This window comes from Diadema setosum, chromosome 15 (assembly GCF_964275005.1).
Source record: "Diadema setosum chromosome 15, eeDiaSeto1, whole genome shotgun sequence".
Classification (NCBI taxonomy): Eukaryota; Metazoa; Echinodermata; class Echinoidea; order Diadematoida; family Diadematidae; genus Diadema; species Diadema setosum.
This window is the reverse complement of record NC_092699.1, coordinates 18424632-18568810: the sequence shown is the minus strand read 5'-3', so window position 1 is coordinate 18568810 and position 144179 is coordinate 18424632. Positions and strand designations below refer to the sequence as shown.

Sequence of the window (144179 nt, the reverse complement as noted above, 5' to 3'; positions counted from 1 at the left end):
TAGTGTCGGTCTCGTGGGCTTTGTTTGCTTACTGTCGGTCTCATGAGCCTTTTGTGCGTAGTGTCGGTCTCGTGAGCCGTATAACTCCTGGGCTTATTTTACTTGATGTCGAACTCGTGGGCTTTATTTACTCAGTGTCGAACTCGTGGGCTGTATAACTGGTGGGCTGTATGACTTGTGAGCTGTATGACTCGTGGGCTGTATGACTTGTGAGCTGTATAACTTGTGGGCTGTATGACTCGTGGGTGTCGGTCTCGTGACGTGCACCCGACCAGACGCCGTGCGAAAATGACGACTACTGTATAGGGACAGGGCTGTGCAGTGTGCAGACTATAAATTTACCAATATGTATGGCAGTCACCATATTTGTGTAAAATGAATACAGAACAAATTTGTTCTGTATAAACATGTAACATTCCTCCGTTACTTTGTTCTTGTAGTATTTAACGCAGATCTAAAATGCGAGGATACCGAGATTGGATTTCATTAAGATGAAAGGCATTTGGTCTAACGGTGTTAATGGTAATGATAATCGTAATTAGGATGATGTAGGCCTACAATCATGTTTGATGTGTGGGCATGGTGTTTATATGGTAGTGTGAAAAATACGAATGAGTGGAAAAGTAAGATCTGGACACAATTCAAAGAAAAGAAAGAGACCACAGGGTGCTAGAATCATTACTGTCATAATGGTAATTTATGAAATAAGTTAATAAAATGTGATACCAGTAGAAAATGGAAGAAGAACGTATGACCGTAAAGATATTAGAGAGTACCAACTCGTAAAGTGGCAGAAGGATGCATGTGAGTAAATTCCCTGAGGAATTTAATGGATATTAATTATGAACATAATATTACATAATACACTTGTAACTTATATACAGTATATGGTGCTCCAAGAAATCAATTAAGGTGATAAACGGAATGACAAAGTCAGATGTGTAATATGAGTCAATATGAAAAAAAAAATATGTAAAAAAAAGGAGAAAACATTGAATGCGTTGAAATAACGATTTTCAAATAAATGTATTATTCCAAATTCATTGTTCAAATACCTCAAGGTCGTCTGTGTTCTCTTATTATGCCCCATGCACGTATTGCTTGTAATCCTGTTCCCTGTATGTTGACTGCATTCGCGTGTCGTCTTTAGCATCTATAGTAGCAATTGTAGGAAGGTCACTTCAAAAATAGTCTGTCTCTCGGAGGTTCATTTCTTTTTAAATTAAATCATTATAAACATATTTTTTAAACCCAAGGAAACTTGAAGGTGCCATAGAGAATTAAAAAGAAGAGTTATCTATTTCTTGCATACCCATCTTCTGCATAATTGTAATTCAATCTGAGATTTGAAATAGTGAGATTCTGGTATATCAGGAACAAAATTAGAATTAAGGAATAATTGTAATGCATAATCTGTAACAAAAATTGTGTATTTAGAAAACACACGGATGAAAAATCGCAGTCCCATTTGGTGAAACAACATTAATTTACTCCTGCGAAAATTGCTCCGGATTAGAGTTAAGGTTATGTTTGTGGGTAGGTTTCATGTTTGGCTTAGTGTCCAGATATTTCGTGGGACCAAATTCAATTCAATTCAATTCAATTCAATTCAATTCATTTATTTTCATTCTTCTTCTTTTTTCTTTTTCAACAAAAACATAACACAAGATAAATCAGGTTTTACATCATAAACAAAGAACATTTGTCTTAATTAATAAATGGTATCAATAAACATAGGAGCGCATACTGGCAAAAAAAATAAATAATACAAAGTCATGCTTCAGTTGAAAAAAAAAAGGAAGAAAGAATAGAGAGATCCACTAAAAAGCAAAGCTTGTAGATTGTGAACCACTCATAAAACCTATAAATTACTTATTTACAAACACTTGTGACGAATATGATATACGACAGGACGGGACAAAACAGAAGAAACGCAACAACATGACACAACTTGCCAGAATAGATGAAAAGTATGGAAGGAAAGAAAGAAGAAAAGAGAGAATGAGAGAATACCTACACGCTGAATAAGGGAAATGGAACAGAGGATGGTAGAGAATGTGCTTCATAGAGTTGGTGCTGCATGCAGCTGAGCAAAGGATTGTAATGGCTACTTCTTTACGTAATAATAAATTCAGTGTTTGAATGATTGGTGGGTGGATGATGAACTCTGAGGTTCACAAAAACTATAGCTGTTAATGGAAAAAAAAAAACATGTCAGGGAGGATTTAATAAAAAAAGTTTCAACTTGCGCTTAAAAGAATACAAAGATGGGGAATTTTTTATTTCACAGCTCAGTGAGTTCCAAAATCTAGGACCAGTGTATATAAATGTATTCTGAGCCAATAAAGTTCTCAGGAGGGGTAAATGAAACTCATTAGATTGTCTAGTGGGATAATCATGGAACCGAATCATCTATCTATATCTAACGTATTGCTTGTCCTCACAAGTTTCTTGAAACGATATTCAAACATCGCTCAGCTATTCCCAGACAAACAGTTATAACCAAGGAGGAATACTGTACAATCCTGTAGCTAGTACATGTACCTCATTCCAGGAGTAACAACATCCAGCACTATAGAGACAGTGGTGGTACAATTTCGTTTAATGTCGGTTTATGTATATATATATATATATATATATATATATATATATATATATATATATATATATATATGTGTGTGTGTGTGTGTGTGTATATATATATATATATATATATATATATATATATATATATACTTACAACCCATCAAAACTCTTTAGACGATGTAAGTGTTTCAAGCTCAGAGTTATAGTTAAACCGCGGTCGATCAGCGGAGACTGAAACGTGAAATCGAAACGGTACATGGCAAAGTATGCGTAATCTTTACTGCTTCACCATGAATCATTTAATGATAATGCTGTTGATATGATATTTCACTGCTGTACCCAATACTCTCCCTGAAAATTGTGATTTCTCTGCCCCCCCCCCCCCCCATTATGCACTTCATAGGTACACTGTATGCCTATTTTCATTATGGGACATCCTTGTATTTAAAGACGACTGGAGTAAAAACAAAAGCACGAGCTGTGGTCTTTCGGCGTATATTTTGAGACGAAATTATCTATTTTTCTTCCATAATTGGCTTTGGAATTTCATGAAACTGTCAGGTATGGTCCATCGTAACATTTCTGACAGTAACAAGAATGCTAATGATAAATGACGTTAAAGAATTGTAGATCAAGGCTTTTAAACATGGAAACCATGTAGATTTGTATACTATTTGCACATCATTCACACTGATCAAGGAGGTTTAAGAGAATGGAGTCACAATTTACTGTCGTATTTCCTTTGAAAGTCACGTTCGATGCCGCCACTCGAAAGTTTTGAAGCATGTGGCAAACTGGATCTGCCGCGCAGATAGGAAGACAATTGACTCATGTCTCATTGCATAATCATCAGCCACTTTCTAACGAAAATATGTCTTTGTGATGGTACTTACTTTTCGCCATCCCTACTTATAAAAGATAGGTGGTATATAGTGGTAAAGACACGGGAATGCGCGAATAGAAATTGCGCCAAAAAAAAAAAAAAAATGATGAAATGAAAATGAAAATTACTCGACTGGCCGTGCCCGATCACTAATCTGATATATCTATTAATATAGAATTATACTCGAAGATTATTCCATATCAGTTTTATTTGGAGGAATTAGTGGAAAAGTGATCAAACCGGCTTTCCAGGAGGATACAGTTTTTAACACTTTCACATGATACAGCTCTGATTTACACTTTTGCACATATTTCTTGAAGAATTTGACCTATGTTTAGTGAGCTTTATCATTAAGTGAGATTTCGTTTCTTTTAATAGATAAACAAGCAAGATATAGTCAACATTAAGTTAACATTCAAAATGAATCTTCAGATTGCTCAGCAAGATGGCGGCATCAAACCCCGCCACCAAAGGCACAGATGCACCTGTGGAATTCTTTTGTACATCAATAGAAAAGTGACAACTGTTTGAATAATTACAGCCAGTTGGAACTCCTTGCACTGATTTACCAAACTCTAGCTCTGCACATGTATTCCAAACAGGCGAGCTGTTTGTTTTCGCTCTAGGTATACCGTAAGGCTGCTTTCACATAGAAGTATACTATCCGGGTATTCGGGCTCGTTTTTCGAGGGCACGCGAATAGCTTGAATCGAACGATAGGATTTCCTCACACCGGTTCACATAAGAGGGCACTATTCGAAAGTACCGAATACCTGCGAAAAGTATAGCAAAGTGGGAATCGAGCTTGTTCGATTTTCTTGCAGCGTATACCGTCTCTCGTTTATGAAATAATGACACTTTTGGTCTGGATTTGCCCGTTAGCAAATATAAGCATGTAGACCGACATTCTGATGCAGTTTAGAAATTGATTATAAGATTTGCTGCGATGTAGGAGGAAGAAATCCTCACTACATGGGATGGTGAGTTGACGGTGCGGGTGATGGTGTATTCGGTGCTCGAATAGCGAATAGCGAATAGCGAATAGCGAATACCGAATACCGAATACTTCTATGTGAAAGCAGCCTCAGCGACGTCTACCCGATCATGAGAAAACATTTCCTAATTCTGCATAACAAGAAAGACGTTATCCAGCGGGACGTAATAACTGCATTGCAAATCGTTCAGCTTCAAGTTATGAAATTCTGGCGGCAAAGAAGTCAGAGGGAGATACATCAAAGTTATATGCATAAGGTTCTAGACAAAGTCTACATTTTGACTGATATCCATGTTTCTTGTTGTTACTCATGAAATCTCAACTCTTACATTTTCATACCTCTATGCACGCCATTTTACCTCTGACATTAATTAGCTCAAATATATTGCGTCGTGACCGTCTGTTTTCGGTCGGTTATGGCATTTGAAATAAGATAACTACATGGCATATCATTGATCTGGTCCGCAGTTATAAACATTCATCACGGCAAAAATCATCAGTAGAGGATACCTGTATGAGCTTTATATTTCGCTTAGATTACCTAGAAGTTACACATTGTTACACTTTTGAAAACGACGGTAATATTGTGAAATCAATATCGCACACATTTGTAGAAAAGCTCCAATATTCTTGCCTCCACCGTAATTGATATAGGCCTAACATGATTAATGTTACCATTCATAATCCTGGACACTGTATTACGTCAAGCTCTGTTATTCTCTTTTCAGCAAAGAGGGCGCTGTAAAGCTGATGCCGTGATTTCAGACGTCCTTTACGTAAATTCATCCCTTTTAATGATTTGTAAAGGTTTGCAGGCTGATAAGGTTGAATACTAGAAGAATTTCATTTGATTACTATTTTACATATACCGCATTGTGATATATTTTCAATATAACACAATGTGAAGACTGAATATAATGTCTTTCAGTAATTATATATAATACCAGTCAGTGTGAAAATTATTGATAGTTATAAGCTCCGAATTTTAAGCTGAAGCTTGTTTGTTTCAATGTTTCTGAATATTCTGATAACATCTCCTTTTTGTAACTTCTTACAACTCTCTCTATCTCTCTTCTCTCTCCCTCTCACTCACTAACCCACTCACTTTCTTTCTCTCTCTCTCTCTATTCTCCAGTTACACATTATGTTCTACAACCTACACGGGCATAACGTGCATTATAATAAAATGAGCAAAATGACATATTAATTCGATTTCATGTGATTTGAAGAGTTTTTTTTTTTGTGTGTAAGTCTCTGATAGAATCATTATAAAGCATTGTCATAATCACAATCAGCAATGCAATCATTCCTCCACATGTATTATGTTTTGATCAAAGTATGTCGTTATATTGGGGCGGTAGGACCTCGTATCTGCAATGTCAAAATGTTCGGGAGAGCAAAGGGGACATGGCGGCCGGGGCACCCACATCCAGTGGGATGGCCTTTCCTTTGGAATGCCGTGGTGGCCTTATGTTTTTGGGGTGGAGCAGCTGAAACTTGAACGGGACGTCGCTTGACTAATATATTGTCTGACCAATAGTCATTTTCACCAAAATTTGAGATTCAAGGTTTTGTCGCCCAGCGACCATATGGCATTGTGATGTATTCTTAATATAACATAATATGCATTATAAATGCGCGATGGATGTTTATTCTTCAGTAATCACAATCTGTTGATATATTTTTATATATACTTTATGATAAATGGTTGTATATATATTCATATATTTATATATTCATATCATTGTAATTTGAATTATAATTTAAATGAATTAATGTTCTCTTGTATAGTATTATTCCCGGTGTAATAATTATTGACACGTATATAGTTCTGAATCTCATTCGTAAGTTTGATACAGGTTTCAATTTAGTTTTGAAAGCGTTGTGAAACGTCTTCCTCTCTCCCTCCCTCCCTCTCTTTCTCCCCCCTCTCTCTCTCTATTTTCTCCAACTTCACAGTCCCTGCAGCTTTCATGGGCATTACGTGCATTATATGCAATGAGCAAAATGTGTTGTGCCTCTGATTTCAGTAATGGGATTAGTATGATTTGATTTGTTTGTTCTTTGTATGTTTTTTTAATAATAATAATAAAAATAATAACAAAAATGATAATAATAATAATAATAATAATAATAATAATAATAATAATAATAATAATAATGTCTTATTTACCAGGGTAGCCTCTTCAGTGTTGCCACTGCTCTACCAGAGAGCCCTGCTATTATCATTACCCTAGCATTGTCAGGTACCCATTCATACACCTGGGTCGAGAGGGTTATAGTGGGTGAAAACATCTTGTCCAAGGACGTAAGCACTGGACGGGATTCGAACTCGGGTCTTTCGATCGGGAGTCGCGAGTCTTATCCACTATGCCACAGCGCCCCAAAAGCAAGTAATTGTAATCAAGTATTGTAAGATGTATTTTGGCATAGATACACATGTGGAGGTATATGTCATGGTCATTTTTTATGAAGTTCAATTTCATTGTGCAATATTTACCCAAAATATTTTTTTTCTAAGAATCTTTTATTTTTTTTTCACATATTTCAATGTTCTCACATTTACTCATGTAAAATGTCTGTAATTCAGCCTACGGGCTGCTATAGATGTTACTCAATAAAAAATACCTTTTCACTCATTAATTCATTCTCCATTCATACAACGATGTATTTGGTACATGTACCTATATCCTATCATTTTTTTTTTCTCTTAAATTCTTAAACATGTACATATTTCCCCGGTGCATCGATTCTTAACGTAATGTGATTGCTAATGAATGTCATCTCAAATTATCGATAACCATACAGAATTCGCCGAGACATAATATCAATTCCATGCAAGATGTCCAGCTAGTCTTGACCAAAGGGATGAGCAAGCTCGTTGTCAGTCATTCACGTTTGATAGTCTAAAGCAGATTTTGGATTCCTATACACAGGAACGGGTGATATCTTCTGTGGGAGATTGGGATTGTGTTTGCCCTATGATAAAGGCTCATGTTGTGTCTGATGTCGTCATGCAACATCAATTACATGATAGGAACTGCTCCTATTTTATGGCCTGCACTGACTACAAAACCTGAAGAATTTCGTGAGGAACGTTAGACACACATGACGAAGACGCCCTTCACTAGGTAAACAGCTAACATACCATGAGGTTGTCTATTGATCTTTAAACACTTTTAAATTCTTCAACGTTGTTTTTTGTTACATAAAAATTTTCATCAGTTGCTCTTGTACATTGTGTTCACGAAGTACCTGCCTTGTCTTGTGCGTTAGTCTCTTTGCACGATATCCTAACACGAGCAAAACTGGCCACATGCCTTCTTTACTTCAGTGTAGTTGAAATGGTTGGTGTTATCTATAGTAACAAACTATAAGTTAATAGTGTTTATCAAGAGGTTTATGAACGCTATACGCACCGACAAAGACTTGCATGGCGCCCATGTCCAGCGGCTTTAACAAGTTCCTCAAGATCACAAGACTAGAAATCCGCTCAGTAGATAAAAACCTAATTTTTCTATCCTTTTTCTCTCCTTTTCCTCATCGTTCGATCAACGACTTCGGTGATGATGAGGTTGATGAGCGCTGTGATTTGAGCCACTCCCAATGACACAAAGACGGTAGCGTAAGACTGGGTAACGTCGAAGATATGACCTGTCATTAAAAAAGAAAAAGAAAAAGCAGAGCCACAAAGAATCAGATAATCATTTTATTTGTTGATTCATACAACATATTCATGAACAAATCATTCAAGATATGATTGAACTTTTTGACATCATAATGGTAACATAGGCTTATCAAAATCAATAAGCAATGTAAATTGCATTATTCTCTTGAGGAATGTTTGATGGGATTGCAGGGCTTGACACAAAAGACAAAGCTTCAAAGCGTAGCAGCCCTGAAAGAAATCCATAATCTGCTTTTAATACTTGCTTTACAGGAGTTGCAGGTATGTGTACATGAGGGATGCTAGCACCTCCACCCCCCCCCCCCATCAAGAAAAGTGTGAATTCTAGGCCTACTTTCAAAAATTGTTTACGTTCGTACTCAGTGGCGTACCGTGGGTCAAGACATTGGGGGGGGGCACCTCATGGCAGCAACATCAGAATTGCATAACGTAACAATTAAATGCGAGCGAGCGGAGCGAGCGAGCTTGAAAATTTTGACATTTTACAGTCCCCAAACTGCCGTTTGTAGCTATATATAATAATATATGTATGTATATATATATATATATATATATATATATATATATATATTTGCTTTGGAAATTAAGGGGGTTGCACCGGGCGCAACTGCTGGCAGTAACATCACGAGAATGGCATAACGATTAAATGCGAGCGAGCTTGAAAATTTTGACATTTTACAGTCCCCAAACTGCCGTTTGTAGCTATATTTTTTCGCTTTGGAAATTCAGGGGGGGGGGGGGCGCACCGGGTGCAACTGCTGGCAATTACTGGCAGTAATATCAGGAGAATGGCATATAACGGTTAAATGCGAGCGAGCGAAGCGAGCGAGCTTGAAAATTTTGACATTTTATAGTCCCAAAACTGCCGTTTTTAGGTATATTTTTTCGCTTTGGAAATTGAGGGGAGGGGGCGCATCGGGCGCAACTGCTGCCAATTACTGACAGCAGCATCAGGAGAATTGCATAGCGATTAAATGCGAGCGAGCGAAGCGAACGAGCTTGAAAATTTTGACAATTTACAGTCCCAAAACTGCCGTTTGTAGCTATATTTTTTCGATTTGGAAATTAAGGAGAGGGGGCGCACCGGGCGCAACTGCTGGCAATTACTGACAGCAACATCAGGAGAATTGCATAACGATTAAATGCGAGCGAGCTTGAAAATTTTGACATTTTATAGTCCCAAAACTGCCGTTTTTAGCTATATTTTTTCGCTTTGGAAATTAAGGGGAGGGGGCGCACCGGGCGCAACTGCTGGCAGTTACTGACAGCAACATCAGGAGAATTGCATAGCGATTAAATGCGAGCGAGCGAAACGAGCGAGATTGAAAATTTTGACATTTTACAGTCCCAAAACTGCCGTTTTCAGCTATATTTTTTTCGCTTTGGAAATTAAGGGGAGGGCCTGGGCGCACCGGGCACAACTGCTGGCAATTACTGACAGCAACATCAGGAGAATTGCATAACGATTAAATGCGTGCGAGCGAAGCGAGCGAGCTTGAAAATTTTGACATTTTACAGTCCCCAAACTGCCGTTTGTAGCTATATTTTTTTTTTCGCTTTGGAAACTAAGGGGAGGGGGCGCACCGGGCGCAACTGCTGGCAATTACTTACAGCAACATCAGGAGAATTGCATAACGATTAAATGCGAGCGAGCGAAGCAAGCGAGCTTGAAAATTTTGCTATTTTACAGTCCAAAAACTGTCGTTTGTAGCTACATACATTTTTTCGCTTTGGAGGGAGGGGGCGCCCGGTGCGCCCCCTGGATCCGCCACTGGTAGTTAAGGGTGTCGGTTTATGTTTATGATTGGGGGAGGTATGACCAGCGAGGGGGCGTCGAAGTGACCAAGCGGGAGAAGGATGTCCAAAATCTGCACTTTATATAGAGCATCCCCTAATTTGTTTGTGTTTGTGAGTGTGTGTGTTTCAAATAGATGGAAAAGTTAGGAAATAGCCAAGGTCAAGTCTTATTATTGGCAATGCAAGGCATTTTAATGCAGACTAGTATGTAAAGCAACACTGCAAAATCAATGATCAAGCTTTGATAGCAAATGTGTACAACCTATCAAACATCACATTGCGCAACATTGCAGCGACTCTTTTTGCCATTCCGATGTTCTGAATACACTGCGCACATCCTGCTTGTATTCAAAATGCCAACCAGGAATCATACTGAATCACAATCTTTTGTCGTCTCCGGGCTTTTTATACAATGTTTCACTATAATACCTCTTTAATTATGTGGTTAAAAGAAATCTTCGAAAAATATCTTTTTTCTTGATCATCCTTTCATGTCGATTTCAAAAGCAGTTTACTAACCCTTGAATTACCATTTTGGTTTTTTTTTTTTTTTTTTTTTTTTTTACCAGCGGATGGGGGGGGGGGGGCACGTGCCCCCCCCCCATGCCCCCCCCCCGTAGTTACGCCACTGTTCGTACTGTGGCAAATCTCTATAAAGATAAATAAGTGACAGCTTACATGACAGGCTTCATATTTGAGACAATATCATGCCCAGCAATAATTTACCTTGATTACCAAAATGGAAGAAAGAATAATTTTGCCTACAACTTTTACATCAGATTTGGTATGCATTTGTGAGTATTGCTTCACATTTAACAGCAAGATTCTTTCACTCATAAGCACGACAGCCACTATCTACCAAGCGGTAGTTGGTTGATTTGTCAAAAAAAAATCTTATTAGACTTAGATAACTTAGACTTAGTTTAACTTTTCCGAAAAATCTGATTACGTAAAAATATGACGGTAGATATTTGCATGAGAAATAAGCCACATACATACATATTCACACAAACACTTTTCTGGAGAGATTCAAGTCAAATTTACGGAATGGTAGTGGCTTCGAACGATTGCAGCAGGTAGCTGTCACTTTCTCCAAAGTGGAACCAAATTCCCTATCGTTATCAATTCGAGCTTAAATTTTATTTGTTTATTTTTGTAACCTTCGCTCATTTTCGTTTAGTATCGTTTTATTTTTATTTTATTTCGTTTCATTTCTTTCTTCCTTTTTTTTTTTTTTTTTGCTGTTGTAATTGTATGTTTTAACTGGGCATTTTTTTTTTTGTGCCAAAGTTATCGGCAAAATTGGACCTTGAAACCATGAAACTGCGATTCTCGAACTCCGGGCAGACTCGTACCTGACAGCATGTCACCGCAGATAGCACCGGTACCACACATCATCGAGTTACACGCCAAGGCCACAGACACATTCTCCTCGTGGCGGACAGTCTTCTTCAGCAAGGCGTGAGGGGTAGAGTCAAGAATGAACATGACGAATCCTTGAACACAAGAGTTGATGGCTTGGTAGACAAAAGCCGTACCCAGGTGTAGGATGAAAAACGAAACGGCGCAAATTAAACAGCAACAGGCGAAGATGAGGTTTGGGTTCCAGTCCACGCGTATAAGGACGAGGAAGAGGATTCTTCCAAAGACACCACTAACACCAGCTATGCTGGAGAGGAACACAGCACGAGAACGCTCAATGTCAACCCATTCTGCTTGAGGCACAAGAAATAACATCCATGCGTAAAGAACGTAATTGGTCAAGAATATTGCCGGTGTAGCGAGCGTGTACATCGGCTCAGAAACGTAGACGAACGATTTCAGTCGAACTAGGAGTGACCTTCCACATCCCGAGGATGTTTCCGTTTCTTGGTTCAATGTCTCTGATCCTTCGACCACCAGGGGTTCTTCCTGATCCATCTTAGAAGCTGAAGCCTGTCTCAACTCGTGGCGGTCCCTCGGAGGTCGGACCACGGCTCCGCACGCCACAGCATTGAGGCATATCCCGCCAAGGATAAGGAAAGCCCCGCTCTGTCCGTAGGCTTCTAACGATCTCTCAACGATGACCGGTAGGCAAAAGGCACCGAATGTTGAACCGAAGAGGGTTATTGTGTTGTAGAAAATGAACGAGGTGGGATAGTAGTCGTTTATTGCGACGAAGAGAGGAAAGACAGATATGGACATCCCGAAACCTAATGAGAGATGTGAAGGAAGAAGTAAAATTACATGGATTGTTCAAATACGAAGCGATCATGTGATTATGGACTATTTGTAATTTCCTCCACAAGAAAATATTTAGATTTCAAAGATAACAAATTATGCCAAACGACAGAACAATGATGTACAGTATGTATATCACAATCACTAAAGAATGAAACCTCTTTCCAGTCTTCATGGTGGCTTTTACCTCAATAAGAGAACATTCTCTACAGTCTAGAAGGAATGCTCAAGTATGTACTTTCCTTTCTGTTACTAATGGTATGACGGAGTGGGAATAATCATGGCGCACATTATACTGATATCAGTATGTCGCTTCTAAATGAAAAGTTTGTAAAGTTTCGGTGCCTCCATCGCAGGATTGGAAGGTTACTACCGTTTGTGATGTCACTGTAAGAGAACCATATAAAGAAAATATAAAAAGAATTCCACCAAACTTTTCTTTTTAAAAATGAAAGTACACATCCCCGAGAGTTGTGACTGACATAGTTATATTAAAAGTAATATTTTCAACTGCTTTCTGAAAGAGGTAAGTCAACGAAGTGCGCTTCTGTTAAGTGAAAATACGTGGAATCTCCTCAATATCTTTTGCAACATCATTGTTCCTGCGTAAAGTCACCAAATATTGGGGTGTTTTCACCCAGCGCGTACGTTGTCTGCTTCGAAACCTTCAAAAAATTAAACATTTTTATTGCCCTGTTTTCATTCAATTTCGCTGACGTGTTCTGCTACATTCCCTCAATCCTCATATTGAGTTTTCATTCTCCTACAAAGGTTATAAGACCAGCTAAATAACAGTTTGCTCTCCAACCAAACGAGTTAGCCTGTGAAAATTCCTTGCCACACGTGTTTATTTGCTAAGGACTTCAATGCCTAGCGCCTAGTAGTGTGTTTTGCCATGCGACATTCTTGAAAAATGACTTCGTATTTCGGAGAATGAAGCATAAGTATCAGTGTCAAGAACATTTCAACTCTTAATTTAGGTTAGTTTACCTATTGTCGATGTCAGCAAAGCCAGTGGAATGACTGATTCGATGAATGGGAAGCACATGAGGGGCACTGCAGAGAGGAATCCTCCGATGACTGCTAGGACCCTGGCATTCACCACCTTCAGTAACAGGTGCGCAAGGGGAGCTGTTCAGTGGGAGAGATGAAAATTGGAATGATTATACTCCGGGGATTATGGTATATAGCTCTTTGTTGGATCCTGATCTAGCCCATGACATTCAGGTTTCCGAACGTGTTCTAAACTCTACTTTGATTAGTACTCGATACCCCATGCAGGATAGTTCGTCGTTGCTCACATAGTCCCTAGATATAATTTTTATGACACTTTTTCCCCTCAAACCAATAGGAGAGATGTGAGATGATGGCGTCATTCTTCAAATTAATTAATATCACCATTCAGTAAATAGGCTTACATCGGCCTTACAATGGAACTTTAAGCTTCCGTAACATGTAATGCCATGTTATGCCCGATTTTGCTGGAACGTTCACCGTTTTGCTCACAGTGTGTCATTTTACTCAATTTATCAAAGTCAACTTGAGCATAATGACATTGCTCAGAGTTGCACTTTAATTGTAAGCCATTTGGCCACGTTTACGACCCAATGTATTGCTGTTTGGATACGTGTCGTGAGTGCATAAATCGCATCCAGTGGTGCTGATGCATTTTTTTTAATCTTATTTTATATTGTTATTCATCTAACTTCGGTCATGATTGGACAAACAGATAGAATGTCAGTGGAAGAATTAAACGTGTCTGTCGGTTTAAATCACAGAACAACTTCAAAGCGTATTTGGTTTGAAGATTATTTGCATCGCAGACCCCGCTCTTTGATCTCTCTTGGAAATGAGTTTATCACAGTACAATCGCTGTTGCGAATCGTGGAATGACAACACCCCAAATAAATTTCCTGTATAGCATTTGTTTTACGATATTTTATAAATGGCAGATCAGAGTAATAATTATTAGGCACATTATTGTCGTCGTGATCTCTCTTTACAATTGCTGTTGCGAATATTGGAATCGGAACACACTAAATGAATTCCCTTGTATAGCAGTAAGTGTAGCATTTGTTTTACATTTCTTTTTCTTTTTTACAAATGGCATATAGCGTAATTGTGAAGCACATTATTGCCATCCGAAAAATATTTCATTTTACTATGGTTTAACCGTTCTGTTTGTTTTTATTTGGTTTTATTTTTTTTTATTTTGGTTTTATTCTAGTCCTGAAAATCCAATCGAAGACAAAACGTGGCACTACTATTACATTATCTCCAATCAATCAACAGGAAGAGAATTGAGTTTTGATGAGACTCCAACACTGTTTTGTTGGGGTTTTAGATTTTTATATAACTGGTATGGAATGGCATTTTAAGTACAGAAAAGGTAGGCAACACCAATTCGGCAAGAAGGAAAAGAGAGAGCTGTTTTAGATTCCGTAAAATGTTTCAGGAAACTTTAACCTGCCCACATTATTTGTAAATAGAAAAGGGAAACTACAAAAGCTCTTCTCTCTAGTCACTTTAGATACAATGTCAAGGGAAACTAATTGCCGACAAGATAGGAATAGGTATGAAGCCCTCGCAATGCGTAGATGGGAAAATTCACCAACCACAACACCGGTGTTTTCAGCCTATTCAGGGCGTCTTCTACTCATACATGCAGGGAACTAAGGAATCAATTCATCTATTTATCTAGTAAAGTGCACTTCACCAGATAAATTGATTCCTTAGTTCCCTTCATGTATGGGTTGAAGACGTCCTGAATAGGCTTAAAATACTGGTGTTGTGGTTGGCGAATTTTGCCATCTACGAATTGCGATGGTCAGCAACGATTGCCTGTATTGTGGCATCGTGTGTGTGTGTGCATGAGCGAGCTACTTTGTGTGTGGATCATGTGAGAGCAAGGAGGTTTTATACCTGGAGTTCCAACTGTAATTATTCAAACAGTTGTCAGATTTCTATTGATGTACAAAAGAATTCCACAGGTGCACTTGTGCCTTTGATGATCGATGTTCGACGCCGCCGTCTTGCTGAGCAAACTGGAGATTCACTTTGAACGTTATCATAATGTTGGCCATATTTTGCTTATCTATTTATTAAATGAAATGAAATTTCACTTAATGATAAAGCATGTGAACAAAAAGTCAATCCCGTCCAGAAATTTGTGCAAAAGTGTAGATCAGAGCTATATCATGTGAAAATATATATATATATATTTTTAAGTATCATCCTGGAAAGCTGGTTTTATCACTTTTCCGCTTAATTTCCACAAATGAAACTAATATGGAATAATCTCCAAGTATAATTCTTCAGTGATATATATGTATATATATATATATATATATATATATATATATATATATATATAATACCAGATTAGAGCCCGGGTATGCCCAGTCAAATAATTTTCATCTTTATTTCAACATTTTTTGCTCAATATCTATTCGCGCATCCTGTCTGTACCATCTATACCTTCCATAAGAAAGGATAGCGAAAATGTGAGTCCTGGACATTAACAGCCGACCTGCAGAGGAGGATCCAAGCAGTGGAGATGAGATATTACAGAAGAATTCTTGGCATCTCTTACAAAGATCATGTCACAAATGAGTCAGTGCTGAAAACCATCAGGCAAATCACTGACCACTACGAAGACGTCCTCACGATCGTCAAGAAGAAGAAACTAAAGTGGTATCAGATGGCCACGTCACACGATTGGACGGCCTCTCAAAGATCATACTGCAGGGCACAGTCCAGGGAGGAAGAAGAAGAGGCAGACAGAAGAAGAAATGGGCTGACAACATCGCAGAGTGGACGGGAAAACCTTTTGCCGAGACCCAGGCACTGGCCCATGATAGACAAAGATGGAACAAACTGGTGTCCACGTCATTGCAGCGCCCCCACGACCACACCCGGTCAAGGGACCGGTAAGCGGTAAGCGGTAATAGCGAAAAGTAATTACCAATACAAAGACATATCTTCCTTGGAAAGTGGCTGGTGATTATGTAAGGAGACACGAGTCTGTCTTTCTATCTGCGCGGCAGATCCTGTTTGGCACATGTTTGAGCGGCGGCTTCGAACATCTAGCAAAGGAAATAAGACGCTTTGACTCCATTCTCTTGTACCTCCTTGGTGAGAGGGAGTAGAGGAAAAGATCTTACCAATACTTATGCAGCAACACTGAAAGTGTATTAACGGACCCGGTGTGGTAGGCGATAATGTCCGTCCGGAGCCGGTAACGCACTACCAGCAAGTAATAAATTAATATTAGGTACTCTTTATATGAAATTGCTGGTAAAATGATATTGTTCACGCTATGACGGATACAGAGGTACTTCATAACATTTTGCACTTTCGTTGTCATGTGTGCACTTTTTTTTTTCAGTGTATACATTACAAAGTACCATATACCCACTGCAATTGAGAGGCGATGCATTGCATATATGGATAATAATTGTACCCATTGGATATTTTTAAAGCATTGCACTGCAACAAAGCTCTTCATATTTGCCGCTCTCTTACTCTTTATAAAAGGTAATTTGAAAATGGTGTTGAGTAGCACTTTGATTTTTTTTTTCGCCCGCTCTGTTTCGAGGAAAACAATGACTTTGGGGGATGAGATGGTTGGTAAACATGCATTTCCTTTATCTGGTGTATAGGACCACAACAATTAACAAAACCGAAAAATCTCATCGAAGATGCATTGCTGTATATTCTAAAGGTAATGAAAAAAACTCATTTTGTTAGCAACAAAATGTTCATGTATATCCATTTGTATGTATGGTACCATTAATGTATATGATATATGTTTATGTATCTGCATGAGCAATGATATAATGCAGGAACCAATAAAATCAAATCAAAAATCAAAAAAAAAAATAATTACAAGTAAATCAGAGACTATTATGTAATTGATATGATTAGCCTATCTGTAAAAATGTAAACACCTGGTTCATGAGAGTGGTGATGACATCATAAAGTCACTCAGAGGCAGTCTCTACACTGGTACTACAATCCTTAAAATCAAACACACAATAATCTATTCAAGAACACAATTGACGACAGCTATCATAAGAGAGCATTATGGTATACAGGGACTCTCTTTTCATGGTAGAAAAATGGGGATCACCGTTAAAATGACAAACTCTAAAATACTACAAGGAATAGTGAGAATAGTGAAAATCAAGATCGTTTTCGCGAAACATGGGGATGGTGTAATTGCTATAGAACTTTCGTGCAATAGCTGTACAATACACAACGTCCTATTATATCTATGTTCACATGTTTACATTGCATGAGATATTGATACATAACAAAAGACACAATCGTATGAATGAATACAAAATAGGTACTAGAAAATAGCATGAATAGCTAATTAAGTCCGATACCTGTCTGAGACAAAAGTTCTAAAAAGGTAGTAAATACAGTACATTATTGACAGCTATACAAATTGTAGTTTGAAAATATATGAAACATTTACGACTATTTACATCATAAAACATTTATGATGAAAACATGAAATGATACTGTACATCTCCCATTATTAGTGTGTAGACAGATATGTGGGTCTAACGTCTTTTTACGTTACCCAGTTGTAATAAGCCAGTTCGGAGATAGCTAATGTGCACATGGGTACAAATGACCTTTCATTTTTCTCAATTGGTTAGGCACTTCACTCAATTCAAAGCGACATAATGCAGCAGCTTGCCCAACATGGCAATTTATGGAACTCGTATTCTAACAAAGAATGAACCTGTGTAGATGAAGTGACCAGAATGGTTCGTCAATCAACACATTTGGGTGTTGGGAAGCATCCATTTCATTGTGCTGTTTTGAATACATTAACAAACTTTTTCTGTTAACATTGCCAAATACCAGGCTTGCTGTCAGGTGGATGTACTGGCAGCTATCATTTATAAGGATCCATGAATAATCATAGCATTACAGATGCTTATCTCAGCGAAATTAAAAACCATCCTGTCTCTCGGTACAAATGACCTTTTTCTGCTGATGCTCAAACTGGAACCCCGAACTGGCTTATTCCCCTGTTTGTGGTGTTTATTTACGGAAGTCTCACGGAAGCATCAGTGTAAGCAAACTGGCAGAAAAGCCATATGAAGCTAGATCAACATCGTCTTATGCAATCTATAACATCGAACAACATCCAATTTTTTTTTTTTTTTTAGAGTGACCAATATTCTTCTCTCTTTTTTTTAGAGTGACCAATATTCTTCTCTAAAGAATGTGCGAACTTTGACATTCTTACGGTGTTTTCAATAAGCCAGTTCGTACTTCCACTTTGCGCGTGAGCAGAAAAAGTCATTTGTACCGACAGATAAGCATCTGCCATATAATGATTATTCATACAATCCTTGCACATGGTGCTTGTCAGTACATCCAGCGAGCCTTGAATTTGACAATATGAATAAAAAAACAGTGTTTAATGCATTCAATGCTTCCCCGACGGTTGATTGACGGACCATTCTGGTCACCTACAATGGTCTAGGCAAGTTCATTCTTTGTTTGAATACGAATTCCATAAATTGGTACGTCGGGCAAGCTTGATACAGATGCGCATTATGTCGCTTTCAAAACGAGTGAAGTGCCTAACAGATTGAGAATAAAGAAAGGTCATTTGTACCAACGTACACGTGAGCTAATTACGAACTGACTTATTTCTAGTATGATTTTTAGAGTATAGAACAGTGTAGTTTCTGTACTATATACTTTCTTGATGAAAGCATGGAGTAGCTCCATGGTTGAAGTCAAATGGATCATGAAGGTTTAGTAGGATTTTGTGTCTCCTATGGTCCTTTGGGAAGAGTACATGTAAATGTCAGAATACAACTATGTGACCAAAGTTTGACGTGAATGGCTGAATTGAAAGGAGCAGATTAGGGCGGTTCTATCTACGACCATAGACCCTATGGTAGGGTCCATGCTATAGACTAGGTAAGGAACTGTATATCGCATTCAATTACGCAATCACAATAGGGTGTTGTTCGCTGTTTCACACACAGTGTGTCTGGTCAGTATTTATTTTGTGTCAACAATCGCGTCAACTTATCCAGGGTTTGTGCTGGAATGATTCACAACCTGAGGTTTCTCTCGATCCATTCGGAAACTGACTGTAAAGCCAGTCCTGATTTCTTCAATGTACACATTATTGACGTATCTAAGAAGAGAAACCACTGACAACTCATTGTCCTCGGTTTCATTTAGGAATTCACTTTAAAGGTATTGTTTACCATTGGCAGCGGTGATTTAACCCTTTGTGTGACAGCTGTGTTTTGTGTCATCTGCAAATGGTAAAAATGCCACAAGAGTTACACTTGATGGTTTGCGGTTGGTGGTAGAAAGAAAAAATGTACTGATGGCAAGGAAAAGGTGCAATGAAATACACAGAAGGTCTCTACTTTTCCCTTTACTTATCTATTTCATCTCATCTTGCTGTCATGATGTGGTCAATTCAGACGAACGAAGAGGCAGCGCGTTGATATATTCAAGCAAAATACTCGCTTAAGAGGCACTCCGAAGTAGGTCCAAAGGCCAGCTGTGTGTAGTGGCAATATTTCAATAGTTATCTTTTGTATACCCACATAAAATGAATACCGTCCTACGGGCACACAGGGCGTCTCGCGATTACGGCATCCCCCCTGCATCGATGCGGTAACTATACGCTCCAACCTATATCGCTTACTTTGAATAACAATGACAAACGTGTGTCGAACTCTTTACGGGGAGCTCTTTAGGACGCTGCCAGGGAATAATAATTATGCGTTCCCCTCCAGCATGTACACCTTTCCTCAAGAAATCAATTATATGAATCTTTCCATCTAGGCGCTCTCATCCCATCTGTACAGTACGTAAAAAAAAAAGAAAAAAAAATCAGATTTTTGCTTCCAACACGATTAAACTGTCTGAATGCTACATCAGGTTCTTAAAATATAACATCTTAGCTACATTTTTTCAGGGAGGTGTTGTCTCACCTCCCTGATTTTTTCAGAAAACCCCATTCAATATGATTTAATGATCACAGAGAAATGTGGATCATTGTAAAGCATGTCATGGGTCTGATTCTTCCAAGTTTAGCACTTGGATATGCTCTTGGAACTGCATAATGTGTGAATACAATGGACAGAACTTGAGGAAATGGAATTCTGACATGCTCTACAAAACTCCTCATTTCTCTTTGATCACTGAGGCAAATCGGATGGGGTTTTCTGTAAGATACGTGTAATAGTTACAGTTTCATACGATGAAATTGGATATATTTGGATTGATTCATTGTTTTACAGTTAATCATCATTGCGGAGGGTCCCGTTATTTATATGTATATATATATATATTTTTTTTTTTTGGGGGGGGGGTACATACGGTATCTTTTTTGTTTCGTCAACAACATGTCGAATCCTGAAACATCACACTAAAGTAGGGCTGTGTGGAGAGGGACATTGTTATTTTTCTTAATCAAGCTTTATAATTTCCTTTTCGAATAAGTTCAAAAATAGAGAGTTCATTTTATCTGCCGGTAATTCATTTAAGTCCACCACAAGTGGCGAAGTACCTTAGAAAGATTTATTTTAGACGTTTAAACGTGATTCGCCTCTTTTCAACCATATTGTTACTTTTACTTACCCAGATAACACAGTAACGTGTTAATTATATATACGATATATACAGTACATAATGGTCCTCCCCACAGCTCAATCAATATGAATCGAACCGAACCGTAGATCTACGACGTCGATTCGTGGTCGAATTCCACTGGCCAGATAAGCCAGTTTGTAGAACACACTACTACTACTTCTACTATACTACTACTACTATAGTACTCTACTACAACCTACTATTGATACTATACTTCCGGTACTACTGCTACAGGCCTACTACAACCGCCATCATTATCATTACTTCTATATTTCTAAAACAACATCAACAACAACAACTAATACTACTATACTTCTACTATTAATGGTAATAGTACTGATACTAATAGGAAAAGTGATAATAACAATGATGGTAATAATGATAATAATAATAATAATAATAATAATAATAATAATGATAATAATAATAACAATAATAATAATAATACGCATGTTACCTACCAGAAAAGTACATCAGAGTTGCCGGCATACTGCAAATCATCGCCATGGTCTTATAGTCAGTTTTGTAGCGAGCGACCATCTCTGGGAGCAGAACGCCGAATGATTTAGCCAGTCCCGCGTCTAGAAACATGAGTGCAAATTTGGCGAGAACGATGACATATCTCCAAGGGTCCGTTGAATCTCTTGTTGCCAATCCCCGTCTTGCCACAGCTTGTTGTTTCGCCATGTTTGGCCGGTCGACCTTACTGAACAAAAATTCCCAAGCATCAGTATCGATGTACTTTATTTCTCAAAGTGCCAACTGACCGATGACATGAGGAATGGCTATCGTAAGCCTACTTTACGCCAGCCACTTACCGAGTACTATCGCTTGCATGTACACCCATCTAATGAGATGGTCTGTTTGCGTGACCCGCAACAAATTCTACCGTATCCGTCCGGAGAACGCACCAGTCCTTTGTCTGTCCATGGAGCTACTAGTTTAGTAGCTTCATGGTCTGTCCAGCATCAGACATGTCAGAGAGCAAGACGCGCACTGTGCACACCCAACCCCCTTGTGAAGATTGTGATCCTTTAATTTTCTTTTTATCAGTTTTATGTGTGTTTGAGAGTACGAGGTCATCCTTTTTGAGAAACGGTTCTGTTGATTTTGTGTTCAGCAAGTCATTCGTGCTGGTTGTAATTTTATATAATACATGTACGGGTGTGTGTGTGGGGGTGGATCTGTGTAGGGAAGGGTTTGTTAATATTGAGTGCGTTGACTTTGACGATCATAAAAAGCCACGTACAAAACATTAATTCCTTGATATCACGAAGAGATTGAACATGAAATGAGTATCGGCAAATCAACGTCGTTACGGGCAACCCCAAATCTATTGTGTCATCAGAGACCCCATGATAGATTTAATCAACGCCAGTGACATTCCTCGATCTTTTGGCCAGTGACATTCCTCGATCTTTTGCAGAGATTCCATTATTTCGGTGCGGTCATTTCTGCTCTGTGTGCAAATTGACGAAATATCTTCTATATCTACTGAATAGCAAAGTGTCTTGCAGAATTTCTTTAAAAAATAACTTAAGTGAATCATCACTGACAAAGTTGGCAAATAAATGACCTGGTCAGATCGCTCTTAGAATAGTGTCAATGTGTATGGAATGGATTTACACGAGTGAATGAATGAATCGGTTCAGAGGAGAGCGACCAAATTAGTAGGCCTATCTGTCGAGGTAATGACCCAGTCACATAGACATCCCGGATTAGATCATTGCCATGAGCTACTCAAGTCTTTTGGAATCCATCCCTCGGGTAGAGACGAGAACGTGTAGACATGATTCAAGTCTTTAAGAAATTGCATGAAATCGAAGATTTTGATCCAGCTGCTGCCTATGTCTTGATGATCAAATTACACGCATTCATAAGTGTTGAGAGTGTATAAGGGAAGATGTCGTGCTAACGACGTTATACTCTGTCAACCAGAAATCGGGGAATTCCTGGAACAGTCTTTCTGCTGATGCTGTCGAGGCATCTAATGTCAATGACCTCTGGAAACAGAAGTATGAAAAATTCAACCCAGACTGAATAAGCTGACCACCCCGTGGATACATCACATGGAACTTAATCCATTAGGATGACAGGCTCAGCATTAGGTCTGTTGAATAGCCATCTACAAGTATTTGACTTATACTTGATGTCATCACAGCTAGGTAATTCAGGTAATAATGCCGAACGACATTTGCAAATCACTCGAGCAATTTTTATACTTTTCCTGTCTGAGGCAGTTTTACGATGTCTTACAGGAATTCCGCTTATGACCATTTTGCTTTCTTTTCTCTCGGTGTAGTTCCGAGTGCAATCGATAAATTTTAACAATTGGGCCACTAAGGATTAATTAGGAAGCCCTGAACCACATCTTCCATACCTTCCGCTATCGGATCCCTATTGTTCTGGCAGCGGCTGTTATTATAGATGCATGGTGCTGTTGAAAAGACAACGAGAATAACCAAAGAGCTACGAAGTTGGAATAACCAAACACCCTTTCCCCTAAGATTTTTTTTTTCATGTAATCAGACACGTCATCGACGATGTCAAGACATGCCACTGATGCTTTTTGGCAACATTATTCCTGAAAGGACCACAATCGCTGGTAATAGAAATGTTTTGTTTACTCATGGAAAAAAGTGTTATAGTAATTTGAACCCCACTTTCGAATTTCTTCTCTGATTAACCATGTTTTCAGGACATAATATCATTGTATTGTCTCTTCACAAAAGGTATAGTAGCGGCTTTGAAATGCTGCCAGAATAAGAAAGTGGACGAGGTCTCTTTGCGTTTTCTATATAGGCAGTGTCACACCTTTCCGGGCAAGCTACGCGGACTTGTTGTGAGTAGGGATTTTCCAGCACGCAGGAGAATTTTCTGCGGGCGGACAAGAATGTTTGCGAGTTTCGCACTTGTGTCTTACCTGCTAGACGGTATTACTTACCTTCTACTTGTGTGTATTCCGTTTGACCTGCGTGAGAGCTTTGAAACCGACCCGTTTTCTGTTACTAGCGACTTACGGGTACTGCGAAGTACTTGCATTGGAGTTGCCTGCGAGATGCTGCCGGTAAGGGTCTCCTTCTGGTGTTCTGCGCGTACCTCTGCGGGCAAACCCCCGCGACTCACTCGGAACAAGTTTTGAGAATGCTCAGTGCATTGTCATACCGTATCTGGGGAATTTTTGCGGGTAGACTTTGGGGGGAAACAAATTTGCTATCCGGAGCTCTCCGCAGTTGTCCGCACCTGACAGTACCTAGCGCGTATCTCGCCCGTAGTTGCCTGGAGGTGCGCAGGCAAGTCTGATGGTTGCGCGGGTAAAAGGATTTGCGTGCACACCTCCGGGCGACTAGGGGTGAGATACGTGCTAGGTACTGTCATGTGCGGGTCATCTGCGGGGACCTCCGGGTAGTAACTATTGTTCTTCGCCAGTCGTACGCAATGCTTGCCCGGAAAGGTGTGACACGGCCTTTATCTTTGATTGGCTGAAGTGAGTATCTACAAGTGACATAAGGCGTATCAAACATAAAGTATAATGATTATGCTGTGATAGAGCAGTATAGGAACTTAAATAGGATGGCAGTATTAGCTCTTTAACAGCATTTTCCCATATAGAGAGGATTTTTTTATCTTGTGTTTGCTATTGCACCTAACGTGCATTTTCGCGAGGTTGTTACAGCGGTCAATTTGATTGAAGAAGGGGAAAGGGAAAGATGAGAATGCATGGAAGCCGAGTCGACAAAGTTAGATGCTGGTCTGTCACTTGAGTCTACTTAGGGGAAGAATAGAAATCAGTGCTGCTAGTCGAGAAACGCATGTGACAGTTACTTTGCTCTCGTCCATCTATTCAAAGCTTTTGAAGCGATGACTATGACCCCGTTTACAGTGCGAGGCTCGGCCGCGGCCGAGCCCGCCTTCATTTCAGTGTAAACGCGCAAAAGGCCAAATGCGAGGCCAAAATTGGCCGCGCATTTGGCCACGTTCTGGAGGAGGTCTCGGCCGCGGCCGAGCCGCGGCCGAGCCCGGCCTTTTTTCAGTGTAAACGCAAAGTGGACTAAATGCGCGGCCAATTTTAGTCTGGCTCCCAAACCTTCTGCCAGTACTATTTCGCTCTTCAGGATATTAACCCCCTCAACGTCGAAAATTAGTATAGTTTAAGGTGGTTTTGTCCTGCAAAGGATTTTTCCTTCGGCAAAGGCCTTTGCTCGAACGGCGACTTCGTCGCCACGGAATCCAATTGGCAAAGGGTCTGAAAACCAGACTATATACCAAATTGCGTTTGTTTACAAGCAGAGCGCCACTACAACAAAATATTGAAAAGTTTGAATTAAAAGCGCGGCCGAGCCCGGCACTGTAAACGGACCAAATTGCGGGGCTCGGCCGCAGCTTGGCTCTGCCGCAGCTCGGCCGCGGCTCGGCCCAGCCCCGCACTGTAAACGGGGTCCAAATTAGAACAATCGCAGGAGGGGGCAGAATCAATCATTGTAGCAAGGTTTCGTATCGAAAGCGCTAGTGGCATTTTAAAAGTGGACATTCAAAGAACTCTCCGTATGGAACAAAGAACTAGATCGGAAAGACCTTTTGCGAGTTTCCTTCAAATTAGGCTGAAAGATATGGAAAATCAGTACAATGTACATGCATAATAACTAGCATGTAGGAGCAACGTATATACCCTGTTTTGCGATGACTCCGGACCTTCTATAAAGAAGACCTCTAAACATCAGCTTAAGCAGTATTAATCAAATACTTCAGTTCAGTTCAGGTTTTTTTTCCACCCAGCAAGGAGTGAAACAAAGTATGATTTATTATAAAGCATTCGTAAAACAATTACATACTAGTAGCTTGATTAATTTCAATCAAGGAAAAAAAGAAGTACAAAACGAAACGTGAATCGCATAATATAGTATATAATAAGATATGATATAAGTAGTATAGTATTTAAGTAGAAATACATGACGAAAGTGAATCGCATAGTATAATAACATATGATATGAATAGTATAACTAAGAACATCTAGGCATACTTTAAAGGATAACAAAAAAGTAGGTATGGAAAAGGAGTGGTCCGCTAAAAAGCTAGGCTTGTAATACGTGGGTCTCTGAAAACATGATGAATAAGTATACGTCATCGTTATTCAAGCCGTAATCATTTTAAAGTACAGAAAATACAATTTTAGGCGCAAATCTAATAATCTTCAAGCTGCAGTGCACTATTCGATGTGCCGTGTGCACCCAATAAAAGAATGGTGAAAAACGTATAGCGAAACGAACCAAAACAAAAGAAACACAAGCGCGTGCATTGCCCACACGTAAAAAAAAAAGGGGGGGGGAGAACAAAAAAGCAGATGCATTGACAAAGGATGCGACATCACAAGAAAGACAACATAGTAACACATATACAAAACAACAAAGAAGGCATTAGAAAGGAAAAGGAACACAGAAGAATATTTAGAACAGTCTGCATATTTTAGAACATGCCACTCTATCGCAGCGGCAGGCGAAAGCACGAATACAGCTGTATTATTACATAAATTATTATGTTGAAAGCAAATATTTTCTTGATTCATATTAAAACGTAGTAAGTTTACACGATTATTATTATACTGTTATCAAGGCTGTTCCAAAGTTTTGGTCCAGTATACGAATGTGTTTTGGGTAAGATTTAAAAGGAGATTAATTTTTTTTTTATTGCAATTTTATGTTCCCACAGAATTTAATCAGCCTGTTGGCTAATTTTAATTTCTTTTCGAAGAATTTCAATTATAAATAATATACTGTCACGTATTTTCTCGTCCCTGTTGTCCTGAGACACTTACAGAGTAGATTCGATTTTATTTGTATTACTTCTGCATCTATTTCTCTCTATTTTTCTATATTTCCGTATCCTTTTCACGCATCCCATTATTTTTTTCGATATAATTCTGTCGAGGATCGCTGGATCTGTTTTGCCTTTCTGTCCTTTGTATTGTCTTCCTGTTATGTTAGTCTTGTCTCGTTCTGTCTTGTCTTCTAGACTTCCTTAATAAGTTTCGTCGTCCCAGTCTCGTTTAATGTTTATTTGCCTGTGTATGTGTGTCTGTCTGTTACTCTGTCTTCTTAGTGGGCTTCCAGACTTTTTTCCTGACTTTATTCCCAACCTTTTTCCCTCTTTTTGCATCAGTTCATTTTCTATTGACATTCTGTACAAGCATTGTCTTTTTAGTGGGTCCCTCCATTTTTCGATATTTTGTGTAATGTTATATCGTCTATATCACTTCAGTCAATCAATTTTCATTATAACATATTTGTTACCCCAAGGTTCCACAATTATGTTTTCTCAATTTACTTTGTTTTGATTATGCATTTATGAAATAAAGTTTGAACTGAAAAAAAAAAAATGTTCTGATTAAGCTAGGGAAGGTGGAATTCATTCGATTGTCGCATGGGGTATATGGATACGACTACTTCTATCAAATGAATCTTGAAATATTTTCGAAAGATGATTACTGTTATAGATAAACATGAACTGACCAAGCTGAAATAAATACAAATCTTTTATTTTCAACATTTTGTGATCAGAAAACAAACCAGCAGTGCGCATTTGTGGGTGAAGGTTCAAAACAATTCTGACGGTCTTCTTTTGCAATAAGTAAAGTTTACCTAATAATGTCTGATAAGTACTACCCCGAGCTAAAATTCCGTAAATCAGATACGGTAATATCAAACTTGAATATAACATCATTAATGCAAATGTGGGAACCCAATATCTATAACCTAACGAGGGCTGCATGCAAATCAAGCAATGCTTAAGCTGTAGCCCTTCTGTGTTATTCATTGCATCGCTGATATGTTTTGTTGTACATTGTAAAGGCAATGAAGAAACTTACTTTATTAACAATTAATGTTTATGTATATATATATATATATTGTATATGTATGGCACCAACAATGTATATAATATATGTGTGTGTATCTGCATGAGCAATGATATAATGCAGGAACCAATAAAATCAATCAATCAAAAAAGTCTTAGAGATCGAAGTTAACAAGGATATACGTCTGTAATTGTTAACATCTTTATCCCCTTTCTTGTGTATTGGGATAACTTTTTGCGATCTTCATTAGTATTATTAGATTGGTACAAGACCAGTTGTGAGAGAGACGTTTATAATACAGTATGCATCAAAGGATCCACTACACAAGGAATACTAACTTTTTAACAAATAATTATCAATTCCGTCGTGACTTGGGCTCTTCCCTTCTTTCAGATTAGCAACAATCGTAATAATTTCTTCCTTATCATTATATGGGGTCTCAAAATTGTTTTGGGGTTAGGTGTACCTAAATATTCACCTGTAGATAAAGGTATGCTTTGGAAAAGATTCTTCCCAACTGAAGAGAAAAACACATTAAAAATATCAACTATGCTATATATAGCATTAGTATTACTGAAGGCGATGTCCCATCGTATTTCAGACATGTCAGAAACACTGTTTGGGGAATTCAAAACATTTCTAATTGTTTTCCAATTATTCTTATATAATTTTCATATTACTTATCTGATTTATACATTTTTTATGCGCAGTTATTCTGTAAGCATATTTCATAACACATATACTTTTGTCTTGATTTTTCAGTGGGGTTGCATCTATAATTATAAAACGAATTACTCTTCCTTGTGATTGATCCAGGGATTGGGTTATGCACGGACGTTTGCGAATTCGTTTATATCTATCTTTTATGTTACGCAAAGGAATACAACCATCTAGATATCTTAGAAGTAATGATTCATACAAAATAATCATAACACAGACATTACTAGTGTTGTATGCAAAAAAAAAAAAACAAATAATTAATTTCCTTTGGTTAACTTCTCTGTCGTTATCTTACGTCGTTTTAAAATTTTGCTTAATCAGTGGTTTTGTTGGGATGTGTGCAAATATTGGATAATGGTTAGAGAGGTCTGAAAGAACAATACCAGACTGAGGAAGTGGAAGAGTATTTCAGAAAATATCATCTATAAGAATAGCTGATTGATCAGCGACACGAGTGTGCTTTGACCGTGTTTGAGATAAACAATTGTGTTTCTACAAATTCTTGTGAGGTATTTTGGGAGTTGCATTTCATGAGATCGATATCAAAATCGCCCAACAAAAATGCATCTTTACTTGTAACGATTACGTTTTGTACTAAGTTTTGTTGATATATATATATATATATATATATATATATATATACAACCCCACCACCCACTCTGTTACATGTTTCTGTATACTACGTCGAAACTAGGTAAAATAAATAAATGACCAATACTGGGGTTTAGCCCTGTTTATGACAGCCATATGATAGAGCAGGATATTTGATCAAAGTTTTCTAACAAAAAAAAATGCAACTTATCAAAATTTCTATTGATACTGCGTATATCAAAATGGGCCAATAAAAAACGATTCATCGCCTATATTCATTATCTGATTTTATATTGGTTTTCAGTCAAATAAACGCAAGACGGACTCTGCGCAGGATCATTTAAATCAAAATTGTAATCAAACTCTTTTGCCAAAATGTTGTAGCTATTTGATATATAATCTTCATAAGGACTTAAAGTGTTGTTGACCTGATCAGACGCCGAGGTATGTCTTACACAGTATCATAAAGATCGCTCGGTGTAAAGAACTAAAAGCAAAATGTGACGTGTTAGCCATGAGTTTGGAAGGAGAAACTCAGGAGCAAACGGGCTCTCCACCTAAACCCGGAGACAGAAGTTGAGTGGAAATAAATATGCAGACCTGGAAGAAAGAGAGAAACGGGAAAGGATACACAAATACATGAAACTAGGGAGGTGAGAAGCACCTCCCTGATGAAAGTTAAACGTACAAACATGTAACATGTAACACACAGAGAAGGAGGAAGACAACGTGGGCACTGATAAAACACAATCCATGTCGCTATACGGTGGTTGCACACTGCCATGACCAGTGACTGTACAGAGAAAAAAAAAACAATTGGCAATGAGATCAGAAGAAGCTCCCTAAGTTTTGTCTGCTCTGAAAGTGTATAAGGAAATATAAGATCATCAAGAATAACGGAAGTGAACAATGAAAATAAAACAACACTCAAAAAGAGCAACTTAAAGAATTTGCTGGCATCAATCAAACAGCAACCAGTGGAAAGTGTATTATTGGTCATACATTTTTTTTTAGGGGAATCACCATGATATGGATGAAATATGCACTGTCACATTATATTAGAATTATGAAGAGGGATGCTGCATTATACTTTTAGAAACTAACAAAATTTGATGCAATATTCAAAGAGAAATCTTATACAAAACAATGATTGCAATTTTTTTATAGCAAAATTGAGTGTGTCAAACCTTCGCATGAATTTATCTATTAAGAACGGCTAATTCAGATCATGGAAATCAGGGTAAGACATTATTCAGTAAGCAAAATATTTAATTTCGAGTGTCAATAGTTCTCATAAAATGTATGAATGAATGATTCTGCAATTATGATGACGTGGGAATTGATACAAAGTAAAAACCAGGGTGACGTTAAGTGACGTACACCATGCAGACTTCGTATATGCGTTTTAGAGTGGAAAAATGCAGTCGAGTTTAGATGACGTTTGGAATGCGGTCAACAATTCACATTCTTATGAAAGTCATGACCAGGGCCCCATTTCATAAAAAGTTGATATAATAACAACTCTTGCTGGAATGGCAATTGCCATGGTAACGACAAGAATGCAGCTTCCAGATTGGCTGTTGCTATGGGAAGTTGTCATTCCAGCAAGAGTTGACATCCTAACATCTTTTATGAAACGGGGCCCAGGAGAACAATTAAATGGTATGCTAATCCCACAATTGTATTGAACAGAAATCTTCTTACGTAATGCATTCAGGTAAGTGGGGTTGATACCCGGAGCAAAGCATGTATAAAAATGAAAAAGGGGAAAAAACACGAATATGGTTCCAGCACAGAGCCAAAGCTATTTCCATGTTGGGAGTATACATACATCATTTAATACGGTGATGAATAATATAATGTGGAAATAAGTATGAGAGAAAATACAACTTTCTCTTGGTCTTTGTTCCTTCTAGCAACAATATTTGGTTGATGTACATAAATGTACATCATATCACAGTGAATGGAAACTCATGTACAAAATTTATCTCTTCCTCGTTTTCGCGAGAAAAAAAATAGTTGTGCACTTTCGTAAAAGTACACGAAACGGAAAGATTATCGTAGTCCCTGTATTGCCTGTCCAGAAAGAAATCCGGAAAAGTGATGGCCAGATAGCCAAGGTCGGACTGTAATCATTAAACCAGATATCCCGAGGCTCTGATGTCCAAGCTTGTTTTCCGGTGAAATATGAAATCATATTATTAAACCATGCAGCAAAATTGTGTTGTTTTTTTTTTTTTACTTTCACTCAGTGACCTCACAAATAATGTTATTGGGATATTTTGAGCCTCATGTAGTTCCTGTAATTGCTGTTACTTTTCCACTGATAGGAAATATTGCAACACGAATTCACAACATGTCTCGTTTTCAATATCATCCCAAGATATACGCAGCTTCACAAAATGCGTATAGTCTATAGCCTACCGGCATTTGTCTTCTTTTCTTGTCCTTTCAATAACTTCGGCGACGATGAGGTTAATGAGTGCTGTGATTTGAACCACTCCCAACGACATAAAGACGACTGCGTAAGACTTGGTTACGTAGAGGATATGACCTGTCATTAAGAAAAAAAAAAACCAGAAAGAGAGTTGACAGGAAGAATAAGATATTCACATGACAGATAGATAAGCGATTACTCCAAATACGGAGACAAATAAATTCAATTACTTTGATTACACTCTTTTTTTTCCTCAAAGTTGTATTCCCTTTCGCTAATTTACATTGAGGCAAGCAAACATTCTTAACACTGTCGGGGAAGTCTTGCTGGTAGCTCCAAGATTTCAGTCTAATTACATTTTTATACCTTGTTTCATATCTTAGACAGTCGTGGGCATTAACCCTCGTTAATTATCAGAATAGGATAAACAAGCAACAACACGAGATCCCATGAAATACAAGCGATAGAAAGAAGACATATGACGGCTGTATGAATAAAACGGTTTGATTGTGACAAAAGTACAGCATACAGATTGAAGAGGTTGTTATAAGATTTTTAAGTTATTCAAGCATTATATCGTCACATCGTTTTTCTATCTAAATCCATTTACCCTTAACGTGTGTACGTTCGTAATTACTCGTCTTCAACTGAGTGCTTGATGATCAGTTTTTACCAGCACAAGACGGAATGGCCATTACACAGCAATTGGAGTGATTTAACCCGCATTACAATTACGGGTATTGATACTTGGGGATTGTAGGGCTTGCTGTACATCTATAGGACTAGTTTCTATGAAAGTAACAAAACGACATCTGGCACTGAGGGCGCAGTAAATGTTCTATAGTTCGTTGATAATTTCATGAAATGTAAGTGAATATACATAATTACAACGGATTTGATAGTCATGATAGTCATTATATACACATCCATTCAAATGCAAATATTAGTTTGGTGTACATGAAAATAAGTGTATCAAAAAAGAAGTGCGTTTCACCGTCTTGGAGAATAGTAGGCAAGCACATGGAACACATCGTTCATGTTTTCTCGCAAACAGAGGGATGTCATTGATTATGCATCTTTGATCATTGCATATTGATTCTCACGCCTTGATCTCAATTTGTATACTTGTATGAATTTTTCATATTTCACTTAGTCAAACATTTCATTTGTCTAATATTCACTGACACAAAAAATGTTAACTTCCAACACTCACCCCACTGCAGTCACTTTTCAATACTACATGTACAAAATGCCTTAAGGAGGATAAAATAATGTTAATTTCTTTTCTATCTCTCTATTTCTTCTTCTCTTCTTAAGAGACCTATCGACATTCCTTGAACTTAAAAGTGAAAAGTAGATTCGGTTATATGACAAGACTCCATCTCGTCAAACTCACTCAGGGCAACTGTAGTTTCAGTAAATATTTAAAAACGGGTTTGATTTGCTCTAACAAATTGTCATTTTGTTCCAAGTTAAACGCATACTAGCCTCCAAACCGGTTCCGACGTAACCATTTTCATATCACATCTCTTGCTAATCGCTGGAAAATCTTCCGAACAGGAACTGGCAGTATTTAGAAAAGAAAAGAACAACATTTACAGCTTTTATAAAACGAGTACCACTGAGCCTACCTGACAAGATATCACCGCAGAGGGCGCCCACACCACATAACAGCAAGGTGGATGCCATAGCTAGAGACATATTCTCCTCACGTCGAACAGTCTTTTTCATCAAGGCGGATGGGGCAGAATCAAGGATGAAGAAGATGAAACCTTGAATAAAGGCGTTGGTGGCTTGACAGGCGTATGCCGAAGTCATGGGCAGAAGGAATAACGAAACCGCGCAAACGAAACAAGAACAGGCAAAGATGAGGGTGGAGTTCCAGTCCAGGCGTACGAGGATGATGAAGAGGATTCTTCCAAACATGCGTAAAGGACGTAATTGGTCAGGAAAGTTACTGGTGTAACTAGAATGAACATCGGCTCAGAGACATGGACGAACGAAGTCAGTTGGTTAAGGAATGACTTTGCACACGACGTTTTCGTTTCTTGTGCCGACTTTGTATCAGGGTTTGATGTCTCTGATCCCTCGATCAGGCTTTTGTGTAGGTCCATCTTGGTAGATGATGCTTGTTTCAACTCATGGAGGTCCTTCGGAGGTCGGACTACGGCTCCGCACGCCACAGCATTGAGACATATCCCGCCAAGGATAAGGAAAGCCCCGCTCTGTCCATAGGCTTCTAACGATCTCTCAACGATGACCGGTAGGCAAAAGGAGCCGAATGTTGAACCGAAGAGGGACATTGTATTGTAGAAAATAAACGATCTGGGAAAGAAGTCATTCAATATCACTAAGAGAGGGAAGGCAGATATCGACATACCTATGCCTGCATAGAGAAGGAGAAACAAGAAAGAAACAGGGTTACATGAGACCATTATTACATTGACTGTGACTGTGTTGGTAACACTGTTGATAATATTGAAAACGGCCAATCAGAAGATAGGGGGATGGTGGCTTTCTTCAAAGCAATGGGATCAGTGCAATATAAACTGATTATTAAAGACTGTTAAAATGTCCCCTCTTATGCATCTGTAAGCAACAAAATCTCAACATAACATCAAACAATTCGGTGACATCTGCAGTATGATCCATTTCAATTAAAATCATTATATTATTATCACATACTGCTAGGTTCTCAAATGTGTTCTCGTTACTCTGTGACCGGCCGATAAAGTTAAAAAAAAAAAAAATCGCATTGTTTTGCAACAAGAACAATAATTATTAAAAAGCAAGATCATATCCTAGCAGTGAAATCAATATTTAGTGAAGTAGTAAGATCCAAGACAGGATTCTGCAAACATTATAAGCATCAAGATGTACCTTGCCAGGAGATTATAGGTCCCTGGCACATTTTCCAGATTTCAGGAATCAGATATTTTGTCAAGATTAATGTTTATCAGAGAGAAAGTTCAGTAGCATTAATCGGAGATTATGACCATGGCCTGCTTAAGTCTGATGTCTTCGACGGCGAATGGATGGCTAGTAACAAAGAATGTAATTGGGTTATACGTATGTTTGCAAGAGGACCCCGAAGTTAACTATTTTCTAAATTATGGAGAAGTTTGGATTTTTCACGGCTTTTCTGTCGAGTGACATGATTTCAGGTTATTAGTGGAAAGACCATTTGAGCCCTTCATCTAGGTTAGTTTACCAATTGTCGATGTCAGCAAAGCCAGTGGAATGACTGATTCGATGAATGGGAAGCACATGAGGGGCACTGCAGAGAGGAATCCTCCGATGACTGCTAGGACCCTGGCATTCACCACCTTCAGTAACAGGTGCGCAAGGGGAGCTGTTCAGTGGGAGAGATTGGAGAACAGAAAATTGATGCGAAGTCTTGTATGATAATGATGCCTATATAGTTCTGTTTTCCTGCTTTAGTTTCCCCAACGGTGTGCTTGATCAAAGAATCTAACTCCTTTGTAAATAAACTCAACGGCTTTGGAGAGGATTTGATTACGCGTCTCATCTATAGCATTTAAATACACATGAGGGTAACTGACTTTGCAAAACCCATTTTGCGAAGCATGTATTTCAGATAGTTTAATATTTGATTATCTCGTGAAGAGGAAAAATGTTTTCGAAATGAATTATTTGTGAATCATATTGTTACATGCAACATTAACTAATTTCATTCCACAGCCTGCTCTGAGGACTTGAACAAAAGTAACGCCATGGCAAGTCTACATACCATACTACGCTTCCATTTCTACTTTCTTTATTTTGATGTTTCCAGCCAATTTTCATAATTTCACATCATATAATACTTTAATAGATGGTGCCATAAAAATACGATGCCAAGGTCAAGAGGTTCCTTAAGGCCGTGTCACACCTTTCAGGGTAAGCTACGCGGGCTTGTTGCGAGTAGGGATTTTCCAGCACGCAGGAAAATTTGCGTGTAATCCGTGTGACCTCCGTGAGAAATTCGAAACCGATCCGTTTTCAGTTACGAGCGACATGATGGCTTCGAAATACCTGCATTACAGCTGCTAAGTATACCATCGTATTTCGAGTTGCCTGCGAGGTGCTGCCGGTAAGGGCATCCTACTGGTGTTCAACGTGTACCTGCGGGCAGACCCCCGAGACTCACCCGGAACGAGTTTTGAGCATGCTCATGGCCTTGTCTGGGAAAGCATTGCGGGTTGATTTGCGGGGGGGGGGGGGGGGGAATTTTTGCTACCCGGACCTTCCAGTAGTTGGCCCGCACCTGACAGTTCATAGCGCGTATCTCGCCCGTAGTTGCCCGGAGTCCGATTAACCCGCAGCCAAGTTTTGAGCATGACCAAAACTTTTCCGGGTGAGTCGCGGGGATTGCCCGCAGAGGACCACGCAGAACACCAGTAGGAGGCCCGTAGCTGCCGCACGTCACAGGCAGTTGACCCGCTTGAAGTACGTTAGTTGCCCGTGGATCTATGCTTTTGCGCCGGAAGCGCGTGTCATCCGCATGACATTTTGTGGGACACCTGCCATATCAAATTCTTTCAGAGGTTTTCCTTCACCGAGTTGCCAGCCTTCACTCGTCACCCATGCGCCTACACGCAGGTCAAACGGAATGGACGTAAGTAGAACGTAAGCAGCACGGGTCCAGCAGGTAAGACACATGCGAAACTCGGCAAAATCCTTGTCCGCCTGCAAAATAATTATTGTTCTGGCTGCTGGAAAATCACCCCACTCATCAAGCCCTCGTAACTTGCCCGGAAAGGTATGACAGGGCCAAAACTTGATCGCGGGTAAAGAGGACTTGAGTGAGCAACTCCGGGTAACTACGGGTGAGATACGTGCTAGGTACTATCATGCGCGAGTCATCTGCGGGGACCGCCAGGGAGCAAAAATTGTTCTTCGCAAGTCGCACGCAAGGCTTGCCAGAAAGGTGTGACAGAGCCTTTAAAATTGCACGCGACACGCATTCAAATTCGCACCAGCACCGCCGTGGACAGCCGTGGTGAATTTGGTGAACGTTTAGGAATTGACATTCATGCGGAAAGGCAATCATTTACAGCATTCATAGCATGGAACTTGCGAAGTGTTTTTCGTTACTACTCATGTTTTTGTAGTTACTCATCTGTTTGAACAAATAATGTCAACTTAATGTACTTTTAAATGGGACCTTTGACTTAAACTGACATTTCTCATTCCTCCGACAAACCGTCTTCCGAAGCAATAACTTTTATGCACATACATGCATGCATATAGGCTGCATTTATTATTAAGCACGACTTTGGCGGCTGCTCGAGGATCGGATTACAGATTCTATGAATAAGGACAGAGCTGTATAGTCGCTGAAGCATTTGACAACCAACATGATTATGTATTTCTGTCGACATAGCCTACTTATTGGGAAAAAATAGGTCTACGACTGGGTCGAGCCGTTATTGCAAATACGAGGAATTAAGTAAAAAATCAACCAAAGGGAGGGGGTCCAAAATGTAACTTAACCCGAGAATTTGTCAAGACTGAAATGTTAGGCGACGTGAATGCTGGAATGTAGCGGCAATGCTTAATCATATCCTGTCTCTCGCGAAATTGAACGACCGCTTCGCGAAATTAGAGTACTTTATATGAATTTACATTTTAGATTTGATTGACATGAGACTAGAACTTGACAAAACCATGGAAATTAAATGAGGTGCTACACTCTGAAACCTACCAGAAAAGTACATTAGAATTGCCGGCATACTGCAAATCATCGCCATGGTCCTATAGTCAGTTTTGTAGCGAGCGACCATCTCTGGGAGCAGAACGCCGAATGATTTAGCCAGTCCCGCGTCTAGAAACATGAGTGCGAACTTGGCGAGAACGATGACATATATCCAAGGGTCCGTTGAATCACGTGTTGTCAATCCCTGTCTTGCCGCAGCTTGTGATTTCGCCATGTTTCGCCCGTAGACCTTATTGAAGCCTACCAAGCTGTATCAATGCTGTTTGGACCGAATGATGAAGTGGACAACGCCTTTCGTATGTTGCTTGGTGTCTGTGCAGATCACTTTCTTTGAGAGTCTGGCCCTTTGTGCAAACAGTGCACATCACCTGGTTATTTCGTATGTGTGTGTGTGTGTGTGTGTGTGTGTGTGTGTGTATCTTCATTCTTGCCTCCACCAATTGAGCTGACCCAAGGCACAAGTAGTGCACACCCAAATTCCCTGGGAAAATATTATTGTAATCCTGCTGTTAATAATATTTTTTCAGTGATTTGATAGCATGCCATTCACCCTATATCAGAAGAGATGTTTACTTGTTTTTCTTTTATGTTTAGAAAATCGCTCAAGATGAACACACAACCTTGACGCAGCATGTGTGTAAATGCGTGTGTGTGTGTGTGTGTGTGTGTGTGTGTATGTATGTATGTATATGAGCGTGCATGTACATAATATTCGTTCGTTATTCCGAAACACAGAATTATATGTTCGTTAGTCCGAAAATGAAGTATATGGTTGGTCAATCCTAACATTTGTGGCGTTTTTTTTAATAAGAATCATTAATTCGAAATGAAATAAAGTATGTTTCCATAGGTTCGTTTGTCTGAAAATGGAAAAGGTTTGTTCCTCAGAAGATTCGATGGTCCAAAAAAAAAAAGTACGGTTTGTTAGTCCGAAATGAAATGGTGTTTTGTTTTATTCCGGAGATTCCCGAGTCTAACTGTTGTGTGTAATCATCTCATCCCCTGAAGTGAGAGGCAAAACACTGTGTCCTTCGAATAAAACATGAAATGGAGGTCCCGTGCTTGACCGAGTCACAACCCATGTACGTAAAAGATCCCGCTTCATTCATTCATTCATTCATTCATTCACTGTTCATTTATTCAATTATTTATAGGCCTATAGTCCCGACTGACATCCAAGTGGACCCCATGGAAGACCACCTAGTGCGGCTGAATATGGGTTATCCAGCCATCTTCCAGATGGAAAATGAAACAAATAAAAAAAAAAAAAACAGAGAATCAGAATCAGTTGGGAGGTCGGGAGGGGTGGGGTGGGTGGGTGTCACTGTTTCCTTTAAGTAATCATGAATAGAGAATGAGAAGGGAATGGTCTATCATCATCATCGTGATCAGGGGTGTCCGCAGGATTTCTTGAAATGGTATGATAAGTTACATGCATGCACACCCACTTTTTTTTCTCAGTTCGAGTGGCCTCTGATAATGAACAAGTTTGCCAACAAGTGTGTGTATCCATCGTGCTTGTTTGTATTCGCAATTGTTTTGTGTGCTTCCTATTTCTTTGATCTTTATTATGTCTGAGCGTGTTTATTTGTGGGGATGTGTATATAATCGCAGATAATTATGTACATAAACCAAAGAGATAAGTAAAGTATACAATGTCTTTGATATGAATTATACGTCTCTTTTTCTCTTTTTCATTTTTTTTTTTTTTTTTGACAAAGAGACCTCCGGAATAACAAACCCTCTTTCATTGTCAGATTAACGACCCAATTTTTATTTTCGGACTGACGAACCTTTGTAATGACAAATTATTCTATTTCATTTTCTGATTAAGGCACATTCGGTAAAAGAACCTCATTTAAGTTTTGGGATAAGAAACTGTAACTATGTGCTTGTGTGGATGTGCGTGTGTGTGTGTGCGTGTTTGTTTGTGTGTACGCGTTTGGGTTTAGGGCATTTGAGTTAGCACTTTGTTTTTTTTTTTTTATTCTGTCTTCAGATAAGATATGTACAATCTGCAAGAATAATACATAATGAAGAAACAGGGGATACGTTTGCCCGTTTAATCATATTTGTGACCCTGCACCGCATATTGTTGCAAAGCCAACAAAAAGTCGCCAGACATAATTTTAGTTAAGGACAAATTCTGAAAGAGTAGACTATAAGCTTTAAATTATTTATAACTCAATTCAAATACTGAAACGAAAACATGTACTCCGGAAATATGTTTACTGAGAAAAGAGTCTCCATTCAAGCGATTAACCTTCCCAAGCCGTGCTAACTGTGCATCGGATGGGACAAAAAAAAGAATATAAAACTCCTCAGCAACAACAATGAAGGGATTATCTTTCAAGGCAGTAGCATCATACTTTCAAAATTTATTAGAACTGAAAATGAAGGGTAGGTTTTTTTTTTTTTCAAAGAAATGAACAGGTGGCTCCTTTAAGACACATCTTATCACATTATTCTGCAAAAAAAGTTCTTTATCATGTTTATAGCAAAACTGCTTAAAACACAATTTTCAATTTATTTTATGATCTTAAACTTTACCATAATGTAGGCCTAGTTAAAAGTTACCATAAAGTAGAAGTCTTTCTCTTTCAGAAGATATGAAAAACTCAAGCTTGACTAGGTTGATCCATCTCACCTTTTTTTAGTCCTCACACAAAATCACTGTGTGCAACTTATTGTTGGTTTTGTGATTCACGGTCACATTTGCAAAATAGGACTGTTCTGCATAGGGTCCCATAATGATATTAATAAAGATACAAATGGTGCACTGTATACACAAAACATGACCAAAAATACTCAACGTAAAGCATTTACATAATACCACGAGAGTCTACAATAATCAGACATAATTCAAGAAAAGAAGAGCAAGAAAGAGCAGGTTTACCGGGAGCACACTCGAACCCCGTAAAACTTTGACATTATTGTAATATTGTAACGGTTTTATATTCATACGAATATGATTAAATACGGCGTTCAGTACTCTGTTGTGTTTTTGTTATGTAAGCTAGGTAATATGCTCTGTTGTGTAAGCAAGGTACACTGCCAGCTCAGCGTCTTCTCTGTCTCTTCTCTTCTCTTCGACTTAATTAGCTCGTCTTTGGCTCTTATGTTGTTCTTTGTCTCTCGCCTCGTCTCCCTCTCTCCCTCGCTTATGTTGTTCTTTGTTCTCGTCCAGTCTCTCTCTCTCTTCCCCTCTCCTATGTTGTTCTTTGTTTGTAATCCTGTCCTCCTCTCTTCCCCTCTCCTATGTTGTTCTTTGTTTGTAATCCTGTCCTCCTCTCTTCCCCTCTCCTATGTTGTTCTTTGTTTGTAATCCTGTCCTCCTCTCTTCCCCTCTCCTATGTTGTTCTTTGTTTGTAATCCTGTCCTCCTCTCTTCCCCTCTCCTATGTTGTTCTTTGTTTGTAATCCTGTCCTCCTCTCTTCCCTTCTCCTATGTTGTTCTTTGTTTGTAATCCTGTCCTCCTCTCTTCCCCTCTCCTATGTTGTTCTTTGTTTGTAATCCTGTCCTCCTCTCTTCCCCTCTCCTATGTTGTTCTTTGTTTGTAATCCTGTCCTCCTCTCTTCCCCTCTCCTATGTTGTTCTTTGTTTGTAATCCTGTCCTCCTCTCTTCCCCTCTCCTATGTTGTTCTTTATTTGTAATCCTGTCCTCCTCTCTTCCCCTCTCCTATGTTGTTCTTTGTTTGTAATCCTGTCCTCCTCTCTTCCCCTCTCCTATGTTGTTCTTTGTTCCCCGTCTAGTCTCTCTCTAGCTCCTCTTCTCCCTTCTTGTTCTTTGTTTCTTGTTTACGCTGGGTCTGGTGTGTCTAGTTTGACCGTCTGCTTTGTAAACGTGATTGACAGCTAGCCACACTGACGGTCACTGCCATGTCCACTATAAATAGAGCAGGGTTTCTCTTTAGGCAGATTACATTGACACTGGGATAGGATTGGAATAAGATTACTCTGGGATTAGTGTTAGACTTCGGCAGATCACAAGAATGGCAATGTTATACCGTGTACATGTATTGAACGTCATGTGGAGAAGGCGAGTGTCATGTCGCCTTAATAAAGTTATTGTGAACCGGAATCTCGAGTCTTAGTGCAGTCTGTCATGCTTCAACATCCACTCTACAGTCCGTGAGGCCCGCTACCAACCTCATCTATCACGGAATCTCAAAGGAACAATACATGTCTTCTTACACTTCTCCGACCCAGTACCCCACACTCACAATCTCCTATTAACTATACCACATACGACTATGTTCCGAAGAGAGACACCGTGACAATACGAACAAAATACAGGCTTATCCGCTGGTAACAATGCGAAGTTGTGGGGTAGGTCTTTTCGAACAATCAATTTATGAATATTCCGACGAACTCCGTGCCAATTCTAACTTATATGACCTAAATATATGATAATTTTAGGCCCCACTGAGCCACTTTTTCATAGAAATTAAACGTTATAAGCTTAATCCTATGTGGAAGCTCAGCATTTGAAGGCAAATTGTGGTGGAGTATACATAGAGAATTTTAACTTAATCATTCACATTATTTGCATGTTTCACGCTTGAAATAGTGTGGAAATGAAATGGAATAAATACGGGTGGACATACACCTTCCTCTTGGTCTCTGCTCCTACTATAGCACCAGTACTATGATTGACATCAAAATAAGATGCACAGCAAGGTCGGAGTGGATCGGTGAGAATTGGATACGCGAATTTGACTTTGGAACTGTTTAAAATGTCAAAGTACTTGTGAGCCAAGAAGACTTTATGAACTGGTGAATAACTTGCACTTTTTCTTTTTGAGACGACCATTATGATAGATCACTAATAAAAAGAACATAGCAATGAATACGTCCGAGATGTATCCAAGCAGATGGCTGAAATTACACATTATTTTTCGATCAGAACTAAAGAATTATTGATTCGTTGACGGATTTTTTTTTCTTATTGAAGGGGTGTATGAAGTGAGTGCATTACACCTATCCAATGTCTTTTATCGCATAAACTCCTATTCACACACAAAAAAAAAATACAGTTTTATGATGTCGAAATTTGTACAAACATGCATAAACGCAGCGAAAGAATACCATCCGGAATTAACATGTGGAAATAATATGCCTGGAACGGATTGATATCTTGTTCTTGAGATATGAAAATGGATTCTCTCCGTGGGCACATCATTTAATGAGCCTGTTTAACATCGTTCTTTGACAACTATTTTCAGTTCAGCCTATGCACTAAAAGGCCAAACTACAATATTCCTTTGATGGGCTCGAAAATAAAACCCTTTGACTACATAGACATTGCTATGTAAGCTATATCCCCCCCCCCCCCAAAAAAAAATACAATCGAATTTTCGCATTGATAACTTCCAATGCAATTAAACGGCTTGAATGTTAGTTCAGGGTCTAGAAGCATAACATCTAACCTATATTTTGCAGAAAACCCCATTCAATTTGATCAAGCGGTCACAGAGAAATATGGATAGTTGTAAAGCATGTCATGGGTCTAATGATTCTTCCAAGTTTAGCACTTGGATGCTCTTGGAACTGCACAGAAAGTGTGAACACAATAGACAGAACTGGAGGGAAGGGATTCCTGACATGCTCTACAAAAAAAAAAAAAAATAATAAATAAAAAAAAAATCTTCGTTTCTCTTTGACCACTGAAACAAATCGGATGGGGTTTTCTGTAAGATGTGGGTAATAAGCAATAGTTTCACATCTTGAAATTGTATATGGATTGATTTACTATTTTTAAAGATATCGTTACATAGGTTCCTGTTGTATTTTTTTTTGTACATAACAGTTTTACAGCTCTCTCGAGTAGTCAAAAGCAAGCTGATTCCCGCAAGGAAAAATAACCATAACGCCCAGAAATGAGTACCTTGGTGTGATATCACCTCTCTCTGCATCCGCATCTGCATTTTTAAAGTTAACGTTGTATAGGTTCCCGTTGTATTATTTATTCATTCATTTTATTTATTTATTTTATTAGTATCTTTTTTTCTTTTTTTTTTTTGGGGGGGGGGGGACATACGGTACAGTAATGCCATGATATGTCTTGGGTATTAAAAATGAAGTTGGGCTGCCAGGAAAAAATTACATAGAACGACCAGAAATGAAACCAAGCTGTGATGTCACTTCTCTCTGCATCCGCCAATACCACTAGAACCCAACGCGCGATCTCATCAAAATCCCAATTCAGCTAAAAGTTAGATTCTTCGCCTTCTCGTCTCATACGGATAAAAGCTATAGGTCACGGGTAATTCGCCGAAAGGCACCCGAGACGAGACCTGTTTATCAGCTGTCTGAAATCACGACCCAGGAAACTCTACGGGGACCGGGGAAGGGGGGTACAAGGAAGGTGCGAGGAGGGATGTGACGTCATAACGACAGTTCACCCTTTGCCATGGAAAGGTCATGTACGGTATAATCACGCACTTGACCTCTGCTATGCAATTTGATCTCAGTACGGAAACTGACGAGAGCGCAGGTTAAACTATGCAATGTCGACGGACCGTATGATATGCACCACAGGCCACAATTTGACATCAACCTCATGAGTTTCGCATGCAGTTGAGTTCTTCATAGAACAATACGTAGCTAGAGGGTTATGGATCAAACTGAGTTTCATGCTGCTTCGTTTGGATATCTTCAGAGCGTAAAATTGGTTCTTAGTGAGAATTGCTCACTTCCATAATGTCATGTCTCTTCACAGTCGACGGTGAATATTGAGAGCCTTAATGTAGGTCACAATAAAAAAAAATGTCGTCTGTTTCGACGATCACGAAAATGGCTGAGCGAGGTTGAACAAGAATGGAAGGTCACCACCAGGAAAGAGGCGATCGCAGTCTTTGTATGGGACGAAAGGCCACTCCAGTGGTGGACATCCCTAAAATGCATTGCCACGAAGACATTTGTGACGGAACAAGTGGCAAAGCATCGTCATCATTTGTGGTAGAAGCCTCCACTTCGCCATCTGCATTACTTTGTCCTCGACCACCGAGCTCTCCTCGGCCATCTCCCCCAGAAAGTTCCGCGGACGTTCCCATTCAAGCCGACCTCCTTCGAAGTCCTAGAATCGGAAGGCGTCGTTACACGGATTGTCAACTGACACTATCTAAGGATTTCCTAGCTATGCGCACTTTTGACTTATATACCCCGGAGAAAGTTCTGAAGTCAAAATCCAACGTGAAAGCTACGAATGAGGAAGACTATAAAGCCGATGACCATGATGACTATCTGGCATTCACCAATGCTCAGCCCGTCCGACAAACTCTTTCGACATCGAAAGCATTCGAAAACATTCCAAAAGCATCGGAAGCATTCCAACAGGCCATGGAAGACCTGAAGTCCAGACCGCAGTCGAGTTCGGACTCATCTACTGACTCCATGCCATCCGATGACAGCAGATTAGGTAGTGTGAACAAGTTTGAACATCAGCCACCACCTGTGATTACGATAAGCTCATTCGACGTCCACAATCTCGAAAACGAACCCCATGAAGTCGTGCTGGCTACGAATGAGGACGCTGACATTGATCATCTCAATTCTCACTATAAACCACCCTCCTTGACTAATTGCCGCGAATCTGAAACGACTGAAGGCCTAAGTAACGGCACAGAAGAAATCAGTTTGCGTGGGAGAAAAACGAAAAGCTTACGGAGAGTCAAATCAGCGTTTGGAGTTTGTTACAAATCCTCAACCCAAAACCAGAAAGATATTCAACAAACCAGCAATATTAAACATGGAAGCAAAGGGAATAATGAGAGAAAAGGTCCAAAACAAGCTCCTTCAAGCAAAAACAAGCAACAAAGTAACGTTGAAAAGCCAACGAAGTCATTATCTCCAAATCGGATGTCCACTTCAGAATCCAAGACGAGACACTGCGTTCGTACCTCTCCCTCACCACCTCGAAATCACCTTGGTAACACCCCTCGCCCTGTCTTATCGTCCTCTTCACCGAGCGTTGCTAGGCGGGCCTCACTGCCCATCGGCATGAGACGGGCAGTACACCAAAATTTCCTTTCATCGCCCGAAAACACTGCAAACAAAAGGTAAGCACTTTACAAAATGGTTTCATTCGACTAAAAATATCAAAATCTAGAACATTTCGATAATCAGTTCGGGTGCAATGATAATAAAGAATTTCTGTAAACAATCGTAATTTTTATACCGTCATAATTCTGATTTCATAACAAATAATTAATCTCTTGACCACAGCCATTTCAGTAATTGTGTTTCACAGGTTTACTGTCTGAAGTATATGTTTCGAAAGTTTAAGTTAAATAATGGTATTTATGATTATCATACACGAAATTCCTGGCATTTCACCTTCCTTTGGTCCGAACAAACGCTTGAAATAGAAACATTTTTTTCTTTTTCTTTTTCTGTTTTTTTTTTTTTTTTTTTTTGTAAGGGACCTATTCTTTGGGATAGCGTATAGCGCCCGTTCTTCAAAATATTACAACCCAGTTCAAACTTGCATATAAGTCCATCTTATGATTATATTTTCTTCCCGTTTCTGACTTTGAACGAATATTACTTTTGTTAATGTTGTCTATTTTTCATGATTGTAATGTCTGTTTGGTCCTTCTTAATGTGATATTTTTGTACTTCCGAGGTTAACGTGCCATAAGACGTTAAGTTCTTTTTATTGATTAACATTCACATGAAATATGTTCTTCGTAGTTGCATGTGTCTTTGTATTTTAATGTATTTTGATATGGTGAATGAAATACTGAACTGCGCTGACCTGAGTTGACTGTTATCATCATGGCTTATATCGCTAATTTTAGCCCTGTTTAGGAAACGGCGGAAAACTTTTGCAGTGACATTGCAGCATGTATACACAAATTGTGAATTCGTGATAGAAATGATTTTCAATCCCTCATTCATAGTTCTGTGTGAGTAGTGACAGAGCACAAGTGAGCGTACTCCAAATCAGGTCAAATCTATTGTCGGAAATACGCTCCTCAGTAATAGAAAGAGGTTTCTTTTGAATTATTGAGCAGACTGTTGGGGGGGGGGGGGGGCTTTAGCTCACTCAAGTGTGAACCAAGGACTTGTGATGCTATACACAAATAGCAAAATTCAGTGAATGATCTGGCGTCCCTCTTTACAAGACATTGTCTGATTGATATCAATCGCAATACAGTACATGTCTATTTGTATATAATTATACAATAATGTGTGTCTCGAACAACATTTTTCTATTACAAAGCTTGCTAACATAGTGCCCGGGGTACAGTGCTCTTTGAATGTAAATCAAAAAGCATTTGGTGCATTTATTTTACAATGATAGCGATAACTCTAATCCAGTCGATAAAAAAAGCAACATGTGACTAATTTCCATGTTTCTTTATTTTCTTTTTTTTTTTCAAATGAGGATCGTGATGGCTGCAAAGAGAAAAAGATAATCAACAGTAATCCTACTCACAAAGATAAAAGATAGAATAGGGAAGTTATTTGAACCGTTGTAGTATCAGAGTAGATTTAGAGTAGATTAAGGTTCTTGACTTTCAAACTCGTGTTCGACTTTGAATCTCACTATGTGCTTTTGTTTTAATTTGAGGGGATGGTTTAACCACAGTGGACCAGTTATGTTAATGGGCAGATGGATACTTGGCAATGTTTGGGATGATAGAAAATAACGACAGGGCCACCTGGAAGAGCAGTGCTAATAGTGAAAACACACTAAAGATACCTCACTATATACATACAGATAGGTAAATTAGACCATAGGATTGTTCACATATTGTTCCAAGTCTCGGCCTATAAACCGTATCAAAGAGTTTATACTCGCAAAGAGGAAAATGAGTTCTTTCACTATCCGTTCAAGAAAGAAAAGAAACAAAATGTTTAATTCATGCTACATCTGCAAAGTTGTATTGTCAAGCTACTTTGAGGTAATTTCTGTTTAAAATACATGGGAAGCTTTTTCGCCTTTCGGATACATACTCAACGCAGAGCGAAAAGAGAATGCAGTAGGCCTATTAGGCACATACGAGGAAAAACAAAGTAACATACAATGAAGAATTTGCCACAGGAAAATACTGTATAAGCGACGAAATTACTAACAACGATTATGTGATAAAACCACGATGAAGTGCAAGGTCTCTCATACAATCTCTAAGTATAAGTCGAAGAAGCGTTTCATTCCGAAGTGGGATTTTTCCCTTGTTATACATCATGGGTATCTGGAGCATGGCAGCCGTAAGCATGTGATAAGCGCGTTGCTTCAGAGTCTTTATTGTCCACCTAGTTGAAGTTGAACCCATTTGATCCGAATCTCGGTGAACGATTTAAATGTCATATAGTCATCCCCCGCAAATTTGACACTATGTAACGTCTCTGGTACGAGAATCGATATAAAGGTGACATTTCCATAGACGAGTTCTCGATTCTGGGACTGGATATAGGCTACTGGAGAACAGGGGATTGTCATCCCGTAGCAGCACAATAATAAGTAGGCTGTACATGCAAATCGAAAATCGTTATTATTAATGTCATGAGGATCATAGTTCAAAGCTCGAGCCAATTGAGTTGATTCGAGCAGACATGTTGACTTGAGGTGGAGTCGAGAGTCGCGTCATGTTATAAAAAAAAAAAAATCACTGCAAGTCAAGAACTTTGCACTACGATGGCGAATGCGAAAGATAATGCCGTCAACATTTTGTTTCAGCCATTTCCCCGAATATTATACGGAGAAAACATTACAATAATGTAAAAAAAAGAAAAAAAAATCTGATATCGCGCTCATTGGCGTACGAGTACACACAGACAGATCGTCTGCATGTGGAGCTAACTCTCGATGTATCAAAGCTGTACAGTGGGATATAATGCGATCATATATATATATATATATATATATATATATATATATATATATCGAGAAGAAGAATCAGTCACGAGTACGCCATTTGTGGTCCACCAACACATGACCAAGGTTTTTATTAACAAAATTTTTCGGTCCGTCTCGGGCCTTCGTCAGTGTATTAATACGAAGCGGGCCGAACATTAATTTCTTACAAATGGGGTAGTCGAGACACCTTCTTCTTTTTATAATGACATTCGAAGTCCAACACGTGGAAAATTCTAAGATGAAAATTACATATATATATATATATATATATATATATATATATATATATATACGTATGTGCGTGTGTGTTTTAACATTATCACTATAACCAATATACGAAATCATACTTATTTCCCGAATTATTTCAATTATTTCTGACTCAAGTAAGTAATTAGAAACTATCAGTTTGAAGCGTTTTATGCGCAAGCTATCAAATTCAAAATATTGCTGGGTTGTGCTTGACATCTTACACCGTGTGCACAGACACTGACAGGGCTTACCATCAAGTTCTACTCTTGTAGGCTTATAAGTAAAATCACAGACTTCTTATTGCATATTTTATCTTTTTGAAAACATTACAGTCCAAGTTCTCATGGGACGTCAAGACAAGATCCTGGCAATTCTCCAAAAGATGACCACCATCTCGGTTCATTGTCATGGCCGTCGTCATCCCCGTGTTCGTCCGATTCCCAAGCATCCTCGCCTCATCTGAGAAGTAGGTCGCAAAGCCATCCTCTGAGACCTGCACGGAGCTGGCAGGACATCACGTCATCAGCCATCACCTTGAAAACTGTCGGAAAAATTACGAGGTATACTGGATTTAAATTTGAATAGGATAATGATTATGACAGTGTAATGATCCACGCCCCCCCCCCCGTATATTTACTGCAAAATGATGACAATTTCCCAGAGATTTCAATTCGTTTCGAATCCATGCATCAGTTCATGTCGATAGGTTTAATTGCTAAAGAGTTTGCGCAGAGATTTAATTGTACAAATTATATAACTTTTTTTTTTTAAAGGAGCATGGGGCAAGAGTTACCACTATCAATATCATTATTGTATTTGCCTAAGATTTCCAAAGATTTCACACAAAACACTCCGTTTCGTCAGCCTCTATATTAGTGGCGTGCACCTTTCATGACTGTGCTTCCAGGCATGCCAAGACCCTGAGGAACAAAGCCAAGTATTCATTTTTGAGATGCATTCATTATAAAACTAATTATCTAAACTAAGGGTGGTATTCTGAAAATCTTCCTAAGTTTCTTCCTAAGTTTCTTCCTAAGTCAGAGAGTTAGGAAGTGCCTAGGAAAGACAGAATTGAGGTGGTATTCTGAAATCATTCCTAGGAAGAAATTTCTTCCTAAGTCAGGATTTCTTCCAAAGTGGTATTCTGAAAATTTTCCCAAGTTGCTTCCGAAGTCTGTTCCTAAGTTGTTGTTTTTTTCCTAAACTTAGGAAAAAACTTAGGATGGGGGCGGGAGTATGCAAATGGAAGATGAGATATGCAAATTTCTGACTTTGATTCAAAGTCACAGCATTTATGTCGACGCAGTCAATTGGAACAATTTTAATCACATCATTGTCACCGTTATTGTCATTGTTATTATCATCATCACCAAGGGATTAAAGTTTTGAGGTCTGACACAGTGTATTTGAAAAATAAAATTGCGACACAACCCTTGTCTTCTGGTTGATTTGCAGGTTTTAATTTATCATTATTGTTTGCATTTGTTTAACTTTTCCTCATCTTTATCGTTTGTTTCCTGAAGGTTCATAACGGCTAATGCAGCTTCCTCCACTAAACCGGGGGTAAACAAAAGACAGCATGTCATGCCTGATGCCCTCACCCTACCGCCAGTCCTCGCCCACTCTGGCCGCCTGCTCCCTCGGCGTCGGGACGACTCCCTCCGTTTGGTCAAGCAAGCCGTTATCAGTGACAGTAAGATAGCCGATGACGGAGTTTTCGATTTTAAACAAACAAACAAATAGCGTCGCTATTTCAGAAACAAACGCCAGAGTAAAAGTTTGCTTGGTTTCAGTGAAATATGATTAGTTTTTTTTTTCCGTCAGGTGACCGCAGTGATCTTAATTTGTTCATGTTCATTATTCCAATTTGCGGATTTTTAAGAGGAACATCCGATTTCAGTCATTTCTGGTCGATGTTGGACACGTTGATCTTAAGTAACTTAGTTGTCTTACTCGTAGATCATGAACAAAAAAAAAAAAGAGCGGAAGAGAAGTAAAGTAGCTCCATGAATATATAGAGTCAATATCAGTGGTGACAAATATGGCCATGAAAATATAATTCCTGTCATCATATCATATTTTTGAGGCATCGCAACTGATGTCATCTAGTGTATTGATTAATGAAAGTGTCGCGTGCTCAAAATTGCTATGTTTACGGAATCGTGAAATGCATGGCCGCAGTCTGACTCAAGATAAGCAAGGTCAAATGAAAAAGAAGAAAAAACAAAGCTTAAGGCTTACGCGCTACTGCAATGAATCTAGTCAATTAATGTTTATATGATTTGTGCGGAATTGCAGTGTTATAGTCGTATACTGGAGCACAGGCTGCGCACTTCCGAGTACATGGCAGCCCAAATGAAATTGTCAGAACACATTAATCTTGTTGGTTGAACTTCTACAATAGTATTTTACAACTGTTTTCTTTTTTTTTTTCAGGGATTTTGAATATTCTGTATTTTAATCAAGACTGTCATATTGACATTGACAAAATGTTCCAGTAAAGTTCGGAATCCCCTGGATGTCTCAGGGACAATTAGCTGGACAACTGGTCCACCAGTATTGTCACACCTCTCCATTACTAGAGGTTTAGTGCCAGGCACAATGCCACGGCTGATATCTTGGCGCTGTCAGACCGTTGTCAATCTTTTGAGGAGTAACTATACCAGAGCCAAAATTTACACACGAAACGTCTTATATGCAGAGTTTCACGTGTAAGGCTCTAACGAAGAAGTAGATAAGGGACGTTGCTTTTACCGATCACCTGTCTTCTTGAACGTTGAGTCAGCTTAGCCTATTTCAAGAGATCTGTGATACATCCAAGTTGACGAAAACATTCAATCTCTCTTTTAGTTATAGTTATAACACTGCACATATATATTCATCTAAAAATATTTTAAGATCATTAAATGACATCACAGGCAAAAGTACGAAAATAAAGTAGGCTTACTCGGTGAAACGAATGCACTTGTGAACACTCTCAGCACGTGCTACACAAGTCAAATCAATATTCATACACAGCCTTTGACATAAGCTGTAATTGTCCGTTTGGACAAAGGTAAATAGATGAAAAATAAATGGAAATGTGTACATAAATACGATTTTGTGTGTCCTGCTTATGTAATTTTCTGATGAAATAAATATGTGACACCTTCCTTGAATTGCGCGCCTTCGTGCCGTTCTACCGGGCACTCGACGCTTTAAGATATGATAATGATTGAGAATTATCGTTTCCGCTATGGCATCAACAGCTAAAAACTCAACCTAGTTTTAGATACGACTCGTTTTGAATTTTGTGCTCGGTGATATTTTACAGCCTCAGTTCTAGCGGTGTGCTGCAAGAGTAAATTTTACTGCGTCATATAATTATGTAACTCATCATAACATTCTCTGCCAATCATTATCATTGATAACGATCCGAAGTAAACAAACATATCTGAAACAGCTAAGCATCTTATCAGAGGAATTATAATAATAATAATAAGAATAATAATAATGATAACAGAAATGATAGGAATAATGGTAATAATAATGATAGTGATAATAATAATAACATTATATACACTATTCGTTTGTCCTTATTGATGCCTTTATTCCATTCTATGCACATCACTTCACACAGGGTGTTCACGTGTCACACGCATGCCACCTGAGTTTCTGTGTCACATCCTTGCACGTGATGGCAGCATTTATTTACAGTTCAAATTCTCTCTGGCTTATAGGAAAACGTGATCGACTCAAATGCTTCCGAAAGGGAGAACCTTTATGTATTTGAGGAGAGAGTTATTGAGCGGAAGGTACTACTGACGTCTGTGTACATTTAAAGTGCGTGCGGATGAGTTTCGCGTCTTATTTTCTGTTTTCCCCCATTTTGTTGAGTGCCCCCGGGTACCTGGGTTTCTACCCATTTCAATTATAGTATTGATAACCTGATAGATGTACTTTTACATGATGCATGTTCTGTGCCTTGTTTGATTCACTCTCCAGTTTTGTATAATTCGATTTTTTTTTTTAATTCAGGTTGCATTAATGTTCCATGTATTTTTATCATGTGGAATCATTGTAAGACTGCAGGCCCCTCTGGAGGGCAGTTTTGTACAGCTGAATGGGCCATCACAGTATACGATAGAATCACAGAAAATAAACTTATTGAAGCGAATGAATATACAAAATTATATTTATCTCTGAGTTGCTGGTGTGATTGATGTGTTGAGCATGATATTAAGAGCTCGAAAGTGCGTGACAGAGTAGGCAGAAAACACACGGGAGATCCAATACAATGGCCACTTTGATGCTAGCTCAACCAGTTGCTTCACATTCAACTGGAATTCGGCATGGTTTTAATGGAAATGCCTCCGTGTGGAGAAATAACCATCGGCTGATTACACTAGCACCGTTGACAAGCTGTTAACATTAACACGGTGCCTCCTCGCAGACTTCACCGTGTGCCATTATGAATGTATATATGACAGAATTAAGTGCACGTCTGCTAACATGTTTTGACACCGGATCTTAAGTAAAGAAAATCCTTGAGGGGAAAAATGTGATTGAAAGTAAGATGACAGATCTTTGATCACATAGTTAAACAATCAGCATCAGCTGAGCCCGGAAAGGCCTTTGTTATATATATATATATATATATATATATATATATATATAGTTAATTTCCACTCCCTTGTTCAAATTTGTTTTACAGAAGACGGCAAATTTAAACAAAAAGAATGATGGAAACATCATTTGAACTGAACATGAAATGAGAAAGTAAATGTTCACGTTTCGCCGATATCGGTCGATATTGGTCTCTATACCACAATGATGCCTATAATAACGTGAGATGAATGATGTTATCACTGCACACAAAGGCCTTCACACAAATCTTACCCAAATGCCCCTGCTTGGGCACAAAATCAGAAAGAAGAACACAATTATATATTTTTTGTCATCAGATTATTGTCGAGTTGTAATTCTACTTTCAGAGGGAAAATGTTGTGGGTGGAAAATATATAAGTATACATGTACACACATGATATTTTTTTTTTTTTTAGATCTGATGAAATAATTGCGAAAAACACTGATAAGCACCGATGATGAAGAGGCGACTCAACTTTAACTCTGAGGTACAGCATATACTCACTCACCGATATCAAGGTTTAATGCAATGTTCAACGTAAATAATCTTTTCTTCCAAAACCTTTAAAACCATGAATTCAATAACATCGTTTACCCAAATTGTTTCAAGTGTTCTTGGTGCAAAATGACTGCGTGAACAAATAAGATTAAGAATATTCCCTAACGCCTGGGCTAAATATACACTTTGCTGATTAATATATACCCTTTACAAACACAACCAACTCCTCTAAAAGCCCAGCTTTTGACCATCCGCAAGGTATAAAGATTGCTGTTGACTTTTTCAATATTGGCTGTCATCGGAATAACGATGTTTTGTGTTTAGATAAAACATGAACTGAAGAGAACGTGAAGGAAATCAAGCTTTTAGGGGAGTGAAGTGGTGTTCCTTTGTAAGAAATACGATTTGTAAGCCATGAGTCAGTCGGAAGGAAATCTATCGTAGTTCGTTATACATGTATTGATGACCACGATGAATAATTGAATTGAATAACTGAAACTGCACTGGTCTTACATCGAGACACAGTCACTGACAGTGAACAGTTCCAGAACGTTTATTTTCATATTTCACTTAACATCGAGATACATCAAAAAAAAAAAAAAAAATACAAACCAAGCAAGACACAAAATATGTTAGAAATCGGGTCATGAATAGAAAGTGTGTCAGCATACATAATGTACATAAGACAATTCTCTATAACTTGTGAAATAAAGTAATTGATGGAACCGCAAAAGCAAAGCTTGTAAACGCAGATTCCATGAAAAAATACCAATGTAAATTTGCTATGCAATCAGTGGAGATAGGACACAAAGTAATAATGACGAAACTATATATGAAAGCTAAAGTATCAAAGTACAAAGGGAAGAAGAAATAGAAGAGAAGAAAAAGAAAAAGGAAAAACAAGAACCCAAAGAATAAGAGCTGAGTAAAAAAAAAAACAAAACAAAAAAAAAACAGCATATAGATACACACGTACACGAGCACATATTATCTAGAATCAAGTTCATAACGAGTTCAAAATGTAAATACAGATACTGATGTAGTGATTATAATGGGAGCATAAACCAGAGGTAAATCGATCATACACTGCACAATGACGTTAAGATTATACACTGCATAATGACGTTAAGACCGCGCGATTATACTGATATTCTGTGATTTCCTTTCTATACGGCTTCAGCTACAACTAGTTATCTTTAAACAGGAGCAGCAGTGGCAGTAGAAGTATTTGCACTATGGAAAGTAGGCCTACTGTTAGAGAAACAGATATGGGGGAAGAAGACAGATAGAAAAAGATAATATCTAAAGAGGTAATGCAATATGAAACAATGGCATCTAATGTCAGCACTTTTCTTTTGTTTGTTTACCTTTGTCTTTATAGTCAAAGTGGAAAGTAGGGAATGTTACTTCCAGTTTCAAATCCGAAGCTGTGAAACGTATCAAAAATTATATTTGCAATTGATTGCATTTAGGGCCTACTGATTTACAAGCAACGACATGTTGAGCACAGTTTTCAAAGAAGAAAATATAGTATAGTACAGTCAGACCTCTCATATCCAGCTTCTCTGTATCCGGACGCGATCTCGCCGTGATTTTTTTTTTCTATCTGTTAATTACGGGGAAAAGGGGGATTTCAAATTCCAACAAAATTCCTAAACAACTCACATGGCTTAGATATAATTCTCAACAAAAGTAACATACATTCACATCAAACTTTCATCTAAATGACATGCATTCAGACATTCACTACCCCAAAATCATCGCAAGAATATGGACAGAAAACTTTTCATTAAATCAGGACACGGTAGAGGCGATCGTTCATCGAACAAATTATCAGCGAATTCTGAACGTAGACCAGCTGACGAGGACATGACATGTTCACGCAAAATTGATACATGTACATGTAGCTATTGGGTAGGCAGCTGTGTGCATTAAACATTGAGTCTCCCATATCCGGCCAAATCCGGCCCTTATCCGGATGAGCGCCGATCCTGACATGTCCGGATAGGAGAGGTCGGACTGTATAGGCGAAGACACCTATGAATAGTTATTTTTTATTTATTTCTTATTATTTTTATTCTTTTTTACTCTAAACTGATTTTGTGACCAACGGGGTGAACAAGCTCTACGCATTAAGAAGAGATGCATTTACGAAAAGGCGCGGAGGTAATAGAAGATCGAATTTTGCTTGAGCTCATTCCTCTTCTGCGCAGTACACGTCAATGAAATAAGCTGAGATACCAAAGGCAGGGAGATGCGACGTTTTTGCCCAAACTATGAGCGCTGACTATCGTCAGCCAAAGCTAGGGTTTCAATGTTGTCGGTAGCTATTGTCAGAGGAAGACATATTCTGTGAAACGGTGAATTGTATCTCAATTCAGTGCTGTTTGTTCACGTTGTATCGCCACTGTCTGTCCTAACTATGATCATAATGGATATATTAATACATTGGGCTCAAATAAGAGTGGAGATATACACTGTACGCAGCGCTGTAGTAACTTCGTTGGTAACAAAGCTTCTGGCTATCTCTAATCGTCACAGGGGATGAAACACGATCATCCACGTCCTCTGTGGACTAGGAGAGACGTGTGGGAAAGTATTGAAATTAGGAAACATGGCTGATATCGTATCCATGGCAACTTTAGTTAGCTCACTAGCTCCTGCACGTAAATAAGGAGAGAGAGAGAAAAAAAAAACTACTGCTCGAGTGACAAGGAAAGTGATGGACTACTTTGGAAAGGGAGGATATTGTGTGATTTAGACACCTCTCCATTAGTGCCTGCACAATGTCATGGCTTATACGCCTCCCAAGCATGTCAATAACTAGCATGCATCTGTTGCTTTCTAGAAAATAGATAGCATGAGGATGTCGCAACGCTGGTTGTTAAAGCTAGAGAGTAGAATCATTAATGTCATCCTTTTGGGTCTAAGCAACCCACAGCAAAAAACAAACAAACAAACAAAATCGCAAACTAATCTGCATAAGCGAGCAGCTATATACAGCGCATATTGTATGTTATTGAGGGGCGCTAAAAGATAGAAATTTGTAACATCCAAAGCCTTTTTCCTCATCAGCGAAGTAAAAATTCGCTCTAATTCACTTCAGGCCACCTTCAACAAAGTCAACGATCCAGAAAGAGTGTGCTTTTGCATCAAATTTACTCTGCATTATCCTAAATTGTGAAGGATAATAATTGTACAGTGGAACAAAGCGAATATAACGTATCTTCTGTGACAAAGTATACAAGAAACTCCTCATAAGTAGCGTTTGTTTTTCTAATTTGATGGAAACTATTTCCTTGAGAACTCGCTTCTTATGAAGGTGGCTGATTGATATTGCAATACTTTATCTGTCTTTCCTTCGATTAACGCCGTTTCAAAAGAGCGATATTGATCAATATTGAGCACTCGCCTCTGACAGCTCTAGTGATCTAAAAATACATAAGTTGGCTCCCCCCCCCCGAATTTGATGGAAACCTACCTTTTGTGAAGGTAGCTGATTGATTGCATTGCTGTAACAGTCTTTCCCTCGACAATGCCGTTTCGAAAAGCAAAACTGATCGATTGAGCACGCAGTCGACAACTCCACTGATTCTGAAGTGACGTCCTGCCAATAATAACATTTTTTAACAGAAGCACTTAAAGTTGATGTGATTTTAGCGTGACTAAGCATTCATTGATCGGACTATCCCCTTCTACACTTGCGGTTGGTTCAAGGGCTCAGTCGCAGCGACTGATGGTGTCTTTGCAGCAGTGACCATCGAAGTGTGGAACATTATCGGTTATCTCTCGGTAAATAATATGTGGGATCATATTTCTTCAAATTGCAAGCACGTCCTGTCAGCAGAATTATCTCCATAGATCGCAGATGTTCTGGACAATGAATCGTTGAAATGAAAAATGTCCGTATTATATCATGTCTGCGTGCAGTCATCTAAGCACTATCATCTAAAATATTCTGTCATGCATTTATGTGACGGACACTGAGATTTCTTCGAGAGATAACGAATTGGGTAAACAACGCACTGTTTTCAAGTTATAAACTATGGAAAGGTTTTCTACCAACAAAATTGGACAAGCATAGATTGGCCTGCGTTTTATCAGCCATTCATTTTGACAGAAAAGGTGACATGCGCAAAGCGTTTCTTGTGATAGGCCTATAAGGAGGGGCATTTCTTTGGGATATATTACAATACCTTAATTCATCATTACAGTGCTTTAATTGATTGCTGTATCATTTATACTGGACGCAAGCCGCGTTATGTTCTTCGGCACCATTACAATAACAATTAAAACAAACTCCAATAACAACAACAACCGCTACATCAAATGGTGCGTCGACAATTTATGGTGTGATCCCAACTGTAATCATCGTTATTACCGACTTCCTCGTCATGGTCTCTGCCATCATCCAGGTCGTTATGTGGAGCGATCTGGGAGGTCTGTGGAAATTCATTGCGTTCAATTCTTGAGTGTTTGACAACCCATGGTTTTGACGTTTGAAACCCATCCCCATCTGCTCACTAGAGATGTCCAACATGTCTAACGCAACATCTCCACATGAGAATTTAACAGAAGATACATGCTACCAGGTGGTTACAATTTGCTTCTTCGTAAACGGAACGTTAGCTGTCGTCTTCAACACAATCGCCCTTCTCGTTCTTCGACAGCAGGATTTCCTACCGGAAGTAATGCGCATTTTACATCAGGTCCACACGGTCCTCGAGATGTTACACGCGATATGCTGGAGCATCTGGTCCATCACTTGGTATTCTTTCAACAGTGATACCATTTGCACCATTACAAACATGGTCCTCCCTTTCTTTTATTACACGCTGCTCATCTACAACATGGCAGTTCTCAGTTTTCTCTGTGTCAGCAAATACATTCTTATCTCCAGACCATTGAGATATGAGACGATTCTTCCGGTGCAGCGAGTTAAACGATTATTGATTGGTATTTTCGCCACCGTATCGGCGGCGTGTTCTATATACCTTCCTATTCCAGGCCTCCCATTTTCCCCAAAGTACGTAGCGGAATGCAAGGGAACCAAAGATGTGTGGACGACTCACTGGGCGGATGCGTTTAATCCACTTTTCATCAGCATTCCAATCATCGTTGCTTTTGTCATGATGACCGGAACCAATGTTGGCTTGGTCCGCATCGTTCTCCGGCAGTCAAAAGCCGTCGCGGCTGGACGACAGGAAATGTGTTCGGTTCCATGGCCCTCAAGAACCCTAGATCCTGTGCAAGGAGTGGACTTTGTGGAGTCGCGTAGTGACAGTCGCCGGGGAGGTTCTCTGGACTGCTTCTGGTGCCGCCGAAAGCGCAGAAGGAGTGGGCTGAGATCAAAAGGTGTCGCGACAGTCCTTCTTCTGCAGGTATCCTTTTATGCCTGTTGGATACCAGGTCTTGTGTACTTTACCTTCGATGATCAGTCGTTGCGAGGGATCTTTGACGCAATGAATAACACCAACAACTGGATACAGCCAATCGCGTACCTCATGACCACCAGCGAAGCAAAGAAGATTCTGTGGAAATTTCTTAATCGCTAAATGAGCAATCGTAAGATTTTGTTTTCGACAGCTATTTATTCCGATCGAGCTTTTAATATAGCTGCCAAGGTCATCTTTAGATATGGTTATACATGTATACCTAGTAAATAAAGTACAATGAACAGATGACAAAGTGTATCTTTTAGTAAAAAATGGAAAGCACTATTACGCTAAACATAACATTTTCCTCATTCAGAGATTTTGCCTCGTGAAAACATTTTTCGAACAAAAGGTGCTGTACAGGCTGTACAAGCATTGATATATTTTGAATGATCTTGGAATCGAGAGGGCAAGCCTTCTGTAGCTGACATTTACATGTCAAAGTGTAAAAGGTTTGGCAATGCAAGTAAATGTATATTAAAAACCCATAAATAGAATTATCATGTAAATATATGTATTTGTAGGAAACTGGATATGAACTACCTCCATTTGATTTTTTAAATGTCTGTGTTAGCTTCTCATGAAACAAACGCACATCGCGTAATTGTGTTTCATTCATACAGAATATTGTGTCGTAACTTGAGAGATGGAATTTAAATAGATTTAAGATGAAAGGCGAGCTGAACGAGTTGAGAAAAATCAATTTCTAAACAAAAAAGTCCTGTGCCAAGAAAGGAATGTTCTTCAGTATGATTTGAGCTTCGTGAGACAATCGCACTGCTTCGACCAAAATAAATCCGTTTCAGTGTTTTCGTGTTGTTGATGTCCTTGTCTGCTTTAAAGGGACCCTGAAATCCAAATGCATATTGATTAGTGTTGATTTATGATAACCTCAACATCACTTTTGCGGTAAAACAAATATCTAGAAACATTTCATATATTTTTAATGATTTTTTCTTCTATTTTTCTTTAGATAACTTGGGAACGCCCACAAAAAATCCTTCCAAACCAATCAATATTAATATTCTTGAGATGACCTCATCTGTCAATCATTGCTAAAGTACTGAAATGTTTAACAAAAGACATTGGATTGCACCTTCCTCTCGACTCCGCATAACTTGCATGTTTCTGTCATATTAATGTGACTAACAAAAGACATGGCGAGGGAACATGCAAGTAATTTACCATTTGCAGATGAAATAAAAATCCAGCATTAGTGCTTCATATATGTCTAAATTGTGAGTTAGGGATAGAAACGACCAATTTAGAAATTTGAATTAAATCAATGTTAAGTGTCAATGAACAATGGCTCTAATAAAAATATTGCCAGACTAAATCTACAGTTACGGTTTATTGAGAAAATTGTGATATCTCCTTATATTTTAGGTTTTATCGCAAAATATGTAGGATGTTTTGTGATACAACTGACCTACACATATGCATAAGATATCTTGAAAAATTTTTGACTCACTGCTCCCAATGGTAAACTGGACCTTACCCTGATGAAATAGAAGAACATAAGTCGTAGCATTTTTTGATAGAAATCTGACGCGTTATCGTGCAGGTATGCATTAGCTGCGATCATAAAGTTTACGCTGCTTATTGAGCGGCTTTCTGCTCCTATCATCAGCACATAGACTTTTTTGGCACCACTGCACACTGAGCTCTTCGCATGAATCACCATTGCTGGTCAAAATTGCCTAAAATACTTACACTCTTTTGTGGTTCACACCAAAAGCAATGAAGACTCTTAGGTTGCTCTCCAATGGAGGATGACAGTGACAAACAGATGCTTCAATGATGAAGTCCCGACTACATGGAAAAATATATGTAATGTAATGTAAATGACGTGTAGGAGCATAATGTCGTGTTCATAACTGTATACTAAAACTGTTTGTACATGTCTATATCTATGTATTTTCTCTCTCTTCTTTCTTTCTATAAAACAACAACAACAATATCTATGTATTCATATTACTTGTCATCAATGGGGAAATCAGAGAAATTGCTCGCATACCTGCTTTTGATGGCCAGTTTGACGAGAATTAGACATAATTCATGGTCTGTATCTAAGTCTGAGTCGCAGCTTTGTTTCGCTTGGTGAAAATACTGGAGACTCATTAATAACATACAGAGAACGACTTATTACGCTTTTAATAAACACTGAATAGAATAATATCACTCATAACGCTTATGAGCTGTCAGCTACTTGTTTAGCAAGTAAGGGAAGTGCTGTATTCAACACTTTACCACTGTTCTTACAAACTTGCCCCTCTCTTGAAAGATTTAGAAAATTGTGCCGTCAGTTGAATTATACATTTCAAACAAATACTTATTATGACACAATGGTGATAAATTGATTTCTTTAACAATTCCTTTTAACTGTTTACAAATAACATGAACTAATTCTTAAATGAAAATCTTACAATGTAATAGACATATAAAGTTTGAAGGAGCTGATCACATCAATACACTTACTTTACGGCATCATTCAGTGTCGTATCTACCACTTTTATTGCATCAGGTCTTCATACACCCCACGCCAAGTTTCGCCTTAATGGTGATAACTTGATTGTTTTAACAATTCCTTTTAACTGTTTGTATTTTTTAACGATTTTTTTGTCTCACTAATCCCTTTTATCGTATCTTAAACTCAGTTCTTACCTGCGGTGCGTCATTACGGTAATTGCACAGTTAACTTACACTTTTTTTTTTACTTTTCCTTGAATGATTCACTTCGTCTATGCCGATTTCGGTATATGCCAGTCTTTCTTTTTAAACGTGTATTATTTTGTGTATGCGTGTTATACTTGCATGTGCTTTTTTATGACCTCTATGGTACTCCGGTGTTCTATTATTTGTACACAGGGCTCCCCTGGAAAGCAGTTGAGAAACTGAGGGGACTGCCCTGTTTGAATGTGACAGAATAAATGAAATAATACACTAAATGTGCACAATTGAGACGACGGATGAGATCCAAGTACATCGAATGCTGTTGACGGAATGGCCGTTAGAAGAAATCAGCTATCATTTAATACTAAAATGGCGCCTATGACGAGATAACTTCCTTTAATATTTTCTTTTCTTTTCTGTAAGCCCACTGCCATCAATAAGAGTAGCTGGCCCTGTCACTGGAAATCAAAACGGAATAGAAATAGTACTGAGTTTTTGGCATGATAATCCTGATGAAGAATTCATGAGTGTATGTGTGTTTATTGTATGAAATGCTAATGATGCTATGATTCGGCATACCATCAAAAGCTGATGAAAACCCTGAATTGTCATTGTCAGTTTTGTTGCCACTGGACAACAATAGCACCGTAAATCCTAAGATCGAGATACCCATCAAGCATCAAACATGATTGTATCAAGAATAAAGATACAAAATTTCAACTTACCAAAATCATATTTGGAGAAAATATGTGTATTTATTGAGTAATAGTATGGCTCGATATCAATTGACAAGTGTTCAGAAATGGTCAATGTTTAGACATATAGTTTCCATCCTCTCACAAAGGAACACTACGTATCATAATTATATACATGTACATTAATCATTTCACCCACAATAATTGTCTGTCAACAAGCGCCCTCGATTAGACTTTATTGCTGACTGACAGTGGTTTCGCCTTTTCTGGCCTGTTGTCAATGTGTGTCTGACGCTCCTTGATGAATTCAAGCTGATATTGCAGTAAATCGCAAAGTATAATTATGTGCTCATTTAGATGAATATGCCTGTTCAGGTTTGTACACTGTAAATGCATGTACTCAACCATGGGTCCGACACGGAAAACCACTGGTCTTTCTCATGTGAATAATTATACCCTGTACCAATAATGTAATTGAATCAATGAATAATGACTGAGTATACAATAGATAAATCTATTGGATAAATCATTCCAATTGAATTCAAATAGATTTGTTATATTGTTAGTAGAAACCTACATTTACGTCACACGTTTGGATATTTTATGTGTATGAGCGTGTGTGTGTGTGTGAGGGAGTGCAATGTGCGTCAAAAAATCTTAGGAGTGTGTGCACCAGTACTTGGCCCACTTCGGTATTTCAGTGGTGCACACAGTTATGTTCCCTTTTATTGCGTCACAAAGAATGTCACAGCTTACGCGTACATTACAACTCGTTGACGATTAGAGCGCTTTGGGAGAATGACGTCATAATGGCAGATCTGCTCTGTTTTCCCGTTTTATTGTTTACCCTTCCCTACTGAGGTCGGACTTCGAGAGAGCACTCGCTTGGGTGAAGTGCTCTCTTCAAGCCATCATGCCTCTATCTTGCAAACGATGTCGTAAATTCTTCAAAACCAGACGGAAAAGCTTCACAAAGTTCCTGAGAAGGACGTGCTGCGCATGTAGAGGTAAGATCTTCCGACGACCATTGTTGTACGTGTGACAAGATTCCGGTCAGGAATGCTTTGTCATCTAAAACTATGGTCTCCTCGGCGCCGCGTGAGTTTGTAAGGTGTAGTCCGCTGGGCCTCCTCATGCCAAAAGTCGGAGATGTGATGCAGGACATACTACACTCAACATTTATTCATCTTGCCTCTTTTAGTTTGAGAAAGCATATCCCTCCTCATCACGAGTTCATGCAATGTCTTCTATCGCTCCCTCTTTATTCCTATATGTTTTCCAGTATATCTATTCGTTTATTTGTTTATTTACTTTGAACTCCTATCCTTCATTGATTTAAATTTCTGTCTCTTTATCTGTCTGCTTAAGGCATGCGCTTTCTTTTTCTTATGAAGCCACAATTCAGAAAAGTAGGCAGTCCAGATGTAGAAGGTAATTGTCAATGTAGAGTTTCTATATTGCAATTAAGTTCAGCTACTGTTCCATCTGTATCTGCTGTCATAGGGTAGTTATGGTATATGCATTTTCGACAGAGCTAGTTTGTAATATCTTTATCTTGAAATTTCCAAATGCAAGACGATGGATATTTTCCCCTGATTGGCTGTTCAATATTGGTACAGTATAGTATCACAGCAATTTTAGGCATTTATTAGCGGCGAGTGCGGTAGGCTTCTCAGATGAGTTGTACTAGCACACTGACCACAGTGACTAACGAAGAATATACGATTTTGCTCAACTGGTTAAAAAAATAGTTGTAAATACGATATCAATATACGTCGTGGCATTTAATCCTTCTTATAGCAGTAAACTTTCAGCCACGTTCTCCTTGTCTCTTTTCAATTTTTGTTTCTGTGAAGCGCAAGGAAAATCTAATCACAAATACAGAAATAAACTAACTTTACCAATGTGAAGAACGATGTCACCATTAGAACAATGCACCGTGACAATAATTTCTCATGACCCACTCCACTCCTCATGTTCCAGATCCTTGCAACCACAACGACGCCGATCACGAAGTCCCACGACGTCTCGATGTGACCAACACCGATCCCAGTGAATCTGTAAGTGTTTATGGCCACCACATCCTATAAACCACTAGATCTTGATTAGTCAGTGTTAGCTGTCATCTCACAAAGATTTTCGTGGCTGTAATGGCCTATAGGCCACCCCTTCTGGTTGATATCAAGTACTGTTCGAATCGAAGGAGAGCTGCAAAGTGTCCTTTTCACAATGATGATGATTAATATGGTTTTCGTTTTTTCTATGGTTACAGATATGGTTATTGGTCTTATGATTATGATTATTGTTTCTGCAGCTCTGTTACACTTAGATTTGCTTAATTTGTCTGTTGAACAGCCATGACAGCAGGTACATCAAATCTTAAATTTTTAATATGCATGAAATGACGTACACCACCAGCCTTCATTTTCATTTTTACATGACGAAACGATGCTGTACAGTCAGACATTAACCTGTTTCCAAGTATTTCCATTGTTAAAGTCAAATTTTACTCAATAACTTTGTTCATTTGACTATGTGTTATATTCATGTATGAAAAAGGAATGCAGAAACAAAATCAGTTCAAATCGATTCAAAAATCAAATCAAACCAATTTGCCTCGCTATCTACTTTCGAGATACTACAGTATGTCCCCCCCCCCCCAAAAAAAAAATACAATCAGATTTTCGCATTGGTAACACCCAATATGATTAAACTGTCTAAATGCTACTTCAGGGTCTTGAAATATAACATCTTAGCTCTATTTTGCAGAAAACCCCATTCAATTTGGTTAAGTAGTCACAGAGAAATGTGGATTGTTGTAAAGCATGTCATGAGTCTGGTTCTTCCTATATAGTTTAGCACTTGGATGCTCTTGTGTGTGAACACAATAGACAGAACTTGGAGGGAAGAGATTCCTGACATGCTCTACAAAATTCCTTATTTCTCTTTGACCACTGAAGCAAATCGAATGAGGTTTTCTGCTAGATGTGGGCAATGAGTTATAGTTTAGTAGCCTGAAATTGTATTTGGATTGATTCACTGTTTTTAAAGTTATCATTGCGGAGGGTCCCGTTGTATTTTTTTTTTTTTGACATACGGTACAGCTGACTTTTGCCATTACAGTATTCTCACAATGATTGTGCTATAGTTAAACTGTTACATTGAACATTGATGAAATGTCTGCGAGGCACTATGCAAACCGCGCACATAACATTTGAATGCCTTAAATACGTAATTTCACTAAAGGTCATATTTCTTATCCATCCGTCTCAGCCTGTCTGTCACAAGTTGCTCTCACACACCTTTTCCGCCAAGGCAAATCATTAAAAATTCAATTACTTAGTAGCAGGAACATGCAAAACTTGTCTTTTTTAATGAGGGTAGTAAAACGAAAGAACGAATCTCATAGAGAAAATTTAGTGAAATGATGACAGTCACCGTTGAATTAACTGTATGGTGTCACGTCATGTATAGGCCTACTAAAAAGGAAAAAAGGTCCCTATCTCTTATACCGATTCTTGCGGTTTCTGAGCAGGTTTCCATTTATGATTTCTGGAAGTATATATTCAATTTGAATCACTTCTTGATGGTTTTACCGACCATTTTGTTAAGTTGTAAATGCCACAAAAAGTGAACGAACGAAGATTTTTTTTTTTTTTTTTTTTTTTTTTTGACAACAGAAAGGCCTTCCAAGCATCGCAGTCAATATCATGTCTGAAACACACATTCCAATTGCGACCACAGAATAAATTGTTCGGGCATGTCGGGTACTGGGAATGTGCTACGGTACATGAATTTCGGGCAAAATCAATCACTGTAGAAATGTGTCGTACGAGTCGCTGTCAGCAACTACGTTAGAATTGTAACCATGGTAACGCATCTGGTCCTCACAAGAAATTGTATCCACTTCGATCGGAGTCTACAATATGCCTTGACAAGTACAAAGTTAGGACTCGATGAATATGAGATGTACATGTACTCAAATATTGCAATACCGCAGACATGATAGAGAAGTGGTGGAAGACAAAATGTTAACATCGAGACATTTGATGATTTTATGACGATAACATACTGCACTCAATTATCAGAGATAACAATTATGGCAACCGCTTATACTGTATAATTACCCGCGTCCCCTTCATGCCCTTCGTACCAAGAAACTATACACAATATTATATACCAAGAATTTATATACAAATAACAGTCCAACAGTCCTCCTGTCAAGTTTCAGACATTTCTGTCCCCATCTGTGTTGTATCTTTGCATTCCCTTTCAGTAAACTAAATCATGTTTCGACAGCAAGGTGCATATTCAAAATATATTGCGAGCTTTCTAGTCTGTGGTCCCGGAAGAAACAGCCCAAATCTCCTATACAACAGTGTATCCGAAGCATAGTACTAATACCAGTTTTGTTGATGTTGTTGCAATTGTATCGTTCAGGACCTCTCATCTGGCAGCAGCGGAAGTCATGGCGGTTCTTTCAAGAGCGCAGCCGAGGACATCGTGGACGATAGCCGGAATGATTTCAACCTGGACGATTTCGCACCTTGGCATTCGCCCATTAGCCCTCCCGAGTCACGAAGTGATCCCGGAAATGAAGAACAAAACAGAAATCTTGATATTATAATCATTAACAACACTGGGTCGACAGGAGAAAGTTCAGATGATGATGATGATGAGGAGGAGGAGGATGATGAAACCGATACAGATGATCATGACGATAACGACAGTGATAATTCTTCAGATTTCGATTTCTCCTTTCTCGACGATGAAGACGTTGAAATGGAGGATGAACTCCTGGACGAAGAGATCGAGGAGGAATTCGAAGAGGAGGAGGAGGAAGAAGAAGTGTTTTGGGATGATAACGAGGAATGGCCATGGATGCCACGAAGACGTGGTAGAAACAGACGAGCGCCAAGGCGAAGGAGGTATCGATCAGGATGGAGAAGGAACAAAGGTGCAAAGAAGAAGTGGAGGCGGTTGAGGAGGAGGAGGAGGAAGATAAAGAAAAACCGCAAGAAGCAGAGGCGCAGACAACGACGGCGGCGACGGCGGAAGAAGAAGAAAAAAAAAGCAGCAAACTAATGCTGAACTTGAAAGTGAAATTACCCACAAAAGTACGGCAAGACTTTCGATTTGCTCTGACATTTACTCAATAATGTTGATAAATATTATGGTAAACAGACCTTCTTTTCCTCGCGTTAAAGAATGCACTGAAGGTTAAGTTTTGCTGTGAATAGTTCTGATATTGAAGAATCCTGCCATAAACGGTTGCAATCTCGTCAGACGCTGTAGCATGATGAATGGAATCAGAGTCATTATCAAATAGTTCTTCAAGTGCCATGCAAACCCACCGACAATGATTGAGGAGGACAGAGAATGCACGAGGCTTTTTACTCACCCTCATTATCATACTTAGCAGTTTACTTTGGATCTGACTGTACATTTCCAGGCTCCGAAACAATCGGATTTTGTTCAGGTTTGTTTGTTTTAGGTTTACACGTAGTAATTTACTATATTAATCATGTTTTATTCAAATACATTTCCTTCTCATGCGTAGTTTTATGAATACCGTTCTTCATCGCACTTACGACCGCATAGGTTTGCTGGTACGTAATAAGGGACCCAGTGGACATAAAAGAGTAAATCTTTTTCATTGCTTTCGATTTAACGCAAATCGACTTTGACTTGCCTTACATGGAATATTATGAAGATTTGAAACGGTATATCCTGTCCTGCTCGATCGTATATTGAAGAACTCAATCTCACGATGACATGCATCAATTCCGCTTTAAGTGCAAAAGGATGCAAGTAACCAGTGATGATTAAACAGCTTCTAGCGACACAGGATGACGGGGGGGGGGGGGGGGGGGGCTTTCTGTGATGAATAATTGCATTGCTAGGAGAGGAGTAAAATTAATACAGTATCCGTTTGAAACAGAGACGCTGGAGTTTGCTTCAATCTGTCAGAAGCACTTGCGTCACGACCTACTGTAGGCAACAAGAAACTTTACAATCATCACATCATCTTTTGTATCTCCGATTGTGCCTGTTTGCCTGCTTACACTTTAAGAACTTTACATGATCCTATACACATAAGCAAAAAAAAAAAAAAAAAAAAAAAAAATGGCACATCGATTGTAAGCCGAATAAAACGAGACCAACTGCGAAAGCAAAGATAAATTTGGCAACGCTCGAGTGTATATCTGTACTTAATGACATGTCACGCGTAGTGTTTATGTGGCTGGGCAATTCTTAAATTTGTTTTGTGTCTCTGTGGGTAGAGATCTAGAGCATGCTTTGAAAAGAATTAATGAATATAACAGGGTGATGCTTACAAGGGTGTGGCCACAGATATAATTGCAAAGGCGGAACTATGTTATGAAGAGTTGTATGATGGCGCTTTACTTTTAAACTTTGAAGCCGAAACAGTATCGCGAAAGATCAGGAGCTAAACCCTTCATTATTTCTAACCAGTTACAAGCCTTTCAGTGTCACGTATAATATTGATATTAAATTGATTAGATTGAAATTTTCTGCCATTCCAGTAACCCATTCAAATGAGTTTGTCAGCAAATTCTTTTTAACTGTAGAAGGTACAAACTGCAGCGATTCGTCTCGAAATTTGAAGTCACCACGAGTACACACACACATAGGACCAAAGATTACACCTGCATCGGATATCTGCATAACTATAACAGTGTATTAATAGTGGTTATGATTATATTGTCATCATTAATGATATTACCATACATATACAAACACGAACAATGTCCATGTGTTATATATTTAAACATCACTCACTTCACTGTTGCAGAAACTCAACCTGCGTAGACCTCATAAATTTCACAAGTTAACTTCATATCTCTTTTGATGATTCACTCTTTTATCTGAAGACATACATGCACATTCATATGATCTTTCGAAAATCCTCAAGTGGACCACGCACTCAAATTTTGACACCATTCTCTTTCAACTTAATTCGGTCAGATACAATGTACATTGTGCCCGTGTTCCATGATAACAGGAAATTTCTTGCAGTGAGCTCTACCATACTAAATATCGATGGTAACATTCAACTCTAGTTCTGATTGTGCTATAGACCAGTAACCTACTTATTCGACAGATTATCTCTTTCCCGCCTCTCTCTCTCTCTCTCTATGTATGTATATATATATAATATTATATATATATATATATATATATATGCGCTTTCCTCGCCAGGATAAGTGTTTTAATGCCATTTTAGGTTTTAATCTCTCTTTTATATATATATATATACGTATATATATATATATATGTATATATTAGAAGAAAGAGTCTCAAGTACGTCATGGATCCAACGATTACAAAAAAATTTTTTGTAATCGTAATTAAATTTTTGTAAATGTAATTAAATTTTTTTGTAATCGTTGGATCCATGGCGTACTTGAGACTCTTTCTTCTAATAATTACAACATTCGAAGTCCAACACGTGGAAAATTCCTATATGTATATATATATATATATACATTTATACATATACATACATTTATATATATATATATATATATGTATATGTATATATATATATATATATATATATATATATATGATTCACAACAGTAGCTCATATGAAAACTCCGTGAAAGACGTAGTTTTGACGAATTTTCGCCCATAGGGCTTTGTCAAGTCAATGGGGGTGTTGCAAGAAAGTCGAGTTGCGATTAATTGCAAATATCTATTGCAACTTTGCAATAGATAGATCTATTGCAACTTGCAATCAATCGCAAGTTGCTGTTGCAAGAAAGGAGCTTGCAATTAATTGCAAGATGCAATTAATTGCAAGCTCCCTTGCTGTATTTTGTATTTATAAAAGCGACTGGCAAGACAAGCCTAGCCAATTTGTCCATTTTTCAATGCATTTTGCATGCATGAGATACTCCATATAGCTCAGTGTGTTGTGTCTCTCCTGTGGTGGTCTGCTGTGCGATTGTTGGGGATTCGAAAGAGAGTAAGTTACAAAAATTGTCGATTTTGATCCCATTATTTACTCATTGTGTCTTGTATTTAAAAGAGCTAGTTCCTTAGACTTACTTCTTATACGAATTTTCTTGAAAAATGGGAAAATGTGTTTCCTATAACTGACAGAGTTGTGGCCGTCGCGACCACTCATTGGGCACACAGTACATCAATCATAGTCCCACACATAGCTTTTTGTGTTAGCATTTTTTCTTGCATTGGCAAGCTCCTTTTCTTTTCTTTTTTTTTTTTCTGCTGCCAGAGGCAGGGCTCTTATGTCTATAGGCCAGCTTAAAAAAAAAAAAAGTCAATGTCAACTAGACTTTCTGAAAGTACTCTAGACGCTAGTCATTATCGATTCATTATCCAAATCCGCTACTTTCAAGCAGGATTAGGAGCTATCGGTAGAGTGCTGGTGAGTGCTATGGCGATGAATAGGTGCTAACACTAGGCCTACGCTACGCCTTACACAATGTACGTAGCACACTAGTCTAGAACCATCTAGATTTTACATAGCCTAGGCCTACCCCCTTGGCCTCATTCCCCTCCTGTACATGTGGGCTAGTTATTTTGCAGTGATACTGTCCATGTGACGCGAAAGCTTGCTGAATCTTTTAATTGATGTGTAAATTTATTTTTGATAGGCCTAATCACTCCATTAGACTCTGTGGTCTAGGCCTGTGTTAGGCTAGGCCTATATTAGTACTAAGTATATAAAATAGTCTGTAGGCCTATTTGTAATTTGGGCTAGTTTCTAGACCTAGCTAGGGGTTTACATCTAGGTAGGGCCTAGAGGTTCTAGGCCTAGTAGAAGTTCTACTTTTGCAGGTCTTAAAGAAAGTTAAGAGTTGGCCCAGGGTACGTGCTCCACGATTTCACTATTTTAGTCCAACGGTTAGAACTAATCAACCGTATCAACCGTATCAGCGACCCCTACACAGACGTGTCGTTATTGATATTGGTGTGGGCCTACAGCGCCCCGGGGTTAGTCTAAAACCTTCTTTGAGCAGGGAGGTGGAATCAAAGAGGTTGGAGAACCTCTTTGGGTGGAATAGACCTTGCTTTTTTAGGTTGTTCTGTTCTGGAATTTGGACGGATCAATTGAAATCTTGCAATTTAGTGTTGACTAGCTGGATCAATAAAAAGCTAGGATTTAAAACGAACAAGGGCCAAGTGCATCTGTTTGGGTAACTATACACAGCCCAGGGCCCCAGTCGCTGTACTTCGCACCACATCTGGTTGGGCTACTGTTGGGGGGGGGGGGGGGGAGGGGGAGAGAAATTGAACCATTTCTATAGCAAGTACCTACAAGTAATCAGAGTTGCGATGATAGTACTGTAGTGTAGTGTATCAAACAGTGCCAGTAAAACTTTAAGTTTTGTAATACAGTGTGTAAATATAGGTCTATAGTCACCAAGGCTGAAATTTCAGATAAGAAGCGTACGGGTAAGATGAGCAAACTGACTGTAGGATATCCAAGCAGAAATATTTACATGTGTCAGTGCTTTTGTTGAAAACAAGTGCCAGTGGTTGAAGGGGTACACTTATGAAAGCTACCCAGGCCTGGAATTCAAGTGATTTACTTGATGGAGTCATAACTATGAGTACAACAATTCTTTATGCTCTTTTTGTTTGTGGAAAGAACAAATAGGCCTTGTTAGAATGCATTTAAACAAATGGTATTTATGGACACTTACCAATAAGATACCAGAATTTGCATAGTACCATACTCTACTACTTACAAGGTGTGTGCCACCCTATAGTGTAGTTGTATGTAACCCCATAGGCCTACCCAAGCATCACGTCACAGTGACCTCCGGATTTGGGAGATGAGGAAACATAGTTGAGAGTGCTTGCAATAGGCAGGACACATGAGAGCCTAATGGATGTGTGATTTGCAATGTACATTGTACAATATATACGGTACACCACTAAAAATATTGTACATGTCTGCATATGTATATGAGTGGGGGTGATGGATTGATGGGCAGTCAACAGTCAACTGTGCCTAAGTCGATTTGATTTGGACTAAAGAAATAGATTCTGCTTCAAGAAATTTTGGCTTATGAAGATTAAAATTAATAGAATATAAAGAGAAGAGGATGTGAAAAGACTGTAGACTTTGGTGATTATTTGACTTTAATATGCAAGGTGAATGACTACTGTATAGAGGGTTAATTTGTTACAGAGGGGAGGATATGAAAGCAGTTCAAAGAGTGTTCCAACATTATTGTAGTATCAAGAAAAAAGTGCCTGCTTCTGAACACCAATGTCCATTTTGTTCCTACACTGTTTGGTTGTAATTTTGCAAATTCTCATTGCTCTTTTGTACTTCTGCACGATGAGACAATTTTATCTGTTCTATCAGCAGGGAAAGGAAGAAAAAGAGGAGAAAACCATGTTTCTTCAAGACCGAGACTCACACCAGCATGAGAATTCCAGCCAGTGCACACAGACAGTAAGTGAACATTGTACATTGTACGATAATTTCCAGTTAAGAGAGAGAATGAAATGTGTAGAACCTTTCAGCTTGAAATGTGAATATATTGATTTGTTGGAATCTGTCATTATTGTTTTAGGATAAATTCTGATGTGATGTCTCATTTGAGGATACTTGTACAATGACTTCATCCTACTGAACAAGAAAATGTACAGCATGGCATAGTAATGAGTAAAGAAGACTTCGCAGCAGTTCATACAAAATTATAAGCAAAAATGATGCATTGAAATTTACATAACACAAAGTTACCCATAATGAAAGGAATGTTTTGTACAGCAATGGCTTATATTATGTTTAATAAAGAGTTTAGACATTCAAATCTCTTTATCAAGCCCCCTGAAAACTGAAAATGCTCTATATATCCTGACAGTAGTATTCAGGCCTTCATGATTCAGGTGCATTGTATTATTTTGGCGCATGAAGTTGCATGTAATACGAATTCTTCAGTATATTACTGATTGTTTGAAATTTCCCTCATTTTCAAATTAAAATGTTGGCACCGTCATACCTTTACACAAAACGCCTTTTGGATGTCCACAAAATGACTTTGTGAGTGCAATGTTTCCATTTTTATTTCCCATTTCTTATTTCTTCAATATTTCTTGTATCATGTATAGGTATAACTTCTGTGAATCAAGGGGAATGGCAGCTGAGGGCAGACAGGCCAAACTTGATGTCAAGAGAGGGTATACACTGCAAAGGATGAGCAACTCGCTGTCGACAATGACAGCGAGTGTGAACAAAACAAGGCAGTGATTTTTTAAACACATTTCATCAGGCTGAGGTCATCACTCTTAGAAAACAAGGGACACACGAAGCAAGCAGTGTTTCAGAGCTGCAACAAGTGCATGGGTAGTAATAATCTCGGCTGCATCACATGCATCCAAGTGTGCTAGCTACAATAATAGCATGTTGTGCTTTTCAAAGATATTGAAGAGTCCTTTGGATATTTTGCCCCTGTCACTTATTCTGTGTGAGTCATTTATTCTGCAGTATTAGCACTGATAATGGGATAATCAACCTTTTACTGAACCAGTGTTCAAGAAGTTACGTGTAACATCCAAAACCCTCCACGTAGAGATTGGCAGAAAACATATTGCAGAGCCCTGTTTTGTTCTTTTTCATGGGAAGAAATGTTCAGTGCATGATGTGAGTATGTATATAATGCAGGGAGGTGACTCACCTCCCTGGTATATATGTACACTGTAAAGCACCACAGTTTGAGTTTCTAGAGAGCTGTAGGACAATTATAACTTAAATATACAAGAGTAATCTGGCCATGAACATCATGTCTATGGACATGTTTTACTATATTTTTTCTTTCCTTACCCTGGTCCATTATACACTGTAAATACAGCTACTACTGTATTCATAATCTCCAAGGTAACAGTTCACTGGTCCTTGTTTTGTTATTCAAACCACAAAATATGGTTTGTTACTCTGAAGGCTTTTAAGTCTCAGCCATATTCCATTTCAGGCTATCAACCTTTAGAATAAGGAACATTCAAAATAACAAACAGTTGTATTAAAGGACATCATCGAACTCAAAACTGCCAAGGTATATTGTGAGACATTTCATGTTTCTTGGTGGTAAAAAAAAAAAGTTCTTTAATAAGCACTGGTTGAAATTATGATGATCTTGATCTTGTTTACAGTTGTGTAGCACCACCTGGGGGCAGATGAACCTGTGCTGTGGCAAGATGGCACTGAATTTGATTTCTCAGCAATTGAACCACTTATTTTTATTGATTTCATGGGTCCTGGGATAGTCCCCACTAAAAGGCTAGAAGGTAGTTACGAGATATGTAGTAAACCATATTTTCCAACAAGCTGCATCTGTTTCACACTAGCACAAAAGATCAGTAGATACTGCTTTGGGCCAATTTGCAGATTATATTACTAATCAGTTGTACAAAGTTACATGTATACCGTGAACACAATGGTGAATCTTTTTTGGTTAATATGTTGTTTCCCAATTGACATCGTGATATTGTAGCATAATTGAACACATTTCTAGGGCATTTGCACACATTTTTGGGCAAAAAAATTAAAAGTTCTGCATGTCAGAAGTATCTGTAACATTTGGTTACCTTAAACTTAATAAAGACATGTTTGTATGAGTAGATCACAGCACAAGTATACAAATGCAGATAAGTTACATGTAGATAAGCTAACTTTATGCGTGGTTGTCTTGATATTCAGTACTGTATTAGTACCTCTATGACCATGCATGCTTAAAAGATATGCATGAGTGCATGACAGTGGGGAACACACACATGAGTATTCAGCCATAGATGTGGGTTAATTTTGAGCTCAGTTGATGGTATGATCTGGGATAGATAGGGTTTATGCAATGGGAAGAGAAACTTGGTGTAATTCAGATGTGAGTGCATGATGTTATCATGAAGATGTTCATGTCATACACTACATATGTATGTGTTCAGTCGTGCTGAACTGCAGAGAAGACATAAGGTATAGAATACAGATTTCAATGTGGAGGCTTTGACACATTTAGCGATAGGCCTACATGTCCTTGGAAGAGAGCATGTGAAGTAATCCTACTTATGAGGATAGCTACAGGTAGTTGACTGAAGGGTTTCCAGCAGACTGTCAACCAGTTTGCAATTAAGCATGTTACAGAGAATGTTCATTCAATTTATCAGTTTTAAGTATAAATGAATCTGATTATTGATTTAAAAAACATAAAAACAAATAGAAAAATCACAAGCAAGGGATTATTGAAAACATTACTCTTTGTTCACTGTTTTAATGGAGTCAATCACACAGTGAATAGGGAGCTATGTATGGAGCAACATACAAGAAACAAACAATCAGCAGTAATGAATTATTGAACCTAGTAATTATTCCAGTAGTTTAATGTTACATATATCATAATAATATGTAACACTTTGATTTACTCAACCCTTCTCATTTTGTAGGTGTAACTAGTGTTTCATAATGAGGAGTGTATACTAAGTACACGTGTAATTGGCTCTTCTGTACTCAGCAATGTGTGCATTCTCATTAACTGCCTTTTCATACTTGTAGTATGCTTTTCTTTTGCACATTTCTCTGTACTATCAGTCATTATATGAACATTTCTTTCAATATGAGAGCAACAAGAAAAGAGGTACAATGTAGGGGTCCTACATATCTGTGAAAGTGCATGCTGTCTTGTTCAGAGAGACAGTGTGTCTTTTGTCTCCATCATGTCTTGTCATCAATTGCCCAGCATCATCTGATATGGGGCAAATGGGGGGGGGGGGGGGGGGTGGATGAGGAGCAAGCTTAATTTGCGATACTGTACGCGCCATATATTTAACAAGTATTTATCAAGACTGAGACAAATTGTGCAAGTAGTTCAATTCATGATTGTGGGGTACAAAGTACTGAATGTAGAAATATATGTTTGCAGATGGACCCTAATGTCAGTGTCAGAGTTGATATTTTTGTGTGTCTTCAAATTCATGGATACATGTAGCAGCTGTCTTGGGAAATTCATGAAGATATATACCTTGCAGAATATTGAGCATATACAGTAGGTTCATTTTAGTGTGGTATGGTGTATATCATGTAATGCATCATATTCATACTTTACGTCATTAAAAAAATGTCATTCTAGTGCTTACAGCTGCTTTAATAAATACTTGAAGTGCACTTTTAAAGTACCATCCTGACATGCGCCAAAATTTCTTCTGAATTTCCTGAAAACTGCGGGTGAATTTAAATCTGCATTTTTAAACTTGAGTTTAGGGTCAAAATGCACTGTTTCCATGACAACAGAATTTCAACTATACTCTTGTTAAATGTGTCCATCACAAATTTGCACTGACCTTGCTATATGTGTGTTTGTGTGTGTGTCTGTCTGTGTGTGTGTATACATATGTGTAGTACCTCGTGAGTACCTGGTGAATTTGACTACAGGTACTTCACAATTGTGGAAGTAGTTCACTCAAAAAGATTTGAAGAAAATATGCCCTAACCATTGCAAAACGTCACATACAAACACAAAGAGTGTCATGCATAACTACACCTTTGGATCATTACACGCCCTACATACTGAATTTGAAATAAATAAACTAATAGTTCGTTCAGCAATGTTTTGGGTAGTTACCATGGCAACGCTTTCCCCGACAGACACACAAAAACATGTGTTGCATATCTACACCTCAATGTCATTATGTACACCAAATTTGAGTTCAGTTGCTTCAAAATAGAGAAAGAAGTTCAAATCTTAAGATTTTCAAGAAAATATGCCGTTACCATGGCAACGCCTTGTCGGGTACAAACACAATTAAGTGTGTCTTGCATAATTGCACCTATAGATCATTATACATACCAAATTTGAAACGAATTGCTTAAATACAATGAAAGTAGTTCACAAGGTTTTTGGAAAATTGCGGTTACCATGGCAACGCTTTCTCTGACAAACACAAAAGACATGTCTTACACGTCTACACCTCAATGACATCATGTACACCAAATTTGAGTTCCATTGCCTTAAAACTCGAAATAGTTTCACCCCACATGATTTTCAAAGAAAAAATTGCCGTTACCATGGCAACGCCCAGTCAGGTACAAACACAAAGTGTGTCCTGCATAACTACACTTATAGATCATTATACATACCAAATTTGAAACAAATTGCTTAAATACTGTGAAAGTAGTTCACTCCACAACGTTTTGGGAAATTTGTGGTTACCATGGCAACGCTTTCTCCGACAAACACAAAAAAACGTGTCTTGCACATTTACACCTCAATGTCATTATGTACACCAAATTTGAGTTCAAGTGCCTCAAAATTGTGGAAGGAGTTCACTCCACAAGATTTTCAAGAAAATATGCCGTTACCATGGCAACGCCTTGTCGGGTACAAACACAAAGTGTTTCTTACATAACTACACCTAAAGATCATTATACACATAGAATTTGAAATGAATTACTCAAATACTGTGGCAGTAGTTTACTCCACAAGGTTTTTTTTTTTGGAAATTGTGGTTACCATGGCAACGCTTTCTCCGATAAAGACAAAAAAACGTCTTGCACATTTTCACTTCGATGTCATCATGTAACCCAAGTTTCATCAAAATTGCTTCAAAACTGTAGATGGAGTTCGAGACGCAAGATTTGCAACGGACTGCCCGACCGACCACATGCTGATTCATATACTAGTATACTGAGTAACCCCTTATACACTTTGTGTATGTTTAAAAAAAAAGTATTTTACACAATCATACATTACATAAAAATGTCATTTATACGGAATATTTTCTTCTTTTTTCTTAAAAGAAATGATCAAGTTTGGAGATTTGTCCCCCAGCATCTATATAAGCAGCCGCAATTATGACATTTGTAATCTATTGCAAATCGATTGCAAAATTTGCAACTACCCCTGAATCTATTGCAAAGTTGCAATTGATTAGCAATTGATTGCAGAGATGCAATCGATTTGCAATCAATTGCATCTTTCTTGCAACAGAATTGATTGCAACTTGCAATTGATTGCAAATTTGCAATGGATTTCAGGATTTGCAATAGATTTTGGGGACTTGCAATTAATTGCAAGTTTCTTGCAACACCCCCTAAGCCCTGTAAGCATTATCATGGTAGAAAAAATGTGAGGTCAGTGTGTACACAGAGCATACTCCTCAAGAAGTCTTCTGGGCCCTGTTTCATAAAAGATGTTAGGATGGCAACTCTTGCTGGAATGGCAACTTCCAATAGCAACAGCCAATCAGGAAGCTGGATTCTCATCGTTACCATGACAATTGCCACTCTAGCAAGAGTTGTTATCAAATCAACCTTTTATGAAATGGAGCCCTGGTCTACTCTAATGGAGGCCACTCACACAAGATCGGATACTAGGCTTTTAACAAAAGGGAGGGTTGTTACTAGTTGGTTTGCTTCTGGCTCAAAGGTAGCTTGTAGTGCTAACACATAATCAAAGGCAAAAGTTAAACATGAAGGCAAAAGTTAGGAAGCATAAAGGAACTATCCTCCAGCTACTGAAAGATACTTTATGCAAGAATGCCCTGAGTAAGTTTGAGTGTCATCACTGAATTGTGAGTCACTCGGATCATTAATACAATTAAACAGAATCTAGTCCTGAAAATGACATTGATAAATGCAGAAGACAACTACATGTACATACTTGCTTTTAAACAATAAATAGACGAATGCTTGGTAATGCAAAAGCAGGTCATAAGTACACTGTAATACCATTGTGCAAAGTGAACAGCCCAACTATTCAGTACTGCATGGCCGGCAGAACCATACAAAGGAATACATAAGGTGTCATCACTTTGGGCCCCCACACTTTTTTTTAACCCGTAAGTATGTAAGTGGCACTAAATAGAAATAGATAGAGATGTTGAAGTGCGAGCGCAGTAGAGTTATGTTTTTCCACTGAGGACCTTTTTTTCTTTTTTTTTTTTTTTTTGCTTGTCAGCTGAAAAAACCCAACCTATGCTTGTCAGCTGACAAAACACGAAAATGTAAGAGAGAGATGAGAAGAGAGATGAGCTGAGGACCTTCTTTTTTTTTTTTTTTCTTTTGATAGCTCATGAAACCCGGAAGTGGGCCCCACACTTTTGAAAACGCTCCGCCGGCCCTGTACTGGGTATACATGTCAAAAGGTGGATCTGAGCTCCACAGTGGGAGATATAAATTTTATGTTTGTGTTCTACAAGCCACAGGAATAGACAGACGTTTGGTGATGGAGTTTGTCACAGGGTTTGCTTTATACTTTCTTAGTTTTTATCAACAATTCGTCACCAAGATTAAAGTTACATGTAGTGCTATCTAGTTACATCCTTCTAGGAAAAAAAAAACACAAACAACAACACAACACACCAAAAAACAATCAAGCAAACGAAAACTCTTGACAGGTGCTACATTGGTCTGCTGATAATGTTCAAATGACACCAAGTATAAGTCCCCTTTGTAATTCAGTTCAATTAATCTTTTGATTCATAATTCAATGTGCTTCACTGTACTATCCCTAGTGATCCGGTGCATTCTTGTCACAAATAAAATCTCAGCAGCATCATCAATTTCAACTTGGTGATGATACCAAATAGCATAATTTGATAGTTCATGATCTTTTATGCTTCTGCCCATGAGGTATCTCTAGTTAGAGCGCACTCAGTAGGACACTGAAATTACAAGATGTGATTACAATCTTGCATGGTTACTGTCATAATACAGTTGCACAGCATAAGGACAACTCAAGCCTATGCTGCTAATTAAGCCAATTATGCATCATTTCAGTGCTCCATTTACAAAATATCTCCATAAAGTATCAATTCAAACTTCATCTTGGCAACTGTAGAATATACTTGATATACAGGTCTTATTAAACCAAGGTGGCCTTCATAATGAACATTCTTACCTGAAGTCATAATAATATAAGTGACAGTTTTATATTAATGAAAATACAAATGATCGTTTGGTCTTATTAACCCAAGGTGGCCTTCTCATCTAAATAGTGATCTCCCAAAGGGTCTTTCACTACTGTTATCATCGCAGCACTGCTCTGTTTCATTTTGACAGCGGGGTAAGAGGAACATTATCAGTTTAAACATGTTGGCAAAGGACAGAAGTACTAGGTAAGATTCAAACTCAGTTTCACAGCCTCTTCCACTAGACACAGTAACACAGACAGGAAATAACTTGCAATTAGCCAAAACACTACAATACATTTAAACTTTTACCCTAATAATCAACATGAAATAATTTATCATTACCATCATATGATTATTTCTCAAATTGTTTGATTTTTTCCCGAGCATTACAGTGAAACTAATAGCCATCTTAATGGAAAATTTTTTCACGTCAAAAACTGGTGGCATTTCAATCAAATTTCGACAGCTTCTGTTTTCGGAGCAAAAACAATCACTGATGGTACACTGTAAAAGACGAAAGCATTTGCACAAGATTATTACTCTCTGCCAAACGTACAGACTTTTTCCATATGTACTTGTACACTGTAATGCTACTCACATCCTAGACAGCACAGTTGCCAAATGGCTAGGGACAGAAGTGTACCAATACCCTGGAAATCAAATTTGTGTACAGGTAGAATAAAAAGAAGAAGAAAAAAAAAAAGAAGCCATAATTTACCTGTGATTGCCCCTCAATATAATCATATTTAGTCAATTTTAAGTATTTTTTGGTATTGTATACATACTATTCAACATCTAATTTTAAACCCAAATAAATAAAGTTTGGAGTGACAAAAAAAATTCTACCATTTTGCAGGGGGCATGTCTTAAGTTCAAGTATATTTTACAACAATAGCAAACATAATACTCAGGGTATTGGTACACTTTAAAGACATGAAAAGTTCTTTCAAGCATGGCCCTTCTTTGATGTATATAAATACTACCAAGACATTGCACATGTTTCTGTTATAAAATCAAATTCAAGATGTTAACCACTTAACGTATAACTGTTATTCCATTCATAATGAGGTCTGTCTTGGAGGGAAATAGAACCCTGAGTTCACCTTCCTCGTTAATCACCCTGACCTGCTCAACCACTAACTCCCTGGCACTTCTATCATCTGAGGTAGACTCTGCCCCAGCCTCTTCGCTGGAAATGCCACTGCTTCCCAGATTCAGTTCCAGCATCTTGGACAACACGGCCTCTAAAACCTTCTTGCAAGATGCTAGGTCCTCAGAGCTTGTGACTTCTACCAAGATATCTGTGGTCGATTTTGAGATCTGTTAACAGAAACAGAAGGTAAATTAAAAAGAAACTACATGTATCAAAAAAAAAAAAAAAAATGAATTGCCAATTTGAGAGAGAAAAAGAAACCATAGTTTTCTTCAATGTGTGGTCATTTAAAGAATCAGTTAAAAAAAAAGAAATCAATTGAGCAATTACGAGTCTATCTGAAAATTTGTAACTAAAACTTAAATGTTTATAAACGACAAAAGACTCAATTGAAAGAATTCGCTTTTTACTCTGTCTAATGAAAATTTAACCATGAAGAGTAAAAACGATATCAGATATATCAGCATCAAACCACAGAAAAACAGTTTTCTTGGACTTGATGGGTTACAATACAAATTGCCTTCCCTTCTCTTACAGAAGTGTGAGACGATCATGGCCATCATATAAATGGAGCGCAGAAGAAAATTCATTTGAATAATTATTATTTTAGTAGAAGCCATGATAAACAATCACGGGCATACATACTGGAGTTGGACTCAAACAAACGATATCTTGATTTCTAGACAGGCATCGTGCCAACTACACTACAGAGCTTTCACCTGCTTTTTATCTTTTGCTTTTTATCATGGATACTACTAAAACACTGAATGATTGGTGCTCATTTACGTCGATGTAGAGCAATTTGTCAGTCGCAATAGAAACAAATTGATGAAAGATTTCATTACCTGGAATAAACATACAGTACCTGCTGCTACAAGGGTTAAGAACCAACACTGGCTATCTGGCAGACGCCCAGTAGTCTAATGAATACATCGCCCGTCTAGTAATCACAAGATCATTGGTTCCAAACCAATCCCTAAGTATGTTTATTCCAAATATTTTACTCTTTTTATTATGGCTACCGCCAAAAATCTGAATAATTAGTGCTTATTTATGTCGATAGAGGGCAACTAAGTTACAATAACAATTCAACGTAAGACTTTATCAATTTGAACAAATGATGTGACATACAATTCATAAGCAGAACCAAGAAAAATTTTCAACAAGCAAATTCAAAATACTGACTGGATACAAATACCAACTAAGTTGCCTTGGAGACCATAAAGTTAGTATTTATCAATACATTGTACTGACATAAACTTGTCATACATGTACTTTGTCAAAACTTCCCTGATCTGCATAGTTGTTTCACTGCTTGTCTTCAAAATCATTCCCTAAATAATTGTCCAAATTTTCCTTCAGTGGTATCGGGTCCAGGCACTTACCTTTGATACATCGGCATTTGTGATTGGTGGGAAGGATATCACATGACTAGCAGCATCAGAGACACATGGATAGACCTTCTGACCATGCAGCAGCTTCAGGTATCTAAACATCACAAAAAAAAAAAAAAAAGGAGCAACTTAGTTCTGTTTCCTATAACATGTCTAACAGTACCTCTCAGCATTGCTGAGAGGCAATAATCAAACCTAAGCTGAAATCTGAACACACACACACACACACATATTACAACTTTGTTTTGGAAATTGTAATTACTTGTGGTCCTTACTGCACATCCAATTTGGCTTCACAAGCCTGCTGTAACAAACTACTTTATGGACAATACACATGCAAAAACAAACATACCAACAACACAACTCTTATCTATTTATCTCTCTTTCTCGTACATAGTGCAAGATAATCTTTACCCTGCAGTAGTACACATCCATATGCCCATCCATTCATTCTCAGGTAAAATAAAACTGCATGTGGCAGTTGCTGCCAGAAATATAGCATGAACTGTCAAATTTTAGGTGTTAGTATCTCTCATTTGCCAGTGAGTATCCACACCACATTAATTGAATTTCATATCATTTCTTTATTTTTCTCCAGGAATCTCAAGATTGAACTCTAAAGTTGGAAGAGTCCTTGGCATAGGCGCCAGAAGTGGGGGGGGGGGCAGGAGGGGCGGCCGCCCCCCCCCCCAATCCAAAAAGTGGGGGGGTCAAAACGCATTTTTGCCCCCCCAAAAAGCCCCCCCCCTCAAAAAAAAATAAATAAATAAAATAAAAAATAAATAAACAAATAAATAAAAATAGATAAAATAAGATAGATATGTATAAATGAATAAACGTGAAAAAACATAGCTACAAACGGCAGTTTTTGGACTGTAAAATGTCAAAATTTCCAAGCTCGCTCGCTCCGCTCGCTCGCATTCAATCGCTATGCCATTCTCCTAATGTCGCTGCCAGTAATTGCCAGCAGTTGCGCCTGGGCCGCCCCCCTTAATTTCCAAAGCTAATATATATATATATATATAGCTACAAATGGCAGTTTGGGGACTGTAAAATGTCAAAATTAATGGTCAAATTTATTCGTTATGCCATTTTCCTAACGTTGCAGCAAGTAATTGCCAGCAGTTGAGCCCGGTGCGCCTCCCCCTTAATTTCCAAAGCGAAAAACATAGCTACAACGGCAGTTTTTGGACTGTAGAATGTCAAAATTTTCAAGCTCGCTCGCTTCGCTTGCTCGCATTGAGTCATTATGCCATTCTCCTAATGTTGCAGCCAGTAATTGTCAGCAGTTGCGCCCGATGGGCCCCATTAATTTCTAAAGCGAAAGATATAGCTACAAACGGCAGTTTCGGGACTGTAGAATGTCAAAATTTTCAAGCTCGCTCGCTTCGCTCGCTCGCATTGAATGGTTATGCCATTCTCCTAATGTTGCTGCCAGTAATTGCCAGCAATTGCGCCCGATGCGCCCCCATTAATTTCTAAAGCGAAAGATATAGCTACAAACGCCAGTTTTGGGACTGTAGAATGTCAAAATTTTCAAGCTCACTCGCTTCGCTCGCTCGCATTGAATGGTTATGCCATTCTCCTAATGTTGCCGCCAGTAATTGCCAGCAGTTGCGCCCAATCCCCCCCCCCCCCCTTAGTTTCCAAAGCGAAAGATATAGCTACAACGGCAGTTTGGGGACTGTAAAATGTCAAAATTTTCAAGCTCTCTCACTCCGCTCGCTCGCTCGCATTTTATTGTTATGCAATTCTCCTGATGTTGCTGACAGTATATAATTTGTCGTTTCACACCGTCATTCCATAATCCATGTAAGGAAAACTTACAATGTTGCTCAATGACTGCGTCATTGAATGTATCACATTCCGTAATGTATTGTAGTCCCATTATTGCGCACGCACACACGCACATGCATACACACCGTCAAAATTACTTTTCCACAAGGTGCCCACCCCCAATGTTTCGACCCACCGAACGCCACTTTACATACACACACACACATATATATGTATATATATATATATATATATATATATATATATAGATGTGTGTGTGTGTGTGTATGTGTATATTGTGTAACATTATGTATGGTCTATCGTGAGCCCCCTCCAATATTTGCCCCCCCCCCCCAATCCAAAACTGCTTCCGGCGCGCTTGGTCCTTGGTCATATTTCTAAGCATTTATTACTAGAGATTGAGGCTGTGAAGAAGTTTTGATTGCAACTGATCAACATTAATTGACATCATTAATTTGAATGAGTGTTTTTGGTTGTTTTAATGTTGAAATGCCCCAACCACAAAAAAAAAAGGCTAATAACACTAAAACAGATATTCCAACCTGTGTAACGCAGAAATTCAGTGCAAACTTACTGGTGTATTCCAGACAAGGTATTCCTTTTATTCTCCTTTCTAAAATTTTCTGCTTCCTGGTTTAGTTGGGCCATCAACACTTCAGCTGTTGTGCTCTTCCTTTTTCCCAGAGGAACAAGCTGTGAGAAGGAAAATATGTTAGGGGAAAGTCACAAATACAGACAAATGTATGTTTCAAAAGCTATATAACCCTCTCCATTTCTTCCAAATTTTCCCCCGGTATATTAGTGGCATAGATCTGTCAATATTTCGTTTGAATTACCTCAAACTATATGTAGTATTGAGCTCTTGAATAATGTTACAAACCCTCCCCCCCCCCCCCAAAAAAAAAAAAAGAAAAGAAAAAAAAAAGAAGAAAATCCCACTTACATCAGGGCGCTTTTACATAAAAAGTTGATATGGTAGCATCTCTTGCTGGAATTGCAATTGTTGTGGTTAACAATAAAAATCCAGCTACGGGACGTTGCCATTCCAGCAAGTTTGCTATCCGAATATCTTTTATGAAATGGGCCCAGGACTTCAAACAGGGTTTAAACTGTTTATGTAGAATTGTTTAACCATGAATAAACTGATATTCTGAACTTAATTTGCACAAGAATGTTTTAACAGTGAGGCTGTGTACCGATCACTCTAAAAGAATGTACATACTCTATGAAATCTTGGGCAGAGGAAGTGTTCTTTAACACTGAAATCTACTGGCACTTCTCCGACCAATATTCATGATTCTGTTTTCTTTGTATTTCAAGCATTTGAAGAGTTTCTTCGCAAAATGGACTAAGTGTTATTCTTATGCATCTTAAAGTAAGTTCATCATCACACAGGGCAAAATAAAACCCTTAAAAGTGATACTGTTACATATATGATGGAACATTCTCCAAGTTATGATAAATATATTCAACATTTTCTTACAATTTTTTTTCTTCGATCATCAATGTCTCAGCTTAACAGGACTGGAGTTAGTTTGTTCAGCCATAAAACTCTAATTTTGTCATAGGCAGTATGATTACCTCTATGCTGCTTGGAGCTTTGCCTTCATAAGTCAGTGGTCCCTTGATGAGCTTTAGGTCATGGGTTGCTATGGTAGCAGTGGTCCGTTTCCCGCACAACGGTCCATCATGCAGTTTGGTCTGGAAGAAAATATCATGACAGGCATCAGTGGTAAACTGTACAAAGCACTGAAATAGGCTGAAATAAATTATCAATGGCACACAAGCTGGAAGTTATAGATAAGCAAAACTATGTATCACTGAACAAAGTTAACTTAGAGCATGACAATGTTGTAACAATTTAAGAGTATCACATTCAAAGAAAGAGTTGTACTTTCAAACAAATCCTGGTTCTGCAAAGATTTAAAAAAAGGGAAAAACCCATCCTTCACAAAAAGAATGACTGTGAGGAGTGTTGAAAGGTAGTGACGGAAGTATGCAAAAGTAAATTAAGTGACAATTATTGCAATGGATTATGAGATTATTTAAATGAGATATGTCTTTAAAATCTTTGCTGTCTATAAATAATCTCCCTGGTTTTAGGCAGTATCATAGTGAAATTTCTAATAAACTAGTTTGACAGCCAGAGTTTTTCAATCTATCCTTTAACTTTAGTCCTTAGAGGTAGAGTAAATATCTTCATGCCACCAGTCAAACCCAAAAGATTCCCCTCTTACGATAATACATGTACTCCATCAATTGCAAAGTACCTGAGCTGTGATGAACTGTTTGAAGCGACTATCTGTCTCTAGATCCAAATTTCTGACAATGCAGCATGCAATGTATGGTCTCACACTAATGACGGATTTACATGTTTGGACTTCAAATGGTTCTGCAGCATCTTTGATGCTCAAAACATTGATCTGCTTCACAAGCTCATTTTCATCCTCTTGTGACTGTGATGCTTTCTTTTTACGTTTTTCCCTCTTGTCCTTGGTTGGTTTTGCATCTCTGCTGCCGGACATTTCTGGTTTCACTCCGTGAGCTGCAATGTACTGCAGGATCGGTTTTGTTCCTCTCTCCTGCTGTATGAGTTTCCATAGACGCCGGTCTTTCACCGGATTTTCCATCAACATAAGCTCCTTCAACTTTGAGCACTGGGCAAGGCTTGCTGGGAAGGCTTGGAGCTTATTACTGCTGAGGTCAAGTGTGCAGAGCACTTCAAAATGTGTCATGTCTGAGCTTATGGATGCGATGTCATTGTGCGAGGCAAGAATCTCACTGAGGTGCGGCAAATCTGCAGTCAGCACGACATCCACACTGGTCAGCTTATTGCGAGATAAGTTGAGATATGTCAAACTCTTCAGGTTACCCAAACTCTCTGGGACCTCGCAGAGGCCATTTTGACTAAGGTCAAGTGTATGTAATGATCCAAGCTTGTCCCCTAAACTTTGAGGGACTTCAATGAGATTGTTCCTTGATGCATCCAGGAACTGCAGGCGGGTCAATCTTCCAATTGAATCTGGCAATTTTGAGAGACAGTTGCCACGGAGAATCAAATTCAGGAGTTTTTCCAAACTCCCGATATCGTGAGGAAGCTCATTCAAACCTGCATCCGACATCTCAAGGAAATTAAGGGAGGTCAACGTAAAAATGCGGTTGTCGAGTCCTTCTGCTGCTATCCTGCTTGCTATCTCACTCCCTTTCAATACAAGCTCTCTTCGATTATTTGCTTCAGCGTGGGATACTTCTGTCCAGTTTGCCATTTTGCCGAACAGGACCCTTTTGTTCCACGAAAGTTATGAATTTCGAATCATCAAACAAACTGCCTCGTGCACTTTACCTCTGTTCTCAGCTCTCACGCGACACACTTCGGCAGCGGGTTTATGTGCCTGTCCCACGGAAATTCTACCTGTTTTAATGTGCAGTGCGAATATAGGACGGCCAAATGTACGATATGCCTAGTAGCGGTTACCGGTACCGGTACCTACCCACATTTGGTTGCAATACGTGTTGTAATAATTCTCCATGGATCTATAGGACCGCAAAACTTACATTAGTGTTTGTGTCGCAACAAATTCGAATACTAGAATTTCGTTGAAACTTGAAAGCTTTCACAAATACGAAAGATATTTCGTAGTAGGTCAATGATCAGCGCTGAGTAGTCGGCCGTCAGCAAGTGACTTGGTTGTACATGTGGGATGCGATGGCGCAATCGCATTTCGCAATCGAGGTTTCGTTTGCACCTGCAAAGTGGTCTCTTCCCACCTCCCTGGTGGGACCATTTTGATAGGGGCGCAAGGAGGTGTTTTGGATGGAATCAGTGGCGAATCCAGGAATTCCGTAAATGGGGGGGGGGGGGGGCCACAAAATATATCTTATGCCACTTCCGGGTCTAATCAGCAAAAGCGACAACAACAAAGGTGTATTTTTTTTTTGTTCCAGTTTAATTCTTTCTACAGTACTATTTCTTTTATTTTATTTTTTTTAAGTAACTAAAAAACCAAAGGGAGCGCCAGTGCCCGGTGCGCCCTAGTTTGCAGGCACAAACCCTTGTTGGTCGTATAGGAGTCTGCATGCGCCAAGACTAATACACGCACCACTACACTGCAGCCTCTCCCAACACAGTGGTGCAAGTAGTAGTCTTGGCGCAGACTCCTTTACGACCAACAAGGGTTTGTGCCTGCAAACTAGGTGCGCCCTCCCCTGAATCCGCCACAGAGAAACCGAACATAAGAAACTGTTCTTTAACCCTAGCTTTTTTACCCTTCCCGGGCCCAAGGTGGGGGGGGGGGGGGGCACATCGTGCCCCCATGTAACTTTATTATTATTATTATTATTATTATTAATGTATCATCGTCATATTTGGCACATATGGATAGAGCAACTCATTATCTACATGACCGTACATTTTAATTTTCTCAAGATCACCTGTGGAGAGCGCTATTTATCAAAATACAAGAAATACATGTATACAGAAAATATGCTAAAAAACATGATTTTTCGCCTTATTTCTTTATCCCCAGTATATGTATCTTATTACAAACCAATCATTTTTATATTTGCCACAAATGATAAGCAAGTGGAATCTTATTATTAGTTATGGTTGAAATTTCTCAAGGTCACCACATGGGGCGCTATCCATAACAACTTAAAGAAACACATTTTGAGACCTGTGTTGAAATGTTTGGGACAGGTAAATGTATAGTTATCACATTTCATACTTGCATAATATTGAAATTTTGAGTTTGCAGATTGATAATGTTATTATCTAATATGATAAACTAATGATATTACAGGCATATCTTGGGTGAAGGAATCAAAATGACACAAAATAGAAGGGCAATCTTTGGAAAATACTGTTGTTTTCAATTATCTATATTAGATCTATTGTTTTATGCCTTTGTCACATGAAAACAAAGGAAATGATAAGAAAAACATTTCAGAACCACAATTACTATGGCATTTTGCTTCTTCAGCAAATTTCAGCCAAGAAACGCCCATTTCATACATCGTGATATTGTTAGCTGAAATTGGAACAGAAAAAAAGATGAACTGACTGACATGGTTGTAAGTTTATGGTTGCCATGACAACCAGCAATATCAGATATAGCTAACTTATATATCAAAATGCTCGCAATAAGATTTTAGGAAAAGTCACCAAATTTGGTTGAAATTTGATCAAGGGCGAAGGAGTGGCAAATGAACATCTGGTAGGGGGCAGAGCGTGCCCCCGCGGGCTTAATTGGGTTAATAGAACTGAGAGTTCTCTATAGCTCTCTCACGCTCGCACACGCCTGTTTCTCAAGCCCCACCAACCGAACACCCCCCCCCCCCCCGGCTGCCCCATCTGCCCCCGCCTCCCCCTCCCCCGAAAAAAAAAAATGAACTTCCAATCAACAGAGTCACATTTTCATAGGACATTTTAAAATTTATATTTCATATCTTAGTCCGGGTATTTAGTGCATGCACCAAACAGCACGATTAGCTTCCCCTAAACGACATCCCTCGTCCCGGCGGCACCCCCCCCCTCCCCGATCCTCGGATCGATCCTCTGAACCTCCACAAAATCTCTCACCAAGCTTGGCATTTCTGTTATACATACTGTCGGCGGCTACCCCTCGATCCCCGAGCGTCTCCCCCCCCCCCCTCCCCGGCCTTCTCTTAAGTTCTCCCTCTCCACATTATCCCATCCCCTTACCCCCCCCCCCCCCTCACTGCCTTCTCTGGTACCCCTCTCCCGGCCAAGGGCTGGAAATTGAAATCTTTTTGTAATCTGTAAGGCATAACAACTATAAAGAAAATCTAGAAGATCTGTTCGTATGGGTAGGTCTATACAAGTCAAATGTCAAAATACGCACTGTGATAAAAATACTGAAGTAGGGCCTATATCAGTAAGTTATTCCGACACAGCTATTACCATTAATTCCATATAATGCATGAGACTATGGAATTTGGTAGATCAGTAAAGAATTATCTTAAAATTTTTGATAGTGGTTTAGAGTTTAGAATTCTTGATGCCGATATACCCATCACGGAGATAATTTATGCGTTCTTATAGCATCTTTCAGTATTATCTAGGTGTACACAGGTACCCCGGTACACCTTCCAATACTGTATAGGATCGGCCATAAATTTTGTGCCCCACATCAGCGTTCAGTTCGATCAATGCGAGAATATTTTCAATTTCAATTTATCTTCACAAACCATTCACATCTAACACAAACCCCTTGTTGGGACAAGTACATTGTTTTGTATAAATACAAAAAAAAAATGAACTATACAATTGCTATACGATGGAATGTTGCATGGGACCTTGAGAAAACACAGCTGTTAAACAAGGTCCCCTCAAAAAAAAAAGAAGAAATATTACATGCAGATGAGTGGATGTGATATACAGTGTATTGCAAAAAAAAGGAGGGGCTGAGGTGAGAAACAAAAAAAAAAACAACAAGAGGGAGGAAGAGAAGAAAAGAATAAAAACGGAGAGACAAAGTGACATATAAAGGCGTAGATACACACATTGGTCATTAAAGGGAAGATAAACCCCAAGAGCAATGTGCATTGAGTGAAAGCAGCAACATTAGTAGAACACATCAGTGAAAGTTTGAAGAAAATCGGGCAAATCGATGCAAAAGTTATGAATTTTTAAAGTTTTGATGTTGGAACCGCTTGATGAGGAGACTACCAGAGGTTATGACGTATGAGTGGACAACAATACCAAGAAAATACAAAGAAAATACTACAAAAATCCATTTTTCATGAAAATTACAATTCCATCAACTTCATATTGACGTATGTTAAGGGTAGCAATTATTATTCCCCCTGCTTTCTGAAAGTGGTTGGTCCATTACTCTTTCATAATTCTAGAAAAGTGAATTTTTGTTGAATTTCCTTTATATTTTCTTTGTATTGTTGTCCACTCATACGTCATATCCTCTAGTAGTCTCCTCGTCCAGCGGTTCCAACACCAAAACTTTAAAAATTCATAACTTTTGCATCGATAGTCCGATTTTCCTCAAACTTTCACTGATGTGTTCTGCTAATGTTGCTGCTTTCACTCAATCCACATTGCTCTTTGGGTTTACCTTCCCTTTAATCAAAGGTCATATACATTATCATCAATCAACATAAGATGCAAGGAGGTATTTATTTAAAATAATTTTTGCTTGAATACAGATAAACTGGGGGCAGACTTAACATCAATTGGCAAATTGTTCCAAAGCTTTGGACCAGAATGAATAAAAGTGTTTTGTGCATTAAAGGTGGGTGGTGCGTGAACGAGGTATATGGAATAAGTTTTGCTGATGAGTAGACTAATCATGAACATGACTGTTCTTTTTTTAATATAAAACAGAAAGGGCAGTAGGACATTCATTCACATTGCACATCCAAGATGGAAAAGATACAAATCATATATTTTCAGTATTTTTTCTCAAAAATATATTTGAAGTGTGTGAGCGGAAGTCCAAATAAAAACAGTTCGAAGGACTCTCTTTTATATACTTAAGATCCTATCAATACACAATCTTGGAGCTGACCCCCAAGCAAGCAGCCCATTTAAATGTGACACTATCAATGTATTATAAAGCATAAACAAGATATTGCGGGATGGGATGAAAGACTTCAGTTTATGGATAATACCAGCAAGAGCTTTCGAGATGTTGCTTTTCCTGGATTTACTCGTACAGGAATACAATATTTTTTGCTTTTCCATAATTTTTTATTGATTCCATATTCAGAACAATTTCATAACAAATCAAATCACATGTATTACAAAATCCACGATTTAGAGTAACACAATGATAATGAAATCAAACCAAGCTGTACTTTCAGCAGAAACAGTACATTCGTAAAGAATATACAATGCACCAGAGAAAGAAAACAACATACACTGCTAACTTACTTTCGTTAAAATCAAATCGAGCTGTACTTTCAGCATGACAGTACAATATTAAAAAAAAAAGAAAAGAATACTTAACACGTCATCAATCTTTCCGCACACCCACATGGAATCAGTATTCCCTTTAATCACCCCCCCCCCCTCCTCCCCTCCCCAACGATACCCTTCCTCTCCCTTCCCCCTTCCCCGTGGACATCTGGCTCCGGGTCCTTCCATACTTACTTTCAAATTTTCCCATTTACTGAAATGAATGGTTAAAGTTCCCCTCATTCATGCTAATTTCTTTTTCTCAAATCTATCCTCTAAAATATTATTTTTTATTTCATTATATGTAGGCGGCTTTCCATATTCTCTACTTTTAAAAATCAAATATTTAACCAAAATTAAGATATGATTTAGCAATTGGTGTTTTCCCCTATTGCCCTCCTTCCTCCCAAACAGAATTTCTTCCCAAGTACAATTTTTTAAATCAACATCCTCTATCATTTCCTCAATTAATTCCCAGATTAATTTCACATGCTCACAAGTGTAAAATAAATTTTTGTATGTTTCTTCTTCTTTTTCACAAAAAGAACATAAGTTACTTGCAGCAAAACCGAACCTGAAAAGATGATGATTTGTATAAACAATACCATGCACCAGTTTAAATTGAAACTCTCGTAATCGGCTATTTAATGTAAATTGTCTTGGCCTTAAAAATATAGTTTCGATCTCCTTAACAGAAAACCCATAATTTCGTTTAATTCTATCAAAAATCGGTACTGCACTTTCTTTTTCCTTAAAAAATTGCAAATACAATTTTTTTTTCGATCTTAAATTGCTAATGTCAGTTGTTTTCCCTCCTATAATAAAATCAGTTTCCTAAATATCTTTTTCTTTTACTCTCATATTTCTCCTCCAAACCATCGATATATTTTCTTAAATACATCTTAACAAAAAAAATATATATCTTTTCCTCCTAAACCTAAATCTCTAAGATATCTATCACATTTCAGTTCACCATTATTTCCTAATATATGTTTTAATCTATAAACTCCCTTTTTATGCATATTTTCATCATATATACAGTTTCTATTTAATCGTATAGATTTATTATTAAATATTATAACATTACCAATATACAAACTATTACTTACATTACTTCTTATTTTTCTCGTATTTACCCACACTTCTAATAAATCCATATAAAATTGTGAAGTTTTCACTTTCAACAACACTCGTAGATAATCACACAAAAATAAAATTCTCCTCCTGTGTCTCTCGCAACAAAATTAAAATACTGCTTCCATTTCATATTTTCATCTTAATCCACATAACTCGCTGTGATTTAACTAAATCAACAAAATTCATCATTTTTAACCCGCCTTGTTTATAATCTAAAAACATTACATTTTTCTAATTTTATCTCTTTTTCCTTTCATATAAAATCAAAAACTAATTTGTCTAATGAATCAAAAACCCACCTGGGAACTGGAGTGAGAGAAGCTCGATATATAACTTTTGAATAAATATGTACTTTAAGTAATTGAATCTTTCCCATCAAAGTTAAATCTCTTTGTTTCCAAAAATTTAAAAGAGATTTTATTTTACTCAAAATTTCTTCGTAATTCATATTTTCCTTCGTTCCCTCATCTAAAGAAAAGAAAACCCCAGGTATCTTCACAAAATCAACTGTTTCTCCAAAATTAATATCCAATTGCAAATGCTGATATAGTCTTATGCATATTTACCTTTAATCCCATATGTATTTCATTCTTCGATCAATAATGACATTAAAAAAGGACTTTTCATTAAATAGCTTATCAAAAATTGATATATTTTGGTCTGAAACTACAAACTTCAATTCTATGCTTATTTTAAGTCGATCTCTTTGAACAAAAGTGAAAATGACCCATATTCTATGGCATGGCTCAGTACAATCAGGGATGTGTATTTTGTGTACTCCACCTTTGTAAACACGCCCACATAACAGCGGCATCACTCATTCACTTATCAGCATCGATTACAGTTTCTTGCATGCAATTGAATCGATTATGTCGCGACGTGCATAATGCATGCAACTGTTAAACTTACAACTGAAAATTGCATACGCGGAAGGAAAACCAAAACATGTCTTGCTGTGATTCCCCCTGACTAATTATGGATATTGGTAAGTTAATGCTGCGGTGAACGACGCAAAATTGTCATACTCTGTTATACTATAACTTTTCAGAAGACAAGCTGTCAGTTAGTTTCGATTGTATTGTGGACGCTGTGTGCTACCAGACCGTGAATTTCGAAGACAGTAGGGCCTACACAGACAAAATACGTTGTCGCCGTGGCGCATTCACAGGACGTGGCGAATGAATCAACTCAGTCCCATATGTTAGCAACGGTGCAGTGTCGTGATGTGAAAGGAGTATGTAAGGAACATGAACGCGAAAGTGGCATATTTTACCCGTTGCTAAGTAGCAATTCGCTTGTCGCGAACCGTTTTATCTTGTGCTAGTAGCATTAGATTAATTTTCATTTGTAAAAAACCATTAGCATAATAACAGTAAGTCAAGTGCGTACATTACAGTCTTACTACAGATTAGGGGATCGCTATCGCTATGACGCTAACATTTTAAATTTAGACCTCTCCTACTACCAACTACCAGCCTGGCCTACTTGCGTCCTAGCTTTTGTTTAGCTAGGCCTGACAATCATAATTTACATGCATTGACTGTATTTCAATGCAATGCAATTATAATGGATGGCTGTTCATAACAATACACATAACTGAACATGCCAATCTGTTCGACAAAAATGGCATAGCAATGCATCCAGTTGTTGATGTTGGAGTTTAGTACAATAAAATCATGTCAATATTTGATGTAAAGCCGATAGTACTGTATATGGCCGTGTTTATGGGAGACTTCTGACTTGATAATGTATATGATATCGAAAAAAGAAAAATTTAGAAAACTCCTGTCTTCCAGGCTCAAAATACCGGAGTCCCCAGAAAGGCCTAGATCTAATTGTATTTTGTTTTGTTTTGTTTTGTTTTTCCTGTAACATTTCATTCACAGCTGTACGTGAGTGTACCTACACTTGAGCAAGCACATAAGTGATGGCAGTAAGTGTTGGACTCCGAGTTGTCCGGGGCCCAGATTGGAAGTGGGGTAACCAGGACGACGGTGATGGACATCTTGGGACGGTGGTCGAGATTGGGCGCCAGGGAAGCAGCACTTCTCCAGACAAGACAGTGGTGATACAATGGGACTGTGGGACGAGAACTAACTACCGTGTCGGCTACCAAGGGGCCCATGATCTCTTGCTCTACGACAATGCACCAGCAGGTAAAGTAGCATCATCCAGTGAAGCCCGACCAGACGCTGTTGATACGCTGTGCGAATACAGCGTCTGACCAGCGAGGCAGGTACCTTCAAAGTGAGGAACCGCAACACAACTACAAAACTTACGAAAATGTATACTTATTCTATAAAAGATGTACATGTTACCAAACGTTACTCACCTTAAGTGCAAGTTTGTATTACAGAAGGTTCGTAAGTCCATTGAGAGCCTTCGTGATAAGTCCGTGGAACAAAAACGTGTGGAACAAAAACGTGACACTTTCTGGCTGATTCGACGACCGTCTCGGTTCATCGTTGCAGAATTCAAAATGGGGCCTTGGCTTCTGCAAATTATGCGCATGCGCTTGAGAATGTATTACAGAACGAACCTGTGTAATATGTACATGTCGTATTGAGTACACATGTACTTTTGCGTGCGTGCGCTGCTTGAGTGTATGTAGCAGCACGGTCGACAGCGCGACCTGCATTCAGATCATGTGCATGTGACCAAAATGGCCTGGCGTGAAAGACGATGTACCGTTCGCAAGCCGTTCACACATGCTGCATATAACCATCATTTTAGATAAGTTGTTAAATTCAAATTTTAATGTTGATAGCATAGATATGAAGTCTCATTATTATTTTGTTCGTCCGATGAGTTTGAGGTGACAAAAAATGATCTAAAGTATCAAAATTCAATCCGATCGCATGGCGATCATTGACCTCTCTTCGTGTTTGTTGCTCTGCTGGTACAGCCCTGTCGCTACTACAGCAGCGACTGGGCTGTGTATAGTTACATCCAGTGCAACGATGATCAAAGTCATATTTTCATGAGTGAACTGACATTGTGTACTTCCATCAGCTTAGCCACCTTATTTGATATTTGTATTGAAAATGAATTGTATATAATATGGCTGTCATGATTCTTAATTCTCTTCTGTTTGAGATTTGTCGTGAAGATGCTTTCTACATGTACTTCTTGTTTTCATTTTTTGATTTTGTTTTTAAGATTTGTTTTTTAAAAAGTTGGTTTCATCAAAGAAAAGGGAGAAATACAACTTCCTGCAATAATTGATTCATCAATAGCAGGCGTTGTTCAAGATGCAAAATACACATGTACAAGTATTCTCTTCTCTGATTTAGGGTGATATCTTGTTGAAGGTAGTTTCTGTTGATTTTCAAAAAAAAAAAACAGATTAATACAGGTGTCTCGCAAATGATGGTTTGTGTGTTCTTTCCTATTTATTAACACCTTGAATCCAAATTGAAATCATACATACCAGTATGCAGAACAAGCAGATCTTGTTTATGGTCACAGGGATGTAGGTTTGTAGTTCACATTCAGATCAGAGCCGAAATAAAATCTTTTCAAAGTTATAAGATGTTATCCAAGTTAATGTATCTTGTTGTAATATATACATTTTGTTTTCCAGGAGTGAAGCATCAGAACATTATATGCAATGGATGCAAGCAAGAAGGCATCATGGGAATCCGCTGGAAGTGTATAGACTGTGAGAACTTTGACCTTTGCTCCATATGCTACTTTGCAGGGGCGCATGATCATAATCATGAATTCCTTCGACTTGTCACGCCATACTCTGCTGGGTGAGTTGCTGCTGCAGTACTTGAGTTTATTATGTGCATTAATTAAGGTCCTGTAAGTTTCATCAAAGTTGGTCATCTTTTGATAGTTGAAAGAGATCATTTGCTGGAGATCTTCCACATTAATTACCTGGTAGATGTCACAACTGAGTATCGAGATACAGTGCACTCCCGTTATAACAAAATGCTCGGGACCAGCTGTTTTCTTTCGTTGTATAACGAAATTTCGTTATATCTGAACAAATACAATATATAACAAAAACAAGGAAACCATGCATATATCATATATATACACTGGAAAGCTATGTGAGATGAGATGGTACCTTTTTAACTTTGTTTGAATATTACATTTAAAAGAGAGCATAAATAGTGTTACACAATAAGTCGCATAGAAAATGACGGTTTAGGATTCCTTTACAGTTCGCTACCAGTATTCCAAAGATTCATTTCTTACTAAAGTCTATTACTCCAAAAGGCCCTTTATTCCGAAGTTTCGCCATTCCCGGGATTCCGAAGGTTTGTTCATTATTTTGAAGCTTCGCTCTTCCGACGATTCGTTATTCTGAAAGTTCATCATTTAGATACAAATATTTTGTTAGTTTTCCGAAGACTCGTTGATCGGAAAATGAAATGAGTTTCGTCATTCCGAAGGTTTGTAAAAGAAAAAATTAGAAAGGTTCACTGTTCCGAAGGTTTTTTAATCTGACAATGAAATAAGGTTTGTTATTCTACCGAAGGTTTGTAAATAAAAAAAAAGGTGAAAGGTTAGTTATTTCGAAGGTTCATTTATCTTAAGACGATTATACAGTTTGCAATTCCTAAGTTTTGTTAGTGGACACACCTTTTTCACTATTGGATCAACAATTTTTTTTTTAATGTCCCGATTAACGAAAGCTTAGAATTACTATCATTTTCGGACTAACGAACCGTCGTAATAACAACCATATTTCATTGTCGGTTTAACGAACCTTATTAATAACGAACCTTTTGAATAACGCCAAAACGTTTGTGATAACAAACCCTATTTCATTTCCGAATTAACAGACATTTAAATGTATCAGAATCTGTGTGTTTTGTAATTAAGTACCTTCGGAACAAATCTAACCTACTTTGATTTCAGATTATTGTATAACAATAATGCAAGTCACCCTCGGAAACTGTGCAGGATACAAGGAGTGAACACACAGTGATGTGAAGCGTTCGCCCATGTAGAGATGCTATGAATGTTCAGTTGTTCCGCTACATATTTTCGGAGGCGATCCGCATTTCGTTATAACGGAGCTCATTTCTTTTTTTTTTCTTTGTCAGTCGTGCTCGGAAAAGACTTCGTTATAACGAAAATTTCGCTATAACTTGTTTGTTATAATTGAATTTTGTACCATAGACTTTAATGGCGATAATTTTGGGACCAGAAGTTTTACTTCCTTACAACGAAATTTCGTTATAACCGTGTTCGTTGTAATGAGAGTGCACTGTATTGTGAATCATAGATTTAGTGAATGACGTGCTATGATGTGGTATGTGGCTCCCTGGGGTACCCACCATTTTGTTAAATAATGATTTATTTCATAATTATTAAATGATGATGATAATAATAATAATAGTAATAATAATTGTTATTGTTATTATTATTATTATTATTATCATTTTGTTGTTGTTGTTGTTGTTGTTGTTAGAGCTGCACCCTTGATTACTCGAAAATGGATGAAGGGTATTTCTTAGTGCTTCATGCAAGAAGATTTTATGCTGTTTATGAAAAACAAATATGGACAAAATATGGATGAAATGAAATTTATATAATCAACCAAATAGAATAACTACTAATACATGTATACGCCAACAAAGATTTTAATCCTGAAAATAGAACCCATCTTTTCTCTCTTCTATATCAAAGCCACGCAACAATAGTGGTGACACAGCGGCAGCAGTGCTAAGCAGCCGCACCAGTATTAAACACTGTACCATAGAGTATAATTTTGATACACATCTGTGCAGCGTACCACTGCATTATGATTATCAGTCGACAGATGAAAATAAGTGATTATTGGCAGGGACTGTTCATTGAAATTATCTCCTTATGAATTTGTGTCCAAAATTATAGTGTCATTTTTTGGGAAAAAATTACAAATGTATTATTTTTGTTGAGAGTAATTTGCATTGGGATTGTTTGATTTAGCCACCTTGCTGTCAATGTGTAACTGTACAGGTATATGGTGCTACACAACACTGTAATCTGGGGATATGCAATACCCTGGGTTGTAGTATGCTGAATCATATGAGACATGCACTTTGCTGTTTTCTAGGCCCATGTCTGAGGTCATATCTTACAAGTGTGGTTTACATTTAATACTGGGATAGATGTCAACTGCTCACAACCCAGAATCATGTCACCTAATTTGAGATAAAACATCCAATTTTTTTTCCTTTTTTGTTTGTTTGTTTGCTGAGTACAAGATTTCAGAATGTGATACATGTATTTCTCTTTTTTTTTTAACTTTTAGAATAAATATTTGTAACAGATCAGGAGGAAAAAAACAACAACACCAATCTGAATTACGATTAAAATAAATCTACCGGTAGTACAATTAAAGATAAATACTCAATAATGGAACCACCTCTGGGTATATTATAACTCATTGTTAACATGACCAGGTGATAACATTTATTTGTTCCAAATATGAAACTTAGTAAAATTCCTTATTTCTCAAACATCGAGAAATAGGTGGGTAGAAAAGGTGTATTAATATTCTGACTTTGTGGAAGTAAACAGTAAAAATATGCCCCTTTTGGGACAAACAGGTCATGCACACATATCTGCCGTTAAATGTATATTGATGAAATCTATTCACTGTCCATTTTGACTAATATGTGTACATGTCCTTGTTTTGTTTTTGTTTTTCTTTTTTTGCAAACTGTAGACTACAAGTGTATGTGTGATATATCAGAGATTCTTATTTGTCGTAAAAGAATTGCAATTTTATTTGACAATTATGTGAATATCATTTGTCATGATTAACAAAGCTTCATTCTGGTTCATTACAAAGTACCGGCAGATCAAAACAAATGAACAAAAAGAAAAGAAAAGAAGGAAGAAGAAGAAGAAAAAAAGAAAGACCGAACCTCAAGTTTCTCTTTGATCTTTATGTCCTACCAGGGTTCGTGTGTCCAAGAGAGCCAATGCTACACGGACCCCGCTGAAAGGTCTGCTACCAGGTGCCAAAGTGGTGAGAGGACAAGACTGGGACTGGGGCGACCAAGATGGTAAGTCTAGAGGACGCCTTAAGCTTGAGGTACATATAGCTGTCTTAGTGTCAGTATAAACATCCTTGTGACAGGAGAGAGCATGTCCCTCCCTATGACATGCAATGGCGAAATGTATTGCCTTGAATTCTCCAATTCAAAATGTCCTATTAATTTGGTTCAATTCTGATCTGCTTCTTTAGTGGTAATCACAAATAAAACAACAACAAAAAAAAAAAAAAAAATGGGAGAATTGGGTCTATTGTGTGTGGACAACAACCTAAGAAACCTAAGGCATTACCTCTGAAGACTTAAAAAATTCTTTCCTACTGTGACTCTGTCTAATGTAACCTTTGATACCTTTCACCTTGCTGTAAACAAGGAAAAATGTAAGTGTGTTGGTGATATGTGTGTAGCATTTGTGCCATCTGATGTTCATGTTGTTTTCTTTGTTGAGTTTGTTAGTAGTTTCTTCCATCCAAACCTTAGATTTAAGTACTGTTGTTATAACATTACTTATTTCCCAACTCTATCTGATTTGTGGTCAACTAGAGAAAAGTTGGAGTAACCTTGTGACTCTTTTACAGCATGAACTCAAGAAATCGCATCACATGATGCCTTAATCATGGAATATTTTTCAATGCAGGAATTTTCAGGAACAAAGTACTCTCTCAAGCTACAAGGGAAGTGAGAACATACAAAGTTTGGGAGAGATATTGACATACACAAAGAAATATTCTTACCTGCAAAAATTCTGAGTAAATTAATGTCACTGATATAAGCCCAGTGCAGAAAAATAACCACATAATTGTTTCCACTGTTACAGAAATAAGCATACAATACTATGCCATTTGATCTGAGCATGTACGATGTGTATTTGTCACTGAACTGTAGACAAGATGATACAGTATTTACTGTCTCACTTTATTCCAGTGCTTTCCTTCATTATCTTCATATGAGTTGTAATAGATTAAAGTCTTATTCCCTACCTAGATCTATAGTCATCTTAAAGTGCAATGTGTGTTTGTGAATGACTTTTTTTAGGAGGGGAAGGCAAGTCAGGAAATATAATCAATATCCGAGGCTGGGAGCACGAGTCTGGCCGCAGCGTTGCCAATGTTACATGGGGGAATGGCTTGACAAATGTATACCGTGTGGGCCACAAGGGCAAAGTGGACTTGAAGTACACCAAGGATGCGACAGCAGGCTACTACTACAAGGAACACCTCCCACTCGTTGGTAAGATGAGAAAACATACTGGAATCTTGACGATATTTGGCCCCACTTGCATATTGTCACAAGCCATGTACAGGCTTTCTCATATGCATTCCTTCTGTCATCTTGTGGCTGTCATCTGTCCTACCCCTATTCTGTACCGATTTGTGCAGTACTGATATGGTTTATAATCGTCTCTTCACTGTCATATGGCAATGCATATTAAATTGTGTAAATTTAAAAAAAATGGATTTATCAACAAAACAAAAGAAGGATATTAGTACTGCATTATGGGTTAAGCCATGACATGTTATGACATGCCTCCTCTTGTTCCTACATACACAGTTATATGCAGTGCTCTGCTGCATCATTTTGTTGTGCATATGTATTCTATGAAATTGCGTTTTAAGTGGAACATATCTTTCTGTATTTTTCTCCATTTTTCTAAGGTGATTATATAGCATAACATGCAATAGGAAAATTTGTGCTGAATTAGGTTCACACCCTCTGCAGAACATGTGCAATATTTACCAGATTCTTAATGTATGAAGCTGAAAATTATTGTTTCATGCATCCGTTGTTTCAATGTTCTGATATTTTGTAATGCCAGGCGAACAAGGTGAGCAGAACGTGCGTAAGCCGGCAGAGGAGAGCAAGACGAAATTCTGTGTGGGCGATAAGGTCAAGGTCGTCCTCAAAGTTGACGTCCTGAAGGCTATGCAAGAAGGTCATGGGGGCTGGAACCCCAAGATGGCGGAGGTGAGGTGGTCTCCTTGTTATTGTGCATGCCTCTAAGCTGCCTCTATTTCAAGTTAAAAGGCATTATTAGCCATTTGCAGATGAAACAAAAACCCAGCTTAAGTGCATCAAAATAGTTCTAAATTGTGAGTTAGGGATAGATTTCTATTTCTGTGAAATGTGGTGGTTAAAGGTCAAATATAGAGGTCCATGGTCAATGAATGTTGAAAAGGTTTGTTTTTTTTTTTTTTTCAGTCGTTGCTCTAGCAAGAAATGTCCAGAGGTGATAGGTACACATTGGCAGACAGGGTAAAAATAAATGAAAATTTATTGCCTGAAATAATAGGGGTGAAAGGTCAGAGATCGAGGTGAAATACCACCATAATCTAGCTAAAATACAATTGCCTGGCCATAAATTCCACTAGGTATAAGTTCAGTAATAGGTTTGTTTTTTGTAATGTACAGAAATTAGATGGATAGAAATAGTAATGGGATTAATGTTGTAATCAACACTCTGCATCCAAGTTCAATGAACTTCATCAAAATGTAGACAAAGAGTCATGTTCCTGTTACAGACTTATGTAGTGACTGCCTGATTCTTCATATGTAATATATGGAGACTGATAAGTATGCCTATGGTTTTTCTCTTTTGTGCAAAATTGAAAAAAAAGAAAAAGAAAATCAGTTTTATGACAGTTTGTATTTCCTTCCCTTTTCATGTAATCTCAGTATATTGGAAAGGTTGGGTTTGTGCATCGGATGACCGAAAGGGGAGACATCAGAGTCAGCTATCGGGAATGTGGGACAAGGTGGACGTTTCATCCTGGCGCTCTCATCAAGGTACTGTCAAAATGTACAGATATTCTGGAAATATTTATATCAAATATACTGCATGAAAACATGAGTCTTCAAGACATTTGCAGAGGCAGTGTTACCCTGAGGGCAAGTGAAATGATGAAAACGGAGAGCATGACCGTGCTAAAAGTGATTCCATTATAGATCACTTAAAAGCTCTCTTGTATGAAGGAGGTGTTGCACATGAAGATTGAAGTACTATCCAAGGGGAAATACCAACAAGTTTTGCCTTTGCTCGACAATTAGTACTGGAGTGCAATGATCTATCAGGCTCTGTGATGAATCCTAATGGAGTTTATAAATCCAAGATCTCCTCATAGGCCATTTCACAACAGTCTCTGAGTATGACCGCATATTCCTCCCCAAAACAAGCATGCAGGTCAAGTTCATCTTTATGATAGATTTCATAACCCATTGAAGATTAAGAAAGATGAAGAAGAAGAATGAATCTCAACCAAATGCCTGTGAAGATGACTGTGTAGGGTGTGTGGTTGGTCACTTCATATTCCTGTAGTTTGTTGCGGTGCAGCTCACTGTGTACTGACCTTAACAAGTCACTGTGTTACATACCTCCTGTGCATTCTACAACCCTAATTTCTTGCCAGATTTCATTCAAATTTGCGATGGAAGGTCAAATATACCACTTGAAAATCTAGATGCCATAAGATTTCTGTTGTCAGATCAATAATGTCCTAAATGTTTCATCTCTCAAGTAGAACATCATACCAATGAGAAGACGGGGTAGTCTGGGTGATAAATTCATGTTTTATATCAATGAACGTCTCATGTTTGCATTGCATTTATTGCATCTTCCCACCTATTTTGTGTGTGTATCTATGTGTGTGTGTGTGTGTCCACATGTGTGATGGTGTGTGTGTGCATGTATGTGGCTATTTTCTTTTCATTTAGAGGGTTCTGTTGTATACTGGTACAGTGAGGGTACATTCGATGTGTTTATCATTGTCTATTAGAGAACATTGTTTCAGGGCAGGTGTGATTTGATATACATATGCAGACCTGATTAAGCATAGATAGTACAATCAATGATGAGTTGGCCATCTTTCCACAGGTTAACACGTATGCGGTGGGAGATGAGGTGACTGTCTTGAATGACATAAACCTGGTGAAGCGTCTCCAGGCAGGGCATGGAGAGTGGAGCACTGGCATGCAAGCGGTAAGGCAGCAATTCCATTCTATGTCTTGATTTTTAGATTTCATAAAAAATTGATTGGTTTGTTATTGTTGTTGTTGTTTGTTGTTTTGTGAAATTTTTTTATCTATTTTTTTTTTTTTTTTTTTTTTGAGGGAGGGGGAGGGATTTGCTTTGATGAATCATGCAGGGAGGTCTTGGATACAATGTATTGACAAATTCTAAAGACAGGATTACTTCCCACAGAGCTATGATTGCGTGTCGCAGTTACATACCTAGGTATCCATTGCCCAATAACCTCCTTTTTTTTTCTTCTTCTGCTTCAAATGAGTCACACAATGCACTCTGGAGCATTTACCTCTGCTTCCTTGGTTTCAAAATCCTGTTTGTGTGTGTGGTTTTCATGTGAAATATCTCCTGTGTGAATCAGACATGTGAACAGAAGTGATTACCACACAATTGTTTTGGGAATATTGAGAAAACAACAGAAATTTTGTAATAGAATTACATTCGTCAATTGATTGTTTGTTCTGTGCTTTGTTTCTTGTAATGCCTTCTTTGATAGACACTTGGCAAAACTGGAAAAGTTCTCAAACTGTATTCAGACGGGGACCTCAGGGTTTCTGTGGACAAGCAGGTGTGGACCTTTAATCCAGAATGCCTGACCCCAGTTCAGAGGTCAAACAAACCTGACCTCAACAACACCATGACAGCAGACAGAGCCGAAGAACTTCAAGGTGTGTCACTGAAGCTCTTTCCTTCACTTGCCAGAAAACCTTCGAAAAGAAAGGGAAAATAATGTATCTCTTTCCCTCCTTACTGTAGAAATAGAAGCTCCCAAGTGTGTGTGTTTTTTTTTGTTTGTTTGTTTGTTTGTTTTATTTTATGACATTGCATATTGTGAGACTGGATCACTGACCATTAATCCATTTTATTTGCTGGTGATTTATTGATATTTGTACCAAAATATATAAAATCTCTCATGCAATGAGAGCATGCAATATTCTGTGGTAATATGATATCTTTATATTCAAAGGTCTCACAAAATCTGACATTTAGTACCAGTTTACATTTTAGTACCAGGAGTTACTAGCAATTAAAGGAGACCTCCGGATGATTTTCAAATTTTTTCATTTGAACCACTATAAATTAGTTATACTGAGGACAGAGTTTCAGAATTTGTGATAATTTGGATGAAGAATAAGAAAATTATCAAAATTTAGAACAAATTGCAATGAACAAGGATGATGACATGGCAGAGTCACCATAAGAATGCATAAGTTGGGGCTCAAGGAAACAGAACAAAAGAAGAAGGCATGCATAGATTATGCACAGGTGAACTCGCAAGCAAGCGGTATTGTAATGGAATTGCACTGCTACATTTCTGAAATATGTGAACCTCCTATGTCATCATCCTAGTTCAGTGTAATTTGTTTCAGGTTTTTCAAAGTATTGTTTCTCTGCTAAAGAACCACAATAAATTCCACAAATCTGTACATGGAGTTGTCGATTTATGTACTACATGATGTGAAATTATGAAAATCGTCTGGAATGTCCCTTTAAGTGTCTTGGTGGGGGCTTTCAAACACATCTTCATTCAAGGTAGGAAATGAAGTAAAAATTATATTTTATAAAGTAAAAGTGGACTGTCAAAAAGTACAAACAGTAATTGTCAGATACAGACCTACACATTCAAACTAAATGTCATTGAAGTTATTGCAGAAGTGTGAATCAAGATGTTTTGTTCAAAAATCACACATTTTATGTGGTCTCATGATATTATAGGTAATCTCAATGACCAACTACAGCAGATTTTGAGCTTAGACTCTCCCAGTGAAAGCCCCGACAGGCTAGTGAGTGAAGCAGCTCAGGGCAACATCCGAGCAGTCACTGACCTCATCACCGAGCATCCTGAGTGGGTGAGTTGATGTTGCATCATGTCAGTGAGGTTTTCATCTCCTTCACATGCTGTCAACTGAAGATCCATGCAGGGTATTTGCTACCTTACAGGTAGTAGCTCGTTTATAAACTCTGTTTCAGGGTAGCAGGACATTCCCAAAAACCTGGCATCAAATCTGGAAACAAACTTATAATGCATGAAGGAGTGACCTCTGACATTGCCATTAGTTGATGAAGACCCCAAGGGCATATACTATCATTGTATTTAGGCTTTGCACAGATGTACTCCCCTTTAATATAGTTCTTGACCAGTATATCTTTTTATAGTACATCTAGTCACATACTGACTTGTTTTCAGTTCCAGCTACAGTGCACACCCGTTATAACGAACATGGATAAAAGGAAATTTTGGTTACAACAAAATAAAAATCCATAAAAAATGAAAAATTATTGGCTCTATTTTTTTTATTGTTTATTTGTTTGGTTATAACAAAATTTCAATATAAACGAAAGAAAGCTGCTGGTCCCAAGGACTTCGTTATAACGGGAGTCTACTGTATGTAAATATATAACGTCAATGTAATGATTGATGTAATGCTCTTGTCTTTTATTCAGGTGGATGTCCAGGTGGCGGGCAAGACCGCTCTGCAGGTGGCCAGCCACCAGGGTCATCTAGATGTCATCAAAGTTCTCCACCTAGGCAAGGCATCCATGGGGATCCAAGACCAGGAGGGAGACTCCGCCCTCCACTACGCCATCTTTGGGTGAGTATGAGAGAAGGGAGAGAGAATGATGTAAACATATGGATTGGTGTATATAGACAGGTAGATAGAAAGATAGGTAGAAAAATAGGTAGGTGTATAGCTAGAGAGCTAGATGTATAGATAAATGAATGGATAAATAGGTAGGTAGATAGATAGATAGGTAGATAGATAGATAGACCAAACCAAGATAAATAGTGAGATTCGGATATGTATATAGAGATTGATAGATATAGACGTATATTAGAGTATATATAGGTAGTTAGATAGAGACAAAGTGACTTTAGCACATGTCTCCTTGAACAGAGACATAAAGATGTTGTTTCAAAAAGCCATATGTTTTTCTAGGGTTCTCAGTCTACGAATTGTTTGAGGAGATCTTAATGTAATTTTATAATCTTTCAAATGGGGCTTGGTTTGAGAAATGGTGGCTCAAATGCACTCACATCACATTGAATTTTCCCAACAGGAGACAGCCAGACATCGCCGAGTATCTGATCAGCAAGAATGCTGACATCAACCTGGTCAACAAGGCTAAGTGCAGCAGCCTCCACGTGGCTGTCAACAAGGGCTACGTGGACTGTGTCAGGGTACTCCTGAGGCACAAGTGCAACCCCAACCTGCAGGTAAGCTCCTCCCTACAGCTGATGTGACCCCCCTCCTTAAAGGTGGCGGAACCACCACAGTCCTTCCTCAAGGCTTGCCTGCTGGATTGAATCATAATGACTGTGATACACAAAAACTTTTAAATTAGTGATGTCCAGTATATGTGTTTGTAACTACAAAGATGATAACATACATGGAAAATGTGATGAATTCTTATAAATGTTTAATGATTCATACCATTTGGATAAAGAGATTACTTGGAGAAAAATCTTTTAAAGAAGAGTGAAGATGAGAGTATGAAGTTATCAGAAAAAAAAAATAATTGGCCAAGAAAGAAAAGAAGAGAGCCATTTGGAGTAAGAAAATGACATGAGGATGTACAGACCACATTCTTTTTCATAATGTCAAGAAAATATCTGGAAGTTTGTCTTCATCACCCCTCAAGTCAGCCGATCTGACAAAAAGCTTTTACATTGCTCTCAATACACATCAGGACTGCTATGGGGACACCGCCTTGCATGATGCGATCGCCAAAGACAGCCGTGACATCATTGACCTCCTGACGGAAGCACACGAAGCCGACTTCAGCCTCAAGAACAAACGCGGCTTCAACGTGCTGCATCATGCGTCCCTCAAGGGAAACAAATAGTATGTAGCTAGACAGCACACATTCTTTATCACCATCTCATATTCAAGAAATGTTTCAAATGTCCACAATTGCCTGTGAGACATGGACTGTGTTTGCCAAAAGGTGTTGCTTATTATCTTACTGCAAAAATTTCTCTAAGATGTATGAAGCTGTAGTATGTGAAGGGTTAAGCATAGTGATAAGTGATTATTTGCTGCAGTGAGAACATTTTCTAATATGCCTTCACTCCTCTCTGCTCATGCAGTGCTAGAGACTTAGTTTACCTTGCTTCACCTCATCACTGACTTGCTGACTTATGTATCCATCATAGTGCAATATCTGAACATAGCATCTCAGTTTGTATTGAATTTCATTTTACTCTTTTTATTTCACTGTGTAAGCTCGAAACTCTTGTTTTAAAGCTCCACTCAACATTTGTGTTATTAGGCATGAATAGATGTTCATATAATCATGATCCAGTTACTTTCAAAGCAATCACATTCATATGTGACCCGCTACAACAAAAGGATCCTAAAGTTGCTGACGGCCGAGCCGAGAAAATCGAGTTTGAAGTCACATCATCAAAATTGGTCAAAACAATCTGATTTCTGTTTTTTGCATAATTTTGTAGTCCATCATCTGCCAAATTTTCAAAGCTAAATGATTAAAGGAAAGAAGAAATTAGCGTTTTTCTGGGCCATGATTTTCCGACTTTCAATGTAAGAGAAACGTGTCCGAAGATTTGGATTTAGCACCGCAGCTAGACTCCGCCCCTAGCAACAAGGGGGTGATCTTAATGGTCAGTGCGTGGCATCCTGATTACTGATTGGTTGTGCGTAGACCGCTGGCGCTAAGCTTGACTGAACATGGCGGAGGTCGCTAGAAGCGTGCCTTCTATTGTCAAGCGGTGAAAACTGTCTCGCCTCCCCATGACCATGGTAGCGTCGGAAGGACAACTTTGAAGGCGTTTTTCTCAAAACTCTGATTTCCTCAACCACTTGACATGTGCTGATAAAATCATCAATATCTCCGCAACCGAATATTCTTATGAGTAGTGCTATATATGAATTTAAAGTAGAAGAGTACGGGAATAATATCATGCCATTTTCAGAAAATTGTCCTCCCCGACTTTCGGATCCTTTTGTTGTAGCGGGTCACATATGCCATCCTGGAATCCATTGGTGTGTAACAGTAGTCATTTTTTTTTTTTTTTTTTTTGGTGTGTGTGACAAATTGTCATGCAATCAGTTTGCAATCATCAAATTTTGTTCTGTTTTGAATCATATTTGCCAAAATTGGACACTAAAAATCATTGGATGAAAATGAAAAGGGTGTTAAGTTGCCACTAAAGCCATCTGTACATTGTAGTGTTTGAGGCACCGTAATGCCCTTCTCAATTTCACCTGACGAAATGTGGATTTTATTGTATTTTCCTTCCCTGGGTGGTAAATTGAGACCGTATCCGGGCAATTACCCCCGGAGGGCAATTACCCCCCGGCCAAATACTGGTTAGTAGTAAGGTAAGAGTAAAGATTAGGGTTAGGGTTAGGTTTAGGGTTAGGAGTTTGGGTTAGGGTTAGGTTCAGGATTAGGATTAGGATTAGGGCCAGGGGAAGGGTGCGGGGTAATTGCCCAGGGGGTAATTGCCCTAGACCCATTGAGACATCAAGTGATCTTTGTGTGTGATAAGTGTGAGATACAAGAAGCAAACTATGGAACACTGGAACAATGACTGCTATGTGGATTTCTTTGCAGTGCGGCCGAGAAATTGGTGACCAAGGCCAGACAGCTGGTAAACCTGAAAAAAGATGACGGCTACGCAGCCATCCACCTAGCTGCCCTGAATGGTCACAAAGATGTGGTGGAAGTCCTGATAACACAGGTAGGAAAATAGCTCTCTGGTTGTTCTCCCAAGTAGCTCTCTTAACTCTTTATATGCCATGTTCGCACGTCCTACTCAGTCGAAAGCGTGCCAACTTCACATATTCTGCTCAAACCCACAAATCCGCTTAAACCGATTGATAAATCGCCTAATCCCGCGGTACAATGAAAGCTTTTCTCGCGCTTTTGTTCCTTTTACATGCCGCTTGCATTCTGTGTGGTGATTGACTATCAAGCGGTGTTCCCTACTAAATTTGCGTGTAAATTCTATGTTTCTCTCACGGTTTCATGTGCAAAAGTCATGCCTTTACAGTAATGTAGCAACTGGTCATTAAAAAAAAATAAATAGAAATAGATTTGTCATACACTTTATATCAAGGCAAAGCTTGGCATTCCTCTTCAACTTTGCTCACTATTATGTCCAGCTTAACAGAAATTTGTAGAAGTTATATAGATTGGAAAAACATAATTCTTTTTCAAAGCATGTTTTCAAAGCATGACGACCTTCGTGTCCCAGAATAACGTGGCACACAGGGGGTTTCCACTGTGGCAAATAAAGAGTTAAGAGTAACAAAATCTTTATACCTGTACATGTTTGCAATCATCAGTCTAGTAAGTAAACATATTGTGCTTTTAAGCTCATACTCACAATTGTGCAACTAAAAAACTTCCCTTTCTTGCTTCTACCCCTTCAAGGATCAGAAATAAGCTTTCTTTGCCCAGGCACTGAAGCCTTCAAGTTTTCATGTAATAATTTAGGCTGACATGTTGTGCAATTGTGATGTTGAAACTGCCGATAGTAAAGGTATATTTTATCATGCTATCAAAATGTGCTTGTGGTTCTTTTTTTAAGCGACCAGTATTCTTTATGAATAAAGGGTCGTGTGCCCCTTTTAAAGGATGATGTTTGAAATTACAATGCACAGAGACAACTCAGTTGATATTCGTCGTACACCTTTCATGGCAAGTGTTTATTTCATCAACTGTGAAAAATGTTGATCCTTTGCAGTGAAGTAGACTATTCTACCCTGACTCATCTTCTTTCATCTCCTTCTTTTCCCCTTCTGCCATTTCTTCTCCTATCCCTTTGCCTTCTTCCCTGGCTCTTACCTTCTTTTCCCATCCCGTCTTCTTCTCTGTTATGTTTTTCCGTCTTCCACCCAACTCCTCCTTCTATTCCTTCATCTTCTCCTATCCCTTTGCTGCCTTCTCTGGCTCTTACCTTCTTTTCCCATCCCGTCTTCTTCTCTGTTATGTTTTTCCTTCTTCCGCCCACCTCCTCCTTCTATTCCTTCATCTTCTCCTATCCCTTTGCTGCCTTCTCTGGCTCTTACCTTCTTTTCCCATCCCGTCTTCTTCTCTGTTATGTTTTTCCTTCTTCCGCCCACCTCCTCCTTCTATTCCTTCATCTTCTCCTCTTCCTGTGCCTTCCTATCTGTCACTTTTTCCTTCTCCCTCTCTCTGTCTCTTCCTTCTTTTTTTCTCTCACTCTCTTCTTCTTCTTCCTCTCCTCTGTCTCTTCTTCCTTCTTTTTCTCATTTCCCCACCTATACCTTCCTTTTCCTTCCCTTTCTGTCCTTCTTTTCCGTCTCTTTCCTATGCTTTGTATGCTTTCTCTGCTTCTACTCTTCACCGTTTCTGTACATCCCAGGGGCATGCCAATATCAATGTGAGAAACAACCGGAGACAGACCCCCCTCTTGTTGGCAGCGGGCCAGGGCCACACCCATGTGATTGAGCTCCTGGTAGCCAAGGGGGCTGAGGTGTCGGCTGATGATGAGGATGGAGATACCAGCATGCACCTTGCCCTCCTCCGACAGGAAGTGTATGCCGAGAGGGACGACTCCCCCTCCATACAGCAGGTATGGTTTTTGTTTCTGGATTGTTTTTACAATTCTGTAAACTACTGTAAAAGTGGACATTTTCGTAGTGTTGAAATTTATGTGTATTTTACGCCACATAACACTAGCGCATAAACCAAAGCATGTGAACATTTTTGCTTGTAAAATGTAACATGTAATATAAGTACAATTTTTTTACTTTATTTCCGAGGAATAAAAAACAGTCAAGTGGAACTCATCTACCTGCCTGAGTGCGAAAAATTATTCCCGCAAAAAATTCCACTTTTACAGTATTCTTACTCTCTGTTAATTCCCTGTTGTGCTGGCTTGTATGGGTGATATGTTGTCATATTCAGTATTAATTGAATATGCAATATATATAGCTGTTATATATTGATATGTATTATATAATTATATAGATATTAAATTCCAGAAACTTGCAAGTACAGTGGGCAATTTTTAAAAATTTCACACAAATTTACTAGTTGTACTTATGCCATATTACTGTACGATAGAAGCAATTGCCTGTGGTATGACACTGAGAAATTTCTGGTGTCAATTATCATGCAATGTTAAGACTTCAGGGTCTCTCAAAAAGGGCACCCTACTGTCTCATAACCTCTTGGTGTAAGGTATTGGAAGTACAAGTTTACAACTTGACAAATATATCTACCTCCTGTGACTAGTCTGCTGCATGTTATGGCAGGTAAGGACGTGTCTCACATGTGCTTTTAAAGGGACTGTACAGTACTGGTTGAGGTGAGGATTCAGGTTTATAAAATTTTTAGTGAGATGATGAGAAACCTTTTATGAATAAGCATGTAATTTTATGAAGGATTCAATGTTTATTTGATGAAAATTGGCCTTGAAATGGCTGAGATTTCAAAAAAAGCTATCCTGATAAAATTGACAGGCCACGACTTTTATTAGGATCTCTTTGTTTTACTTTGTTTTTAGATATATCAGTCATTTCAAAACCGATTTTCATCGAATAAACTTTCGATTCCCCTTAGAATTGTATGCTCTTTAACCCGTTGAGGACGAGTCCCGAGTATACTCGGGCAGGGGTCTATGGGAAATGCGTGTTGTAGCAAAATTAAACCGTCCTCAACAGGTTAACATTTCATAGAGTGGTTTCTAAATATCTCACAAAGCATTACAAGCTGAATCCTCACCTCAACCAGTACTGTAAAGTCCCTTTATCATCCAAGTGGCTTCATATTTCAAATGCACAAACACCAGATAGACAATCGCCACTGACACAAGAATGTATACGTCTGTCTCTTGCACCCATCCCACATTTCTCACCAGTTCCGAACCAAGATAGTGACTGGCATGGTGGTCAACATGGGGATAGCGACAGTTTGCTTCTTGGTCCAAGCAGGAGGTGATCTCGGTCACAAGAACCGGCATCATAAGTCTCCCCTGGACCTTGTCCAAGACCCCAAGATCAAGAGCTACCTACTAACGCTTCATGAACAGAGGCGGTGAGTCAACTTTCCTCTAATTGCACCATATCCACGTAGACTCAGAAGAGAAAGTGTAATCTGGAAATACTACTCCCTCTCTCAAACACAAGATTGTACTCAGTGTCCCACTTCAAGTGAGAAATTTATTTTGTGAATAAGCCAGCTAGCAAAATTGCATACTCTCTTTACAATTTAATGTTATCATAATAATCAAAATCAATAGTGCTGTATAATTATTAACCTATTGAAGATGGGCTGATTTTGCTACAACACACATTTCCCACAGACACCTGCCCGAGTAAACTCAGGACCAGTCTTCAAAGGGTTAATGCAGCTGGGATTTGCTGATATTATTGCTTTAACAGTGTGAACTATTACTGTAACTACTACATTGCCTTATCATTATATTTTTACTGCCTCTACTTCAACTGTGATGACTTTTCCCCTTGCACTGTTCTCTTCAGTCTCTTCCTGTTATTTCTTTCACGATAATCCTTTTTCTCTTCTTTTTTTTCCAGAAGAAAGCTGCCTCTTGTTTGTGTATTTGTGTGTATTTCTTTTTGTCCTCTTGTTTTTTAAAGGGAATTTGTTCATTTATTTATTTATTTTTTTTTTTTGGTTCAGCAATTAGTTATTGTCTGTGAGGAGACTGCATATACAATCTCTACTTTTCAGCTGTCCCTCCATTTCCAATCAATTTTGATTTGGTATTTGTTAGAATGATTGAATAGTTTACAGTATTTTCCTTGTTTTCAACATTGTGTCTATTTTGTGTAATTACATGTGCTAAATATGTCTATATCAGTGATGGGGCGACAAGACCTCATATCTACAAAATGTGAAATGTTCAGGAGAGCAAAAAAAAAAAAAAAAAATGGCAGCCAAAGCACTAAATCAAATGGGATAGCCTTTCCTTTGACATGCCGTGGTGTCTTAATTTTGGGGTAAGACAGCTAGGATTTGGACAGAACATCACTTAACCGCTTATCTGACCATTGATCCAAAAGATTCATTTTCACCAAAATTTGAGATACAAGGTCTTGTCACCTCAGCAACGATATTTACTTTGCAGATGCATTTTTGTTTGAAATGAAATGAAATGAAATGAAATGAAATGAATTGACATCATATCTGTGTATAGGAGACGTGCCCGGGCAGAGAGAGAAGCTCAACATAGTAGACGTCAGAGGAGTGCCAGTCAGGAGAGGCAGCTGTCAGGAGGGGACACACCCATTGTCAAGAAAAGTGAGTCTTGAAGCAATGCAGTGACTCGGCAGCATTTATTCAGTTAGGTGCCACTGTGTACAATAGGGTGAGGACAGAAGCATGGGGGGGGGGGGGAGGTTTTGTCTTTTCAATGCACTGGCAACTCCTGTTAGAAGTATGTGGGACCAGCAATTTCCTATCGTAATACAAATATTTCATTATAACCATAGGAAATTTTGCACCATAGAATTTAATGATGATAATTTGGGACCTGAATTTTTTATGTTGTCGTAAACAATATTTTGTTATAACCATATTTATGGTTTGGGGAGCACCCTGTAGCAAATGAGTCTCAGAAGTCGCAAGATCATATTTTTGACACTTTTATATCACGCCCATCAATATACAAACAAACAAATAAGCATTGAAAAAGGCTGCAAAAGAGTCCTTTTTTAAGAGCTTCTTTTTAGTAGATTTGAAGAACAACATGACCAATGTATTCCAGTTATAGATAGCCACCTAGTCTCAACAAGTGCAAAACCATTAAAGGCATAATTTACCATTTGCAGATGAAAGCATTAGTGCTTTAAAATAGTTCTAAAATGTGAGTTAGGGATAGAAACAACCACTGTCAAAATTTGAATCCGTGTAATCGATGTTAAGTGTTGTTAAATACACGAAATGTGAACAATAGTTATAATAAAAAATGTTTCCAGACTAAACCGTATACAGTTACGGTTTATTGAGAAAAACCCTGATATCTCCTCATATTTTAGGTTTTATTGCAAATATTTCATAAGGTAGGATGTTTTATGATACAACAGACCTACACATATGCATTAAATGTGATATCTTGAATATTTTTGAAATCACTGCTTCCAAAGGTAAACTGGACCTTTAAATGTTGCATTTTAGAGATACACTAAGTGCAAGCATATTGATGTTCTTGTGTAATGCAAAAGCATTATCCTCTTTTGATTCAGTTCGTGCTAATTAGTGCATTATGTAGAATTCTGATATCCTAATTGGTGTTCATTATGGATTATGTCAGAGAGAATATTCCAGTTGCGTACAGTCTCTAAAATACATTTTGATTCTATGATAATAGTAGCAATAATAATAAGGTCTTATTCACCCAGGGTAGCCTCTTCAGTGTTTCCACTGCTCTACCAGAGGGCCCTGCTATTATTATCATTACCCTAGCATTGCCAGGTACCCATTTATACATCTGGGTTGAGAGGGACATAGTGGGTAATAACATCTTGTCCAAGGACGTAAGCACTGAGCAGGATTTGAACTCGGGTCCATTGATCTGGTGTCAGGGTCTTATCCACTATGCCACAGCACCCCCTCTCTTGACTGCATGTAATTATGATTAATTCACTTTGAATCTGTATTTAAGTTTAGTCTTCTCTTGAATTGATGAACCATCCCTTGATGTAAGATATGAATGATGGCATTATATCCTGTATGTATGTCCTATTTTCTAGATCACTGTGACACTGTGAAAGAAAATGTGTCTCATAAATTCTGTAATGTGTCTTATGTCGGTTACAAGTACGTTACCGGAAGCAAATGAGTTTTACAGTCACTTTACGATAAAACGGGAAACATTCTTGGCACAAAACTTGTGTGAGTTGGAGCTGATGGCCTTTTGCTGCATCACTCTTTTGTGAATTGCCAGTTGTGGAAAAATTAGAGTATACACCTGTACTACATTTACTGAGATTGTATGTACAAATTGGATCAATTCCATTACGTGGAAGGCTTAAACTGTACATTCATCCTGAGTGAGCCTTAAATAAGTACTAGAAATAATGTAGTATGCACTCAGATCCAGTGCAAATTTCGCCTCTGCAGTAGTGTAGACACAAATGTTTGTTTTCATTCTACATTCACAAGTCTTGGCTCCTTGCAAAATACATGAAAGGTTCATGCATGCAAAAATTTCTGGTCTTACAGTACATCACCACCATGTCTGTTATCACTGGTAGCTTCAAGGAATCTGCAGCTGTTTAAGTGAAGACTACTACCCTTTGTCAAGGGGATGAAATAATAAAACAAAGTATAGAACGGAAAATCTCCACTTCCATCGATAAAGGTCCCTCCCATCACAACGTGAAGCCCTCGACATCCTCCGCCCCGCCGAAAGCCGAGGGGACGACGTCGTCAGGGGAACCGTCTGCGGGAAATCTGGAAGCCATGATGTCGGACTGCCGCATGTGTCAGAAGCCGGCCAACTGTCAGTTCAAGCCTTGTGGACACCAGATTGCCTGTATGGACTGTGCCTCACTCTTCCAGAAGTGTTTCATCTGCAAGGTACTCGTAAATAGGATTTGAGCGTTCTCATAGGGTCATGATGTCGTTCAGACTGTAGCGCATATCGTCGCTGGAGCGATAAGACCTTGTATCTCCAAAGTGTTGAATGTTCAGGAGCGAAAGAAAAACTCACAAAAACATGGCAACCAAAGTACTATATCAGATAGGATAGCCTTTCCTTTGACATGCCGCAGTGGCTTTAGTTTTGGGGCAATACAGCTAGGATTTGGGCAGGACATTACTTAACTGATTATCTGACCATTAATCCAAAAAAGTAATTTTCACCACAGTTTGAGATACAAGGGCTTGTCACCCCAGCGACGATATACCTCTCACTCAATGGCTCTGGCTTGATTCCCATTGAGGCTTGCTGAGCAATTTCTTCAGAGGAAGGGTAAAATGATGAAGGAGAAAGAAAGACAATAAAGTAGACTGTGATTGTTATTCTGCAAACACTACACAGAATTCATAGTTGTACACTTGAAAATGTTTTATACTTTGCTACATAGCACTAAGTAAGACATTGTGTGATCAATCAGTAACCTCAAAGCTCGCTTCATCCGAAACACCATAAATCTCGGGGGGAAAAAAAGACAAGGCTCATGAACAAAACACATCAGTCTCACCCTTGCAAGGGCTGCACAGATAATGGCCTATACTAGGACAAAGATACCTCACCAAACGAAAGTTTCTCAGTCAATTTTTTTTTCTCCACATTTCATAAAACTTACCACATGAGCCCCTGCAACATTTACAAGTAAATACTTGTAGCTACATGTATATGTATGGTAGATGACGTTTGGGAAATAAGAGAAATAAGATAGAATAGAAAAAAGAGCAAAATGAGAAACAAAATAACATATACTCTTGCATTATCAGTTGAAGTGATTTAATAGAGATCAGGCAAAAGTTTGCTGAGAATTCAGACAAAACCTTGGCAAGAATTGGAGGGTCACAGTAAAGTAGTCTCGCTGAGACCATTGCACTGTAGGCAAAAAAAGAAGAATGTAGATGTGAGTGCAGGTGTCACTGATGCTATCATCTTGCCGTTGTCTGCCTACAGATGGAGGTGAAGGGCACCGTGAAAGTGGAGGAGACGGTCTGTGCAATCTGTTCCAGCAAGAGGGCAGAGGTCACTCTCATGCCGTGTGGACACAAGACCGTTTGCAAAGGTCAGTTTAAAGGAGACCTCCAGATGATTTTTAGACTTTCGCATTTGAGCATCTATAGATTGGTTAGACTAGGTACAGAGTTTCAGTGACTGGGATGAAGAATAAGAATATTTTCAAGATTCATATTAACAAATCACAATGAACAAGGATGATTACATAGCAGCTTCTCATCAGAATGCATGTCTGGGTGCTCAAGAGGTTAACGATAACCTCATTTCAAATGAGTGAATTCTTGAGTTGAATTGTTTTTGATATTTCAACTGACTGACAAAAATGCCCTTATTAGACATATTAAAGCACAATATTATTCTGGGTTTTACCAGAACCAGCACTGGCTGTTGGCAGAAGCTTGGTAGTCTAGTGGATTCGACACTTGTCCATTAATCAGGAGATCGTTGGTTTGAGTCCAACCCAAGTATGTACGCCCATGATGTTTTTTCAATCATTAGCATCAGCCCGATTTGCCCACCAGTTTAAACAGTGTATCTGTGGTAATTTCCATTAGATACAAAAGTGTAGTACCAGCCAAAACCACCAGAACACCATTGTTCCATGCTTGTCTGTATCAATGGGTATATTGTTTGCCTTCCCTGTCCAGGCTGCTGTGTGCAGGTGAAACTGTGCACCACTTGTCGACAACCAGTCAGAGAAATGAGGGACCGAGGTAAGCAGCCATCACTGTGCCCATGTTTGATCCTCAAAGTGTGCAAAATCTTGTCAATTCAATCATTTGTTGCTCTACTGGATTTTTAATGCTCCTTATACAGAGGATGGATGAATTCTGTTTCAAGGTCATTATTTCCACTCATTAGAGCAATGCAAGGGAGACACCAAAATTTCAGTAACGTGAAATTAACCCTAATGTTTATGATGTGTGAGTTAGTACTTCCCATGCATGTATAAGTAACATGTCTTTGCATGTCATTATATATTCTCTTTTTTTTTCTGGTGTTGCTACAGTCATGTCAGCATCACTTACATTTATATGACTCTGCAACCTGGCCTTGGAGATTTGTGTGTGTTACAGCTTTCATACTGCATTGGATTTACGTTTGTAGTGAATTCGGGGTCAGAATCTTGGTTCAACTTTGAGAACACATCTAGCATTTTTTTGTTTCTTTTCTTTTTACTTATAGTGAATATTGTGTTAGTTTTTAGATGACTGTAGTTTGATATGGTAGTTTAAATGAATGCCGTTCCGTCCCATGTTCCTTACATCAAATGTGAAGCAGTTATGTCCATCTTTTGTGATTGTACCTCATATGAATTTATTGATAGACATATACAGATTCATTTATTTTTGCATGTATAGTGTAAATATAATATGGATGTTCAGTTATGTTCAATTTCCCACCCACTGTCATCATTCCAATGACAGCTGGTCATCACATCTCCCCTCCATCTCAAGCATCGACATCAAACAGCTCATCATCATCCTCCTCCTCCACACCAGCTGGTCATCATCAGGGTCCATCAAGCTCAAAACAAGGTTGATTGTTGTTGTTTTTTCCTCCCCCACCAACCATTTTTTATTAAAGGACAAGTTGGCCCTATTTATGTGTGTGGATTGAGCGATAGCAGCAATATTAGTAGAACACATTAGTAAAGGTTGTGGAAAATCAGACAATCCATTCAAAAGTTATGAACTTGTAAAGTTTCACTACTGCCATCGCTGGATCAGAAGACTACTGCAGTTTGTGGCATTACTGATGAAGGACAATGATCGAAAGAAGATACAAAGAGAATTCCACAAAATATAATTGTTTATGAAAAGTATACATGTCCTTGACTTGTTTCTAACACATGTTAAGGTTAATATTGTTCTCCCTGCTTTTTGAAAGAGGTAAGTCAAGTTTTCTTTCATTTTTCAAGAAATATGAAAACATGTTGAATTCTGTTCATATTTTCTTTACATCATTGTCTTGCAGTGATGTCACAAGCTGTTGTAGTCCTGTCATCCCATGATGGTGGCACAGAAACTTTAAAAGTTCATAACTTTTAAAAGGATTGTCTGATTTTCCTCAAACTTTCACTGATGTGTTTCACTAGTATTGCTGCAGTCATTCAATCCACACATACATTTGGGTGAACTTGTCATTTAAAGCCATGCTTTTGGGGTAGGGGGAATTTAGCTGGAGAGGTTTGATAAAACTAATCACTTAACTCCAGTCATCACAGAATTGTGATTTATCTTGGGTGTACTTCTTCATTTCTTCAGTAAGTGGTTCACAAAGGAAATTTGGATTTTGAACCAGTTGGCAAATGCTTGTTAACTCATCATGATAAATTCAGTGATGGAAATCAATGCATTCCCAAAGCATTGTAGAGTACCGGTAGGAAAATTGATGTTCTTTTAGTCTTTGTGTGGCATTTTTGATTTTTGAAAACTAGAACATGTTATTATGAGATACTCAACTTGAACAGCTGTGTGAGCATCCGCGTGACTTAGATCCTAGAGGAGTGCATTGAAAACTCTATTTTGTAGCATGCTAATGATGCATGTCCTCTGTCTGTAGAATCTAGTTGTACTGTAGCAATGTTCTGATGAACATGATCTAGGACTAGAACTAGGATTCAGTATGATTAGCATATTTTGTGGTAGTTTGTTAGTACATTTTGTGTGTTGTATGAAAGCATGCAAATATTTACTTTCATTAATAGTTCCCAAGTTATTCAACATTCCTGGTACTTTGTGTCATCAGGCAGCTCTACTGCCTTATTCTTTGTCCTTTTACTTGTTGATATGTAATGTCTCTGAAAATATACATAAAATTTGTTTGTCTATTGTACCACTATTCATGGTAGACATCTAGCCAGAATCAGAGATATGTATGAGGTATTACCATGGATGTTCTTGAAGTATATAGAATTTCCATTCAAAATTAGGCAACATGCTCTATATCTTTTTTTTTATACGTCTGTTGCAAATTTGTGGCAGTATGATCATATCTGAATGAAAGAGCTCCTTAAATCTTTCAAATTACTAATAGATATCATTGTTATCCTTGTTCTTCTTCCTCTTCTTCTTTTTCTTGCTGTCATTACTGTTATGATTATAACACAATCATCATCATCATCAACATCATCAGCTATATTGTAATTGTAACCATTTGCTGTAAACCAATCATTTCTACTTGTTTTATTACAGTGTATGGACAAATCATTCACCTCAAGTCAAATCTGAGTATGGCATTGGAAACGTTTGATGGGATGATGTGGCTATTCAAAAGGGGATTGTAGTAACATTTCCCTCACTTAGAAAGTTGGTTCTTGAATAAGATTGTGAATGCTACATGAATGTACCTTAAAAACAAAGCTAGTGTTCAGATTCAGATAAGGATATATTTAGGGACATATTGAAACCATGAATCTATATATTTATATATCTCTTTCTCTGTCCCTCCATCTATTTCTCTAAGTCTTTGTGTTCAATCTTTTTCTTGTCTTATTTCTTTGCACACTTTGAAGCATGGACATATGCAAACATATAATACAACTATTCCATCTTTCCCTATTTCTATCTGCTCACTTGATGATATACCTGTCTCTGATGATATCATTGATTTGTTAATGTTTGTACCTCGTAATGCATGTTTGTTTGTTTTTTCTTGATGGGCTCAAGGAACCCCTGGCAGCCAAGCACATCGAGGGGTATCTGCAAAGTCCGGAAGTCGCTCCAAGGACGAGGAGCTGAGGCGGCTGCGTGAGCGATTCCAAGATTTAGAGGAGGAGATGTTGTGCCCCATCTGCATGGAGAACAAGCGTGACATGGCCCTCCTGTGTGGACACACCCTCTGCAAGAAGTGCTGCAGGGCCCTCAAGCAGTGCCCCATCTGCCGTAAGCCCATCACCAAGAAGATCCCCCTCTTCACCTAATACTAAGTAGCTTGCCTGGTATCTGCGGCACCAGGAGGGCATTTTCATGGCCCGTTACCATGGATACCGATCACCATGGATACCGAATGTGTGGTAAGAGATTGCCCAACCTCTGGGTGTGTATGCCATCATCACTCCTCCCTCCGTTCTGCAGCTGATGTATTGGATGAAGGTTGTGGTCATTATGAGAACTTGGATGTGGTCACCCAAGGTGTATCTCACTTTCTGGCTCTGAAAGCTCTTTATGGACACGATCTGGAAGCTGTGTTGGTTGATGGTGATGCAGAAAGACACAACAGCAGCACAATTCATGGAGCTGTGCACTTTACCATCCGATAAGTAGCTAGATGTTAGATGGCTGGTAAAGTGAAAGTTACACCTTTTCCATAGTTAACTGGAATGCTTCAAAGTCTCAAACTGTCCCTGCATGTCGAACATGATGTATCATATCTCAAGTTCTAATCCCATGGTGTACAACCGCATCTTTTAGAATCCTACACAGTGGTGGATCCAGGGGGAGCGCACTGGGCACACCCCCTTTATTTTTTGTTAAAACAAAAGAAATAAAAAGGAAAAAAAATGAGGGGGGGCGCATGCATCCCCCTTTAATATTGTTAAGGCACCCCCTCTTTACGGAATTCCTGGATCCGCCCCTTCTACACATTGTCATTTTTAGGGGCAAAGAGGAGCATGGCATAAGAGAATGGAGTTGTCCAACTTCACATTGAAAGAATGAATATATCAAATTTTTAAAGCAGTCACACTCTTAAGTTTTCTTGCAAGTATACACATTTGGATCTGGCAAACAAACACACGTAAAAAAAATAATAGATATACCCCAAAAAGGGAAACTAAGGCGTACCAGGACTGTATAGCTCCTTTCAAATGCTGAGTTTTTTTGGGTCATTTGAAGAGTGTTGTAATCCTTCAAAACAGAAAATTATTCTCTTTTTTTTTCTCATTCATCTTTTTATAGCTCCATCCAGTAACATCCCAGATAATTATTCTGTACCTTTACTGGTATAATGTGAAGATGTGAGTCCTAGACCACTGGGGATTTATATAAGTGGATGATGTTATATTGGTCTATCTTAGAGTGAATTGTTTCAGAAATGTAACATGCAGATGTATCATTCATGTACTTTAAAAACTTAAACTTCAACAGCAAGGCTAGTCCCAATATTCTTACATTTTATAGAGGAATCAATTGGTGAGAAGAAGTGTTGCATAATTTTCATTCAAAACAATATCATTACCAAATGTATCATAATGTAACCCATTTTAAACAAAGGGGTGTGAACATCATTCACTTTCTTCACAGAAAATGCCTGGCATAGTCACGATGACTGATATGATATATGCTGTGCTTCAAGGTACAACTCTTCAGAGGTTTTTTATCTTTTCTTTTTTTTTCAAACACGTCATGAACCATTTGTCACAAAACTTTGAAAGAAAGAAAGAAATAAAAAAAAAAGAATGGTGAGATGTCTCAAGCATGCTTTTTCTTAGTGAGAGCTATATAACATGTGAAGTATATCATGATGCATGCTTGCTTTTTGGAGTGTTAGGCAACACATATTATTATGAGAGTGGATGAAATGTCTTCATAATGTTGATGTCACCTCTTAGGCACGTCTGTGAATTGGAGGCAAAGGACCAGCGGATTTTGTGTATATCGTATTCTATTAAGGTGACAAAATGTCATGTATATTTGAGCTATTTTGTTTGCCTGATGCGGCTTTTTGGTTGCCCAGCGCTTCTGGGTCAAGCAAAACATCATTCATATCATATTAGTCGTGCGAATCGGCTACTATGAAAATCATGCCTTTACATCTAGACAAGTAGGTACACTAGATCACAACATTTCACAGATTCAAGGCATTAAATTCAATAAGTATTTAAAACAAAATCAAATTCATTTCTATGCATTCACAGTACTATTGTACAAAAAAAAAATCACAACAGAAAGTATTAATTTGTGTTCCAGATTTCATGTAGCAAGTGATGTAATGGAAGACAATGCAGTGCATCTCACAATTCGTCTTCACAGTAGATTCTTGAGTTTATTATTGATGCATTACACAGTTATGATGGTGTTGGTGGATGAATTTTGTCCAGAAATTTCATTCATCGGTGTTGAGATATCAAGAGCAGCTCAAAATGTACATAATGTTAATTCAATGGTGGATGTTGTCTTCACATGTGTTAAATAGTCACTATTTAAAGAGTGTTGTAAGTATTGTATTTAGTGCAAACGTAATGTAGTGATAACAATGAGGAGGGTACGTGCATCTGTCTGTATGTCAAAAATCTACCCTGTCAGGCAAAGATACTAGGTCCAGTGCAGTGTGTTTTGTCCCGACACTTTAACCTGTTGAGGACGAGTCCTGAGTATACTCGGTCAGGTGTCTATGGGAAATGCGTGTTGTAGCAAACTCAGTCCGTCCTCAGTGGGTTAAGCCTCTCCTGTGTCAAATTCAGAAATGTATATCATTACAGCCTGATATTGGAACGTTAAAAAACGCTGCATGGCTGCAACAAATCTACACAGTGTTATTAGACTAAGTTCATGGATATATTGTGTTTCATATTTGCGCGTGATATCATTATTCATGATGCCATCTTTTCCCATCTTTTTTTTTTTTTTACATTTTTTTTAAACAACTCTAAGTGAGCGAAATAATGCTTTATTGTATTCTTTCAAGACTGTTGTATTTGTATGAAATACAATGCGAAGATTATACACGTACTTCTGTATTCAAGCTGTCACAGAAACTAAGAACAAGCTCCCAAACTGATCCCTTAATGGGATGGTATAGTTTTGGGTGACATGGGGACATAAATATTAACTTTTTGTGAGATAATTAGAAACCTCTTGTATGAAATATTGCAGTTCTAAGAAGTTTAGTTAATGAAACTCTGTTTGAAATGGCTGAGATATCCAAAAACAAAGAGGTTGTAATAAAAGGTGAGATCCAACTTTCATTAAGACCAATTTGTTTTACTTTGCTTTTCGATATCTCAGCCATTTGAAAATCAATTTCCACCATATTAACTTTTAATTTTTCTTAGAATTGTATGCTCTTTAATATTACATGAAAGTGGTTTCTAATTATGTAACAAAAAGTTGAAACCTGAATTCCCATGTCAACCAAAACTATACCATTCCTATAAGTCCAGATATTAGACTGTCCAGTGTCATGCACTTCACTCGAGTAAATGATGACTTGAATGTCTAAATTCAGTACATTGAAATAAAATCTGCACCTTTATTAATATCATATTGGTCATTTTGCCTCTGATGTAGATTATGCTAGCATCGAAAGCTCAGGCCCCATTTGACTCAAAATATCAGATTACATAGCCCGTGTACTTTCTATATGGATGCAGAATGATGAAAATATTGCCCTATCTTTACAGTTTGTGGGAATATTTAATCTTTTTTGTGTTTGCTGACCGCGATGCACAAGCCCTCTGGGACCACTCTTAGGGCAAGTGACAAAAATGTCAACCTGTTCATATGTTCTGAAATGGCCATGATTCACTGTGTTGTGCATACAAATACACAATGTAGTATGAATGCTAGTGATGATTAAATAGTGACAACTTTGTTATGGTTTGACTAATTGCACTCATTACACATGAATGCTCAAGACATCTTTCTCTTTTGAGTAAATTCTTTCTATCAGAGTGAAGAGCTCTTTCAGATCTTTGTTAAACATTATTATGTATATTTAGTATTTGTTTTCATTATTTCTTGTGCAAACTTTCTTTAGACTTTCATCGTAATTTTAAGACTGTCAAAAAAAATAATTAAAAAAATATTCTTTATCTAAATGATCTACAAGTTTCCATTTGTAAAGCAATTATCTGTCATGCTAGTGCACAGCAGTTACTGAAAATTGGCAACCTTGCATTTAGAGTGTCGAATCAGCAGTTACGATCTTTGCATTTCAGACAAAAGGCTGAACTGTGCACAATCTGGGATGTACAAGTCTATCAGCAGGCCTATGCTTTTGCATGATCTCAGTACATGTAGATGGCGAGAGATCATTTGAACTTATTTCACTCAATTTCATGACCTTTGGGGTTTCGCTGAAATACAAATATTTTGTTGGCGACATATTGCAGATAAGCATGTGAGCAGACACTTGTGTTTTACAATGCGTTGGGAACATTTTGATGGACTACCCTTCATTGATATGACTATGTATTTTATGTTTTTGTTGATGAATTGTCTCTTTCTAATATGCTTTTTTTTTAACTATTCACAATGTCAGCTCATGTGGAAGTCATTTCTGACTGTTTCTATGTTTCAAAAACTGTCAAATTTGTCAAAAGAGCTCAGTGATTACTGCTTATGAATTTGATTGCACATTTTTGTCAGAATGTGCATTCTTGGATGTGAGCAGCATATTGTGAAACATTTTCACAGGCATCATCAATTAATAAAAAATTAGCTGGTATTCAAAATGAAAAGAAATTTAGGATTCCCAGTGTTTTAAACTTGTGGTTTGCAACACAGGCAAGCTTCTTACAGATGACTCTGTGCCTAGTGTTGTTGGATGAAATTTGGTGTTTTGTCTTAGTGTAATTGAGTATACACATTTGTATGTGACGTGCCAGCAGCAGAGATGAAAATGCAAGTGTGTAGTTTCTTCCTATTTTTGTGACTCCTGGAGCACCTTATTATTAAGATATGCTTGAAATTAAAGCATGAATTTTAAAACGTAACAGGCCATTATAAGTCTAAATGTAAAATCAAGATATCTTGTTATATTTCTATGTGTCTTTGTGGAATCAGAGCCATAAAGTACTCCCCAATATTGGAGCATATTTGTAAATTGCAATGAATTCAGTCTAATGTACATAAATTTGTGGAGTGTGATGTCACACTACATTTAATGCGCACAGGGTACTAAATAGCTGCAGAGAGATGCTAGTAATGAATATTCGTATAAAACAGATGTTGTGTATCCATATGGCATAGAATTGGCTTCCTGTTAATGAAAAAAAAAATCACAATTTTATCACAATAGCTCAGAAAGATTGCGTGGATATGCACGATACCATGAATAGAAGCAACAAGAAGTCTTATTGTTTATAGTGGAATGTTTGCAGTATTGTCCAGTTGTTCATACTTCTTTAGAGAGAAATATACATGGTTGCCATAGTAACATTGTGCCAAGATGTAAATGTGCAACCAACAATGTTACTTGCAATTGTAACGTGTATGCTTTAATGTGTTGATATTAATAATGACGGTTGACACAATCGTCGAGATGTTGAAACATTTTGAATTATATTCTGTATGTTTCTTTCTTTAAGAAATGAAGATATTTTGAAGATTTGAGAGTACTGCTTTATTTCTGAGGATTTGTTATCACATTTATAATTGTTATTGTGAACCCATGCAGGGTTTCGGTGACAAAATGGTGATTGTGATAACACTTCAGTTCTAGATAGTAAAATGATAAGAAAATTCATTTTGTCAATTTTCACGTCTTGTGTTTCAACGTTGCAATACTGTATTCTGCTTGTATATTTGTAGCAATTATTTTTCTCATGTTTGTGAGGTTTGAAATATTTTTTTATGAATTGTGGATGAACAGAAATGAAAAGCTTTTTATTTTTCAGTCTTCTGGCTTCAGCTTAGGTCAGAGTAAAGCTGTGAAAAAAGCTCTTTGTGTATGCCCCTGTTGCTAAAGTCACGAGCTATCTTAATCAGTTTTGAAATGTGTGTCGCATAAATCCTCCACAGACCAAAAATACTCTTTGGACCGACATATCCGTGGATTGCTATGACAAGGAATTGACAGAAACGACAACTAGAATGTGATACGTGTATTAAAGGTAGTACCTGAAACATGCAGCTCGTAGACATAAACTATGATACAAAGCTCCCCTATGATTTACAAAACATTCTGAATTAAGCCCGACACGACAAAGGTTTTGTTGTTTGTTTGTGTCTTCATTTTATTTTTTTTTTATTTTTTAGAACAATTTTTGGTCAGATGAAGAAAATGAAAGATGGCATCATATCACATTCTCAGTTTCATTGAATTGATGCGAGTTACTATGTAGTCATTAGAGAGGGGGGGGGGATTGTCACAACTAGTGAACTTCTTAGTCATGATGAAGCGTGCCATTTAAGATAGAAAGAGTAAAAGGAATATTGTAACTTCATGAAAAAACTCATGCCTGGATAAATATACACATTGTGAATAGCAGCCATTGTTAGTTCCTGGTGGGTAAACAAAGCCACTTCTGTGGCTTTCCACTTCTGTGGCTTTCAGTTCGTGTGATAAAAGTTACATAGAGACATGATACTCTGAAAATTTAGGCGATAAATACATAATATCTTTTATTTGCACTATCTCATACACTGTAGTTTAATCGCAGTATGTACATCCACCATGTACCTTGTATCAGTACTTTTTAGCACTTGAGAGCAGATGTTCATTGATTTCATTTAGGTTTATCCAGTGAAGCGCCCTCTGTTGCCGTGGGCAGAGACTGTAATGACCTGTAATAACGTAACATTGAACACTGAGCAACACGACGTGGATAATGTACTGCAATGTTGTATTATATCATTTGCCTCACGTACACTGAATTACTTAGTATGATGTATGAAATTCATGTCTGCCTTGTGCATATACAACGCTGTTAGTATTATCGCATGATGAGAACAATGTATTCTGCACGCAATATACATGGCACAGCATGCGTGTATGGAGTGTGGACATGTATGTTATTAAGAGTTGCCAAATGGCATAATGCACTATTTGCACTGTTTTACGTGTGTGCATTGTTGTAGATATTTTCGGCTATTGTAAATTAATTCCCAAATATATCATGTGATGCTATGTACATTACACTCTTGAAGATGTTAAAACACTGTTAAACGTAACGACGTTCAGTGGATAGCACTAGCTTACAATTTCAGCGGTATAGGAATAAAGAGGATGGCGCTCTTCTTTCTCTTTTCTATTTTGAGAACTGTTGTTGGTTTTGTTGGTTGATTTCTGCGTGTCACGTCATGTTTATGTAACATACGTCTGTATCGCCTAGTGGGAATGTAGATCACTCCATATCTTTTTTAAATACAAAATTTGTATATCTACAATGTATTTCTTTTTTTTTTGGGGGGGGGACATTGCCTAAATATGTAATTTTTTTTTAAATTTATCAATTGTTATCAGTTTTTCTTGTTCCTTTTTTTTTCTTTTTTTTTTAGTTGGGGGGGGGGGTGGATAACAGTTGGATAATCGCATTAACACGTTAGCACACGACACGCATGTGGGGAAAACCCAGTGTCATAAAATACTGTACTTGAGCGTACTAGTCATTTCCCTGAGGCCCTGAGAGGATGTACGCCCTCTTGAGTCCCACATGTATCATGACAAGAGAGTAGGACCGTAAACGTACATTATAACGGTCCATCATAACAACGTTCAGCTAATTCAGCCACCTCCCTGCTGTAAGAGAAAGACAGAGAATGACAGTGTGAGTGACATAATTACGTTCTTCTTGAAACAGAACAATATCACATGGGAGACGTCGGATAAAGACTCGGGAACTGCATGTACAGCAGTTACAAAATCATCACGTGTCTTGGAAGTTACTTTCCAGATAAGCAAAAAAACCAACAAATCTAACTTTTCGTTAGCTGTTACAGGTGTAAATCGCAACTTGCCTGTACGACAAGATCCTCTGATGAAATGAGAGAAAAGTGTAATTACTTTTTTTTTGTTTTTCCATGATATTTATTGATTCAAATTATTCATAAATCAACCCATTGTGGGTGTAACATGAACAAAACCGGTATAAATGCAGTTCAAAACACAAACAAATCCATTTGTCAATTTATACTGCAAATAATCTCTCTTCAACATAGATAACTCGATTATAAATCAACCCTACTAACAATTTCTTCACGAGAAAGTTTTGACATTTTTTTTTGACATGTACACAAACGTACACACGCAAACACGCACACACGCACACATGCACACACGCGCGCGCGCACACACACACACACACACACACACACACACACACTTGTATATTGTACGTATTGTATCACGCGGGACGAGGCGCGTGGCGATGCTGTAGGAGCATGGAGCTACTATCTCTGTTAGTAGCTCCATGGTATGAGTGAACCAGAGGGGAGAGTGGCGCCACGCACTCTCGCGTTCACCCTGCCCCGCCTTTCTTTTCATTGTAGTTCAAGTAGATTCCTTTCCTGTAGGGTTGGATACCAACATTACTTACGAAACCTTAGATAGGAGATCTGTAAAAGATCTGAGAGTATAAGATTGTCCCGGATACTGGAAAAATCATCTTGAAGAAATCTTGGCTCCATAAATATACTAACCCGTTGCGTTGTGATGAATCTCTGTTGCTAACTTTCTAAATGTGCTAAATCGCGTTTGAATCTACGGCTCTTCAGTAGGATAACCGACGACCGTTCCTTTCCTCTCTCCTCACGTCATTATTGCATTTCTCTCATGCTCTCGCTCTCTTCCAACCCCCTCCCCCCCCCCCCCACTCTATCCATGAAACCCCTTTCTTCGAAGAATTGATTCGTCGCTACAACAGTGCCAGTCCTAATATTTTCAGGATGGAGACTTATCAATAAAACAAGAAATACCAATATTGACTGGCTGAGGTGACGCACATCCCTGGGCGTACTGCCTCAAACTAAAATGTCTTTTTCTCATAAAAACATGAGAGATAGCGCTTTGGTGATACCACTGTAAAAACATGTAGCACGACAGTGCGAAATAGTTATCCATTAATGGTGTTTGCGGAAAGGAGACAAATCTATTAACAACTTCAGCGAGACGCTCGTCGCGAGTAAAGTTTGACTCGCGCCCACGTTTTCTCAGTCAACAGTGAAGATCTTGGGAACATTATACCCCTTCTTTCCAGCTTGTTCCAAGTGAATGTTGCGCGCACGTGACTCGGGACATCTTTGGGACGAGGAGCAGTACTAATCGTCCTCATATAGCCTCTTATAACTTACAGCAGTCACAGTTTCTAAAATGTTTCGCCACAAAAACAAAATGAATCGACAATTACTTTCCTCCTTCCCTTCTTTCTTTTAAAAATCAAAGTTCTCAAGAAGTCTCTCTCTATAGTTTTATCTATTTGCAGCTTTACGTGTGTCCTCTGCAGCCTTTCGTTTACAGACGTTTGCCCTAATATACTCTTGATAATAGTATGCGATTACACTCATTTGATGCTGCTATCGGCACATGCGGTTTTTGTGATACATGTACATTGTATCTTGATGTATACTAGTTCTCCGTTCCTTACATTGGTTACCTGTAGAAAAAAGGATTATTTTCAAGATTCTGTTATTAGTACATCATTCAGTTCATTCTTTTTCCCCAACATACATAAGTAATTCTGTTCAAAAATACAATCCAACACGAAGGCTACGTTCATCATCAGATGCATTCTTACTCCAAACACCCAGAGTAAAACATGGGTATGGTGATCGTGCTTTTTCCGTTATGGGACCAAAATTGTGGAATCAGTTACCTCTTCAGTTAAGGGAACTGTCATCTACAGAGTCATTCAAATCCAAACTTAAAACTTATTTGTTCCTTTCATACTGAGGACTGTAATTGTTGTATTATGTCATTAATATTGGATCAATATTGTATTTTTAATTGATGTTGTATTCTTTATTTGGTATATATTTGCTTTTGTTTACCATTTTCTTCTTTGTTGAAATGTTTGAATAGGTATATGCATGTAAATATATGATATTTTTTCATTTTTGAAGCGCCATGAGCACTGAAAAGTGGACCTGTGCGCTATACAAGTAGCCACTATTATTATTATTATTATTATAAACCGAAGGAAAAGTCTAAAAGGCACATTTGGATTCATGGAGTCTTATTCCTTTTCGTTGACTTGTTTCGATCATCGGCTTATTTTGTCTTTTTGCCGCCTTTACAGAAAGTCAGTTAGAGTTCTTTCAGAGACATGTGTAATGTGTAGCTTTACACGTCTTTGATAACAGCGCCTATATATTAGAATGCGAATTGTTGAAAGAAGTCCATACATTGTATCCTATTAAACAAAATCGTGAGCTCTGAAAATGATAGTGGAAAAAAAATCAAAACTTCAGACCCGAAATCGTGTGGTATTTTTTGAAAAGGTCATGTTTTCATATACTTTTCTCTCCTTCTGACATCCGGCTTTTGTTTCAAGTGACAAAGATACGGTTGCCATCACATGCTAATCTGTCTGCTGACTTTTTGCTGATTTTGATCCAAATTAAAGTTGCCGTGGATTAGATATGTTAACAGGACCAGAGATTATCGATGACTAGAGATAAATAGGTCAATGGTACTTATTACTTGAAAAGTTTTCGAAATGATGGTGATCCAAAATAAAATTGCCATGGGTTAGGTATAATTATTCACAGGACCAGAGATTGTCGTTTCCCAGGCAGTTGTGGAAGCGTGTTTTATGTTGCTGTCACAGTTCTTTTTCCTTTCATTTCGACAAAGTTTACAAAAATTTTGGGAAAGTCTCCTCTTTTCCGTTACGGTGTACCAATTGAGTTCTCTTGTCCCATTTTACTAAAGAAAAAGTCAGCCAATGTCTTCTAATCAGACGTGCAAATAATTGCCGCAGCGGAGAAAAGCAAAAGTTTGCCCACTTAATTAATGGGATTATTTATAGTTTACACTCTTGCTTGCAACTAATTGTGTTGTTGAGGTTGCCTGAATCGTCTGTATGGACATGAGATTTGTTTTGTTAGCAGAGTGTAAGGGACGTTGATGGGATATTGAAGCGAGTTGTACAAATCTTGGCCCCCAGGTGCGCTTGTCGGATGGTTGCCAATTTAAAGTTCGCATTGCCGAGTTGACGGTAGTAATTAGCTGAGTGGGTGATTGGCTATGATTCAATTGTTGAGGTTTCTTCAAGTGTTTAACCCTCTGGGGTGGCACACAAAAAGCCGTAGTGTCGTACACAATTATCCAAAGTCCTAAGCACAGAAGGGGTTAATTGGTGAAATATACGACTCGATGCTCCCTGTTTCCGTCGCTTGCATGATATCGGGTGCGACGCTACGTTTTTCAATGATTAGGCATTTTTATTTGCCTGTGTTATCCATGCGCGCCCTTTGTAAAAAGAAGAAGAAGAAAAAAAAATAAAAACAAAAAGTTGTTTCACATTTTACGTGTAAAATCAATTATGGTACCATGGGGGTCGCTCTCCATATGACATGCTACGCACGCACGTCAAAAAAAAAAAAAAAATAAATAAAAATGTTAATTTACAGATCAGCAGTTGCGATCTTAAGAAATTAATTTGTAGAGGGAGACAAATTGAAGAAACTCACACCTAAAGCTAACCTACACAACATATTTTCATATAAATAAATCATAGGGGTATATTATGCGTACATGTATACTGTGTATGTGTGTATGCATGTATATTATAATAAATGAAGAGAAAAATGTAAAAACATACATTTTAAGGTGATAGTGATGATGGAGGAGTCATTATTAATTCAAGCTAAAAGTCTTACAGTAAATCTGTCAGTAATCGTTACAATGTTTTCCAACAATCAGCATTTCGTCCAAATTTCCTTTGTGGAAACCTAGTCCCGTGTCTTCGGGGATGCTGGATAACACATCGTTGCTAATGTTCCATGGATAACAGCCTCGATTGCCGCATAATAAAATTGATAACTCGTTTTGCCTAAATAGTCCTCAGCTTTTTACGAGGGTGTTTTGTCAATGGTACAGTGAGAGAAGACAGCGTCAGAGATTTCTATCACTTCAACATAACTATTTGTACTTTTTGAATGTTTTAGGCATTTGAAGCCCATTGATTTCAGATGTAATGCGATACCAATACCCATACATTTAAGATGCTCCGTCATAAGGGCAAAAAAGGAAAAAATAATAGAAAGAACGGAGAAGAAGTAAAACAGTTTTTACCACCAAACGTGCCCGCTCTCAACTGGAATGTAATGAATGGGTCAACAAATTAAATCACTAAAACCTCCACCAACAATTAGCTCAAATCAAACGACCGTCGGGTGTCGCCAGGTTGACAAATAGCTACAGACGTTCCTGATATTGCTAAGCAACGCGTTTAATTGTCCACTCCCCTCGAAAGAGATCCAAGTTGAAGTTGGCTTGTTTGGGGCGGGTCGCTGCCCTCTCGAGCAATGGACGCCATTTGTAGGTTAAAGGGATAGTATAGTATTGGTTGAGATGATGGTTCAGATTTAGTGGTTTGCGAGATACTTAGGAGCCCCTTTAGCAAATGTTTTATAAAGAGCCTACATTTCTAGGAGGAATTCAAAGTTTATTTGATAAATATCGGGTTTGAAATGGCTGAGAAGTTCTATATTGAATTCATTTTCATTTTCTTTTATATCATATTATACTCCAAAACATTAGTGCTGAGGACAACGCGGGAAAAGGGACCCCTCCCCCGCACACCTGACCATTATGGTCAAAGGTACGCATACTACACAGTGCACATATGCCTCTTTAAACTTGCATAATGATAATCTTATACCTAAAAAAGAAACAACAACAACAACAACAATCTAAATCGTCATCTTTCTCATATTCCTATGACTAGGAAGTTGGCATAACAGGTGGAACAGATTATGCAATATGTGTGTGCTTTGGTCGCTTTGTTGTGTAACGTAATTGTCATGCAGTATTATCAAGATTTTTTTTTTTAATCCCGTCTTTCTAGCTTTGCTTGCGACGACCATACTGAAATCAATATTGTCAGATGGACATGGATGCTGTACGACCGAAATTAAAGTTATTGATTTATCAAAACATTTTAATTTACAAGGCTTAATAACTCACGCAAAATATTAGCCCTTTACGTCATCTTTAATGTTAGGCCTATATGTCCCGTTGAAATCGTAGTTAACTACGATATGAAATTCAATAGAAATTTCCAGCTACTCCCTATTACTTCACTCGGAAGTGTTGTGTCCGATTCCTCTATCATGAATATCTCATTTCATAGGTATGCTTGGATTCTTTCGCAGAGAATCCGATAGAAACTCTCGTAACCTAGTTCATGAGTATTTGAGAAATCTGCACGATGAGTAATTAGACGCCGCCAGGCTGACGCCGAGCTGGCCGATACCGACTCTCTATGTCCACAGTAGTTTTAGCCACAGTCGTGGACTAAAGAAGAGCCGCCCGTCGCTCGGGAACACGTTCCTCGTCTCTTTTCATTCTATCACCCCTCCCTCCCTCCCTCTCCCCAACCCCACTCCCCCCCCCCCCCTCTCTTTCTCTCTCTCTTCTGTTTTCGCCTGTTTCTCTTTGTGCTTTAACTTTGTCTCTTCATTTCGAATGCTTTGCCGCTGCTGGCTCAAGACAGTCCCTTCGCAAACTCCAGAGCCATATACACCGACTTTAAAACACCACATATATGGAGTTAGATCCAACTGTCATCATGTTGCTGTGAAGATCAAGGGGATATTCTTGTTCAATGACTGAAATACATCATTTACTTTACATCACAGTACGCCTAAGAATTTTCTTCACATGCACAAGAAAGTAGGGGTTTAGAAAAAGAGACAGATATCCCGATTATTCAAAATCTTATTCAGACCCTCCGCATTCAGAAGTTGTACATTGATTTCAAAATATAAAATTAATTTACCAGGCATAATTACCGTATTATCCAGAAAAAAAATATAGATGATAACGAGGTAGCAATTACTGACAAATTACTATCGAGATAAAACTGAGTGCTGTTGTAAACAGGTTTCGTTTGTGCTTGTTCGCTTTTTACTTCTACACACCATGTTGGGTACAGCTCGCTTCCTTGGTACAAGCACTTCTAATAAAAAGTTATATCCCAAATTTTCATTTTGCAAAGGAATATTAACGAATGTTTTGCCTTCTGTAAAGTTCCCAATATTATCTGATTGGTGGCATTGCTTTAGGATACGGAATTACCACAAATAACAGTTTATCGACTTTTTTTATGAGCGAAATTTTCAGACTGAGAGATTTTAGAAAAGCAACGGAAACAGTGTCCGCCATGGCCTAAAATCATCTCCTTTGATATACGTAACTTGGACGAGGTAAGGATACTTCTTCTGACTTTTACATTTATGAAATATTACGTTGTTTCCTAAAAAGATAGTCTTCCTAACCGTCCAAACAATAGAATCAATTTGTTCCTTTCTCAATCAATTGATAGGAAACGATTTCAAGCAGTGGGATAAGCGTTTCTTGTGAGTCACAGTCAGAAGAGCTTATGAATCGCCGTTCTTATATAAGCCTGCATTTACTCTGTACAAGGACAACGTCTTCATTAGTATATCAAAGATTCACTTACAAAATTAATGCAAAACTCTTCAGTGATTCAACACCGTCCTTCTCTCTTGATGTTAGGAAATAATGAATATGTTTTATTTGGCATTTTATGATATGCAAAGATATTTTCGTTTTGTTTGTCTTGTTGGATGATGGTACGTGGGATTTTTTTGGCAGCAGTTATTGGATATTTGTTCATTGTCTTGACAAATTTACTAAATTGTACTTTTTTGTGTTTTTTTTTTCGAGCAGGTGTCGGGCACTTCCATGCTACATCTTTGACGTGAGTATTACATCAGGTAGCTATTGATCTTATCAGAATAACATGTAGGTCCTAATGTCACAACCAAACTCCCAGCGCAGATAACGAAGAAACAAAAAAGATGTTTACCTTGAAGAAATAAAAAGAAGGGTAGGCAGGCATTATTTAACTGGCAGACCTTAGCTCAAATCTAAACTTTTTTCCCCCAATGATTGCCCGGTAATTACCTGGCACTTAGAGCTGAAGATTCAATATTTACCCAATTGTTTTGTTCTTTAGCTTATCGCTTCTGGAATTAACTGCAAATAGAGAAAGCTTTTAAGAGCTGGTCGAGGGATAAAGAAAGGGTACGCATCCAAAGTAATGAAAGGCTGTAGAATCGAGTTGGCTTCTCAAGAATCGACTTGAATGTCAGTTATAGGATATACTCTCATCATCAAAAAAAAAAAAAAAAAAATTGAGAGAAAAAGTAGAAATCCCACTTATTTCACGTACTGTGGTGACATAATTAAAAATGCCCTTAAAGCTAAAAGTAAGTATAAGTTGGTAATACGTGTATTTGTTGCCAGGGCTTCACTTTACAATGCAATTTGACCGTAGTTTTCATGTGTATTTGTCATTCTCACCAAGTAATGTCACTTTAAATCACATTAAATGCACTCAAAACAAAACTGATGAAAAAAAAATCATCTTGAAGCATCTGAATCAAATACTCCTTGTATGTAGCAGGTCAGTTTGTAGGAACTATAACTATATAGTGTGGTTCGATCTTTAATACCCATCGATGGGGGTAGCAAGGGTAATAGATGTGTGGCCAAGTGTCCGTCTATGGTACCTCAACTGTCCTACGACGGAATCATAAAACCAAATATCCACATGCGTCCAACAAAGGAGAAGTTGGGTTACGCGTGCATGCAAGCGGGGCGTATTCTGCATTCTGAAATCCGCCGAAAGAACAAAGTGTTGGCAAACCAAGGGGTTGTGCATTGCACTAGCTTTAAAAGTGCATTTAACGATTGGTCTTGCAAAGCGCCACTGCGCGCTTTATGTTAAACCTTTTCCCTCCTCCCTGGTTAAACTTTGGAAACGTTTACTTAATCTAGGTATATAGCACACGCGCACGTCCATTTGCATTAGGGGCTCTCGATAGGACATCATTGCGGGTGGTTTCCACAGAATAAAGAGAGGGGTGGGTATTGCTCCAAAAGCATGAACTTTGTAATTCATAGTAAATCCTTGTAATGACAGCCTATTTGTACACAGGCAAGTCAAAAGGCGTATTCCTTGTCACGGTTAAAGTGTCCCGTTCAAAAAGGGATCTCTTATTCGATCCTTCCCCCGCTGATCAGAGACAAAAGAGGAAAAGATAATAGCCCAGTTGGTCACACGTAACCCTTGAAGTGTCTATTCCAGTGAAAGTTTAAAGTGGTTTATCAGCGTGGATCCACGGTATATTGTGACTTGTAATGAGCACTTGTCAGTCCGGTTATGAATAGTGTCATCAAGTAATGAAACGTTGCGTGAATTCTGCTTTTAACGCCTTCCTTTACCAATTCTACAGCTCAGCGCTGTATAGGCTAAGCCCCTTCCCTTTCCTCCGCTTATTTTGTGCCGATCATCATGCAGGCTTTCAATAGCTGCTTCATTCGTGAAAACCTGGGCTTCAAACTCGATCTAAAAATGGTTTAACATCAAGCGCGCCGGAACACTTCTGGTTTTGGGGGGGCAAAATCTCGACGGGGGCACATTATGTGACGATGTGAGATCCTCGGCGCGGGAGCGAAGCGAGCGAGCGGGGGGGGGGGGGTGGAAAGGGGATACCCCCTCCTACACACACACACACACACACACACACACACACACACACACAAACACTGTAGGGAGCTTTTGTAAAACAGAGTCGCGTTTATAGACCGTTTAAAAAAAGATTAAGGAATTAAACATAGTAAAAAATAATCAGTGCGAAGGATTATGATTATTACATACGGGAGTACATAATAATGTGATGGTGTGAGATCCTCGGCGAGGGAGCGAAGCGACCGAGAGGGGGGAGGGTGTGGGAGGGGGAAAACCCCCTCCCACGGTAGGGACTTTTTGTAAAAACAGAGTATAAAAGTCGCGTTTATAGAGCATTTAAAAGCAAATTTCTAGGGAATTAACATATTGAAAAAATCAGTTGGAAGGACTATGATCATAACATATGGGAGTACATAATAATGTGATGGTGTGAGATCCTCGGTGAGGGAGCGAAGCGACCGAGCGGGGGGAGGGTGTGGGAGGGGGATACCCCCTCCCGCGGTAGGGAATTTTTGTAAAAACAGAGTATAAAAGTCGCTTTTATAGAGCATTTTGAATTAAATTTCTGAGGAATTAAACATAGTAAAAGGAATCACTGCGAAGGACTATGATAATAACTTATGAAAACTTTTCATTTTACTATAAGTACGGGCAGAACGAGCGAGCCACTTTCACTTTGCCATTTATCTGAAATGTACTCATTAAAAGCTTGTTCGAACAATAAAAAATATTCTTATACTGCTGGAAAGCAAAGAAGAAAATGAAAAATGTAAGATTTACTTAAGGTATGTTTCAGCGGGCACACTCGAGGACACGAGGCTACCATCTATACACTTTACTCATAATTAAGTTACTATTAGTGTATAGATACAATAATGTATGTTGTTAGTGTATTATAATTTTCGCCCCGTTAGGGGCGAAAATTTTGCATTTTCAGTCATGAAATTACAACATTTAGACAAGAAATATGCCTTTATTGTTCATTTTGGTCTTTAAATAAGTGATTAATAATATTTGTTACAGGGGGCACTTTGGGGGGGCAAAAACTCGTTTTGCCCCCCCCCCCCCCAACATTTTGTTTGGGGGGGCAAGTGCCACCCCTGCCCCCCCGCTTCCGGCGCCCTTGTTTAACATCTTCTTCAACTGCCTTTGCGGTCACGTGACTGTTACGATTACCACACAAGGTTCCTTGGGAGACATCAGTGGCCTGCTGCAGCAAACTTGTTTATGAGAAAAACTCTGGTTAAAGCTGTAAACTCAGGTTAGCATGATTCTGCCGTTGACTTTTAACACAGGAAAAAAACTCTGTTAAAAGTAACTCGAGTGTTTTAGGGGTAAAATTTTACGCAACAGGCCCCAGGTCTCTTGGAGAGAAGACCAGTCAACCTGTTGCGCGAAATACCTCGTGTTTCTGTGTGGGTTGGCAAGGTTGACTAAGGATAGATTTGAACACACCCACAGTAATGCAAGGAGCATATCTATCAGGATTTGATTGCAATATCGATTTCACGTTACATGAACAGTAACATACACACCTTATGATTGCATCTGCAAAAAGAATAGCCTACTTTACTGATAATGTAGGCCTTTATGGGCTTAGATATTACGAAAAAAAAAGAATAAAGTGAGAATCGTGCGCGACATGGTGCGAGTTAACGTTCTTCAAGTCTTTGTCCAAACAGAACAGAAACATCTCCCTCGGTGTTGTTGCTGCAGTAACTTCGATTTCTTAAAGTTTGTAAGATGTGAATTTTACTCCGTTTCAAACCGTCACGCACAGCCTATTATCGTATGATTGTACATTATTCACCAACATCGTGTTTCTGTTGCTATAGACAACGTGATAGAAACAAGTGCAATTCTAGTAATTAAATTCATGTAGAGAAGAGGAATACAGTTTTGTTGTTCACTCTAAGAAAGTCTGGTATTATAGTGGTGATTTGTTTGGTGTCAGTAATGATACGTGTGACATGTTGACTTGCCACAATCGTTTCCTCTCCTCCGTAAGAGGAGGTATACTTCCTTGGTTTCATCCTCGTGAACCGCGTAGTATAACCGCGTAGAAGAGCCATGGAGTATGAGAAGAGCAGGGAGGTGAGAGGCACACGACCCAAGCTGAGACCCTGTTAGACCACACACGGGATGAGGAGATGAACGTTATCCACGCCTTGAAGTCAACAGTAAAGTTCTCGAGTGGCAGCATGCAGGGGGAAAATCATCAACTTCAACATGAATAGGCAGGCATCCCCTTTCATGATGACTTGACTGACAGCTTAAAGTCTATCCTGAAGTCAGAATTGTGCTGTGGGGTGCTTTCGGAAGAATAGGAAAGAGTGCCTGACAACAATATCAGTTCAGCGTGGATTGGCGGATTAACATACATTTACCAGCAATCATTTATGAAGTAATGCGAAAGTGAAGAAACTAGATCACTAGAGCAGAGGCTTCGACAAAACCGAACTGTAATATTCTCTTTTTGTCACTCTCTTATATAGAGTTTGTTCATGTTGCTGTTTGATAAGGGATCATTTCACGAGATACGTGGGTAATTACAGTAAAATGTTTGTAGTTTGCAAGCAAAAAAACACTCTAGAACAGAACAACTCTCATTTGACACAAAATACATTTCTTCACGTGAGACAGATACAACGTCACGTTATGTTCAAGTAAACTCAAATAAACTCATTGAAGTCAAACGAACAGACCGTTAGAACTGTCATCAAAACTGACTTAAGGGAGTTATAGAATTTAAATTGCTTTATCACAGTTGTACCGTTTTCGTACAAGTTGAATGAGGTAATGGTGCCCTCCCTCACTTTTTTCCCAAATAAAGTATAAAAGGAAATATAGGTTACATTCTATGTCATTGGCATAAATCTCTACTGAGGGGGAAAAGCTTGTCGTTTAGATAATCTACAAAAACAAGATTTTTATGGCACATTTCTCAACAATCAGTAGTAGAGGTGTAAAGAGATGACATTATCAACTCAGATAATTTGCATTTATAGCTGCGAAAGGTAACACTATTCTTCAAGAATATGTTAAACTTAAAAAGTCCATAACTTTATTATCCAAGGCCCGGTTTGGATAAAATCTCCGAGTGACATTCTGTTTGTTAGTCCCATTTTAGTTTTGGTTTCAAAGTCAATTTGAACTTTGTTTTGAGTTGTACACTAGTGATCGCCGTCGTCACTAATCATAAATATATTGATTATTAAGACTACGTTAAAGGTAATATGATAATGTTGACAATATAGATCATTTTGTGAAATCACGTGTGACTTCTGGAATGATCGAGGGGTTCAAGAGGTGGAGTCTAAATAGTCTTATTCCCTTTGAACCCATGTTTGATTCCGCCACTAAACTATGTGCCACTTTGAATCTACCTCGCAGAATGGTGATAGGAAGACAATTGATTTGTATATCTCATTGTATGACGATCACCTAGGTACATATCTTCTAATTTTCACCATCCGTACTTGATGAGATGTACATGATGAAGACAAAGGATGGTCAAATTGCTAAGAAAGATGACGGCATCAAACCATGATCATCAAAGGCGCAAATGCACCTGTGGGATTCTTTTTTGCATCTTTAGAAACTGGTAACTGTTTGAATGATTACAGCCAGTTGGAACTGGAGTTATTCAAAATAGAGTTATTCAAAAAATCATGCTATCGTACTCTAAAACTACAGAAGTATGGATAAAAAATACTAATATAATCATAATATGCCATCACTTAAACATACGTCAGGTTGGCCATTTGATTTAAAGCACGTATGATTAACATTCGGCTGAGCGAAAGTTAACTCTGCGCCAATGACAGAGTTTTTGAGAGAGTTGTGTTTTTGCTTTTGCATTTTTTTTTTTTTACATTATTGGTTGAAATAACATAAATTCATGAATATCGCGCATACGGTACGAAGTTATACTTTCCCCTGTATTCAATCAGCTGTGATGGTAAAAAAAAAACAAAATCCACACACACATGAAAAGATACGTGTATACCATCAGGACATTTGCTGTGTGTGAAGGGGGGGGGGGTTATTTACACGGTGAATACAAAAATGTTTATGCTGCTACGCCACAGCATTAAAAGTCGGAACTTTAATCGGAGTGGTCAAGACGTCTCCCACAGAATGCTTCTTGTAAAGGGCGCCACCTCTTGAATATTTTTTTTTTCTATGCTGCTTTTAAGTAGTATCCGGATCTTGCTGTCCCGTGACATCTTCATTTCACCTGGAGAAACAATTTCGTTTGTTTGTTTCAAGTGCTAAAAAAACTGACATCTCTGTTTAATTTCTAACATCCGGGTACACTGTATGGTATCGACATTCACCTGTGCTCTTGCCATTGGTTTTCTATTTAGTTCATGATTGCAACACACCTCCAATTATCCAAGATCATGACACCTTCGAGAAGCATGCGGGCAATACACTATTGGAAATTACATAGATACCAATTGAGTTTGGCAGCGTGGTAAGGTTTTAACTTTTCTCGTTGTGGGTGAGTGTCCTGTCTGACGACATAGCAACGGTTCTTGCAAAAAAAAAATGTCGGGATGTCAGAGAAAAGAGGATAAAACATGGAAAAGGGAGGAAACGATACTCTTTGAAAGCTATACTTCTGAGTTGAACAATTATGGTAAAAGATTGGAAGAGAGAGAACGAGAGAGAGAGAGAGATGTTTCCTTCAGCTAGTATAATAAAGTCTGCCCATCCATCCTTTGACATGTATACATCCCTACAACCTTGAGAATTCTTGTAGAATTAATGGTCTATGCAGAGCACCGCGAGTATCGAAATTTATACTGAGTACGTCATAGACTGTAATTGTTAAAGCGCAAAATCAACCCGTCCAGTTCGAAAGATAGCGGCAAACAGCAAGGTGTTAATTACTGACAGATACAGAAATGAGTTAATAATTGCGGCATGAACAGTTTCGAAAGAGAACGAATAAGACATATAGCATGGTAAACAAAAACGGAAATGGCGGCGGGGTTGTAAATAATAGTGTGTGACGTAGGTTTATGCTTTATGATAAACCGGATAATGGCGGAGTATTATTAGGAACAACACAAAGTGGAATCATTGCGATGGGATAGTTAATAGCCATTTATAACTTCTCTGTAATTTAATCACCTAGAATGTTAATTACGTCATTTGTTGGGATGGAGTCAATCCTGAGTGATCCAAAAAAGATTGATATATATATATTTTTCTTTATGAATAATGCTAGTGCGTGAAATACACTAACTGAAAACAAGGGCAAGCAAATGCATTGTACATAAGATTCTGATGAGATGTCACTAATTGTGTAATTAAAAATCTCCTAAAGTGTGGAGGAGGCAATGTCAAGAGTAAATGTACTTGATGCAATATTTCTAGTTGAGAGCAATTACACATTTACCTTGATTAATTGTGTAGTTTTTTTGTTACTATTGTCAAAGGTTTCTTTACTTTTTGATGTAACTATAATAAGATCAAATACATGCTAATAAGCCTACACATAAAATTTGCAGCTGCACTTATTCTATAGTTCTGCTTAATGCACTTGCTATCCCACAGTCTTTGAGAACAAGTCAGGGCATAGCTTGATTTGTATTCATGTTTTGATCTCGGTATCAATACAGCCAAATTTGACCACTTCAGACCCAGTGATAGTCTTACTG

General features: G+C 38.3%; 4 protein-coding genes across 4 annotated transcripts; 3 read left to right on the top strand and 1 right to left on the bottom strand.

Moving 5' to 3' along the window:
- Positions 1-43956: 43956 nt before the first annotated feature.
- Positions 43957-49996, top strand: LOC140239335 (uncharacterized). The gene is made up of 3 exons (XM_072319214.1): positions 43957-45197; positions 48586-48813; positions 49777-49996. Exons 1-3 carry the CDS (start codon positions 43957-43959, stop codon positions 49994-49996), a joined length of 1689 nt encoding a protein of 562 aa, XP_072175315.1.
- A 13057-nt stretch (positions 49997-63053) lies between these two features.
- Positions 63054-67740, top strand: LOC140238966 (uncharacterized). Its single transcript, XM_072318862.1, has 3 exons — positions 63054-63188; positions 64165-64241; positions 66622-67740. Exons 1-3 carry the CDS (start codon positions 63095-63097, stop codon positions 67264-67266), a joined length of 816 nt encoding a protein of 271 aa, XP_072174963.1. The 5' UTR covers positions 63054-63094; the 3' UTR covers positions 67267-67740.
- A 10539-nt stretch (positions 67741-78279) lies between these two features.
- Positions 78280-87904, bottom strand: LOC140238484 (leucine-rich repeat-containing protein 47-like). The gene is made up of 5 exons (XM_072318389.1): positions 86700-87904; positions 86011-86130; positions 85004-85122; positions 82624-82726; positions 78280-81405 (listed from the first exon to the last, which is right to left on the bottom strand). Exons 1-5 carry the CDS (start codon positions 87693-87695, stop codon positions 81121-81123), a joined length of 1623 nt encoding a protein of 540 aa, XP_072174490.1. The 5' UTR covers positions 87696-87904; the 3' UTR covers positions 78280-81120.
- A 7519-nt stretch (positions 87905-95423) lies between these two features.
- LOC140238851 (E3 ubiquitin-protein ligase MIB2-like) lies at positions 95424-122422 on the top strand. The gene is made up of 21 exons (XM_072318746.1): positions 95424-95652; positions 97080-97251; positions 100403-100509; positions 101533-101727; positions 102314-102462; positions 103171-103281; positions 104366-104470; positions 105012-105183; positions 106232-106365; positions 106961-107109; positions 107576-107732; positions 108206-108360; positions 110096-110222; positions 111873-112082; positions 113373-113548; positions 114672-114775; positions 116838-117055; positions 118119-118227; positions 118826-118891; positions 119606-119716; positions 121850-122422. The coding sequence occupies exons 1-21, from the start codon at positions 95424-95426 to the stop codon at positions 122101-122103; spliced, it is 3210 nt and encodes a 1069-aa protein (XP_072174847.1). The 3' UTR covers positions 122104-122422.
- The last annotated feature ends 21757 nt before the right edge of the window (positions 122423-144179 follow it).

What these genes read in the sequence shown, in the direction of transcription:
- LOC140238484 (XM_072318389.1), bottom strand. Translation starts at nt 87,695, where the DNA reads ATGGCAAACTGGACAGAAGTATCCCACGCTGAAGCAAATAATCGAAGA. An exon ending in ACCTTGTCTGGAATACACCA is followed by an intron (nt 82,727 to 85,003) that starts GTAAGTTTGCAC and finishes TGTGATGTTTAG; the next exon opens with ATACCTGAAGCTGCTGCATG. An exon ending in CAAATGCCGATGTATCAAAG is followed by an intron (nt 81,406 to 82,623) that starts GTAAGTGCCTGG and finishes TTCTGTTAACAG; the next exon opens with ATCTCAAAATCGACCACAGA.
- LOC140239335 (XM_072319214.1), top strand. Translation starts at nt 43,957, where the DNA reads ATGGAAGGTCACCACCAGGAAAGAGGCGATCGCAGTCTTTGTATGGGA. An exon ending in GAAAACACTGCAAACAAAAG is followed by an intron (nt 45,198 to 48,585) that starts GTAAGCACTTTA and finishes AAAACATTACAG; the next exon opens with TCCAAGTTCTCATGGGACGT. An exon ending in ACTGTCGGAAAAATTACGAG is followed by an intron (nt 48,814 to 49,776) that starts GTATACTGGATT and finishes TGTTTCCTGAAG; the next exon opens with GTTCATAACGGCTAATGCAG.
- LOC140238851 (XM_072318746.1), top strand. Translation starts at nt 95,424, where the DNA reads ATGGCAGTAAGTGTTGGACTCCGAGTTGTCCGGGGCCCAGATTGGAAG. An exon ending in GGAACCCCAAGATGGCGGAG is followed by an intron (nt 102,463 to 103,170) that starts GTGAGGTGGTCT and finishes ATGTAATCTCAG; the next exon opens with TATATTGGAAAGGTTGGGTT. An exon ending in ATCCTGGCGCTCTCATCAAG is followed by an intron (nt 103,282 to 104,365) that starts GTACTGTCAAAA and finishes ATCTTTCCACAG; the next exon opens with GTTAACACGTATGCGGTGGG.
- LOC140238966 (XM_072318862.1), top strand. Translation starts at nt 63,095, where the DNA reads ATGCCTCTATCTTGCAAACGATGTCGTAAATTCTTCAAAACCAGACGG. An exon ending in GACGTGCTGCGCATGTAGAG is followed by an intron (nt 63,189 to 64,164) that starts GTAAGATCTTCC and finishes CTCATGTTCCAG; the next exon opens with ATCCTTGCAACCACAACGAC. An exon ending in ACACCGATCCCAGTGAATCT is followed by an intron (nt 64,242 to 66,621) that starts GTAAGTGTTTAT and finishes TGTATCGTTCAG; the next exon opens with GACCTCTCATCTGGCAGCAG.